General features: G+C 53.5%; 2 protein-coding genes across 7 annotated transcripts in view; one reads left to right on the plus strand and one right to left on the minus strand.

Annotated features, from left to right (window-relative positions):
• Nucleotides 1–5204: 5204 nt before the first annotated feature.
• Nucleotides 5205–86226, minus strand: LOC140404715 (leucine-rich repeat-containing protein 55-like). 5 transcript variants are annotated; one of them, XR_011938554.1, is made up of 5 exons: nt 86081–86226; nt 84971–85672; nt 18658–20015; nt 16167–16355; nt 5221–5338 (listed from the first exon to the last, which is right to left on the minus strand). XR_011938554.1 is itself a non-coding variant. In XM_072493395.1 (3 exons), exons 2-3 carry the CDS (start codon nt 85572–85574, stop codon nt 19780–19782), a joined length of 840 nt encoding a protein of 279 aa, XP_072349496.1. In that variant the 5' UTR covers nt 85575–85672; nt 86081–86226; the 3' UTR covers nt 18439–19779. The 5 variants fall into 5 exon arrangements, 1 of the variants encoding a protein (XP_072349496.1); XR_011938555.1 differs by having other exon boundaries at nt 16167–16358; XR_011938557.1 differs by lacking the exon at nt 16167–16355 and having other exon boundaries at nt 5205–5333.
• Nucleotides 86227–124313: 38087 nt separating this feature from the next.
• Nucleotides 124314–142664, plus strand: part of LOC140404817 (trypsin-4-like) — a 42006-nt gene continuing 23655 nt past the window's right edge. For both annotated transcript variants that reach the window (XM_072493555.1, XM_072493556.1), the window contains exons 1-2: nt 124314–124498; nt 140943–141129. In XM_072493555.1, the coding sequence (XP_072349656.1) occupies nt 124444–124498; nt 140943–141129 (242 nt within the window). In that variant the 5' untranslated portion in view covers nt 124314–124443. The remainder of the gene's footprint in view (nt 124499–140942; nt 141130–142664) is intronic.

Below are 142664 nucleotides of genomic sequence, written 5' to 3' on the forward strand. Positions count from 1 at the left end.
TGCATGTTAGGTGAATTGGCCGTGCTAAATTGCCCCTTACTGTTCAAAGATGTGCAAGTTAGGTGGACTGCTGTGTATGGGCATGCCTTTAAGCTCCCACCTGTCTTTGCAACGCAGTCTGTATCACCTGTTTGTCCCCCCACCCTCCACCCCGGTTAATCATTGAGTAAAGTACCTGCTTGTGGTCTGAAACCTTAAGGATGTCTACCCATGGGGGTATATCTCAAGTTGCGGACAAAGAGGATGGTCAACTTATATAATGGGTCATTGATTTTGGGGGCCGAAGAGATGGGGTCTCCCTACACGGCGGGTCGATGTATGTACCGCAAACTATGGTGTTCTTTAAGCCAATCTCTTTGGCCCTAGATTCCGTGAGTCCCACCCAGGGGCCCATGGTTGGAGAAATAGGCCTGGATTTTACCAGCTTCTGGGCCTGGGGGCATCAGCGGGCAGCCATGTGGGGAAGTATGGTTCCTCTGACCTTCAGCTCCTCTGTGGCAAAACCACAGAGCAACGCCCTCTGCTGGCAAGTCCAGGATAAGGATATACCTGTCACCATGTCATCCCGGGGTCTGAACCTATTTTGTTATATGGGCCGTGGGCGTCGCTGGGCGAGGATAGCGTTTGTTGCCCATTCCTTATTGCCATTAAACCGAGTGGGCCAAAACCATTTCAGAGAGGCAGTTAAGAGGCAACCACATTCATGGAATCATCGAATCCTACAGCGCAGAAGGAGGCCATTTGGCCCATGGAGTCAGCACTGACCCTCCGAAAGAGCATCTTACCCAGGCCCAATCCCCCGCCCTATCACCGGACTCCTGCAACCCAATTAACCTTTGGACACTGAGGGGTAATTTAGGGGCAATTTAGCATGGTCAATCTACCCCTAACCTGCAGATCTTTGGACTGTGGGAGGAAACTGGAGCACCCGGAGGAAACCCACGCAGACACGGGGGAGGATGTGCAAAATCCACAGAGTCACCCGACGCCGGAATCGAACTTGGAACCTTTGCGCCAGCAGTGCTAACCACTGTGCCACCATGCCAGCCCTAAATTTAAAGTACCCAATTTGGGTTTTTTTTCCCCAATTAAGGGGCAATTTAGCGTGGCCAATCCATCTCCCCTGCACATCTTTGGGTTGTGGGGGTGAGACCCACGCGGGCATGGGGAGAATGTGCAAACTCCACACGGACAGTGACCCGGGGCCGGGATCGAACCCAGGTCCTCGGCGGGGTGAGGTAGCAGTGCTAACCACTGCACCACCATGCCGCCCCACGTTGCTGTGGATTCAGAGTCATGTGTAAGCCAGATCAGTTAAGGACAATTTACTTCCCTAATGAACCCAGTGCATTGTTGAACAACAATCGTTTCATAATTACCAATTCTGAGGCTAGCTTCATATTCTAAATATATTTAATTGAATCTGAATTTCACTTGGTGCCATGGTAGAATTCGAACCCATGTTCCTCGCAGATTAACCTTGGTGTACTATTCGACTGTGAGGACCTTTCCTGTTGATTCCCTTCGTTCCAATTTCTTTTCCTTTACCTCTGTTGTTTTTGGTCCGTAGATCGTCAATGGAGACATAACTTTATGTCGGGCAGAGGAAGTGTCAAAACAGCTCACTGTGTGAGAAAGCTTTGTACCTTGGGCAGAATAACCCAGACTTTATGGCACCCAAGAGATTGGAGGGATTAGTTTCAACTGGTAGGCTGGTGGTCAATGGATTGGCCAGGGACAGTATTCTGTCCGGCAACCGACGGTGGCTGGTTCCTGACAGGTGAGGTTTTTTGGAGAGAAGCCACTGGACCCACAGCTCTCTCCCTCTCTGCCGCCTACTGTCTAGAAAGTGGAAGCTTCTAGATCCTGAAAAAATAAGCTGTTTCTCTCTCGCTCGAATGCTGGCTGCCGGCTACTTCCGTGAGTCCTACATTGAAAACCATTGCAGGCTGAATGAAAAGATATCACCCACTTGAAAGCCTGGCCTGTCGAAGAAACTAACTCCTTTTAATTTCAACATTATTTTTCACCCCTCTCTCCCCTCTGTGTTTGTTTGTCTTTGGGAGTGTGGGGTCTTATGAGGGGAGGTCTTATGAGGAAAGGTTGAGGGAGCTAGGGCTTTTCACATTGGAGTGAAGGAGGATGAGAGGCGACTTAATTGAGGTGTATAAGATGATGAGAGGGATAGAGTGGACATTCAGCGACTTTTTCCTCGGGTGGGTGTAGCTGTTACAAGGGGGCATAACTATAAGGTTCATGGTGGAAGATATAGGAGGGATGTCCGAGGTAGGTTCTTTACTCAGAGAGTGGTTGGGGCGTGGAACGCACTCCCAGCTACGGTAGTGGAGTGGGACACTTTAGGAACTTTCAAGCGGTTATTGGATAGGCACATGGAGTGCACTAGAATGGTTGGGAGTAGGCTGATTTGATCTTAGTTTCAGACTAGTTGGGCACAACATGGTGGGCCGAAGGGCCTGTACTGTGCTGTACAGTTCTATGTTCTCTCAGAGAAGAAGTTCTTCCTCATCTCAGTCCTGAATGGCTTACCCCTTATTCTTAGGCTGTGACCCCTCGTTCTGGACGTCCCCAACATTGGAGACATTCTTCCCACATCTAGCCTGTCCAGTCCCATCAGGATTTTATACGTTTCTATGAGATCCCCTCTCATTCTCCTAAACTCCAATGAGTACAAGCCCAGTCGATCCAGTCTTTCTTCATATGTCAGTATAGTTAGTTAGTTAATAATGAAAAGTTAATTGTGTTTAAGTTTACAAACCCGGTGACTGTCATTATCGGCCAGCTGAAGACCTCAGGTATTTTGACATTAAAGATAACTTCAACCGTGTTGTGGCAGAGGCTGTGCATTGTCCCAGGGTAAAGCAAGTGACATTGCCACTACACCATTATCTTAGCTGTTTAGCACAGGGCTAAATTGCTGGCTTTGAAAGCAGACTAAGGCAGGCCAGCAGCACGGTTCGATTCCCGTAACAGCCTCCCTGAACAGGCGCCGGAATGTGGCGACTAGGAGCTTTTCACAGTAACTTCATTTGAAGCCTATTTGTGGCAATAGGCGATTTTCACTTTCACCTTCCCACACCGACAATCCGGGATTTCTCGCGGTCATTAACCCAGATCGATGGGCCCCTGTCTGGTGTCCGTCGGGGCTCGGGGGGGGGAACCCTGGCCTCTGATCGCGCTCTCGCTCGACGTTGAGGTGGAAACCGTCCCTGGTTAGAATATACAACTCGCGACCACGTGGAGTGATCGAGGCCAAATGTGCGGACGCATTTAAGGGATAAAAGCACGAGGAAGGACGGAATGTGCGGGTAGGATGAGACGAGCAAGGGACGGGAGGACGTTTCCAGTTGGGCCGAAAGTTCTGTTTCTGTGCTGTGAATGCTTTGCTGCCCTTGTACCTATTCGTCCTCGACGGCCTTTGTCCCTCGGCCCGTGGGTGACGCCCACCCAGGGTGACGGGTTTCCGCAGCGGATCGCCATCACGTGGCGGAACGGATCTTTGGGCAGGCGAGGTGGGAGGTCCCACGAGGTGGAGGAGCAGCATTTGCATTGTCGTCTCCCATTCTCCCTTCCCGTTCTGCCTCGTCATTGTGACTCACAGTGTGAGGCAACGAGATGGACACAGGGTTCTCTTCGTCTTAAAAATACATTTAGAGTATCCAATTCTTTATTTGTTGTCCAACTAAGGGGCAATTTAGCGTGGCCAACCCACCTACCCTGCACATCTTTGGATCTTTGGGTTTTGCGGGGGGGGGGGGGGGGGGGGGGGGGGGGTGAGACCCACGCAACACGGGGAGAATGTGCAAACTCCACACGGGCAGTGACCCGGGGCCCGGATCGAACCCGGGTCCTCAGCGTCGTGAAGCAGCAGTGCTAACCACCGTGCCACCATGGCCCACCTCTCTTAGTCATTGCTTGAGGGATGTGCGTGTTAACTGTATATTAATTCCATTTAATTTTATCGAGCATAGATAGAAATATTCAATGCTCAGTGGGCACCCTGCTTTATCAACAACTCTATTAATCACATTTTGGTTGGATGTTTTAAGTTTCCTATGCCATATGTTTTTGTTTGGTGTTGTGTCCCTTGAAGGGTCTGCTCTTTTGATGTGTCTCTGTTTGTTTACTTTAGTTTAATTGGTTGAACGTCAAATAGGATAATGAGAAGCAGACTAAAAATGTGGAGCAGAATCTTGTGGAGGTTATGGGCGTCTCGGCCGCTGCCTGTGATGTGGGCGAGGTCCCCGCGTTGACTCTTTTCAGGAAGGCCCTGCACACCTTGTGCTAATCGGGTGGGTTAGTAGGCCGGGGTAGACAAGGTCCCTGGGGGGGGGGGGGGGCGGACGTTCCGCCCGCCGAGCGCTGGCAGCCAATCGGACGTGGCAGCTCTTCTGGTCTCGGTGGTGCCACCAGGGAGGCAGTGGTTGCTGCCAGTACTACGCCCACCCGAGCCCTCGGGGTGAGGAGGACTGCCAAGTAAACACACCGGGGGTTCTTGTTGGTTCCCCCCCCCCCCACTTAGTGAGTCCCCACCCTTGCCCCCCGCCCCACTTGTCTATGGTTAAAACCAGTGATAGGAAGACTGAGGCCTTTGTGAACATTGTCTGCTCACTCAAAGGGCCTCAATTGGCAATGGGGCAGGAAAGGCCGTCTACTGTCTGCCCTGCCCTGGACTTAATCGGGGCGGAGGCGACAAGGGGGGGCGGGCAGAGTCCACCACCCATCACTCCCCCCCCCCCCCACCCAATCACAGAATCCATAGAGTTTACAGAACTCCTACAGCACAGATGGAGGCCATTCGACCCATCGAGTCTGCACCGAACCTCTGAAAGAGCACCCTACCCAGGCCCATTGCCCCGCCCTATCCCCATAACCCACCTAACACACCAAGGGGCAATTTAGCACGGCCAATCCACCTAACCTGCACATCTTTGGGCACCAAGGGGCATCTCTCCCCTGGCCCCCTTCAAGAGATGGCAAAACACCACGCCGTCAAGTTGATTGCATTCTGGCTAGCACTAATAAATTTATTTACAGGCTAATTACACAGACGCAAAGGTGGACAAAACGCAGGAAGATGCCGATAGCACAAATGTTTACACATGTTTCGAAAAAAGAAATCGCGGGGCTGGATTCACCCTCTTCAGGCCCCTCGGAGATATGTATCTCTCGGACAAACTTGTCGGTCAGCGGATCTCCTGGATAAAATGGTGGGAAGTATCCCAATCTTGAGCTTTGCACGCGGTGAGGCGACGCTGCGGTCCTGTTGCATGGGGGTGAGCGAGGTTGCCAGCCAATCTTAGACACAGCTGTAACTGAACTAAGAAAAGAGAGTTACGGGAAGGCTCTTCCGCGGACATTCCTAACCGAGCCGGCCTCTGAACACAGGACCAACAAGAAAAAGCCAGTTCAAAGACACAAGTGGTGCTTCAAGTGCATAGAGTAGGCCTCAACCCTCAGCCCACACCTCAGGCAGACTCCACATGAGTCGTCAATGCTCTGACCACTAACTAATCGCACTCGGTTTGAGTACGAATGTTAGGCCCATGAGCCTAAATCTGGATACGCTGGGTCTCCCGGGGGGAGCTGAATGGTGAGCTCTCAACACATTGGCAGTCGAGCTGATGAAGGGGACAATGGGCCTCATCTAAAGGCCTTTAGCACGGTCATCCCAGCCACAGTAGTAACAATTGAGCAAGCTCCTCCCTGTCGATCACACCTGCAGACCATCACTGTCAGTGGCCACTCTGGAGTTTGGTGTGCATAATATGCACTACGCAACCGTCCTCCACTCATGAAGTAATCAATTTACTTTATGCACCCATTTTCCCACTGCTGCCTCACGGCGCCGAGGTCCTGGGTTCGATCCCGTCCCCGGGTCACTGTCCGTGTGGAGTTTGCACACTTTCCCCGTGTCTGCGTGGGTCTCACCCCCACAACGCAAAAAGATGTGCAGGCTAGGTGAATTGGCCGCGCTAAATTGCCCCTTAATTGGAAAAAAAAGATGAATTGGGTACTTTAAATGTATTTTTAAATGTTTTACTATCCCCCCCCCCCTCCCCACACTTACTGTATTTTGAATGAGAAATGATCGTGATGGACTCAGAAAAGTGTGTGTTGCAGTTTTGGTCATGGTCCTGAAATAAAGGCCCAAATTTGGGGCTGGTTCAGCACAGGGCTAAATCGCTGGCTTTGAAAGCAGGCCAGCAGCGCGGGTTCAATTCCCGTAAACAGCCTCCCCGAACAGGCGCCGCAATGTGGCGACTAGGGGCTTTCCACGGTGACTTTGTTTGAAGCCCACTTGTGGCAATGAGCGATTTTCGTTCATTTTCAAATTGTCTCGAATTCATTGGCTGACCGTGAGACTTGGAAGCAGAATTGGGCCACTCGGCCCATCGAGTCTGCTCCGCCGTTCAATCACGGCTGATATTTTTCTCATCTCCATTCTCCCGCCTTCTCCCCCTAACCCCTGATCCCCTTATTAATTAAGAACTGACTCAATGGGAAGTCCTGGAAAGAAAAATTCATAATACGGCAAATCTCCTCTGTCCCCATCACGACCTGGGTTGGACAATACCCACCAACTCCGGCTGGCTTTGGACAGTCCTCGCCATTAAACATTTACAAGGTTGAGGTCACAACTGAGGGGATGTGGGCGCGATTTAGCGGCCTCCTTGCGCCCGGCTTGGTGGTGGGACTTGCGCCGGGTGGAGTGGGGTAATTCCGTGGGGATTTCGCGGGAGGCCCCCGCGCGAGACTTGCGGCGCTCCGAAAGGCCTCGCGGGATCTAACGAGATCTCGTCAGACCTCGCCACCTGGATCTCGCCCACACTGGACGGCGACCCGGGTTGGCATATTTAAATGAGCCATTAGGCGAATTTAAATACGCGCTCGTGGGATTCTCCTGGAGCCTGAGGCCTTAATGCCGCGCCTGGGTGGGGGACCTCGCCAGATGCCGATTAGTATTGGTTTCCACAAACGTGGACCATTCGTAATGGCACCTGTGCTGGGGGACAGGGAGGGGTGGCACCCCGGCACTCCCTCTGTCAACCGGGCACCTTGGCACTGCCAGCCTGGCACCCTGGCAGTGTCGCCTGTGCACCCTGGCAGTGCCACCCTGCCTCTGACCCTGACTGGCAGCGCCAAGGTGCCAGATTACCACTGCCCAGAATCGGATCTGGGGGCGGGCCTTGCTGGGTGGAGTGGGGTAAGTGGGGCCTCCCCGAGGTTGGGGGAGGAGGGAAGAGGGGAGGCGCCTTTCCTCCTGTGCTTGCCAGAAGGAAATGACTCAAGCGCGACCTCGGCGGAGAGAAACTCCGCCACTGCCACGGGGGATGGTTGAGGTGAACAGCGGAGACACCAACTGGTCCGTTTCTGTTCTCTCGTTGTGTTCTCTGGAACGTTCCTGGAGCCACAATGACGAGGCACCATTTCTGACCCGGCTCTGAGTTCAAACACTTTGGCCGTCGCAAGGGTCTCAAACCTGCAGCGGGGGAGTCACAACGAGCAGAGCCTAATTAATTTTTGAAATGCCCCATTCTTTAACCAGTTTACGAGGAACGGGTTGAAGCTGTCACTTGAAGTTAAAAAAAAACACACCTTCGTTTGGACTACACTGATTCGCATCCATTTTGGTAGATGTTAGGCAAAAAAGATCTGCTCCTGCAGTTTCTTTGTTGAGGTTTTCTGAAGGTAATTTCTGTGCCATTGTACGAACACTTGGCTGAATTTCAAAAGCTATAATTATCTCAGAAGAGTTGTGCGAATTCAGTTTGATTTACACTTTAAAGAGGTCATTAAAGGATTCGCTGTCTTTGATGCAGGGTCTGAATATGTTTGTTTTTATCGGAGGTTAACCACTGGAGGAGGCTGAAAAGGTTTTGAAAGGATTTCGTTAACATAAGAACATAAGAACTAGGAGCAGGAGTAGGCCATCTGGCCCCTCGAGCCTGCTCCACCATTCAATGAGATCATGGCTGATCTTTTGTGGACTCAGCTCCACTTTCCGGCCTGAACACCATAACCCTTAATCCCTTTATTCTTCAAAAAACTATCTATCTTTATCTTAAAAACATTTAAGGAGCCTCTACTGCTTCACTGGGCAAGGAATTCCATAGATTCACAACCCTTTGGGTGAAGAAGTTCCTCCTAAACTCAGTCCTAAATCTACTTCCCCTTATTTTGAGGCTATGCCCCCTAGTTCTGCTTTTACCCGCCAGTGGAAACAACCTGCCCGCATCTATCCTATCTATTCCCTTCATAATCTTATATGTTTCTATAAGATCCCCCCTCATCCTTCTAAATTCCAACGAGTACAGTCCCAGTCTACTCAACCTCTCCTCGTAATCCAACCCCTTCAGCTCTGGGATTAACCTAGTGAATCTCCTCTGCACACCCTCCAGTGCCAGTACGTCCTTTCTCAAGTAAGGAGACCAAAACTGAACACAATACTCCAGGTGTGGCCTCACTAACGCCTTATACAATTGCAGCATAACCTCCCTAGTCTTAAACTCCATCCCTCTAGCAATGAAGGACAAAATTCCATTTGCCTTCTTAATCACCTGTTGCACCTGAAAACCAACTTTCTGCGACTCATGCACTAGCACACCCAGGTCTCTCTGCACAGCAGCATGTTTTAATATTTTATCATTTAAATAATAATCCCTTTTGCTGTTATTCCTACCAAAATGGATAACCGCACATTTGTCAACATTGTATTCCATCTGCCAGACCCTATGTGGGGGTATTTTCAGTATCAAGTGTGTGTTGGCGAGAGCTGTGTTGGATCGTCGGAAGTTTGTTTTCTTTTCACCTCCACCTGGCTTCCGACGTCGGCCCATGGTGGATTCTGGGTAGGTGGCCATGGAGGCGGCATGGATGCCTTCATGGGGAACGGGGGTGGGTGGCTGGAGGGCCTGCGATGGCATTTGAATTGGGATGGGGATCATGAGGGAGGGTAAGGGATGTGGGCATGGGTTGGCCAGGAAGATAGGTCGGTGGGGGAGGGGTTGGGGCCGCGAGGTGGCACAGAGGAGGCATGGCGGTGAGGAGTAGAGGCCCTAACAACTGCTAAAGCAACTGAGGTAAAGTCCCAGGGAACCAAGATGGGTCATCTAGGCAGCCCACCTTGCCATTTGTCCACACCTGTGCCCACTTCCCCTCCGCTTCAGGGGTCGGTCAGCCTGACTTAATCCGATCCCAGCCTGAAAATTATATGTAGTCGGGTGCATTTTACTCTTGGGCCCTCAAATGTCACTCACAAAGGTTCCCTTCCCTATTAACAGTAGGCCATTTGGCCCATCCAACCTCTACCTCCCTGCTGCTGGAACACTCGGGCATTTCCAAGGGGCATCTGAGAGTCAACCAGGTTGCTGTGGGGTCAGGGGTCACGTGTTGGCCAGACCGGGTCAGGACGGCAGATTTCCTTCCCTAAAGGGGACGTGAGTGAACCAGGTGATTTTTGTTTTGTTGCGACAATCAGCGATGGTTTCGCAGCCGTTGTGAGAATTTAATTCCCCAACACATTGTGGGAGACAAATACTGGAAATCTGAAACAAAACCATAAATGCTGGGAATGCTTAGCAGGTCTGGCAGCATCTGGGTGTTAATGATATGTTAGTTATATTATTAAGCAACACAGGTGCAGGGCATTGTTCAATTAAAGTGCTTGAAGCATTTGTAAAGAGAGACTTACATTCACGGCCAGGGAGGGGTAGCATGCGGTGTCCATTTGAGGCCTACCCTGACTGGTGGGCAGCGGGCGGGCAAGAGGGTGGTCGCTCCAACTGTCTGCACCCCTTCCATGGGCATAGTCGTGTCTGGGGTTCCCTGGAGAGGAAGCACACACACACGGGGCGCGATTCTCCGCTCCCGCGACTAAGTGCCCACGCCGCCGTCAACGCCGTCGAGGTTCACGACGGCGCGAAACGGCCCCGATCTCGACCGATTCAGGGCCCGAAAATGGGCGAGGATCGGGGACGCGAGAAACTCGGGGGGGGCGTGTCGCGAAAGCAGCGTCCTCAGCGCGCGCCGGGCATTGGCGCCGCATGAAAGCGGCGCCGCGTCATCCGCAGGCTTAGTGGCGTCACTCGCGCATGCGCGGTTGCCGTCCTCCCCGCGGCCGCCCGGCAAGAAGATGTCGGATGGATCTTGCGGGGCGGCGGAGGAAAGGAGGTCCTCCTTCAGAGAGGCCGGCCCGCCGATCGGTGGGCACCGATCGCGGGCCAGACCCCTTTTGAGAGCAACCCCGGTGAAAGAACCCCCCTCGCCCCCCCCCCCACAGGCCACCCCGCCCCCCCCCCAGCATTCCCGCGCTGCTCCCGCCGGCAGCGACCAGGTGTGGATGGCGCCGGCGGGAAGCCGTCATTTTGGGCAGGCCGCTCGGCCCATCCGGGCCGGAGAATAGCGGGTGCAGCGGAGAATCGCCATTTTGGTTGTCCCGGGCGATTCTCCGGCCTGCGCCGCACAGAACCCGACGGGGCCGTTCCCGCCGCTTGGGTGCATCGCGGGAGGGCGTCGGACCGGCGTCGCGGGGAAAAATGGCGTGCCTGGCGATGCTCCCAACCGGTGCGGGAGCGGAGAATCGTCCCCACTGTGTTCACCAGTATGCTTCAGGCCTTTGGCGACCGCGGAGGGGCGCCGTGGAAATTGAAGTGCTTCATCGGCCCCTGAAACAACATCTTGATTTAGTTAGCCAGGTTTGCTGAGGAGTTTTGTTTCCGATACAGCGCCCCATGAAGGGGCGACGGTAATGGGTGGCAACCCTGGCGTGGTGGTCATGACCCTGGACCACTAATCCAGGTTAAAGCTCTGTGGTCACGGGTTCCAACCTTGCCACGCCAGCTGGTGAACCGGGGAATTGTACAGCCCGCCTCAGTAAGGGTGGCCGTAAAAGGATTGTCAGTTGGCATGCAAATCCATCTGGTTAACTCCAGGGAATGAGATCTGCCACCCGTTCCCCGGTCTGGCCTTCGTAAGGATTGATTTCAGGTAACGTAGTCTGCCCACGGCAGTAACTATTTATGCTTCGCTGTCCCCTTTGGGACGACCAACATGTCAGTCCCTGCCAGGGCCGGCATTTATGCTCGATCTTCCCAGCCCCATCCTGGTGGGCTACATCCAGTACCGGGGAAGCTCGTATTCCGCAAGGCCCACGGGCCTCATTGCAATCAGCAGCAGTTGCTCTGAAAAGAAAATGGGAGCAGCGGTTCAGATCTGAAGTTGTTGAACTCAGTATTCATTCTACAAGGTTGCAAACTGTCCAATAATGAAGCGGATGTTCAGTTTCTCAGTCTTACGTTGAGCTTCACCCGTATCTACTCTCAGCCCATAATCCCGAGACAGGCAAAAATTGCTCTCCATGACCTGTGATTCAAACACGCATCCATTGCTCCATCACAACAGGTCCTTACCGGCGGGACCTGTCTCCACAGGCGGCCTCCGGGGTCCTCGGAGTGGGGAGGGGGGATGTCGGCAGCACACGCTGGCGCTCCCGCGCATACGCCAACTCGCACCGGCCTGCGGAGGCCCTTCCGTGCCGACTGGCGCGGCGCCAAACACTCCGCCGCCGCCCTCGCACCTTCGAGGCGGCCCGACCCCGGAGTTGTTCACGCCACTCCTCGGCACCGGTCCGCGGAGAATCCCAGCCATGGTGTCCATCAAAGTCCTTTCGACTCATGGGTTAGGGCGCCAGAGATAGTATTCGACCATCCAGCAAGAGGCAGTGTCTGTCATTCATCGAGTTTCAACTCTTAGCTCAGAGAATATGTATATCCATTGGATAGGGAAATGGGCCCGACCCTTACTCAGGTGTCGTGCGATGTTTGGTTAAACAATATTCAATTAGCTAACGTAAAGTAAAAGGCCACAACGCGTCTTACAGTTCACAGGTAGGTCCCACTTAGGACTGCCGGAGGTGGCGGTCCCTGTTTGAGCCGGCTTTTAAAGGGCGAATCTACAAGTGTCAGCTGGGAGGCCTCCGCCCGCCCATGGGGAGATCAATCGATGTGTTCCCCTGGGTCTCAGGAGGGTTATTATAGGCTCGTATTGGTGAGGTGGGGGCGAGAGGGGTTGGGCTCATGTACCACAGCGGTTAGCACTGTTGCTTCACAGCTCCAGGGTCCCGGGTTCGATTCCCGGATTGGGCCACTGTCTGTGCGGAGGAGTCTGCACGTTCTCCCCGTGTCTGCGTGGGTTTCCTCCGGGTGCTCCGGTTTCCTCCCACAAGTCCCGAAAGACGTGCTTGTTGGGTGAATTGGACATTCTGAATTCTCCCTCTGTGTACCCGAACAGGCGCCGGAATGTGGCGACGAGGGGATTTTCACAGGAACATCATTGCAGTTTTAATGTAAGCCTATTTGTGACCCTAATAATGATTATTATTATAGCTCGTACAAGGAACGCAGGAAGTTAGCACGCAGGCACAGGAAGCAACTAGGGAGGTAGCTGTCGTGGTGGCCTCTGCTCGAAAAGCTTTGGAGCCTAACCAGGGCTGGAAGGTTATCAGGGTTGAAAAGTTATATCGGGGGTTGAAAGGTTATCGGGGTGAAAAGTTATATCACGGGGTTGAAAGGTTATCGGGGTGAAAAGTTATATCAGGGGGTTGAAAGGTTATCGGGGTGAAAGGCTATATCGGGGGGGTTGAAAGGTTATCGGGGTGAAAGGTTATATCAGGGGGTTGGAAGGTTATCGGGGTGAAAGGTTATATCGGGGGGGGTGAAAGGTTATCGGGGTCGGTGAGAATGTGGGTTTGCGATTGCAATCAGATCAGTCATGATCGTATCGAATGGCGGAGCATGCTGGGAATGTGTAAGGAAGGGCTTTATGGGAGATGTTTGTCATGGGGTGGGCGGGGGGAGGGGGAGGCAAGTGCGTTTGATCCCCTGCCCAGCCACACCCTCCAGGTCAATAGGGGTGTGGGTAGGGGAAGCCGGTATGACCCACAGCTCTCCAACTCTCGCCTGCGACGTTGGTTGTCACGCCAGCGGCCATATCCCGGGGCCTGGGCCTTGCAGGTTGTGCAAGGCCAAATTAGGGGGCCCATCAGCTTGAGCTGTGCAAGACGCGGACGTCACTCCTTCTAGGTCCATGAGGACTGGGGTGGGCCGATGAGATCCTAATGGGTTAGCAGCACGATCAAAAAATGCTGGACTTCAAAGTCTAATGATGACCATGGAACCATAGAATTTCATTGAATTTACAGTGCAGAAGTAGGCCATTCGGCCCATCGAGTCTGCACCAGCTCTTGGAAAGAGCACCCTACCCAAGGTCAACACCTCCACCCTATCCCCATAACCCAGTTACCCCACCCAACACTAAGGGCAATTTTGGACACTAAGGGCAATTTAGCATGGCCAATCCACCTAACCTGTACATCTTTGGACTGTGGGAGGAAACCGGAGCACCCGGAGGAAACCCACGCAGACACGGGGAGGACGTGCAGACTCCGCACAGACAGTGACCCAAGCCGGAATCAAACCTGGGACCCTGGAGCTGTGAAGCAATTGTGCTATCCACAATGCTCCCGTGCTGCCCATTGTCGATTGTCAATGTGGTTCACTAATGTCACATGTAGGCCTTACCCGGTCTGGCCTACATGTGACTCCAGGTCCACAGCCAATGTGGTTGGCTCTTAAATACTCTCTGAAAACGGACGAGTAAGCCACACAGCTCAAGGGCAATTACGGATGGGCAACAAATGTTGGCCTCGCCCAGCGACGCCCTCGTCCCGTCAATTATTTGTGTAAAAGAATGGCCAGGCTCTTGAGAAGAGCCTGGGGCCTATAGTTAGTGAGGGAAAATCCATGAAAACCGATCTCCTGGGAGGAGTGGCTATGAGCAGGGCAATCGGATGTAAGGAAATGGTCTAAAATGGCGGATAAAGTGAAATGAAATTCTCTGGTTGTTGATTTGGGTTTGATCTCTTGCCATTCAGGTGGGGTGAGAGAAATACGGCATTCTGCGTCTGGTGAGACACTGATCTGTGGTACAGATGAGCTCCTAACCCACCCTAACCACTACCTGGCGGTGTTCGTGCACGCTACCCGTTAACACACAGCCTGGGTGCAGAATAAACCTGTCAACTCTGACCCCGGTGGCTGAAAGACTTGCGGAGCAGGCTAATTGGTAATGAAGGCCATGCCCCCTCGCCCCCATTCCCCCTCCGACCCCTCCCCCCTCTTTCACCTGAACAGTTTACATGCCCGTTGGGGGGCCTGCATTAGCCACGGTGGGAGATCGCTAAATACCAGCTTTGAGATTGGTTCTGTTAAGGTAATAATAGTGCATGGCCCGACGGGGGCTCCTGATAACTCCAGTCAGGAGAAGTCCCAGGTATCGACCTCCAGAGAACACGTTCATCTCAGTGAAATGTCAGCTGGCAGGTTCCCCGGCTGGAGTTCTGCGACTAATGGTTTTACTTCAAGGAAAAACTCAATACTCTCACACTAACAGTGCTCCCTCCTGTGGAGCTGTTGTCCTTCAATGCTTTCTATTTGTGTTTTTGGCTCATCGAGGTGCTGGATGTTCTAGCTGGATTCTGTTCGACGGGGATGAGTTGAGGGGGGGGCGAGGGGGAGGGGAAATTTAACAGTTAATTTCTAACCTACTGGACTACAGCGATTCTAGAAGGCATCTGTGAACAGGGGACAGGCATTAAGGCCCCTCGAACCTTCTCACAATGAGTAATGTTAGTGTGTAAATTCATCAGGTGATCAAAAATACACTGAACTGTTGAAAAGAGACGATTTAAAGCAAAAAAATAGCGGCGACTTAAGATGGCTGCCACAAGTCACCTGGCACCTGGCATTGCAAGTTGGCCGGTTTCGGGAAAGTTTCAACGATTCAGGCATGCCCAGACATGCTCATTGAATTTCACACCTGCCGATGTCAAGAACTACTTCAGAAGTATTTCGAAAGGCACTATGCTGGATCTCACATTGGTATTTCCAAGAGGCTACATATCAGGCGGAGACTGAATGTCTACCAGGAATGTAGCTACATGGAAAGTTATTTTCCTATCGCATCAAGATGAATCATTGAGATGTTAACGGTGAAAAAACTACAGAACCTAATCACCTCGGACATGAAAGTTCAGCTAAACAAATGCCTTCTGAAATAACTATGGACAGAGAGATAGAGAGATCATGTGACCAAAGTAGCCATTTTTGAAATCTCTTGGACAAGCTGCTAAAACAACGTCTTGTAAAAACCTGTAAGTGGAGCAGCAAAATTCCCCCTTCCCTCCAGTCTAAGCTCTATCTCTATTCAAGTTTTTTTTAGAATCCAGCACAGAGATAGAGAATCTTTCACCAAAAAGACTTTGTTGAAAAGATGGATGACATTTTTAAAATAAATTGTCTCCGGCAATTTGATTTTTATATGGGTTTCGACTCCACTCCTAGAAATTCAAGACGATTGTAATCTTTCAGCATTGAACTGTAATTTGGGTTAGAAAATAACTGCCTACCCATATCACTTATCAATTCTGCATGCTTGTGTGTGAACGTAGGTTGCGGAGGTAGGAGTGTGGGTTTACCTTTTCAAATATCTTTGAATATTTTTACCTTGGCTGATCTTTACTCAATAAAATAATAATAATCTTTATCGGTGTCACAAGTAGGCTTACATTAACACTGCAATGAAGTTACTGTGAAAATCCCCTCATCGCCACATTCCGGCGCCCGTTCGGGTACACAGAGGGAGAATTCAGAATGTCCAATTCACCTAACAGGTTTTTCGGGGACTTGTGGGAGGAAACCGGAGCACCCGGAGGAAACCCACGCAGAGACGGGGAGAGCGTGCAGACTCCGCACAGACAGTGGCCCAAGCCGGGAATCGAACCTGGGACCCTGGCGCTGTGAAGGAGCGGTGCTAACCACTGCGCTGCCGTGCCGCCCAGTAATGGAACAATTAAATAACTCAATGAAAACAAAACCTTTTTTTCCCCCCAAACCTAAGAACGTCTCTCTGACTAGTTTCTTTGCAATTAGCAAGTAAATGGTTAAAGTCAGGCACTGAGTAACACCCTTCTAAATTCACAAAAAGAAAATCCTGTTATGGTCAGGCTTGGAGTGGGATGATAGGGGAGACATTTCTAAATCTTTCTCACATGCCCGGAGTAACTTTATGAATAAGATCACTGGGCTGACCTGATCCTGGCTTTAACTCCACCTTTTCGCTGGTCCTTTATATCCCTGGATTCCTTCGGAGTTCAAAAGGAATTCCTTCGTCTCTATAGCATTGGACATTTATTCCAGAATTTAGATGACATGATCTGTTTCCAGAATACTGCCAATTATGGGTTGAAGATTACGAGTTAACAAACGAAAACACCAGACCTACTGAAACAGAAAGATGGGTTCAGGTGAAAGGTCATTGAGCTGGCTCCCTTGCTATGTTGATACTGACCGGCTTCCTCGCCTCCCACATTCTCCCTCTTCACCTCAAATTTCCGGAATCTGCAGTAGTTTCTTTTTGCCTTCCTCGGGGGGATGGGCATGAATTGCAAATCGCTCCCTGCGGCGGACGGCGAGAGGGTATCTTAAAAGCAAGGAAAGTCGCCGGCTTGCGATGGCTGCCACGGGTCACGTGATACCCGGCATTGCAAATTGACCCGTTTCCGGAAGGTTTCCACGTGAATTGCGATTCAGGCGTGCCCAGTCAACCTCATGGAATTTCACACCTGCCGATGACGCGAGGTATTTGGGCGTGCGGGGGTGGGTGGGGGGGGGAGGGGCAAGTGGGTGAGGAGTTGGGTGCCAGGAAAGAGGGACGGGAGGGGAGCATTGACAATTCAGGTGTATGAGAAGGAGTGGGTAGATGGAGTTGAGGTGCGAGTCAGCCCTGGTCTAATTGAACTGGGGAGCAAGCACGATAAGCTAAATAGCTCCTCCACTTGTTAATATTCTTGTGTTACTAAGAAGCAACTACACTGTGTAAACTGTTACCAGGGAAAAGCATCTTGGCAGATAATGTGAATGAGGTCAAAGTGCATCTTGGCAGATGATATGAAAAGGGTCAAAGGGCCTTTAGATAGATAGAATGAATGGGGTCAAAGAGCAATAAGCAAACATTTTGGGAGGTTACAGTTTGTAGTATAGAGCGGGTAGATCTGCTAAATGCTAACTACCATGTACAGACGTGCATTGCAGTTAAAGTGCTGAATTAGCCACCTATCCTTCATGAGTTCAGAGTCTGCCCCGGTGACCGGTGATGTTGGAATTCAATAAATCTGCTGTTTTATAAACAGGCAACAGAAATCCATTGGAATTATTGGAACAATCCACGCGGTTCATTAATGACCTACAAGGCGGGCCGCCTCCCTAGCAGGTGACTCGGAATCCCTTCGATGGTCAGGCCATTGAAGGATGCGCAGGGTTAAACGCCTGTCTAACCCACCCCGCGGCCCCAACAGGGGGTGTTTTTTGCCAAGCCTTAAATATGTCCACCTACGTTATCGGGAAACCCTCTCCGCTGCTGCAGTGCTGAACATCACTCATTTTCACCTCTCTCCATGCGACCAGCTGCCCGGGATGTGGCCCCGGGTTCTGGCATTCGCCCACAGCCCCCCCCCCACCCACCTCTCGCTCCTCCTCCTGTAACACGTTCCTAGTTCTTTGACCAAGCTTTCACGTCCTAACTTTATCCTTCTGCGGCTCACTGTCAATCTTCGCCTCGTAATTCTCCCGCTCTGTGTGTGTGTGTGTGCGGGGGGGGGGGGGGGTTGGTTGATGGGGTGCTGCGTTTTTCTTAAAGCTGGCACATGGGGAGAGGTAGTGGTGGCAGAGTGGCATTGTGGGCGGCACGGTAGCAGAGTGGTTAGCACTGTCGCTTCACAGCTCCAGGGTGTCAGGTTCGATTCCCGGCTTGGGTCACTGTGAGGAGACTGCATATTCTCCCCCGTGTCTGCGTTGGTTTACTCCGGGTGCTCCGGTTTCCTCCCACAGTCCAAAGACGTGCAGGTTAAGTGGATTGGCCGTGATAAATTGCCCTTAGTGTCCAAAAAAGGTTAGATTGGGGTTACTAGGTTACGAGGGTAGGATGGAGGTGTGGGCTTAAGTAAGGTGCTCTTTCAAAGGGCCGGTGCAGACTCAATGGGCCGAATAGTGTTCTTCTGCACTGTAAATTCTATGATGATTCTATGATTCTATGATGAATACGAGGTGTTTTGGGATGGGGGGTGTTTTGCAATGTATTCCTTGTGCACATCCAGATGTCACACATTCTAGGGCTGATTAACATCCCTGAGCCTATTTTGGACAAAGCCATCCTTAGCCAAGTTTATTTTCAGAAAACTGCATTTCAGTCCCACTTCGCTTTTCCTTTTCTAAAACCAATCAAATACGAATGTATTATCAGGTCTCAAAATCAGGAGCTTATAGGGAAATGGCAGGTTAAATCAATGACCAGACACCAGCAGAGTTAAGGGAAACACTGAGTTATATTCTGCTGAAATTGTTCTTTGATAGTGCTGTCCTCTCCCTCACCAAAAATTCCTCAAATTTTAATTTTACCGTGTTGACAAATAGCTTTTGCTAACAGTGAATCTTGTAAGGTTAAAGCTAATTCAGAAACTGATCATCAACTATATACAGACAGGACTAAACAGCCCACAGTTAGCAATGTACAAGATGCACATACCTTCTAAGACCTCCCATACAGACTATTGAACATTCCCCACTGGCTGATAGGGTGAGATGAAGTAGGGGGTGGGAGGAGGCTCGTGCGGAGCATGAACACTAGGACAGACCAGTTGGGCTGAATGGCCTGTCTCTGGTTGCCGTACGGCCTAAGTAAGCCGATGTAATAAAGTTGCTCCTCACTCGAGCACGGACACACGAGGCAAAGTCAAGTGTTCAAATCTTGGTCCTGCATTTCGCGGAACAAAACAAAACAAAAACAAAAAAAATCCCATTTCTCGAATGCTCGGCTGGGCTCCAAAAGCCGTTCGGGTTGATGCCGACGCTTGACCCGGATTTAACCGCGGTCCTCGTCTCCCGCTTTCACCAGCGCCAAGTACAAACGAAGAACTTGCTTTGGTCTTCTTTCCTCTGGTCTTCTCTTGTTGCAAAGTCTTCAATCTGATCCTTGATTCCTTATGCAGGACTATAAAGGTACGTGAAAGGTTCAGGGCCCTCTTTCTCATCTGAATTTGGAAATACTAAAGTTTCAGTCACTACCAATCATTAAAATCCAATGAGAATTGATTTGGTGAATTGATAGTTTAACCTTTGTCTCCTTTGCTTGACGACTGAGGCAGTGATGACAATTGACAATTGAATCAATGTTAGACCTTCAGTTTGTAGTACAGCACAGAGAATTCCAGTTCCAATGGTAATAGCTTCAAGAAACATGTATCTCTTCTCGAGACCATTCTGCTCCAATCCTGGCACAGACTGGTGGTCCAACAAGAGTAATTACTAAGTCCAAATCCAACTTTAGCTTCTTCAAACCACTCACTCCAGCGGCACCCAAAATGCCCCGTTCTCTTCGCTGACCTCGCTCAGAGTGTTCCTGACTTACGGAGTCAAACCCGTAGCTTCCTCGCGTGCCTTTCACGGCCGAAGGCAGCCAGAATATAAAAGGAAAAATTGGTTTCTTCGCGAACCCGGAGTCCTCTCCCGACAAAACTCTCTACCGGTCTCGTCCCTGCCCAGATCTCGCCCCAGTTTCTCCTCCAGCGCTCGCCCCTCTTGCGGGCCGAATGTAAGGAGCTAAAATCCAACCCTCCTGCCGGCTTGCAGTGGTCTCGCCCGTCAAGGGTCACATCTCTTCCTCTTCGCTCGCCTTGTTGCAGCGGTGGCAGCAGTTGGCAGTAATGCCCAGGAGGAAGTTTGTGGCGACCGAGGCAATGGAGACGATGAAACCAACAAAGGCAATGAAGAGATAATCGTCTAAAGTCAAGGAGAAATGGCAAGCTTTGAAGCTCTCTTCAGTCAAGGTAAAGAGTGGAATACCTTTGACCTCAGCTGGGCCAGCACACTCCACTTCCCTGGAATCTGGAATAAAGATTCAGAAGGTTACAAGAGAACAATTCTATCCAACATGCATTCGATAGAGTCTTACATTGTTTATATTGATTTGGAGACTGTGACAATTGTGTTGGATGAGGTCTACCACAATATACAAGAGAATTATCAACATTGCTGAACAGAGAGACGGGTTGCCGAATCTTTTCATCTTCTACTCATCAGGACAAACAGAAGAATGCCAAATTTCAAACAGCCAATTCAGGATAATCAGTCAAACTCGCCAAGTGTCCCATTTACGCTTGAGAGAAGTGGCACGCGCTCATTCGCAGGGACCCCCATCCTTTGAAAGCCAAAGCGACGCCTTCGGTAAAATGAAATAAAAGCCAAAATGTATCAGCTGCTGGAAATGTGAAATAAAGCTCGCCGCCTTGCTTCCGTGCCCACATGTCGGTCCTTGACCTGCTGCAGTGCTCCAGTGAAGCCCAGCGCAAACTGGGCGCACAAGACCTCCTCTTTCAATTAGACACGTTACAGCCTTCCCGATTCTGGATTGAGTTCAATAGCTTTAGGTGCGAACCTTCTCCTCCACCTTGACACTTTTTTAATCCATTTTGTTTTGTCCCAATGCAACGCCTCCCCTTGCCACCCCCACCCCGCCTCTTCCTGGCAGGGCCATCTGTCACTTGTTCTTTAGTTTCACTGAGTACTCCTCTTAACACCTTCTGCTTTCTTACCTTTATGCCGCTATCAGCACCTTCTCTCGTCCTTAACACTGCTATTAACACGTCCTTTGTCTTGTGTCCTGAACGTCTTTGCGAAATCTCTCCCAGCTCCCACATGTCACAGAGTTTCTATTTTGCTCCACTCCCAGTTACACAGCACAAAATCCATCACATTTCTCCCCCTCTTTAGCTCTGAAGGAGAGCCACACGGCGTCGAATCGTTAACCCCTGCCTCTCTCTCCACAGAGGCTGCCAGACCTGCTGAGATTTCCCAGAAATATCTTTATGCCTTTTGTTTCAATGACCCACGAACTTGGGGGGTGGGGAGTGCTGCAGCTCCATGTTGCTTTCTCCATGGCAACACCTCAGCCAATCGGAGTTGACGCGCCAACCAATCCGCACCCTTTCCCCCTGCAGAATAAATTCTTGCGATTGTTTGAAATTTGGCATTCTTGCGTTTGTCCTGATAAGTGCGAGATGAAAAACTTCAGCGATGCCTCTCTTCTTTCAGCAGAATCTTCAGGACAAAATTTAGCCTCTCCTCTAATCTTGTCCTGCGGCGTTCATGATCTGAGAAACAGACTGTCGGCAGCAAAGAAAGAACTTGAATTTACATATTGCCTTTTTCACTTTCAGGACATCCCAGAGCAACTTGTAACCAATGAAAAAGTGTTGTCACGGTTGCAATACAGGGAGCACGGCAGCCAATTTGCACACAGCAAACAACGGGGTGGTGACCTGACATACCTTGCTTTCCCTTTCCGATATTAGTGGTGGGATGAATGTTGCCACAGGACATTGTAGAACCGCTATCCCCCCTCCCCCGCTCTTATTCAAATAGAAAGGCCATTCGGCCCATCGAGCCTGCTCCGCCAGTCAATGAGATCATGACTGATCTGATGCGATAATCCTCAATTCCACTTTCCCCGCCTTATCCTCTTAACCCTCGATCCCCTCACTGATTAACAATCTCGGCCTTGAGCATACTTAGCGACCCGGCCTCGACAGCTCTCTGCGGTAAAGAATTCCACAGATTCACTCCCCTCCGAGAGAAGAAATTCCTCCTCATCCCTGTCTGAAATGGGCGACACCCCCCCTCACTCTGAGATTCTGTCCTCTGGTCCCAGACTCTCCCACAAGGGGAAACAACCTCTCAGCATCGACCCTGTCAAACCCCCTGAGAATCCGATACGTCTCAATAAGGTCGCCTCTAATTCTTCTAAACTCCCAGTGAGGACAGGCCCAACCTACTCAACCTCTCCTCATGGGAAAATCCCTCCCTACCCGGGATCAACCGAGTGAACCTTCTCTGGACTAAATTGAACAGGACCCCCAAGGTTACAACCTTTGGATTATTACTAAGCGTGCAAATTGGTACAGGGTACATAAAATCAGAGAGATGAATCCATGTATCAAAGATTGGTGTGGGAGGAGGGCTGCACCATCGTGACGTTATTGCAAACCTCATAATTATTGCAAACCTTCGGGGTAGCACAGTGGTTAGCCTAATTGCTTCACGGCTCCAGGGTCCCGGGTTCGATTCCCAGCTCGGGTCACTGTCTGTCCGGAGTCTGCACGTTCTCCCCGTGTCCGCGTGGGTTCCCTCTGGGTGCTCCGGTTTCCTCCCACAGTCCAAAGACGTGCGGGTTAGGTGGATTGGCCGAGATAAATTGCCCCTCGGTGTCCAAAAAGTTAAGGTGGAGTTACTGGGTTACGGGGATAGGGTGGAGGTGTGGGCTTAGGTAGGGCGCTCTTTCCAAGAGCTGGTGCAAACTCGATGGGCCGAATGGCCTCCTTCTGCCCTGTAAAAAATTCTATGATATAATTAGGGAAGAAGAGAGTGTTTTAAAATAAATAGAACGGGGGAGGGGAGTTATTCTGAAGAGGAGAATGAAGGCTTACAAGCAAAACTGCCACAGGATATTTTATGGACATCCCCGAGAGCGCATGGGGTCTTAAAACTGGCACCTTTGACAATGCAGCACTCCCTCAGGATTCTCCTCATGGGCCTGCCTTGTGAGCTCACTGGCTTATGAAGTATTTGGGGCATCTAAATTTGCCTTATCACTAGTCTGACCTTCTGCCCCCCGTTTTTCTCCAGTCACTGATTCTTGCTGAAAACAGAGACTTTTTTTGGTCGAAGCTTTTCACTTTGCACTCATCAGGTCATTTGGCAAGAATGCCAATGTCAGGCAGATCAGCAGATTTGTTCTGTGCGAGGAAAGAGTGCTGATTGGATGGCAAGTGGGCGCTGCTCGGTCAAGGCGTTGCCACGGGGAATGCACCAGTTGTTGGTGACTGACGGTTAACTGCCGATACTAGCAATTAGGAAAGCTAATCGAATGTTATGATTTATTGCAAGGGGACTTGAATAAAACAGTCAGGAGGCTTTGCTTCAGTTGTGCAGAGCATGGGTGAGACCACAACTGGAGTGCCGTGCACACTGTAGGTCACCTTACGTAAGGAACAAAGAACAAGGAAAATTACAGCACAGGAACAGGCCCTTCGGCCCTCCCAGCCTGCGCCGATCCAGATCCTTTATCTAAACCTGTCTTCTATTATCCAAGGATCTACTTCTCTCTGTTCCCCGCCCATTCATATATCTGTCTAGATGCATCTTAAATGATGCTATCGTGCCCGCCTCTACCACCTCCGCTGGCAAGGCGTTCCAGGCACCCACCACCCTCTGCATAAAAAACCTTCCACGCACATCTCCCTTAAACTTCCCCCCTCTCACCTTGAAATCGTGACCCCTTGTAATTAACACCCCCACTCTTGGAAAAAGCTTGTTGCTATCCACCCTGTCCATACCTCTCATAATTTTGTAGACCTCAATCAGGTCCCCCCTCAACCTCCGTCTTTCCAACGAAAACAATCCTAATCTACTCAACCTTTCTTCATAGCTAGCACCCTCCATACCAGGCAACATCCTGGTGAACCTCCTCTGCACCCTCTCTAAAGCATCCACATCCTTCGGGTAATGTGGCGACCAGAACTGCACGCAGTATTCCAAATGTGGCCGAACCAAAGTCCTATACAAGGATGTAAATGCTTTGGAAGCGTTTCAGAGAAGCCTTACTCGATTAACACAAGGAATGGGCAGGTTGTCTGTTGGAGAAATGTTGGAGAGGCTGGGCTTGTATGAGCTGGAGTTTAGAAGTGTACAAAGCGATGAGCAAAACCTTTAAGATCCTGAGGGGGTGTTGACAGGGGGGATGTGGAGAGGATGTTTCCTCTTGTGGGAGAATCGAGAACCGGGGGGGTCACTGTTTAAAAATAAGGGGGTGGCCCCTTTTAGACGGAGATGAGGAGAAATATTTTCTCTCAGAGGGAGGAGTCTCTGGAACGGCGGCGGAAGCAGAATCTTCGAATATTTTTAAGGCAGAGGTGGTTGGCAAGCGAGGGACTGACACGTTATCGAGCTCAGGGAGGGTGAAGATTTGAGCTTTCTGTCAGATCAGCCACAAGCTGATTAAATGGCGGAACAGGCTCGACGGGTTAAATGGCCGACTCCTGCTCCTCGGTCGTGTGTTCATTTCTGTACAAAATTTAGACCAGCCAATAATAATAATAATCGCTCATTGTCACACCGAGGCTTCAATGACGTTACTGTGAAAAGCCCCCAGTCCCCACATTCCAGCGCCTGTTCGGGGAGGCCGGCACGGGAATTGAACCCGCGCTGCTGGCCTTGTTCAGCGTTACAAGACAGCTGTTTAGCCCACTGTGCTAAACCAGCGACTTGACACGGATTGGTCAAGGCACTGCCCTGAGGAATGTACCAGCGAATGGCTAGCACTTATTTTGTTCAGCTGAAACATGCGCAGTATGTGTACATGTTCTTCCTGTCTCCAAAAAAATCGGTTCTTATCAGTTTAATATGTCGATTGCCTGCGGCCATATATCAAACTGATTTTTGGAGCAGGGATATGGAATAGGGATTTCTTGAAGTTTCCATATACTGTATGTAGCTTCCATATACTATTGTCCCAATTGAGAAAACTGATTCGCAAAACGGACTAAATTCATTGTCGGTGTAATTTTGAGCAAAGCAAGGATTATTTTGAAATCTCCATCCCACATTGCTCCATTTAAACCGTAAAAACTGTAAGGCTCAGGGATCGGGTCCGTTGTCTGTCCATAAGACAATAAGACATAGGAGCGGAAGTAAGGCCAATCAGGGTTCATCGAAGCATCCAACATTGAAAGGACAGCAACAACTCCAAATTCATTTGGGGATTGATACAGGGCTATGGGGAGAGAGTGGGGCAGTGGGATTAGTTTGGGTTTGACACAGGGCTATGGGGAGAGAGTGGGGCAGTGGGATTAGTTTGGGATTGATACAGGGCTATGGGGAGAGAGTGGCGCAGTGGGATTAGTTTGGGATTGATACAGGGCGAGGGGAGAGAGTGGAGCAGTGGGATGAGTTTGGGATTGATACAGGGCTATGGGGAGAGAGTGGGGCAGTGAGATTAGTTTGGGATTGATACAGGGCTATCTGGAGAGCGTGGGACAGTGGGATTATTTTGGGGATTGATACAGGGCTGTGGGGAGAGAAGGGGCAGTGGGATTAGTTTGGGGATTGATACAGGGGTATGGGGAGAGAGTGGGTCAGTGGGATTAGTTTGGGGATTCATACAGGGCTATGGGGAGAGAGTGGGTCAGTGGGATTAGTTTGGGGATTGATACAGGGCTATGGGGAGAGAGTGGGGCAGTGGGGTTAGTTTGGGGATTGATACAGGGCTATGGGGAGAGAGTGGGGCAGTGGGACTAGTTTGGGAATGATACAGGGCTATGGGGAGAGAGTTGGTCAGTGGGATTAGTTTAGGATTGATACAGGGCGATGGAGAGAGAGTGGGGCAGTGGGATTATTTTGGGATTGATACAGGGCTATGGGGAGAGAGTGGGGCAGTGGGATTAGTTTGGGGATTGAGACAGGGCTATGGGGAGAGTGTGGGGCAGTGGGATTAGTTTGGGGACTTATGCAGGGCAATGGGGAGAGTGTGGGGATGTGGGATTAGTTTGGGGATTAATACACGGCTATGGGGCGAGAGTGGGGCAGTGGGATTTGTTTGGGGATTGATAGAGGGCTATGGGGAGAGAGTGGGGCAGTGGGATTAGTTTGGGGATTGATACAGGGCTATGGGGAGAGAGCGGGGTAGTGGGATCAGTTTGGGGATTGATACAGGACTATGTGGAGAGAGTGGGGCAGTGGGATTAGTTTGGGGATTGTAACAGGGCTATGGGCAGAGAGTGGGGCAGTGGGATTAGTTTGGGGATTGATAGAGGGCTATGGGGAGAGGGTGGGGCAGTGGGAATAGTTTGGGGATTAATACACGGCTATGGGGAGAGAGTGTGGCAGTGGGATTAGTTTGGGATTGATACAGGGATATGGGGAGAGAGTGGGGCAGTGGGGTTAGTTTGGGGATTGATACAGGGCTATGGGGAGAGAGCGGGGCAGTGGGATTAGGTTGGGGATTGATACAGGGCTATGGGCAGAGAGTGGGGCAGTGCGATTAGTTTGGGGATTGATAGAGGGCTATGGGGAGAGGGTGGGGCAGTTGGATTAGTTTGGGGATTAATACACGGCTATGGGAAAAGAATGGGGCAGTGGGATTAGTTTGGGGATTGATACAGGGCTATGGGGAGAGGGTGGGGCAGTGGGATTAGTTTGGGGATTGATACAGGTCTATGGCGAGAGAGCGGGGCAGTGGGATCAGTTTCGGGATTGATACAGGGCTATGGGGAGAGAGTGGGGCAGTGGGATTAGTTTGGGATTGATACAGGACTATGTGGAGAGAGTGGGTCAGTGGGATTAATTTGCGGATGGATACAGGGCTATGGGGAGAGAGTGGGGCAGTGGGATTAGTTTGGCGATTGATACAGGGCTAAGGGGAGAGAGTGGGGCAGTGGGATTAGTTTGGGGATTGATACAGGGCTATGGGGAGAGAGTGGGGCAGTGGGATTAGTTTGGGGATTGATACAGGACTATGGGGAGAGAGTGGGGCAGTGCGAGTAGTTTGGGGAATGATACCGGGCTATGGGGAGACAGCGGGACAGTGGGATTAATTTGGGATTGATACATGGCTATGGGGAGAGAGTGGGCAGTGGGATCAGTTTGGGGGTTGATACTGGGCAATGGGGAGTGAGTGGGGCAGAGGGATTAGTTTGGGATTGATACAGGGCTATGGGGAGAGAGTGTGCCAGTGGGATTAGTTTGGATCTTGATACAGGGCTATGGGGAGAGAGGGGCAGTGGGATTAGTTTTGGGATTGATACAGTGCTATGGGGAGAGAGTGTGGCAGTGGGATTAGTTTGGGATTGATACAGGGCTTTGGGGAAAGAGCGGGGCAGAAGGATTAGTTTGGGGATTGATACAGGGCTATGCGGAGAGAGTGGGGCAGTGGGATTAGTTTGGGGATTGATACACGGCTATGGGGAGAGAGTGGGGCTGTTGGATTAGTTGGCGGATTGATACAGGGCTATGGGGAGAGAGTGGGGTAGTGGGATTAGTTTGGGATTGATACAAGGCTATGGGGAGAGAGTGGGGCAGTGGGATTAGTTTGAGGATTGATACAAGACTATGTGGAGAGAGTGGGGCAGTGGGATTAATTTGGGTATTGATACAGGACTATGGGCAGAGAGCAGGACAGTGGGATTAGTTTGGGATTGCAACAAGGCTATGGGGTGAGAGTGGGACAATGGGATAAATTTGGGGATTGATACTGGGCTATGGGGAGAGCGTGGGGCACTGGGATTAGTTTGGAGATTGATACAGGTCTATGGGGAGAGAGCGGGGCAGTGGGATCAGTTTGGGGATTGATACAGGACTATGTGGAGAGAGTGGGGCAGTGGGATTAGTTTGGGGATTGTAACAGGGCTATGGGCAGAGAGTGGGGCAGTGGGATTAGTTTGGGGATTGATAGAGGGCTATGGGGAGAGAGTGAGGCAGTGGGGTTAGTTTGGGGATTGATACAGGGCTTGGGGAGAGAGCGGGGCAGTGGGATTAGTTTGGAGATTGATACCGGGCTATGGGGAGAGCGTGGGGCAGTGGGATTAGTTTCGGGATTGATACAGGGCTATGGGGAGAGGGTGGGGCAGTGGGATTAGTTTGGGGATTGATACAGGTCTATGGGGAGAGAACGGGGCAGAGGGATTAGTTTGGGGATTGATACAGGGCTATGGGGAGAGGGTGGGGCAGTGGGATTAGTTTGGGGATTGACACAGGTCTATGGGGAGAGAACGGGGCAGTGGGATTAATCTGGGGATTGATACAGGATTATGTGGAGAGAGTGAGGCAGTGGGATTAGTTTGGGGATTGATACAGGGCAATGGGGAGAGGGTGGGGCAGTGGGATTAGTTTGGGGATTGATAATGGGCTATGGGGAGTGAGCAGGGTAGTGGGATTAGTTTGGGGATTGATACAGGGCTATGGGGAAAGGATGGGGCGATGTGATTAGTTTGGGGATTGATACAGGGCTATGGGGAGAGGGTGGGGCAGTGGGATTTATTTGGGGATTGATACAGGTCCATGGCGAGAGAGCGGGGCAGTGGAATTAGTTTGGGGATTGATACAGGACTATGGGGAGAGAGTGGGGCAGTGGGACTAGTTTGGGGATTGATAATGGGATATGGGGAGTGAGCCGGTTAGTGGAATTAGTTTGGGGATTGATACAGGGCTATGGGAGAGGGTGAGTCAGTGGGATTAGTTTGGGGATTGATACAGGGCTATGGGGAGAGAGTGGGGCAGTGCGATTAGTTTGGGGATTGATACAGGGCTATGGGGAGAAAGTGGGCAGTGAGATTAGTTTGGGGATTGATACAGTGCTATGGGGAGAGAGTGGGGCAGTGGGATTAGTTTGAGGATTGATACAGGACTATGTGGAGAGAGTGGGACAGTGGGATAAATTTGGGGATTGCTACTGGGCTCTGGGGAGAGAGTGGGGCACTGGGATTAGTTTGGAGATTGATACAGGGCTATGGGGAGAGAGAGGTGCAGTGGGATTAGTTTGGGGACTGATACAGGGCAATGGGGAGAGTGTGGGGCAGTGGGATTAGTTTGGGGATTAATACAGGGCTATGGGGAGAGAGTGGGGCAGTGGGATTAGTTTGGGGATTGATACAGGGCAATGGGGAGAGGGTGGGGCAGTGGGTTTAGTTTGGGGATTGATACAGGTCTACGGCGAGAGAGCGGGGTAGTGGGACTAGTTTGGGTATTGATACAGGACTATGGGGAGAGAGTGGGGCAGTGGGATTAATTTGGGGATTGTAACAGGGCTTTGGGCAGTGAGTGGGGAAGTGGGATTAGTTTGGGGATTGATACAGGGCTATGGGGAGAGGGTGGGGCAGTGGGAATAGTTTGGGGATTAAGACACGGCTATGGGGAGAGAGTGGGGCAGTGGGAATAGTTTGGGATGATACAGGGCTATGGGGAGAGAGTGGGGCAGTGGGATTAGGTTGGAGATTGGTACAGCTCTATGGGGAGAGAGTGGGGCAGTGGGATTAGTTTGGGATTGATACAGGGCTATGGGATGAGAGTGGGACAGTGGGATTAATTTGGGGATTGATACTGGGCTATGGGGAGAGCGTGGGGCACTGGGATTAGTTTGGAGATTGATACAGGGCTATGGGGAGAGAGCGGGGCAGTGGGATTAGTTTGGGGAATGATACAGGGCTATGGGGAGAGAGTGAGGCAGTGGGATTAGTTTGGGGAATGATACAGGGCTATGGGGAGAGAGTGAGGCAGTGGGGTTAGTTTGGGGAATGATACAGGGCTTGGGGAGAGAGCGGGGCAGTGGGATTAGTTTGGAGATTGATACCGGGCTATGGGGAGAGCGTGGGGCAGTGGGATTAGTTTGGGGATTGATACAGGGCCATGGGGAGAGAATGGGGCAGTGGGATTAGTTTGGGGATTGATACAGGGCTATGGGGAGAGGGTGGGGCAGTGGGATTAGTTTGGGGATTGATACAGGTCTATGGGGAGAGAACGGGGCACTGGGATTAGTTTGGGGATTGACACAGGTCTATGGGGAGAGAACGGGGCAGTGGGATTAATCTGGGGATTGATACAGGGCTATGGGGAGAGAGTGGGGCAGTGGGATTAGTTTGGGATTGATACAGTGCTATGTGGAGAGAGTGAGGCAGTGGGATTAGTTTGGGGATTGATACAGGGCAATGGGGAGAGGGTGGGGCAGTGGGATTAGTTTGGGGATTGATAATGGGCTATGGGGAGTGAGCAGGTTAGTGGGATTAGTTTGGGGATTGAGACAGGGCTATGGGGAAAGGGTGGGGCGGTGGGATTAGTTTGGGGATTGATACAGGGCTATGGGCAGAGAGTGGGGCAGTGCGATTAGTTTGGGGATTGATAGAGGGATATGGGGAGAGGGTGGGGCAGTGGGATTAGTTTGGGGATTAATACAGGGCTATGGGGAGAGAGTGGGGCAGTGGGATTAGTTTGGGGATTGATACAGGGCAATGGGGAGAGGGTGGGGCAGTGGGATTAGTTTGGGGATTGATACAGGTCTACGGCGAGAGAGCGGGGCAGTGGGACTAGTTTGGGGATTGATACAGGACTATGGGGAGAGAGTGGGGCAGTGGGATTAGTTTGGGGATTGATAAAGGGCTATTGGGATAGAGTGGGGCAGTGGGATTAGTTTGGGGATTGATACAGGGCTATGGGGAGAGAGCGGGGCAGTGGGATTAGTTTGGGGATTGATACAGGGCTATGCGGAGAGAGTGGGGCAGTGGGATTAGTTTGGGATTGATACAGGACTATGTGGAGAGAGTGGGTCAGTGGGATTAATTTGCGGATTGATACAGGGCTATGCGGAGAGAGTGGGGCAGTGGGATTAGTTTGGGGATTGATAATGGACTATGGGGAGTGAGCAGGTTAGTGGGATTAGTATGGGGATTGATACAGGGCTATGGGGAGAGGGTGGGGCAGTGGGATTAGTTTGGGGATTGATACAGGGCTATGGGGAGAGAGTGGGGCAGTGGGATTAGTTTGGGGATTAATACAGGGCTATGGGGAGAGAGTGGGGCAGTGCGATTAGTTTGGGGAATGATACAGGTCTATGGGGAGAGAGCGGGTCAGTGGGATTAATTTGGGATTGATACATGGCTATGGGGAGAGAGTGGGCAGTGGGATCAGTTTCGTGGTTGATATAGGGCAATGGGGAGTGAGTGGGGCAGAGGGATTAGTTTGGGATTGATACAGGGCTAAGGGGAGAGAGTGGGCCAGTGGGATTAGTTTGGATCTTGATACAGGGCTATGGGGAGAGAGGGGCAGTGGGATTAGTTTTGGGATTGATACAGTGCTATGGGGAGAGAGTGGGGGAGTGGGATTAGGTTGGGATTGATACAGGGCTATGGGGAAAGAGCGGGGCAGAAGGATTAGTTTGGGGATTGATACAGGGCTATGGGGAGAGAGTGGGGCAGTGGGATTAGTTTGGGATGATACAGGGCTATGGGGAGAGAGTGGGGCAGTGGGATTAGGTTGGGGATTGGTACAGCTCTATGGGGAGAGAGTAGGGCAGTGGGATTAGTTTGGGATTGATACAGGGCTATGGGGAGTGAGTGGGGCAGTGGGATTAGTTTGGGATTGATACTGGGCTATGGGGAGAGAGTGGGGCAGGAGGATGAGTTTGGGGATTGATACAGGGCTATGGGGAAAGGGTGAGGCAGTGGGATTAGTTTGGGGATTGATAATGGGCTATGGGGAGTGAGCAGGGTAGTGGGATTAGATTGGGGATTGATGCAGGGCTATGGGGAAAGGGTGGGGCAGTGGGATTAGTTTGGGGATTGATACAGGGCTATGGGCAGAGAGTGGGGCACTGGGATTAGTTTGGGGATTGACACAGGGCTATGGGGAGAGGGTGGGGCAGTGGGATTAGTTTGGGGATTGATACAGGTCTATGGGGAGAGAACGGGGCACTGGGATTAGTTTGGGGATTGACACAGGTCTATGGGGAGAGAACGGGGCAGTGGGATTAATCTGGGGATTGATACAGGGCTATGGGGAGAGAGTGGGGCAGTGGGATTAGTTTGGGATTGATACAGTGCTATGTGGAGAGAGTGAGGCAGTGGGATTAGTTTGGGGATTGATACAGGGCAATGGGGAGAGGGTGGGGCAGTGGGATTAGTTTGGGGATTGATAATGGGCTATGGGGAGTGAGCAGGTTAGTGGGATTAGTTTGGGGATTGAGACAGGGCTATGGGGAAAGGGTGGGGCGGTGGGATTAGTTTGGGGATTGATACAGGGCTATGGGCAGAGAGTGGGGCAGTGCGATTAGTTTGGGGATTGATAGAGGGATATGGGGAGAGGGTGGGGCAGTGGGATTAGTTTGGGGATTAATACAGGGCTATGGGGAGAGAGTGGGGCAGTGGGATTAGTTTGGGGATTGATACAGGGCAATGGGGAGAGGGTGGGGCAGTGGGATTAGTTTGGGGATTGATACAGGTCTACGGCGAGTGAGCGGGGCAGTGGGACTAGTTTGGGGATTGATACAGGACTATGGGGAGAGAGTGGGGCAGTGGGATTAGTTTGGGGATTGATAAAGGGCTATTGGGATAGAGTGGGGCAGTGGGATTAGTTTGGGGATTGATACAGGGCTATGGGGAGAGAGCGGGGCAGTGGGATTAGTTTGGGGATTGATACAGGGCTATGCGGAGAGAGTGGGGCAGTGGGATTAGTTTGGGATTGATACAGGACTATGTGGAGAGAGTGGGTCAGTGGGATTAATTTGCGGATTGATACAGGGCTATGCGGAGAGAGTGGGGCAGTGGGATTAGTTTGGGGATTGATAATGGACTATGGGGAGTGAGCAGGGTAGTGGGATTAGTATGGGGATTGATACAGGGCTATGGGGAGAGGGTGGGGCAGTGGGATTAGTTTGGGGATTGATACAGGGCTATGGGGAGAGAGTGGGGCAGTGGGATTAGTTTGGGGATTAATACAGGGCTATGGGGAGAGAGTGGGGCAGTGCGATTAGTTTGGGGAATGATACAGGTCTATGGGGAGAGAGCGGGTCAGTGGGATTAATTTGGGATTGATACATGGCTATGGGGAGAGAGTGGGCAGTGGGATCAGTTTCGTGGTTGATATAGGGCAATGGGGAGTGAGTGGGGCAGAGGGATTAGTTTGGGATTGATACAGGGCTAAGGGGAGAGAGTGGGCCAGTGGGATTAGTTTGGATCTTGATACAGGGCTATGGGGAGAGAGGGGCAGTGGGATTAGTTTTGGGATTGATACAGTGCTATGGGGAGAGAGTGGGGGAGTGGGATTAGGTTGGGATTGATACAGGGCTATGGGGAAAGAGCGGGGCAGAAGGATTAGTTTGGGGATTGATACAGGGCTATGGGGAGAGAGTGGGGCAGTGGGATTAGTTTGGGATGATACAGGGCTATGGGGAGAGAGTGGGGCAGTGGGATTAGGTTGGGGATTGGTACAGCTCTATGGGGAGAGAGTAGGGCAGTGGGATTAGTTTGGGATTGATACAGGGCTATGGGGAGTGAGTGGGGCAGTGGGATTAGTTTGGGATTGATACTGGGCTATGGGGAGAGAGTGGGGCAGGAGGATGAGTTTGGGGATTGATACAGGGCTATGGGGAAAGGGTGAGGCAGTGGGATTAGTTTGGGGATTGATAATGGGCTATGGGGAGTGAGCAGGGTAGTGGGATTAGATTGGGGATTGATGCAGGGCTATGGGGAAAGGGTGGGGCAGTGGGATTAGTTTGGGGATTGATACAGGGCTATGGGCAGAGAGTGGGGCAGTGCGATTAGTTTGGGGATTGATAGAGGGCCATAGGGAGAGGGTGGGGCAGTGGGATTAGTTTGGGGATTAATACAGGGCTATGGGGAAAGAATGGGGCAGTGGGTTTAGTTTGGGGATTTATACAGGGCTATGGGGAGAGGGTGGGGCAGTGGGATTAGTTTGGGGATTGATACAGGTCTATGGCGAGAGAGCGGGGCAGTGGAATTAGTTTGGGGATTGATAAAGGACTATGGGGAGAGAGTGGGGCAGTGGGATTAGATTGGGGATTGATAATGGGATATGGGGAGTGAGCAGGTTAGTGGGATTAGTTTGGGGATTGATACAGGGCTATGGGGAGAGGGTGGGTCAGTGGGATTAGTTTGGGGATTGATACAGGGCTATGGGGAGAGAGTGGGGCAGCGGGATTAGTTTGGGATTGATACAAGGCTATGGGGAGAGAGTGGGGCAGTGGGATTAGTTTGAGGAGTGATACAGGACTATGTGGAGAGAGTGGGGCAGTGGGATTAATTTGGGTATTGATACAGGACTATGGGGAGAGAGCGGGACAGTGGGATAAGTTTGGGATTGAAACAAGGCTATGGGGAGAGAGTGGGACAGTGGGATAAAATTGGGGATTGCTACTGGGCTCTGGGGAGAGAGTGGGGCACTGGGATTAGTATGGAGATTGATACAGGGCTATGGTGAGAGAGAGGGGCAGTGGGATTAGTTTGGGGACTGATACAGTGCAATGGGGAGAGTGTGGGGCAGTGGGATTAGTTTGGGGATTAATACAGGGCTATGGGGAGAGAGTGGGGCAGTGGAATTAGTTTGGGGATTGATACAGGGCAATGGGGAGAGGGTGGTGCAGTGGGATTAGTTTGGGGATTGATACAGGTCTACGGCGAGATAGCGGGGCAGTGGGACTAGTTTGGGTATTGATACAGGACTGTGGGGAGAGAACGGGGCAGTGGGATTAACTTGGGGATTGCAACAGGGCTATGGGCAGAGAGTGGGGCAGTGGGATTAGTTTGGGGATTGATAGAGGGCTATGGGGAGAGGGTGGGGCAGTGGGAATAGTTTGGGGATTAATACACGGCTATGGGGAGAGAGTGGGGCAGTGGGATTAGTTTGGGATGATACAGGGCTATGGGGAGAGAGTGGGGCAGTGGGATTAGGTTGGGGATTGGTTCAGCTCTATGGGGAGAGAGTGGGGCAGTGGGATTAGTTTGGGATTGATACAGGGCTATGGGGTGAGAGTGGGACAGTGGAATTAGTTTGGGGATTGATACAGGACTATGGGGAGAGAGTGGGGCAGTGGGACTAGTTTGGGGATTGATAATGGGATATGGGGAGTGAGCCGGTTAGTGGAATTAGTTTGGGGATTGATACAGGGCTATGGGAGAGGGTGAGTCAGTGGGATTAGTTTGGGGATTGATACAGGGCTATGGGTAGAGAGTGGGGCAGTGCGATTAGTTTGGGGATTGATACAGGGCTATGGGGAGAAAGTGGGCAGTGAGATTAGTTTGGGGATTGATACAGTGCTATGGGGAGAGAGTGGGGCAGTGGGATTAGTTTGAGGATTGATACAGGACTATGTGGAGAGAGTGGGACAGTGGGATAAATTTGGGGATTGCTACTGGGCTCTGGGGAGAGAGTGGGGCACTGGGATTAGTTTGGAGATTGATACAGGGCTATGGGGAGAGAGAGGTGCAGTGGGATTAGTTTGGGGACTGATACAGGGCAATGGGGAGAGTGTGGGGCAGTGGGATTAGTTTGGGGATTAATACAGGGCTATGGGGAGAGAGTGGGGCAGTGGGATTAGTTTGGGGATTGATACAGGGCAATGGGGAGAGGGTGGGGCAGTGGGATTAGTTTGGGGATTGATACAGGTCTACGGCGAGAGAGCGGGGTAGTGGGACTAGTTTGGGTATTGATACAGGACTATGGGGAGAGAGTGGGGCAGTGGGATTAATTTGGGGATTGTAACAGGGCTATGGGGAGAGGGTGGGGCAGTGGGAATAGTTTGGGGATTAAGACACGGCTATGGGGAGAGAGTGGGGCAGTGGGAATAGTTTGGGATGATACAGGGCTATGGGGAGAGAGTGGGGCAGTGGGATTAGGTTGGAGATTGGTACAGCTCTATGGGGAGAGAGTGGGGCAGTGGGATTAGTTTGGGATTGATACAGGGCTATGGGATGAGAGTGGGACAGTGGGATTAATTTGGGGATTGATACTGGGCTATGGGGAGAGCGTGGGGCACTGGGATTAGTTTGGAGATTGATACAGGGCTATGGGGAGAGAGCGGGGCAGTGGGATTAGTTTGGGGAATGATACAGGGCTATGGGGAGAGAGTGAGGCAGTGGGATTAGTTTGGGGAATGATACAGGGCTATGGGGAGAGAGTGAGGCAGTGGGGTTAGTTTGGGGAATGATACAGGGCTTGGGGAGAGAGCGGGGCAGTGGGATTAGTTTGGAGATTGATACCGGGCTATGGGGAGAGCGTGGGGCAGTGGGATTAGTTTGGGGATTGATACAGGGCCATGGGGAGAGAATGGGGCAGTGGGATTAGTTTGGGGATTGATACATGGCTATGGGGAGAGGGTGGGGCAGTGGGATTAGTTTGGGGATTGATACAGGTCTATGGGGAGAGAACGGGGCACTGGGATTAGTTTGGGGATTGACACAGGTCTATGGGGAGAGAACGGGGCAGTGGGATTAATCTGGGGATTGATACAGGGCTATGGGGAAAGAGTGGGGCAGTGGGATTAGTTTGGGATTGATACAGTGCTATGTGGAGAGAGTGAGGCAGTGGGATTAGTTTGGGGATTGATACAGGGCAATGGGGAGAGGGTGGGGCAGTGGGATTAGTTTGGGGATTGATAATGGGCTATGGGGAGTGAGCAGGTTAGTGGGATTAGTTTGGGGATTGAGACAGGGCTATGGGGAAAGGGTGGGGCGGTGGGATTAGTTTGGGGATTGATACAGGGCTATGGGCAGAGAGTGGGGCAGTGCGATTAGTTTGGGGATTGATAGAGGGATATGGGGAGAGGGTGGGGCAGTGGGATTAGTTTGGGGATTAATACAGGGCTATGGGGAGAGAGTGGGGCAGTGGGAATAGTTTGGGGATTGATACAGGGCAATGGGGAGAGGGTGGGGCAGTGGGATTAGTTTGGGGATTGATACAGGTCTACGGCGAGAGAGCGGGGCAGTGGGACTAGTTTGGGGATTGATACAGGACTATGGGGAGAGAGTGGGGCAGTGGGATTAGTTTGGGGATTGATAAAGGGCTATTGGGATAGAGTGGGGCAGTGGGATTAGTTTGGGGATTGATACAGGGCTATGGGGAGAGAGCGGGGCAGTGGGATTAGTTTGGGGATTGATACAGGGCTATGCGGAGAGAGTGGGGCAGTGGGATTAGTTTGGGATTGATACAGGACTATGTGGAGCGAGTGGGTCAGTGGGATTAATTTGCGGATTGATACAGGGCTATGCGGAGAGAGTGGGGCAGTGGGATTAGTTTGGGGATTGATAATGGACTATGGGGAGTGAGCAGGGTAGTGGGATTAGTATGGGGATTGATACAGGGCTATGGGGAGAGGGTGGGGCAGTGGGATTAGTTTGGGGATTGATACAGGGCTATGGGGAGAGAGTGGGGCAGTGGGATTAGTTTGGGGATTAATACAGGGCTATGGGGAGAGAGTGGGGCAGTGCGATTAGTTTGGGGAATGATACAGGTCTATGGGGAGAGAGCGGGTCAGTGGGATTAATTTGGGATTGATACATGGCTATGGGGAGAGAGTGGGCAGTGGGATCAGTTTCGTGGTTGATATAGGGCAATGGGGAGTGAGTGGGGCAGAGGGATTAGTTTGGGATTGATACAGGGCTAAGGGGAGAGAGTGGGCCAGTGGGATTAGTTTGGATCTTGATACAGGGCTATGGGGAGAGAGGGGCAGTGGGATTAGTTTTGGGATTGATACAGTGCTATGGGGAGAGAGTGGGGGAGTGGGATTAGGTTGGGATTGATACAGGGCTATGGGGAAAGAGCGGGGCAGAAGGATTAGTTTGGGGATTGACACAGGGCTATGGGGAGATTGTGGGGCAGTGGGATTAGTTTGGGATGATACAGGGCTATGGGGAGAGAGTGGGGCAGTGGGATTACGTTGGGGATTGGTACAGCTCTATGGGGAGAGAGTAGGGCATTGGGATTAATTTGGGATTGATACAGGGCTATGGGGAGTGAGTGGGGCAGTGGGATTAGTTTGGGATTGATACTGGGCTATGGGGAGAGAGTGGGGCAGGAGGATGAGTTTGGGGATTGATACAGGGCTATGGGGAAAGGGTGAGGCAGTGGGATTAGTTTGGGGATTGATAATGGGCTATGGGGAGTGAGCAGGGTAGTGGGATTAGATTGGGGATTGATGCAGGGCTATGGGGAAAGGGTGGGGCAGTGGGATTAGTTTGGGGATTGATACAGGGCTATGGGCAGAGAGTGGGGCACTGGGATTAGTTTGGGGATTGACACAGGGCTATGGGGAGAGGGTGGGGCAGTGGGATTAGTTTGGGGATTGATACAGGTCTATGGGGAGAGAACGGGGCACTGGGATTAGTTTGGGGATTGACACAGGTCTATGGGGAGAGAACGGGGCAGTGGGATTAATCTGGGGATTGATACAGGGCTATGGGGAGAGAGTGAGGCAGTGGGATTAGTTTGGGGATTGATACAGGGCAATGGGGAGAGGGTGGGGCAGTGGGATTAGTTTGGGGATTGATAATGGGCTATGGGGAGTGAGCAGGTTAGTGGGATTAGTTTGGGGATTGAGACAGGGCTATGGGGAAAGGGTGGGGCGGTGGGATTAGTTTGGGGATTGATACAGGGCTATGGGCAGAGAGTGGGGCAGTGCGATTAGTTTGGGGATTGATAGAGGGATATGGGGAGAGGGTGGGGCAGTGGGATTAGTTTGGGGATTAATACAGGGCTATGGGGAGAGAGTGGGGCAGTGGGATTAGTTTGGGGATTGATACAGGGCAATGGGGAGAGGGTGGGGCAGTGGGATTAGTTTGGGGATTGATACAGGTCTACGGCGAGAGAGCGGGGCAGTGGGACTAGTTTGGGGATTGATACAGGACTATGGGGAGAGAGTGGGGCAGTGGGATTAGTTTGGGGATTGATAAAGGGCTATTGGGATAGAGTGGGGCAGTGGGATTAGTTTGGGGATTGATACAGGGCTATGGGGAGAGAGCGGGGCAGTGGGATTAGTTTGGGGATTGATACAGGGCTATGCGGAGAGAGTGGGGCAGTGGGATTAGTTTGGGATTGATACAGGACTATGTGGAGAGAGTGGGTCAGTGGGATTAATTTGCGGATTGATACAGGGCTATGCGGAGAGAGTGGGGCAGTGGGATTAGTTTGGGGATTGATAATGGACTATGGGGAGTGAGCAGGGTAGTGGGATTAGTATGGGGATTGATACAGGGCTATGGGGAGAGGGTGGGGCAGTGGGATTAGTTTGGGGATTGATACAGGGCTATGGGGAGAGAGTGGGGCAGTGGGATTAGTTTGGGGATTAATACAGGGCTATGGGGAGAGAGTGGGGCAGTGCGATTAGTTTGGGGAATGATACAGGTCTATGGGGAGAGAGCGGGTCAGTGGGATTAATTTGGGATTGATACATGGCTATGGGGAGAGAGTGGGCAGTGGGATCAGTTTCGTGGTTGATATAGGGCAATGGGGAGTGCGTGGGCCAGTGGGATTAGTTTGGGGATTGATACAGGGCAATGGGGAGTGAGTGGGGCAGAGGGATTAGTTTGGGATTGATACAGGGCTAAGGGGAGAGAGTGGGCCAGTGGGATTAGTTTGGATCTTGATACAGGGCTATGGGGAGAGAGGGGCAGTGGGATTAGTTTTGGGATTGATACAGTGCTATGGGGAGAGAGTGGGGGAGTGGGATTAGGTTGGGATTGATACAGGGCTATGGGGAAAGAGCGGGGCAGAAGGATTAGTTTGGGGATTGATACAGGGCTATGGGGAGAGAGTGGGGCAGTGGGATTAGTTTGGGATGATACAGGGCTATGGGGAGAGAGTGGGGCAGTGGGATTAGGTTGGGGATTGGTACAGCTCTATGGGGAGAGAGTAGGGCAGTGGGATTAGTTTGGGATTGATACAGGGCTATGGGGAGTGAGTGGGGCAGTGGGATTAGTTTGGGATTGATACTGGGCTATGGGGAGAGAGTGGGGCAGGAGGATGAGTTTGGGGATTGATACAGGGCTATGGGGAAAGGGTGAGGCAGTAGGATTAGTTTGGGGATTGATAATGGGCTATGGGGAGTGAGCAGGGTAGTGGGATTAGATTGGGGATTGATGCAGGGCTATGGGGAAAGGGTGGGGCAGTGGGATTAGTTTGGGGATTGATACAGGGCTATGGGCAGAGAGTGGGGCAGTGCGATTAGTTTGGGGATTGATAGAGGGCCATAGGGAGAGGGTGGGGCAGTGGGATTAGTTTGGGGATTAATACAGGGCTATGGGGAAAGAATGGGGCAGTGGGTTTAGTTTGGGGATTTATACAGGGCTATGGGGAGAGGGTGGGGCAGTGGGATTAGTTTGGGGATTGATACAGGTCTATGGCGAGAGAGCGGGGCAGTGGAATTAGTTTGGGGATTGATAAAGGACTATGGGGAGAGAGTGGGGCAGTGGGATTAGATTGGGGATTGATAATGGGATATGGGGAGTGAGCAGGTTAGTGGGATTAGTTTGGGGATTGATACAGGGCTATGGGGAGAGGGTGGGTCAGTGGGATTAGTTTGGGGATTGATACAGGGCTATGGGGAGAGAGTGGGGCAGCGGGATTAGTTTGGGATTGATACAAGGCTATGGGGAGAGAGTGGGGCAGTGGGATTAGTTTGAGGATTGATACAGGACTATGTGGAGAGAGTGGGGCAGTGGGATTAATTTGGGTACTGATACAGGACTATGGGGAGAGAGCGGGACAGTGGGATAAGTTTGGGATTGAAACAAGGCTATGGGGAGAGAGTGGGACAGTGGGATAAAATTGGGGATTGCTACTGGGCTCTGGGGAGAGAGTGGGGCACTGGGATTAGTATGGAGATTGATACAGGGCTATGGTGAGAGAGAGGGGCAGTGGGATTAGTTTGGGGACTGATACAGTGCAATGGGGAGAGTGTGGGGCAGTGGGATTAGTTTGGGGATTAATACAGGGCTATGGGGAGAGAGTGGGGCAGTGGAATTAGTTTGGGGATTGATACAGGGCAATGGGGAGAGGGTGGTGCAGTGGGATTAGTTTGGGGATTGATACAGGTCTACGGCGAGATAGCGGGGCAGTGGGACTAGTTTGGGTATTGATACAGGACTGTGGGGAGAGAACGGGGCAGTGGGATTAATTTGGGGATTGCAACAGGGCTATGGGCAGAGAGTGGGGCAGTGGGATTAGTTTGGGGATTGATAGAGGGCTATGGGGAGAGGGTGGGGCAGTGGGAATAGTTTGGGGATTAATACACGGCTATGGGGAGAGAGTGGGGCAGTGGGATTAGTTTGGGATGATACAGGGCTATGGGGAGAGAGTGGGGCAGTGGGATTAGGTTGGGGATTGGTTCAGCTCTATGGGGAGAGAGTGGGGCAGTGGGATTAGTTTGGGATTGATACAGGGCTATGGGGTGAGAGTGGGACAGTGGGATTAATTTGGGGATTGATACTGGGCTATGGGGAGAGCGTGGGGCACTGGGATTAGTTTGGGGATTGATACAGGGCCATGGGGAGAGAATGGGGCAGTGGGATTAGTTTGGGGATTGATACAGGGCTATGGGGAGAGGGTGGGGCAGTGGGATTAGTTTGGGGATTGATACAGGACTATGTGGAGAGAGTGGGGCAGTGGGATTAATTTGGGTATTGATACAGGACTATGGGGAGAGAGCGGGACAGTGGGATAAGTTTGGGATTGAATGAAGGCAATGGGGAGAGAGTGGGACAGTGGGATAAAATTGGGGATTGCTACTGGTGTCTGGGGAGAGAGTGGGGCACTGGGATTAGTTTGGAGATTGATACAGGGCTATGGTGAGAGAGAGGGGCAGTGGGATTAGTTTGGGGACTGATACAGGGCAATGGGGAGAGTGTGGGGCAGTGGGATTAGTTTGGGGATTAATACAGGGCTATGGGGAGAGAGTGGGGCAGTGGGATTAGTTTGGGGATTGATACAGGGCAATGGGGAGAGGGTGGTGCAGTGGGATTAGTTTGGGGATTGATACAGGTCTACGGCGAGATAGCGGGGCAGTGGGACTAGTTTTGGTATTGATACAGGACTATGGGGAGAGAGTGGGGCAGTGGGATTAATTTGGGGATTGCAACAGGGCTATGGGCAGAGAGTGGGGCAGTGGGATTAGTTTGGGGATTGATAGAGGGCTATGGGGAGAGGGTGGGGCAGTGGGAATAGTTTGGGGATTAATACACGGCTATGGGGAGAGAGTGGGGCAGTGGGATTAGTTTGGGATGATACAGGGCTATGGGGAGAGAGTGGGGCAGTGGGATTAGGTTGGGGATTGGTACAGCTCTATGGGGAGAGAGTGGGGCAGTGGGATTAGTTTGGGATTGATACAGGGCTATGGGGTGAGAGTGGGACAGTGGGATTAATTTGGGGATTGATACTGGGCTATGGGGAGAGCGTGGGGCACTGGGATTAGTTTGGAGATTGATACAGGGCTATGGGGAGAGAGCGCGGCAGTGGGATTAGTTTGGGGAATGATACAGGGCTATGGGGAGAGAGTGAGGCAGTGGGATTATTTTGGGGAATGATACAGGGCTATGGGGAGAGAGTGAGGCAGTGGTGTTAGTTTGGGGATTGATACAGGGCTTGGGGAGAGAGCGGGGCAGTGGGATTTGTTTGGAGATTGATAACGGGCTATGGGGAGAGCGCGGGGCAGTGGGATTAGTTTGGGGATTGATACAGGGCCATGGGGAGAGAATGGGGCAGTGGGATTAGTTTGGGGATTGATACAGAGCTATGGGGAGAGGGTGGGGCAGTGGGATTAGTTTGGGGATTGATACAGGACTATGTGGAGAGAGTGGGGCAGTGGGATTAATTTGGGTATTGATACAGGACTATGGGGAGAGAGCGGGACAGTGGGATAAGCTTGGGATTGAAACAAGGCTATGGGGAGAGAGTGGGACAGTGGGATAAAATTGGGGATTGCTACTGGTGTCTGGGGAGAGAGTGGGGCACTGGGATTAGTTTGGAGATTGATACAGGGCAATGGGGAGAGTGTGGGGCAGTGGGATTAGTTTGGGGATTAATACAGGGCTATGGGGAGAGAGTGGGGCAGTGGGATTAGTTTGGGGATTGACACAGGGCAATGGGGAGAGGGTGGGGCAGTGGGATTAGTTTGGGGATTGATACAGGTCTACGGCGAGAGAGCGGGGCAGTGGGACTAGTTTGGGATTGATACAGCGCTATGTGGAGAGAGTGAGGCAGTGGGATTAGTTTGGGGATTGATACAGGGCAACGGGGAGAGGGTGGGGCAGTGGGATTAGTTTGGGGATTGATAATGGGCTATGGGGAGTGAGCAGGTTAGTGGGATTAGTTTGGGGATTGATACAGGGCTATGGGGAAAGGGTGGGGCGGTGGGATTAGTTTGGGGATTGATACAGGTCTATGGGCAGAGAGTGGGGCAGTGCGATTAGTTTGGGGATTGATAGAGGGATATGGGGGAGGGTGGGGCAGTGGGATTAGTTTGGGGATTAATACAGGACTATGGGGAGAGAGTGGGGCAGTGGGATTAGTTTGGGGATTGATACAGGGCAATGGGGAGAGGGTGGGGCAGTGGGATTAGTTTGGGGATTGATACAGGTCTACGGCGAGAGAGCGGGGCAGTGGGACTAGTTTGGGGATTGAGACAGGACTTTGGGGAGAGAGTGGGGCAGTGGGATTAGTTTGGGGATTGATGCAGGGCTATGGGGATAGAGCGGGGCAGTGGGATTAGTTTGGGGATTGATACAGGGCTATGGGGAGAGAGTGGGGCAGTGGGATTAGTTTGGGATTGATACAGGACTATGTGGAGAGAGTGGGTCAGTGGGATTAATTTGCGGATTGATACAGGGCTATGGGGAGAGAGTGGGGCAGTGGGATTAGTTTGGGGATTGATAAGGGGCTATGGGGAGTGAGCAGGGTAGTGGGAATAGTATGGGGATTGATACAGGTCAATGGGGAGAGGGTGGGGCAGTGGGATTAGTTTGGGGATTGATACAGGGCTATGGGGAGAGAGTGGGACAGTGGGATTAGTTTGGGGATTAATACAGGGCTATGGGGAGAGAGTGGGGCAGTGCGATTAGTTTGGGGAATGATACAGGGCTATCGGGAGAGCGTGGGGCAGTGGGATTAGTTTGGGGAATGATACAGAGCTATCGGGAGAGCGTGGGGCAGTGGGATTAGTTTGGGGATTGATACAGGGCTCTGGGGAGAGAGTGGGGCAGTGGGATTAGTTTGGAGATTGATACAGGGCTATGGGGAGAGAGCGGGGCAGTGGGATTAGTTTGGGAATTGATACAGGGCTTTGGGAGAGAGTGGGGCAGTGGGATTAGTTTGGAGATTGATACAGGGCTATGGGGAGAAGCGGGGCCGTGGGATTAGTTTGGGGATGGATACAGGGCTATGGGGAGCGAGCGGGGCAGTGGGATTAGTTTGGGATTGATACTGGGCTATGGGCAGAGAGTGGGGCAGTGGGATTAGTTTGTGGATTGATACAGGGCTATGGGAAGAGGCCGGGGCAGTGGGATAAATTTGGGGAATGATACAGGGCTATCGGGAGAGCGTGGGGCAGTGGGATTAGTTTGGGGATTGATACAGGGCTATCGGGAGAGCGTGGGGCAGTGGGATTAGTTTGGGGATTGATACAGGGCTCTGGGGAGAGAGTGGGGCAGTGGGATTAGTTTGGAGATTGATACAGGGCTATGGGGAGAGAGCGGGGCACTGGGATTAGTTTGGGGATTGATACTGGGCTATGGGGAGCGGGGGGGCAGTGGGATTAGTTTGGGGATTGATAGAGGGCTACGGGGAGAGGGTGGGGCAGTGGGAATAGTTTGGGGATTAATACACGGCTATGGGGAGAGAGTGGGGCAGTGGGATTAGTTTGAGATTGATACAGGGCTATTGGGAGAGGGTGGGGCAGTGGGATTTGTTTGGGGATTGATACTGGTCTACGGGGAGAGAACGGGGCAGTGGGATTAGTTTGGGGATTGATACAGGGCTATGGGCAGAGAGTGGGGCAGTGGGATTAGTTTGTGGATTGATACAGGGCTATTGGGAGAGAGTGGGGCAGTGGTATTAGTTTGGGGATTGATACTGGGCTATGGGCAGAGAGTGGGGCAGTGGGATTAGTTTGTGGATTGATACAGGGCTATGGGGAGAGAGTGGTGCAGTGGGATTAGTTTGGGGATTGAGACAGGACTATGGGGAGAGTGTGGGGCAGTGGGATTAGTTTGGGGATTGAGACAGGCTATGGGGAGAGAGTGGGGCAGTGGGATTAGTTTGGGGATTGATACAGGGCTATGGGGAGAGAGCGGGGCAGTGGGATTAGTTTGGGGATTGATACAGGGATATGGGGAGAGAGTGGGGCAGTGGGATTAGTTTGTGGATTGATACAGGGCTATGGGCAGAGAGTGGGGCAGTGGGATTAGTTTGTGGATTGATACAGGGCTATGGGGAGAGAGTGGGGCAGTGGGATTAGTTTGGGGATTGATACAGGGCTTCGGGGAGAGAGTGGAGCATTGGGTTTAGGTTGGGATTTATACAGGGCTATGGGGAGAGGGCGGGACAGTGGATTTAGTTTGGGGATTGATACAGGGCTACTGTGAGAGAGCGGGGCAGTGGGATTAATTTTGGATTGATACAGGGCTATGGGGAGAGAGTGGTGCAGTGGGATTAGTTTGGGGATTGAGACAGGACTATGGGGAGAGTGTGGGGCAGTGGGATTAGTTTGGGGATTGAGACAGGCTATGGGGAGAGAGTGGGGCAGTGGGATTAGTTTGGGGTTTGATACAGGGCTATGGGGAGAGAGTGGGGCAGTGGTATTAGTTTGGGGATTGATACAGGGCTATGGGGAGAGAGTGGGGCAGTGGGATTAGTTTGGGATTGATACAGGGCTATGGGGAGAGAGTGGGGCAGTGGTATTAGTTTGGGGATTGATACAGGGCTATGGGGAGAGAGCGGGGCAGTGGGATTAGTTTGGGATTGATACAGGACTATGGGGAGAGAGTGGGGCAGTGGTGTTAGTTTGGAGATTGATACATGGCTATGGGGAGAGAGTGGGGCAGTGGGATTAGTTTGGGGTTTGATACAGGGCTATGGGGAGAGAGTGCGGCAGTGGGACTAATTTGGGGATTGAGACAGGGCTATGGGGAGAGAGAGGGGCAGTGGGATTAGTTTGGGGACTGATACAGGGCAATGGGGAGAGTGTGGGGCAGTGGGATTAGTTTGGGGATTAATACACGGCTGTGGGGCGAGAGTGGGGCAGTGGGATTTGTTTGGGAATTGATACAGGGCTATGGGGAGAGAGCGGGGCAGTGGGATTAGTTTGGGGATTGATACAGGACTATGTGGAGAGAGTGGGGTAGTGGGATTAATTTGGGGATTGTAACAGGGCTATGGGGAGAGAGTGGTGCAGTGGGATTAGTTTGGGGATTGATAGAGGGCTATGGGGAGAGGGTGGGGCAGTGGGAATAGTTTGGGGATTAATGCACGGCTATGGGGAGAGAGTGGGGCAGTGGGATTAGTTTGGGATGATACAGGGCTGTGGGGAGAGAGTGGGGCAGTGGGATTAGTTTGGGATTGATACAGGGCTATGGGGAGTGAGTGGGGCAGTGGGATTAGTTTGGAGATTGAGACAGGGCTTTGGGGAGAGAGTGGGGCATTGGGTTTAGGTTGGGATTTATACAGGGCTATGGGGAGAGGGCGGGACAGCGGATTTAGTTTGGGGATTGATACAGGGCTATTATGAGAGTGTGGGGCAGTGGGATTAGTTTGGGGATTGAGACAGGCTATGGGGAGAGAGTGGGGCAGTGGGATTAGTTTGGGGTTTGATACAGGGCTATGGGGAGAGAGTGGGGCAGTGGTATTAGTTTGGGGATTGATACAGGGCTATGGGGAGAGAGTGGGGCAGTGGGATTAGTTTGGGATTGATACAGGGCTATGGGGAGAGAGTGAGGCAGTGGGACTAGTTTGGGGATTGAGACAGGGCTATGGGGAGAGAAAGGGGCAGTGGGGTTAGTTTGGGGACTGATACAGGGCAATGGGGAGAGTGTGGGGCAGTGGGATTAGTTTGGGGATTAATACACGGCTGTGGGGCGAGAGTGGGGCAGTGGGACTTGTTTGGGAATTGATACAGGGCTATGGCGAGAGAGCGGGGCAGTGGGATTAGTTTGGGGATTAATACACGGCTGTGGGGCGAGAGTGGGGCAGTGGGATTTGTTTGGGAATTGATACAGGGCTATGGGGAGAGAGCGGGGCAGTGGGATTAGTTTGGGGATTGATACAGGACTATGTGGAGAGAGTGGGGTAGTGGGATTAATTTGGGGATTGATACAGGGCTATGGGGAGAGAGTGGGGCAGTGGGATTAGTTTGGGGATTGATACAGGGCTATGGGCAGAGAGTGGGGCAGTGGGATTAGTTTGGGGATTGATAGAGGGCTATGGGGAGAGGGTGGGGCAGTGGGATTAGTTTGTGGATTGATACAGGGCTATGGGGAGAGAGTGGGGCAGTGGGATTAGTTTGGGGATTGACACAGGGCTATGGGGAGAGAGTGGGGCAGTGGGATCAGTTTGGGGATTGATACAGGTCTATGGGGAGAGAGTGGGGCAGTGGGATTAGTTTGGGGATTGACACAGGGCTATGGGCAGAGAGTGGGGCAGTGGGATTAGTTTGTGGATTGATACAGGGCTATGGGGAGAGAGCGGGGCAGTGGGGTTAGTTTGGGGATTGATACAGGGCTATGGGCAGAGAGTGGGGCAGTGGGATTAGTTTGTGGATTGATACAGGGCTATGGGGAGAGAGTGGTGCAGTGGGATTAGTTTGGGGATTGAGACAGGACTATGGGGAGAGTGTGGGGCAGTGGGATTAGTTTGGGGATTGAGACAGGCTATGGGGAGAGAGTGGGGCAGTGGGATTAGTTTGGGGATTGATACAGGGCTTCGGGGAGAGAGTGGAGCATTGGGTTTAGGTTGGGATTTATACAGGGCTATGGGTGAGGGCGGGACAGTGGATTTAGTTTGGGGATTGATACAGGGCTACTGTGAGAGAGCGGGGCAGTGGGATTAATTTTGGATTGATACAGGGCTATGGGGAGAGAGTGGTGCAGTGGGATTAGTTTGGGGATTGAGACAGGACTATGGGGAGAGTGTGGGGCAGTGGGATTAGTTTGGGGATTGAGACAGGCTATGGGGAGAGAGTGGGGCAGTCGGATTAGTTTGGGGATTGATACAGGGCTATGGGGAGAGAGCGGGGCAGTGGGATTAGTTTGGGATTGATACAGGACTATGGGGAGAGAGTGGGGCAGTGGTGTTAGTTTGGAGATTGATACATGGCTATGGGGAGAGAGTGGGGCAGTGGGATTAGTTTGGGGTTTGATACAGGGCTATGGGGAGAGAGTGAGGCAGTGGGACTAATTTGGGGATTGAGACAGGGCTATGGGGAGAGAGAGGGGCAGTGGGATTAGTTTGGGGACTTATACAGGGCAATGGGGAGAGTGTGGGGCAGTGGGATTAGTTTGGGGATTAATACACGGCTGTGGGGCGAGAGTGGGGCAGTGGGAATTGTTTGGGAATTGATACAGGGCTATGGGGAGAGAGCGCGGCAGTGGGATTAGTTTGGGGATTGATAGAGGGCTATGGGGAGAGGGTGGGGCAGTGGGAATAGTTTGGGGATTAATACACGGCTATGGGGAGAGAGTGGGGCAGTGGGATTAGTTTGGGATGATACAGGGCTGTGGGGAGAGAGTGGGGCAGTGGGATTAGTTTGGAGATTGAGACAGGGCTATGGGGAGTGAGTGGGGCAGTGGGATTAGTTTGGGGATTGATACAGGACTATGTGGAGAGAGTGGGGTAGTGGGATTAATTTGGGGATTGTAACAGGGCTATGGGGAGAGAGCGGGGCAGTGGGTTTAGTTTGGGGATTGATACAGGGCTATGGGGAGAGAGCCGGGCAGTGGGATTAGTTTGGAGATTGAGACAGGGCTATGGGGAGTGAGTGGGGCAGTGGGATTAGTTTGGGGATTGATACAGGACTATGTGGAGAGAGTGGGGTAGTGGGATTAATTTGGGGATTGTAACAGAGCTATGGGGAGAGAGTGGTGCAGTGGGATTAGTTTGGGGATTGATAGAGGGCTATGGGGAGAGGGTGGGGCAGTGGGAATAGTTTGGGGATTAATGCACGGCTATGGGGAGAGAGTGGGGCAGTGGGATTAGTTTGGGATGATACAGGGCTGTGGGGAGAGAGTGGGGCAGTGGGATTAGTTTGGGATTGATACAGGGCTATGGGGAGTGAGTGGGGCAGTGGGATTAGTTTGGAGATTGAGACAGGGCTTTGGGGAGAGAGTGGGGCATTGGGTTTAGGTTGGGATTTATACAGGGCTATGGGGAGAGGGCGGGACAGCGGATTTAGTTTGGGGATTGATACAGGGCTACTATGAGTGTGTGGGGCAGTGGGATTAGTTTGGGGATTGAGACAGGCTATGGGGAGAGAGTGGGGCAGTGGGATTAGTTTGGGGTTTGATACAGGGCTATGGGGAGAGAGTGGGGCAGTGGTATTAGTTTGGGGATTGATACAGGGCTATGGGGAGAGAGTGGGGCAGTGGGATTAGTTTGGGATTGATACAGGGCTATGGGGAGAGAGTGGGGCAGTGGTATTAGTTTGGGGATTGATACAGGGCTATGGGGAGAGAGTGAGGCAGTGGGACTAGTTTGGGGATTGAGACAGGGCTATGGGGAGAGAAAGGGGCAGTGGGGTTAGTTTGGGGACTGATACAGGGCAATGGGGAGAGTGTGGGGCAGTGGGATTAGTTTGGGGATTAATACACGGCTGTGGGGCGAGAGTGGGGCAGTGGGACTTGTTTGGGAATTGATACAGGGCTATGGCGAGAGAGCGGGGCAGTGGGATTAGTTTGGGGATTAATACACGGCTGTGGGGCGAGAGTGGGGCAGTGGGATTTGTTTGGGAATTGATACAGGGCTATGGGGAGAGAGCGGGGCAGTGGGATTAGTTTGGGGATTGATACAGGACTATGGGGAGAGAGCGGGGCAGTGGGTTTAGTTTGTGGATTGATACAGGGCTATGGGGAGAGAGTGGGGCAGTGGGATTAGTTTGGGATTGATCCAGGGCTATGGGGAGTGAGTGGGGTAGTGGGATTAATTTGGGGATTGATACAGGGCTATGGGGAGAGAGTGGGGCAGTGGGATTAGTTTGGGGATTGATACAGGGCTATGGGCAGAGAGTGGGGCAGTGGGATTAGTTTGGGGATTGATAGAGGGCTATGAGGAGAGGGTGGGGCAGTGGGATTAGTTTGTGGATTGATACAGGGCTATGGGGAGAGAGTGGGGCAGTGGGATTAGTTTGGGGATTGACACAGGGCTATGGGGAGAGAGTGGGGCAGTGGGATTAGTTTGGGGATTGATACAGGGCTATGGGGAGAGAGTGGGGCAGTGGGATTAGTTTGGGATTGATACAGGGCTATGGGGAGAGAGTGGGGCAGTGGTATTAGTTTGGGGATTGATACAGGGCTATGGGGAGAGAGCGGGGCAGTGGGATTAGTTTAGAGATTGATACATGGCTATGGGGAGAGAGTGGGGCAGTGGGATTAGTTTGGGGTTTGATACAGGGCTATGGGGAGAGAGTGAGGCAGTGGGACTAATTTGGGGATTGAGACAGGGCTATGGGGAGAGAGAGGGGCAGTGGGATTAGTTTGGGGACTTATACAGGGCAATGGGGAGAGTGTGGGGCAGTGGGATTAGTTTGGGGATTAATACACGGCTGTGGGGCGAGAGTGGGGCAGTGGGGATTGTTTGGGAATTGATACAGGGCTATGGGGAGAGAGCGCGGCAGTGGGATTAGTTTGGGGATTGATAGAGGGCTATGGGGAGAGGGTGGGGCAGTGGGAATAGTTTGGGGATTAATACACGGCTATGGGGAGAGAGTGGGGCAGTGGGATTAGTTTGGGATGATACAGGGCTGTGGGGAGAGAGTGGGGCAGTGGGATTAGTTTGGAGATTGAGACAGGGCTATGGGGAGTGAGTGGGGCAGTGGGATTAGTTTGGGGATTGATACAGGACTATGTGGAGAGAGTGGGGTAGTGGGATTAATTTGGGGATTGTAACAGGGCTATGGGGAGAGAGCGGGGCAGTGGGTTTAGTTTGGGGATTGATACAGGGCTATGGGGAGAGAGCCGGGCAGTGGGATTAGTTTGGAGATTGAGACAGGGCTATGGGGAGTGAGTGGGGCAGTGGGATTAGTTTGGGGATTGATACAGGACTATGTGGAGAGAGTGGGGTAGTGGGATTAATTTGGGGATTGTAACAGAGCTATGGGGAGAGTGTGGTGCAGTGGGATTAGTTTGGGGATTGATAGAGGGCTATGGGGAGAGGGTGGGGCAGTGGGAATAGTTTGGGGATTAATGCACGGCTATGGGGAGAGAGTGGGGCAGTGGGATTAGTTTGGGATGATACAGGGCTGTGGGGAGAGAGTGGGGCAGTGGGATTAGTTTGGGATTGATACAGGGCTATGGGGAGTGAGTGGGGCAGTGGGATTAGTTTGGAGATTGAGACAGGGCTTTGGGGAGAGAGTGGGGCATTGGGTTTAGGTTGGGATTTATACAGGGCTATGGGGAGAGGGCGGGACAGCGGATTTAGTTTGGGGATTGATACAGGGCTACTATGAGAGTGTGGGGCAGTGGGATTAGTTTGGGGATTGAGACAGGCTATGGGGAGAGAGTGGGGCAGTGGGATTAGTTTGGGGTTTGATACAGGGCTATGGGGAGAGAGTGGGGCAGTGGTATTAGTTTGGGGATTGATACAGGGCTATGGGGAGAGAGTGGGGCAGTGGGATTAGTTTGGGATTGATACAGGGCTATGGGGAGAGAGTGGGGCAGTGGTATTAGTTTGGGGATTGATACAGGGCTATGGGGAGAGAGTGAGGCAGTGGGACTAGTTTGGGGATTGAGACAGGGCTATGGGGAGAGAAAGGGGCAGTGGGGTTAGTTTGGGGACTGATACAGGGCAATGGGGAGAGTGTGGGGCAGTGGGATTAGTTTGGGGATTAATACACGGCTGTGGGGCGAGAGTGGGGCAGTGGGACTTGTTTGGGAATTGATACAGGGCTATGGCGAGAGAGCGGGGCAGTGGGATTAGTTTGGGGATTAATACACGGCTGTGGGGCGAGAGTGGGGCAGTGGGATTTGTTTGGGAATTGATACAGGGCTATGGGGAGAGAGCGGGGCAGTGGGATTAGTTTGGGGATTGATACAGGACTATGTAGAGAGAGTGGGGTAGTGGGATTAATTTGGGGATTGATACAGGGCTATGGGGAGAGAGTGGGGCAGTGGGATTAGTTTGGGGATTGATACAGGGCTATGGGCAGAGAGTGGGGCAGTGGGATTAGTTTGGGGATTGATAGAGGGCTATGAGGAGAGGGTGGGGCAGTGGGATTAGTTTGTGGATTGATACAGGGCTATGGGGAGAGAGTGGGGCAGTGGGATTAGTTTGGGGATTGACACAGGGCTATGGGGAGAGAGTGGGGCAGTGGGATCAGTTTGGGGATTGATACAGGTCTATGGGGAGAGAGTGGGGCAGTGGGATTAGTTTGGGGATTGACACAGGGCTATGGGCAGAGAGTGGGGCAGTGGGATTAGTTTGTGGATTGATACAGGGCTATGGGGAGAGAGCGGGGCAGTGGGGTTAGTTTGGGGATTGATACAGGGCTATGGGCAGAGAGTGGGGCAGTGGGATTAGTTTGTAGATTGATACAGGGCTATGGGGAGAGAGTGGTGCAGTGGGATTAGTTTGGGGATTGAGACAGGACTATGGGGAGAGTGTGGGGCAGTGGGATTAGTTTGGGGATTGAGACAGGCTATGGGGAGAGAGTGGGGCAGTGGGATTAGTTTGGGGATTGATACAGGGCTATGGGGAGAGAGCGGGGCAGTGGGATTAGTTTGGGGATTGATACAGGGATATGGGGAGAGAGTGGGGCAGTGGGATTAGTTTGTGGATTGATACAGGGCTATGGGCAGAGAGTGGGGCAGTGGGATTAGTTTGTGGATTGATACAGGGCTATGGGGAGAGAGTGGGGCAGTGGGATTAGTTTGGGGATTGATACAGGCCTTCGGGGAGAGAGTGGAGCATTGGGTTTAGGTTGGGATTTATACAGGGCTATGGGGAGAGGGCGGGACAGTGGATTTAGTTTGGGGATTGATACAGGGCTACTGTGAGAGAGCGGGGCAGTGGGATTAATTTTGGATTGATACAGGGCTATGGGGAGAGAGTGGTGCAGTGGGATTAGTTTGGAGATTGAGACAGGACTATGGGGAGAGTGTGGGGCAGTGGGATTAGTTTGGGGATTGAGACAGGCTATGGGGAGAGAGTGGGGCAGTGGGATTAGTTTGGGGTTTGATACAGGGCTATGGGGAGAGAGTGGGGCAGTGGTATTAGTTTGGGGATTGATACAGGGCTATGGGGAGAGAGTGGGGCAGTGGGATTAGTTTGGGATTGATACAGGGCTATGGGGAGAGAGTGGGGCAGTGGTATTAGTTTGGGGATTGATACAGGGCTATGGGGAGAGAGCGGGGCAGTGGGATTAGTTTGGGATTGATACAGGACTATGGGGAGAGAGTGGGGCAGTGGTGTTAGTTTGGAGATTGATACATGGCTATGGGGAGAGAGTGGGGCAGTGGGATTAGTTTGGGGTTTGATACAGGGCTATGGGGAGAGAGTGAGGCAGTGGGTCTAATTTGGGGATTGAGACAGGGCTATGGGGAGAGAGAGGGGCAGTGGGATTAGTTTGGGGACTTATACAGGGCAATGGGGAGAGTGTGGGGCAGTGGGATTAGTTTGGGGATTAATACACGGCTGTGGGGCAAGAGTGGGGCAGTGGGAATTGTTTGGGAATTGATACAGGGCTATGGGGAGAGAGCGGGGCAGTGGGATTAGTTTGGGGATTGATACAGGACTATGTGGAGAGAGTGGGGTAGTGGGAATTTGGGGATTGATACAGGGCTGTGGGGAGAGAGTGGTGCAGTGGGTTTAGTTTGGGGATTGATACAGGGCAATGGGGAGAGGGTGGGGCAGTGGGAATAGTTTGGGGATTAATACACGGCTATGGGGAGAGAGTGGGGCAGTGGGATTAGTTTGGGGATTGATACAGGGCTGTGGGGAGAGAGTGGGGCAGTGGGATTAGTTTGAGGATTGATACAGGGCAATGGGGAGAGGGTGGGGCAGTGGGAATAGTTTGGGGATTAATACACGGCTATGGGGAGAGAGTGGGGCAGTGGGATTAGTTTGGGGATTGATACAGGGCTGTGGGGAGAGAGTGGGGCAGTGGGATTAGTTTGGAGATTGAGACAGGGCTATGGGGAGTGAGTGGGGCAGTGGGATTAGTTTGGGGATTGATACAGGACTATGTGGAGAGAGTGGGGTAGTGGGATTAGTTTGGGGATTGATACAGGGCTATGGGGAGTGAGTGGTGCAGTGGGTTTAGTTTGGGGATTGATAGAGGGCTATGGGGAGAGGGTGGGACAGTGTGAATAGTTTGGGGATTAATACACGGCTATGGGGAGAGAGTGGGGCAGTGGGATTAGTTTGGGATGATACAGGGCTGTGGGGAGAGAGTGGGGCAGTGGGATTAGTTTGGAGATTGAGACAGGGCTATGGGGAGAGAGTGGGGCAGTGGGATTAGGTTGGGGATTGGTACAGGGCTATGGGGAGAGAGTGGGACAGTGGGATTAGTTTGGGATTGATACAGGGCTATGGGGAGAGAGTGGGACAGTGGGATTAGTTTGGGAATTGATACAGGGCTATGGGGAGAGAGTGGGGCAGTGGGATTAGTTTGGGGATTGATACAGGGCTGTGGGGAGAGAGCGGGGCAGTGGGATTAGTTTGGGGATTGATACAGGGCTGTGGGGAGAGAGTGGGGCAGTGGGATTAGTTTGGAGATTGAGACAGGGCTATGGGGAGAGAGTGGGGCAGTGGGATTAGGTTGGGGATTGGTACAGCTCTATGGGGAGAGAGTGGGGCAGTGGGATTAGTTTGGGATTGATACAGGGCTATGGGGAGTGAGTGGGGCAGTGGGATTAGTTTGGAGATTGAGACAGGGCTTTGGGGAGAGAGTGGGGCATTGGGTTTAGGTTGGGATTTATACAGGGCTATGGGGAGAGGGCTGGACAGCGGATTTAGTTTGGGGATTGATACAGGGCTACTATGAGAGTGTGGGGCAGTGGGATTAGTTTGGGGATTGAGACAGGCTATGGGGAGAGAGTGGGGCAGTGGGAATAGTTTGGGGTTTGATACAGGGCTATGGGGAGAGAGTGGGGCAGTGGTATTAGTTTGGGGATTGATACAGGGCTATGGGGAGAGAGTGGGGCAGTGGGATTAGTTTGGGATTGATACAGGGCTATGGGGAGAGAGTGGGGCAGTGGTATTAGTTTGGGGATTGATACAGGGCTATGGGGAGAGAGTGAGGCAGTGGGACTAGTTTGGGGATTGAGACAGGGCTATGGGCAGAGAAAGGGGCAGTGGGGTTAGTTTGGGGACTGATACAGGGCAATGGGGAGAGTGTCGGGCAGTGGGATTAGTTTGGGGATTAATACACGGCTGTGGGGCGAGAGTGGGGCAGTGGGACTTGTTTGGGAATTGATACAGGGCTATTGGGAGAGAGCGGGGCAGTGGGATTAGTTTGGGGATTAATACACGGCTGTGGGGCGAGAGTGGGGCAGTGGGATTTGTTTGGGAATTGATACAGGGCTATGGGGAGAGAGCGGGGCAGTGGGATTAGTTTGGGGATTGATACAGGACTATGTGGAGAGAGTGGGGTAGTGGGATTAATTTGGGGATTGATACAGGGCTATGGGGAGAGAGTGGGGCAGTGGGATTAGCTTGGGGATTGATACAGGGCTATGGGCAGAGAGTGGGGCAGTGGGATTAGTTTGGGGATTGATAGAGGGCTATGGGGAGAGGGTGGGGCAGTGGGATTAGTTTGGGGATTGAGACAGGGCTATGGGAAGAGAAAGGAGCAGTGGGATTAGTTTGGGGACTGATACAGGGCTATGGGGAGAGAGTGGGGCAGTGGGATTAGTTTGGGGATTGATAGAGGGCTATGGGGAGAGGGTGGGGCAGTGGGATTAGTTTGGGGATTGAGACAGGACTATGGGGAGAGTGTGGGGCAGTGGGATTAGTTTGGGGATTGAGACAGGCTATGGGGAGAGAGTGGGGCAGTGGGATTAGTTTGGGGATTGATACAGGGCTATGGGGAGAGAGCGGGGCAGTGGGATTAGTTTGGGGATTGATACAGGGCTATGGGGAGAGAGTGGGGCAGTGGGATTAGTTTGTGGATTGATACAGGGCTATGGGCAGAGAGTGGGGCAGTGGGATTAGTTTGTGGATTGATACAGGGCTATGGGGAGAGAGTGGGGCAGTGGGATTAGTTTGGGGATTGATACAGGGCTTCGGGGAGAGAGTGGAGCATTGGGTTTAGGTTGGGATTTATACAGGGCTATGGGGAGAGGGCGGGACAGTGGATTTAGTTTGGGGATTGATACAGGGCTACTGTGAGAGAGCGGGGCAGTGGGATTAATTTTGGATTGATACAGGGCTATGGGGAGAGAGTGGTGCAGTGGGATTAGTTTGGGGATTGAGACAGGACTATGGGGAGATTGTGGGGCAGTGGGATTAGTTTGGGGATTGAGACAGGCTATGGGGAGAGAGTGGGGCAGTGGGATTAGTTTGGGGTTTGATACAGGGCTATGGGGAGAGAGTGGGGCAGTGGTATTAGTTTGGGGATTGATACAGGGCTATGGGGAGAGAGTGGGGCAGTGGGATTAGTTTGGGATTGATACAGGGCTATGGGGAGAGAGTGGGGCAGTGGTATTAGTTTGGGGATTGATACAGGGCTATGGGGAGAGAGCGGGGCAGTGGGATTAGTTTGGGATTGATACAGGACTATGGGGAGAGAGTGGGGCAGTGGTGTTAGTTTGGAGATTGATACATGGCTATGGGGAGAGAGTGGGGCAGTGGGATTAGTTTGGGGTTTGATACAGGGCTATGGGGAGAGAGTGAGGCAGTGGGACTAGTTTGGGGATTGAGACAGGGCTATGGGGAGAGAGAGGGGCAGTGGGATTAGTTTGGGGACTGATACAGGGCAATGGGGAGAGTGTGGGGCAGTGGGATTAGTTTGGGGATTAATACACGGCTGTGGGGCGATAGTGGGGCAGTGGGATTTGTTTGGGAATTGATACAGGGCTATGGGGAGAGAGCGGGGCAGTGGGATTAGTTTGGGGATTGATACAGGACTATGTGGAGAGAGTGGGGTAGTGGGATTAATTTGGGGATTGTAACAGGGCTATGGGGAGAGAGTGGTGCAGTGGGATTAGTTTGGGGATTGATAGAGGGCTATGGGGAGAGGGTGGGGCAGTGGGAATAGTTTGGGGATTAATACACGGCTATGGGGAGAGAGTGGGGCTGTGGGATTAGTTTGGGATGATACAGGGCTGTGGGGAGAGAGTGGGGGAGTGGGATTAGGTTGGGGATTGGTACAGCTCTATGGGGAGAGAGTGGGGCAGTGGGATTAGTTTCGGATTGATAAAGGGCTATGGGGAGAGAGTGGGACAGTGGGATAAATTTGGGGATTGATACTCGGCTGTGGGGAGAGAGTGGGGCACTGGGATTAGTTTGGAGATTGATCCAGGGCTATGGGGAGAGTGCGGGACAGCGGATTTAGTTTGGGGATTGATACAGGGCTACTATGAGAGTGTGGGGCAGTGGGATTAGTTTGGGGATTGATACAGGGCTATGGGGAGAGAGTGGGGCAGTGGTATTAGTTTGGGGATTGATACAGGGCTATGGGGAGAGAGTGGGGCAGTGGGATTAGTTTGGGGATTGATACAGGGCTATGGGGAGCGGGGGGGCAGTGGGATTAGTTTGGGATTGGTACTGGGCTACGGGGAGACAGTTGGGCAGTGGGATTAGTTTGGGGATTGATAGAGGGCTACGGGGAGAGGGTGGGGCAGTGGGAATAGTTTGGGGATTAATACACGGCTATGGGGAGAGAGTGGGGCAGTGGGATTAGTTTGAGATTGATACAGGGCTATTGGGAGAGGGTGGGGCAGTGGGATTTGTTTGGGGATTGATACTGGTCTACGGGGAAAGAACGGGGCAGTGGGATTAGTTTGGGGATTGATACAGGGCTATGGGCAGAGAGTGGGGCAGTGGGATTAGTTTGTGGATTGATACAGGGCTATGGGGAGAGAGTGGGGCAGTGGGATTAGTTTGGGGATTGACACAGGGCTATGGGGAGAGAGTGGGGCAGTGGGATCAGTTTGGGGATTGATACAGGTCTATGGGGAGAGAGTGGGGCAGTGGGATTAGTTTGGGGATTGACACAGGGCTATGGGCAGAGAGTGGGGCAGTGGGATATGTTTGGGAATTGATACAGGGCTATGGGGAGAGAGCGGGGCAGTGGGATTAGTTTGGGGATTGATACAGGACTATGTGGAGAGAGTGGGGTAGTGGGATTAATTTGGGGATTGTAACAGGGCTATGGGGAGAGAGTGGTGCAGTGGGATTAGTTTGGGGATTGATAGAGGGCTATGGGGAGAGGGTGGGGCAGTGGGAATAGTTTGGGGATTAATACACGGCTATGGGGAGAGAGTGCGGCAGTGGGATTAGTTTGGGATGATACAGGGCTGTGGGGAGAGAGTGGGGCAGTGGGATTAGGTTGGGGATTGGTACAGCTCTATGGGGAGAGAGTGGGGCAGTGGGATTAGTTTGGGGATTGATACAGGACTATGTGGAGAGAGTGGGCTAGTGGGATTAATTTGGGGATTGATACAGGGCTATGGGGAGAGAGTGGGGCAGTGGGATTAGTTTGGGGATTGATACAGGGCTATGGGCAGAGAGTGGGGCAGTGGGATTAGTTTGGGGATTGATAGAGGGCTATGGGGAGAGGGTGGGGCAGTGGGATTAGTTTGGGGATTGAGACAGGGCTATGGGGAGAGAAAGGGGCAGTGGGATTAGTTTGGGGACTGATACAGGGCAATGGGGAGAGTGTGGGGCAGTGGGATTAGTTTGTGGATTGATACAGGGCTATGGGGAGAGAGTGGTGCAGTGGGATTAGTTTGGGGATTGAGACAGGACTATGGGGAGAGTGTGGGGCAGTGGGATTAGTTTGGGGATTGAGACAGGCTATGGGGAGAGAGTGGGGCAGTGGGATTAGTTTGGGGATTGATACAGGGCTATGGGGAGAGAGCGGGGCAGTGGGATTAGTTTGGGGATTGATACAGGGCTATGGGGAGAGAGTGGGGCAGTGGGATTAGTTTGTGGATTGATACAGGGCTATGGGCAGAGAGTGGGGCAGTGGGATTAGTTTGTGGATTGATACAGGGCTATGGGGAGAGAGTGGGGCAGTGGGATTAGTTTGGGGATTGATACAGGGCTTCGGGGAGAGAGTGGAGCATTGGGTTTAGGTGGGGATTTATACAGGGCTATGGGGAGAGGGCGGGACAGTGGATTTAGTTTGGGGATTGATACAGGGCTACTGTGAGAGAGCGGGGCAGTGGGATTAATTTTTGATTGATACAGGGCTATGGGGAGAGGGTGGTGCAGTGGTATTAGTTTGGGGATAGAGACAGGACTATGGGGAGAGTGTGGGGCAGTGGGATTAGTTTGGGGATTGAGACAGGCTATGGGGAGAGAGTGGGGCAGTGGGATTCGTTTGGGGTTTGATACAGGGCTGTGGGGAGAGAGTGGTGCAGTGGTATTAGTTTGGGGATTGATACAGGGCTATGGGGAGAGAGTGGGGCAGTGGGATTAGTTTCGGATTGATACAGGGCTATGGGGAGAGAGTGGGGCAGTGGTTTTAGTTTGGGGATTGATACAGGGCTATGGGGAGAGAGAGGGGCAGTGGGATTAGTTTGGGGCCTGATGCAGGGCAATGGGGAGAGTGTGGGACAGTGGGATTAGTTTGGGGATTAATACACGGCTGTGGGGCGAGAGTGGGGCAGTGGGATTTGTTTGGGAATTGATACAGGGCTATGGGGAGAGAGCGGGGCAGTGGGATTAGTTTGGGGATTGATACAGGACTATGTGGAGAGAGTGGGGTAGTGGGATTAATTTGGGGATTGTAACAGGGCTATGGGGAGAGAGTGGTGCAGTGGGATTAGTTTGGGGATTGATAGAGGGCTATGGGGAGAGGGTGGGGCAGTGGGAATAGTTTGGGGATTAATACACGGCTATGGGGAGAGAGTGGGGCAGTGGGATTAGTTTGGGGTTTGATACAGGGCTATGGGGAGAGGGCGGGACAGCGGATTTAGTTTGGGGATTGATACAGGGCTACTATGAGAGGGTGGGGCAGTGGGATTAGTTTGGGGATTGAGACAGGCTATGGGGAGAGAGTGGGGCAGTGGGATTAGTTTGGGGTTTGATACAGGGCTATGGGGAGAGAGTGGGGCAGTGGTATTAGTTTGGGGATTGATACAGGGCTATGGGGAGAGAGTGGGGCAGTGGGATTAGTTTGGGATTGATACAGGGCTATGGGGAGAGAGTGGGGCAGTGGTATTAGTTTGGGGATTGATACAGGGCTATGGGGAGAGAGTGAGGCAGTGGGACTAGTTTGGGGATTGAGACAGGGCTATGGGGAGAGAAAGGGGCAGTGGGGTTAGTTTGGGGACTGATACAGGGCAATGGGGAGAGTGTGGGGCAGTGGGATTAGTTTGGGGATTAATACACGGCTGTGGGGAGAGAGTGGGGCAGTGGGACTTGTTTGGGAATTGATACAGGGCTATGGGGAGAGAGCGGGGCAGTGGGATTAGTTTGGGGATTGATACAGGACTATGTGGAGAGAGTGGGGTAGTGGGATTAATTTGGGGATTGATACAGGGCTATGGGGAGAGAGTGGGGCAGTGGGATTAGTTTGGGGATTGATACAGGGCTATGGGCAGAGAGTGGGGCAGTGGGATTAGTTTGGGGATTGATAGAGGGCTATGGGGAGAGGGTGGGGCAGTGGGATTAGTTTGGGGATTGAGACAGGGCTATGGGGAGAGAAAGGGGCAGTGGGATTAGTTTGGGGACTGATACAGGGCAATGGGGAGAGTGTGGGGCAGTGGGATTAGTTTGGGGATTAATACACGGCTGTGGGGCGAGAGTGGGGCAGTGGGATTTGTTTGGGAATTGATACAGGGCTATGGGGAGAGAGTGGGGCAGTAGGATGAGTTTGGGGATTGATACAGGGCTATGGGAAAAGGGTGGGGCAGTGGAATTAGTTTGGGGATTGATAATGGGCTACGGGGAGTGACCAGGGTAGTTGGATTAGATTGGGGATTGATACAGGCCTATGGGGAAAGGGTGGGGCAGTGGGATTAGTTTGGGGATTGATACAGGGCTATGGGCAGAGAGTGGGGCAGTGCGATTAGTTTGTGGATTGATAGAGGGCCATGGGGAGAGGGTGGGGCAGTGGGATTAGTTTGGGGATTAATACAGGGCTATGGGGAAAGAATGGGGCAGTGGGATTAGTTTGGGGATTGATACAGGGCTATGGGGAGAGGGTGGGGCAGTGGGATTAGTTTGGGGATTGATACAGGTCCATGGCGAGAGAGCGGGGCAGTGGAATTAGTTTGGGGATTGATACAGGGCTATGGGGAGAGAGTGGGGCAGTGGGATTAGTTTGGGGATTGATAATGGGATATGGGGAGTGAGCAGGTTAGTGGGATTAGTTTGGGGATTGATACAGGGCTATGGAAAGAGGGTGGGTCAGTGGGATTAGTTTGGGGATTGATACAGGGCTATGGGGAGAGAGTGGGGCAGTGGTATTAGTTTGGGGATTGATACAGGGCTATGGGGAGAGAGTGGGGCAGTGGGATTAGTTTGGGGATTGATACAGGGCTATGGGGAGCGGGGGGGCAGTGGGATTAGTTTGGGATTGGTACTGGGCTACGGGGAGACAGTTGGGCAGTGGGATTAGGTGGGGATTGATAGAGGGCTACGGGGAGAGGGTGGGGCAGTGGGAATAGTTTGGGGATTAATACACGGCTATGGGTAGAGAGTGGGGCAGTGGGATTAGTTTGAGATTGATACAGGGCTATTGGGAGAGGGTGGGGCAGTGGGATTTGTTTGGGGATTGATTCTGGTCTACGGGGAAAGAACGGGGCAGTGGGATTAGTTTGGGGATTGATACAGGGCTATGGGCAGAGAGTGGGGCAGTGGGATTAGTTTGTGGATTGATACAGGGCTATGGGGAGAGAGTGGGGCAGTGGGATTAGTTTGGGGATTGACACAGGGCTATGGGGAGAGAGTGGGGCAGTGGGATCAGTTTGGGGATTGATACAGGTCTATGGGGAGAGAGTGGGGCAGTGGGATTAGTTTGGGGATTGACACAGGGCTATGGGCAGAGAGTGGGGCAGTGGGATTTGTTTGGGAATTGATACAGGGCTATGGGGAGAGAGCGGGGCAGTGGGATTAGTTTGGGGATTGATACAGGACTATGTGGAGAGAGTGGGGTAGTGGGATTAATTTGGGGATTGTAACAGGGCTATGGGGAGAGAGTGGTGCAGTGGCATTAGTTTGGGGATTCATAGAGGGCTATGGGGAGAGGGTGGGGCAGTGGGAATAGTTTGGGGATTAATACACGGCTATGGGGAGAGAGTGCGGCAGTGGACTTAGTTTGGGATGATACAGGGCTGTGGGGAGAGAGTGGGGCAGTGGGATTAGGTTGGGGATTGGTACAGCTCTATGGGGAGAGAGTGGGGCAGTGGGATTAGTTTGGGATTGATACAGGGCTATGGGGAGTGAGTGGGGCAGTGGGATTAGTTTGGAGATTGAGACAGGGCTTTGGGGAGAGAGTGGGGCATTGGGTTTAGGTTGGGATTTATACAGGGCTATGGGGAGAGGGTGGGACAGCGGATTTAGTTTGGGGATTGATACAGGGCTACTATGAGAGAGTGGGGCAGTGGGATTAGTTTGGGGTTTGATACAGGGCTATGGGGAGAGAGTGGGGCAGTGGTATTAGTTTGGGGATTGATAAAGGGCTATGGGGAGCGAGCGGGGCAGTGGGATTAGTTTGGGATTGATACTGGGCTACGGGGAGACAGTTGGGCAGTGGGATTAGTTTGGGGATTGATAGAGGGCTACGGCGAGAGGGTGGGGCAGTGGGAATAGTTTGGGGATTAATACACGGCTATGGGGAGAGAGTGGGGCAGTCGGATTAGTTTGGGGATTGAGACAGGGCTATGGGGTGAGAAATGGGCAGTGGGATTAGTTTGGGGACAGATACAGGGCAATGGGGAGAGTGTGGGGCAGTGGGATTAGTTTGGGGATTAATACACGGCTGTGGGGTGAGAGTGGGGCAGTGGGATTTGTTTGGGAAATGATACAGGGCGATGGGGAGAGAGTGGGGCAGTAGGATGAGTTTGGGGATTGATACAGGGCTATGGGCAGAGAGTGGGGCAGTGCGATTAGTTTGGGGATTGATAGAGGGCCATGGGGAGAGGGTGGGGCAGTGGGATTTGTTTGGGGATTAATACAGGGCTATGGGGAAAGAATGGGGCAGTGGGATTAGTTTGGGGATTGATACAGGGCTATGGGGAGAGAGTGGGGCAGTGGGATTAGTTTGGGGATTGATACAGGTCCATGGCGAGAGAGCGGGGCAGTGGAATTAGTTTGGGGATTGATACAGGGCTATGGGGAGAGAGTGGGGCATTGGGATTAGTTTGGGGATTTATAATGGGATATGGGGAGTGAGCAGGTTAGTGGGATTAGTTTGGGGATTGATACAGGGTTATGGGGAGAGGGTGGGTCAGTGGGATTAGTTTGGGGATTGATACAGGGCTATGGGGAGAGAGTGGGGCAGTGCGATTAGTTTGGGGATTGATACAGGGCTATGGGGAGAGAGTGGGCAGTGAGATCAGTTTGGGGGTTGATACAGGGCAATGGGGAGTGAGTGGGGCAGAGGGATTAGTTTGGGATTGATACAGGGCTATGGGGAGAGAGTGTGCCAGTGGGATTAGTTTGGATCTTGATACAGGGCTATGGGGAGAGAGGGGCAGTGGGATTAGTTTTGGGTTTGATACAGTGCTATGGGGAGAGAGTGGGGCAGTGGGATTAGTTTGGGATTGATACAGGGCTATGGGGAAAGAGCGGGGCAGAAGGATTAGTTTGGGGATTGATACAGGGCTATGCGGAGAGAGTGGGGCAGTGGGATTAGTTTGGGGGTTGATACAGGGCTATGGGGAGAGAGTGGGGCTGTTGGATTAGTTTGCGGATTGATACAGGGCTATGGGGAGAGAGTGGGGCAGCGGGATTAGTTTGGGATTGATACAAGGCTATGGGGAGAGAGTGGGGCAGTGGGATTAGTTTGAGGATTGATACAGGACTATGTGGAGAGAGTGGGGCAGTGGGATTAATTTGGGTATTGATACAGGACTGTGGGGAGAGAGCGGGACAGTGGGATTAGTTTGGGATTGAAACAAGGCTATGGGGAGAGAGTGGGACAGTGGGATAAATTTGGGGATTGATACTGGGCTATGTGGAGAGAGTGGGGCACTGGGATTAGTTTGGAGATTGATACAGGGCTATGGGGAGAGAGAGGGGCAGTGGGATTAGTTTGGGGACTGATACAGGGCAATGGGGAGAGTGTGGGGCAGTGGGATTAGTTTGGGGATTAATACACGGCTGTGGGGCGAGAGTGGGGCAGTGGGATTTGTTTGGGAATTGATACAGGGCTATGGGGAGAGAGCGGGGCAGTGGGATTAGTTTGGGGATTGATACAGGGCTATGGCGAGAGAGTGGGGTAGTGGGATTAATTTGGGGATTGTAACAGGGCTATGGGCAGAGAGTGGGGCAGTGGGATTAGTTTGGGGATTGATACAGGGCTATGGGGAGAGAGCGGGACAGTGGGATTAGTTTGGATTGAAACAAGGCTATGGGGAGAGAGTGGGACAGTGGGATAAATTTGGGGATTGATACTGGGCTATGGGGAGAGAGTGGGGCACTGGGATTAGTTTGGAGATTGATACAGGGCTATGGGGAGAGACCGGGGCAGTGGGACAAATTTGGGGATTGATACAGGGCTATCGGGAGAGCGTGGGGCAGTGGGATTAGTTTGGGGATTGATACAGGGCTATCGGGAGAGCGTGGGGCAGTGGGATTAGTTTGAGGATTGATACAGGACTATGGGGAGATAGTGGGGCAGTGGGATTAGTTTGGGGATTGATACAGGGCTCTGGGGAGAGAGTGGGGCAGTGGGATTAGTTTGGAGATTGATACAGGGCTATGGGGAGAGAGCGGGGCAGTGGGATTAGTTTGGGAATTGATACAGGGCTTTGGGAGAGAGTGGGGCAGTGGGATTAGTTTGGAGATTGATACAGGGCTCTGGGGAGAAGCGGGGCAGTGGGATTAGTTTGGGGATTGATACAGGGCTATGGGGAGCGAGCGGGGCAGTGGGATTAGTTTGGGATTGATACTGGGCTACGGGGAGACAGTTGGGCAGTGGGATTAGTTTGAGGATTGATAGATGGCTACGGGGAGAGGGTGGGGCAGTGGGAATAGTTTGGGGATTAATACACGGCTATGGGGAGAGAGTGGGGCAGTGGGATTAGTTTGAGATTGATACAGGGCTATGGGGAGGGAGTGGGGCAGTGGGATTAGTTTGGGATTAATACAGGGCTATGGGGAGAGGGTGGGGAAGTGGGATTTGTTTGGGGATTGATACAGGTCTATGGGGAGAGAACGGGGCAGTGGGATTAGTTTGGGGATTGATACAGGGCTATGGGGAGAGAGTGGTGCAGTGGGATTAGTTTGGGGATTGAGACAGGGCTATGGGGAGAGTGTGGGGCAGTGGGATTAGTTTGGGGATTGAGACAGGCTATGGGGAGAGAGTGGGGCAGTGGGATTAGTTTGGGGTTTGATACAGGGCTATGGTGAGAGAGTGGGGCAGTTGTATTAGTTTGGGGATTGATACAGGGCTTTGGGGAGAGAGTGGGGCAGTGGGATTAGTTTGGGATTGATACAGGGCTATGGGGAGAGAGTGGGGCAGTGGTATTAGTTTGGGGATTGATACAGGGCTATGGGGAGAGAGCGGGGCAGTGGGATTAGTTTGGGATTGATAGAGGACTATGGGAAGAGAGTGGGGCAGTGGGATTAGTTTGGGGTTTGATCCAGGGCTATGGGGAGAGAGAGGGGCAGTGGGATTAGTTTGGGGACTGATACAGGACAATGGGGAGAGTGTGGGGCAGTGGGATTAGTTTGGGGATTAATACATGGCTGTGGGGCGAGAGTGGGGCAGTGGGATTTGTTTGGGAATTGATACAGGGCTATGGGGAGAGAGCGGGGCAGTGGGATTAGTTTGGGGATTGATACAGGACTATGTGGAGAGAGTGGGGTAGTGGGATTAATTTGGGGATTGTAACAGGGCTATGGGCAGAGAGTGGGGCAGTGGGAATAGTTTGGGGATTAATACACGGCTATGGGGAGAGAGTGGGGCAGTGGGATTAGTTTGGGGTTTGATACAGGGCTATGGGGAGAGAGTGGGGCAGTTGTATTAGTTTGGGGATTGATACAGGGCTTTGGGGAGAGAGTGGGGCAGTGGGATTAGTTTGGGATTGATACAGGGCTATGGGGAGAGAGTGGGGCAGTGGTATTAGTTTGGGGATTGATACAGGGCTATGGGGAGAGAGCGGGGCAGTGGGATTAGTTTGGGATTGATACAGGACTATGGGAAGAGAGTGGGGCAGTGGGATTAGTTTGGGGTTTGATCCAGGGCTATGGGGAGAGAGAGGGGCAGTGGGATTAGTTTGGGGACTGATACAGGACAATGGGGAGAGTGTGGGGCAGTGGGATTAGTTTGGGGATTAATACACGGCTGTGGGGCGAGAGTGGGGCAGTGGGATTTGTTTGGGAATTGATACAGGGCTATGGGGAGAGAGCGGGGCAGTGGGATTAGTTTGGGGATTGATACAGGACTATGTGGAGAGAGTGGGGTAGTGGGATTAATTTGGGGATTGTAACAGGGCTATGGGCAGAGAGTGGGGCAGTGGGAATAGTTTGGGGATTAATACACGGCTATGGGGAGAGAGTGGGGCAGTGGGATTAGTTTGGGATGATACAGGGCTATGGGGACAGAGTGGGGCAGTGGGATTAGGTTGGGGATTGATACAGGTCCATGGCAAGAGAGCGGGGCAGTGGAATTAGTTTGGGATTGATACAGGGTTATGGGGAGTGAGTGGGGCAGTGGGATTAGTTTGGGATTGATACAGGGCTATGGGGAGTGAGTGGGGCAGTGGGATTAGTTTTGGATTGATACTGGGCTATGGGTAGAGAGTGGGGCTGTGGGATTAGTTTGGGGATTGATATAGGGCTATGGGGAGAGAGTGGGGCAGTGCGATTAGTTTGGAGATTGATACAGGGCTATGGGGAGAAAGTGGGCAGTGAGATCAGTTTGGGGGTTGATACAGGGCAATGGGGAGTGAGTGGGGCAGAGAGATTAGTTTGGGATTGATACAGGGCTATGGGGAGAGAGTGTGCCAGTGGGATTAGTTTGGATCTTGATACAGGGCTATGGGGAGAGAGGGGCAGTGGGATTAATTTTGGGATTGATACAGTGCTATGGGGAGAGAGTGGGGCAGTGGGATTAGTTTGAGGGTTGATACAGGGCTATGGGGAGAGAGTGGGGCTGTTGGATTAGTTTGCGGATTGATACAGGGCTACGGGGAGATAGTGGGGCAGCGGGATTAGTTTGGGATTGATACAAGGCTATGGGGAGAGAGTGGGGCAGTGGGATTAGTTTGAGGATTGATACAGGACTATGTGGAGAGAGTGGGGCAGTGGGATTAATTTGGGTATTGATACAGGACTATGGGGAGAGAGCGGGACAGTGGGATTAGTTTGGGATTGAAACAAGGCTATGGAGAGAGAGTGGGACAGTGGGATAAATTTGGGGATTGATACTGGGCTATGGGGAGAGAGTGGGGCACTGAGATTAGTTTGGAGATTGATACAGGGCTATGGGGAGAGAGCGGGGCAGTGGGATAAATTTGGGGATTGATACAGGGCTATCGGGAGAGCGTGGGGCAGTGGGATTAGTTTGGGGATTGATACAGGGCCATGGGGAGAGAGTGGGGCAGTGGGATTAGTTTGGGGATTGATACAGGGCTATGGGGAGAGGGTGGGGCAGTGGGATTAGTTTGGGGATTGATACAGGTTTATGGGGAGAGAACGGGCAGAGGGATTAGTTTGGGGATTGATACAGGGCTATGGGGAGAGGGTGGGGCACTGGGATTAGTTTGGGGATTGACACAGGTCTATAGGGAGAGAACGGGGCAGTGGGATTAGTTTGGAGATTGATACAGGGCTCTGGGGAGAAGCGGGGCAGTGGGATTAGTTTGGGGATTGATACAGGGCTATGGGGAGCGAGCGGGGCAGTGGGATTAGTTTGGGATTGATACTGGGCTACGGGGAGACAGTTGGGCAGTGGGATTAGTTTGAGGATTGATAGATGGCTACGGGGAGAGGGTGGGGCAGTGGGAATAGTTTGGGGATTAATACACGGCTATGGGGAGAGAGTGGGGCAGTGGGATTAGTTTGAGATTGATACAGGGCTATGGGGAGGGAGTGGGGCAGTGGGATTAGTTTGGGATTAATACAGGGCTATGGGGAGAGGGTGGGGAAGTGGGATTTGTTTGGGGATTGATACAGGTCTATGGGGAGAGAACGGGGCAGTGGGATTAGTTTGGGGATTGATACAGGGCTTTGGGGAGAGAGTGGGGCAGTGGGATTAGTTTGGGATTGATACAGGGCTATGGGGAGAGAGTGGGGCAGTGGTATTAGTTTGGGGATTGATACAGGGCTATGGGGAGAGAGCGGGGCAGTGGGATTAGTTTGGGATTGATAGAGGACTATGGGAAGAGAGTGGGGCAGTGGGATTAGTTTGGGGTTTGATCCAGGGCTATGGGGAGAGAGAGGGGCAGTGGGATTAGTTTGGGGACTGATACAGGACAATGGGGAGAGTGTGGGGCAGTGGGATTAGTTTGGGGATTAATACATGGCTGTGGGGCGAGAGTGGGGCAGTGGGATTTGTTTGGGAATTGATACAGGGCTATGGGGAGAGAGCGGGGCAGTGGGATTAGTTTGGGGATTGATACAGGACTATGTGGAGAGAGTGGGGTAGTGGGATTAATTTGGGGATTGTAACAGGGCTATGGGCAGAGAGTGGGGCAGTGGGAATAGTTTGGGGATTAATACACGGCTATGGGGAGAGAGTGGGGCAGTGGGATTAGTTTGGGGTTTGATACAGGGCTATGGGGAGAGAGTGGGGCAGTGGGATTAGTTTGGGATTGATACAGGGCTATGGGGAGAGAGTGGGGCAGTGGTATTAGTTTGGGGATTGATACAGGGCTATGGGGAGAGAGCGGGGCAGTGGGATTAGTTTGGGATTGATAGAGGACTATGGGAAGAGAGTGGGGCAGTGGGATTAGTTTGGGGTTTGATCCAGGGCTATGGGGAGAGAGAGGGGCAGTGGGATTAGTTTGGGGACTGATACAGGACAATGGGGAGAGTGTGGGGCAGTGGGATTAGTTTGGGGATTAATACATGGCTGTGGGGCGAGAGTGGGGCAGTGGGATTTGTTTGGGAATTGATACAGGGCTATGGGGAGAGAGCGGGGCAGTGGGATTAGTTTGGGGATTGATACAGGACTATGTGGAGAGAGTGGGGTAGTGGGATTAATTTGGGGATTGTAACAGGGCTATGGGCAGAGAGTGGGGCAGTGGGAATAGTTTGGGGATTAATACACGGCTATGGGGAGAGAGTGGGGCAGTGGGATTAGTTTGGGGTTTGATACAGGGCTATGGGGAGAGAGTGGGGCAGTTGTATTAGTTTGGGGATTGATACAGGGCTTTGGGGAGAGAGTGGGGCAGTGGGATTAGTTTGGGATTGATACAGGGCTATGGGGAGAGAGTGGGGCAGTGGTATTAGTTTGGGGATTGATACAGGGCTATGGGGAGAGAGCGGGGCAGTGGGATTAGTTTGGGATTGATACAGGACTATGGGAAGAGAGTGGGGCAGTGGGATTAGTTTGGGGTTTGATCCAGGGCTATGGGGAGAGAGAGGGGCAGTGGGATTAGTTTGGGGACTGATACAGGACAATGGGGAGAGTGTGGGGCAGTGGGATTAGTTTGGGGATTAATACACGGCTGTGGGGCGAGAGTGGGGCAGTGGGATTTGTTTGGGAATTGATACAGGGCTATGGGGAGAGAGCGGGGCAGTGGGATTAGTTTGGGGATTGATACAGGACTATGTGGAGAGAGTGGGGTAGTGGGATTAATTTGGGGATTGTAACAGGGCTATGGGCAGAGAGTGGGGCAGTGGGAATAGTTTGGGGATTAATACACGGCTATGGGGAGAGAGTGGGGCAGTGGGATTAGTTTGGGATGATACAGGGCTATGGGGACAGAGTGGGGCAGTGGGATTAGGTTGGGGATTGATACAGGTCCATGGCAAGAGAGCGGGGCAGTGGAATTAGTTTGGGATTGATACAGGGTTATGGGGAGTGAGTGGGGCAGTGGGATTAGTTTGGGATTGATACAGGGCTATGGGGAGTGAGTGGGGCAGTGGGATTAGTTTTGGATTGATACTGGGCTATGGGTAGAGAGTGGGGCTGTGGGATTAGTTTGGGGATTGATATAGGGCTATGGGGAGAGAGTGGGGCAGTGCGATTAGTTTGGGGATTGATACAGGGCTATGGGGAGAAAGTGGGCAGTGAGATCAGTTTGGGGGTTGATACAGGGCAATGGGGAGTGAGTGGGGCAGAGAGATTAGTTTGGGATTGATACAGGGCTATGGGGAGAGAGTGTGCCAGTGGGATTAGTTTGGATCTTGATACAGGGCTATGGGGAGAGAGGGGCAGTGGGATTAATTTTGGGATTGATACAGTGCTATGGGGAGAGAGTGGGGCAGTGGGATTACTTTGGGATTGATACAGGGCTATGGGGAAAGAGCGGGGCAGAAGGATTAGTTTGGGGATTGATACAGGGCTATGCGGAGAGAGTGGGGCAGTGGGATTAGTTTGAGGGTTGATACAGGCCTATGGGGAGAGAGTGGGGCTGTTGGATTAGTTTGCGGATTGATACAGGGCTACGGGGAGATAGTGGGGCAGCGGGATTAGTTTGGGATTGATACAAGGCTATGGGGAGAGAGTGGGGCAGTGGGATTAGTTTGAGGATTGATACAGGACTATGTGGAGAGAGTGGGGCAGTGGGATTAATTTGGGTATTGATACAGGACTATGGGGAGAGAGCGGGACAGTGGGATTAGTTTGGGATTGAAAGAAGGCTATGGAGAGAGAGTGGGACAGTGGGATAAATTTGGGGATTGATACTGGGCTATGGGGAGAGAGTGGGGCACTGAGATTAGTTTGGAGATTGATACAGGGCTATGGGGAGAGAGCGGGGCAGTGGGATAAATTTGGGGATTGATACAGGGCTATCGGGAGAGCGTGGGGCAGTGGGATTAGTTTGGGGATTGATACAGGGCCATGGGGAGAGAGTGGGGCAGTGGGATTAGTTTGGGGATTGATACAGGGCTATGGGGAGAGGGTGGGGCAGTGGGATTAGTTTGGGGATTGATACAGGTTTATGGGGAGAGAACGGGCAGAGGGATTAGTTTGGGGATTGATACAGGGCTATGGGGAGAGGGTGGGGCACTGGGATTAGTTTGGGGATTGACACAGGTCTATAGGGAGAGAACGGGGCAGTGGGATTAGTCTGGGGATTGATACAGGACTATGGGGAGAGAGTGGGGCAGTGGGATTAGTTTGGGATTGATACAGGACTATGTGGAGAGAGTGGGGCAGTGGGATTAATTTGTGGATCGATACAGGGCTATGGGGAGAAAGTGGGGCAGTGGGATTAGTTTGGGGATTGATACAGGGCTATGGGGAGAGAGTGGGGCACTGGGATTAGTTTGGAGATTGATACAGGGCTATGGGGAGAGAATGGGGCAGTGGGATTAGTTTGGGGATTGATACAGGGCTATGGGGAGAGAGCGGGGCAGTGGGATTAGTTTGGGATTGATACAGGACTATGTGGAGAGAGTGGGGCAGTGCGATTAATTTGCGAATTGATACAGGGCTATGGGGAGAGAGTGGGGCAGTGGGATTAGTTTGGGGATTGATACAGGGCTATGAGGAGAGGGTGGGGCATTGGCATTAGTTTGGGGATTGATAATGGGCTATGGGGAGAGAGCAGGGTAATGGGATTAGTTTGGGGATTGATACAGGGCTATGGGGAGTGCGTGGGGCATTGGGTTTAGTTTGGGGATTGATAATGGGCTATGGGGAGAGAGTGGGGCAGTCTGATTAGATTGGGATTGATACAGGGCTATGGGGAGTGGGTGGGGCAGTGGGATTAGTTTGGGGATTGATACAGGGCTATGCGGAGAGGGTGGGGCAGTGGGATTAGTTTGGGGATTGATAATGGGCAATAGGGAGAGAGCGGGGCAGTGGGATTAGTTTGGGGATTGATACAGGGCTATGGGGAGAGAGTGGGGCAGTGGGATGAGTTTGGGGATTGATACAGGGCTATGGGGAGAGTGGGGCAGTGGGATTAGTTTGGGGATTGACACAGGGCTATGGGGAGAGAGTGGGGCAGTGGGATTAGTTTGGGGATTGATACAGGGCTATGGGGAGAGAGTGGGGCAGTGGGATTAGTTTGGGGGTTGATACAGGGCTATGGGGAGAGAGTGGGGCAGTGAGATTAGTTTGGGGATTGATTCAGGGCTATGGGGAGAGAGTGGGGCAGTGGGATGAGTTTGGGGATTGATACAGGGCTATGGGGAGAGTGGGACGGCGGGATTAGTTTGGGATTGATACAGGGCTATGGGGAGAGAGTGGGGCAGTGGGATTAGTTTGGGGATTGACACAGGGCTATGGGGAGAGAGTGGGGCAGTGGGATTAGTTTGGGGATTGATACAGGGCTATGGGGAGAGAGTGGGGCAGTGGGATTAGTTTGGGGATTGATACAGGGCTATGGGGAGAGAGTGGGGCAGTGAGATTAGTTTGGGGATTGATTCAGGGCTATGGGGAGAGAGTGGGGCAGTGGGATGAGTTTGGGGATTGATACAGGGCTATGGGGAGAGTGGGACGGCGGGATTAGTTTGGGATTGATACAGGGCTATGGGGAGAGAGTGGGGCAGTGGGATTAGTTTGGGGATTGATACAGGGCTATGGGGAGAAAGTGGGGCAGTGGGATTAGTTTGGGGATTGATACAGGGCTATGGGGAGAGAGTGGGGCAGTGGGATTAGTTTGGGATTGATACAGGGCTATGGGGAGAGAGTGGGGCAGTGGGATTAGTTTGGGGATTGATACAGGGCTATGGGGAGAGAGTGGGGCAGTGGGATTAGTTTGGGGATTGATACAGGGCCATGGGGAGAGAGTGGGGCAGTGGGATTAGTTTGGGGATTGATACAGGGCTATGGGGAGAGGGTGGGGCAGTGGGATTAGTTTGGGGATTGATACAGGTTTATGGGGAGAGAACGGGGCAGAGGGATTAGTTTGGGGATTGATACAGGGCTATGGGGAGAGGGTGGGGCACTGGGATTAGTTTGGGGATTGACACAGGTCTATAGGGAGAGAACGGGGCAGTGGGATTAGTCTGGGGATTGATACAGGACTATGGGGAGAGAGTGGGGCAGTGGGATTAGTTTGGGATTGATACAGGACTATGTGGAGAGAGTGGGGCAGTGGGATTAATTTGTGGATTGATACAGGGCTATGGGGAGAGGCTGGGGCAGTGGGATTAGTTTGGGGATTGATACAGGTCTGTGGTGAGAGAGCGGGGCAGTGGGATTATTTTGGGGATTGATACAGGTCTATGGGGAGAGAGCGGGGCAGTGGGATTAGTTTGGGATTGATACAGGACTATGTGGAGAGAGTGGGGCAGTGCGATTAATTTGCGAATTGATACAGGGCTATGGGGAGAGAGTGGGGCAGTGGGATTAGTTTGGGGATTGATACAGGGCTATGAGGAGAGGGTGGGGCATTGGGATTAGTTTGGGGATTGATAATGGGCTATGGGGAGAGAGCAGGGTAATGGGATTAGTTTGGGGATTGATACAGGGCTATGGGGAGTGCGTGGGGCATTGGGATTAGTTTGGGGATTGATAATGGGCTATGGGGAGAGAGTGGGGCAGTCTGATTAGATTGGGATTGATACAGGGCTATGGGGAGTGGGTGGGGCAGTGGGATTAGTTTGGGGATTGATACAGGGCTATGCGGAGAGGGTGGGGCAGTGGGATTAGTTTGGGGATTGATAATGAGCTATGGGGAGAGAGCGGGGCAGTGGGATTAGTTTGGGGATTGATACAGGGCTATGGGGAGAGAGTGGGGCAGTGGGATGAGTTTGGGGATTGATACAGGGCTATGGGGAGAGTGGGGCAGTGGGATTAGTTTGGGTATTGACACAGGGCTATGGGGAGAGAGTGGGGCAGTGGGATTAGTTTAGGGATTGATACAGGGCTATGGGGAGAGAGTGGGGCAGTGGGATTAGTTTGGGGGTTGATACAGGGCTATGGGGAGAGAGTGGGGCAGTGAGATGAGTTTGGGGATTGATACAGGGCTATGGGGAGAGTGGGACGGCGGGATTAGTTTGGGATTGATACAGGGCTATGGGGAGAGAGTGGGGCAGTGGGATTAGTTTCGGGATTGACACAGGGCTATGGGGAGAGAGTCGGGCAGTGGGATTAGTTTGGGGATTGATACAGGGCTATGGGGAGAGAGTGGGGCAGTGGGATTAGTTTGGGGGTTGATACAGGGCTATGGGGAGAGAGTGGGGCAGTGAGATTAGTTTGGGGATTGATTCAGGGCTATGGGGAGAGAGTGGGGCAGTGGGATGAGTTTGGGGATTGATACAGGGCTATGGGGAGAGTGGGACGGCGGGATTAGTTTGGGATTGATACAGGGCTATGGGGAGAGAGTGGGGCAGTGGGATTAGTTTCGGGATTGACACAGGGCTATGGGGAGAGAGTCGGGCAGTGGGATTAGTTTGGGGATTGATACAGGGCTATGGGGAGAGAGTGGGGCAGTGGGATTAGTTTGGGGATTGATACAGGGCTATGGGGAGAGAGTGGGGCAGTGAGATTAGTTTGGGGATTGATTCAGGGCTATGGGGAGAGAGTGGGGCAGTGGGATGAGTTTGGGGATTGATACAGGGCTATGGGGAGAGTGGGACGGCGGGATTAGTTTGGGATTGATACAGGGCTATGGGGAGAGAGTGGGGCAGTGGGATTAGTTTGGGGATTGATACAGGGCTATGGGGAGAAAGTGGGGCAGTGGGATTAGTTTGGGGATTGATACAGGGCTATGGGGAGAGAGTGGGGCAGTGGGATTAGTTTGGGATTGATACAGGGCTATGGGGAGAGAGTGGGGCAGTGGGATTAGTTTGGGGATTGATACAGGGCTATGGGGAGAGAGTGGGGCAGTGGGATTAGTTTGGGGATTGAGACAGGGCTATGGGTAGAGAGTGGGGCAGTGGGATTAGTTTGGGGATTGAGACAGGCTCGGGGGAGAGACCGAGGTAGTGGGATCTGCTGAAATTCTGTGTATTGACACTGTACTCACATTTCGAAGGTACTGCGAGGTGTCGAAGCTCCTGAAGTCTGACTCCCAGCATGCAAGCTACAGCAAACGGAAGTTAACCAAATAGATGTTTGAAAGAAATCTCAGTAATTCAGCTGCACTACAAACAGACTGTGAATGAAGGTTGTATGGAGGAGGGTGGTGTAAACAAGGTGGGCTGGATGCCAAAAAAGAAGGGGCTGGTGTTCATCATTTCAATGAGGAACCTGTGAGTGACTCCTTAAACCAATGTCACAAACACTGTGGTGTGAAAAGCTGGGCACGATCCACAGTGACAACCAGACTTCATCATCCACTTGCTCCGCAAAGTCAAATCAAAGGCACTCAACATGCTGTGATCTAATGAACTCTGTATTTGACTCCAGTAGACAGTAATTAGACACTTACAGAGATTGAACTAATAGTGTGCACGAGTTAGAGTTCATTTTTCAGCATAAAGCTCCCTCGGCTCTTTGTCTATCAAACACTCCCAGGACAGGTACAGCACGGGGTTAGATACAGAGTAAAGCTCCCTCTACACTGTCCCCATCAAACACTCCCAGGACAGGTACAGCACGGGGTTAGATACAGAGTAAAGCTCCCTCTACACTGTCCCCATCAAACACTCCCAGGACAGGTACAGCACGGGGTTAGATACAGAGTAAAGCTGCCTCTACACTGTCCCCATCACACACTCCCAGGACAGGTACAGCACGGGGTTAGATACAGAGTAAAGCTCCCTCTACACTGTCCCCATCAAACACTCTCAGGACAGGTACAGCACGGGGTTAGATACAGAGTAAAGCTCCCTCGACACTGTCCCCATCAAACACTCCCAGGACAGGTACAGCACGGGGTTAGATACAGAGTAAAGCTCCCTCTACACTGTCCCCATCAAACACACCCAGGACAGGTACAGCACGGGATTAGATACAGAGTAAAGCTCCCTCTACACTGTCCCCATCAAACACTCCCAGGACAGGTACAGCACGGGGTTAGATACAGAGTAATGCTCCCTCTACACTGTCCCCATTAAACACTCCCAGGACAGGTACAGCACGGGGTTAGATACAGAGTAAAGCTCCCTCTACACTGTCCCCATCAAACACTCCCAGGACAGGTACAGCACGGGGTTAGATACAGAGTATGCACTGTCCCCATCAAACACTCCCAGGACAGGTACAGCACGGGGTTAGATACAGAGTAATGCTCCCTCTACACTGTCCCCATCAAACACTCCCAGGACAGGTCGATTAAATTTAGAAGAATGCTCCTCCTGAATATGATTGGAGCTAAGGACAGAGCTAGTGATTGGGACAGCCGGAACCCTGGCCCCCAATTGCAGTGCGATTGAAATTGGGAATGAGCGAAGGTTTCGGAAATGGCAGGAGAATTTTAAATATTTTAAATATAGAAGCCAGAGAGTAGCAATGGAAGGGTGCTTTTCATATTGGAGGGCTGTGATGAGTGGTGTTCCGCAGGGATCAGTGCTGGGACCTTTGCTGTTCGTAGTATATATAAATGATTTGGAAGAAAATGTAACAGGTCTGATTAGTAAGTTTGTGGACGACACAAAGGTTAGTGGCATTGCGGATAGCGATGAGGACTGTCAGAGGATACAGCAGGGCTTAGATCGTTTGGAGACTTGGGCGGAGAGATGGCAGATGGAGTTTAATCCGGAGAAATGTGAAGTAACGCATTTTGGAAGGTCTAATACAGGTAGAGACTATACAGTGAATGGTAGAACCCTCAAGAATATTGACAGTCAGAGAGATCTTGGTGTACAGGTCCACAGGTCACTGAAAGGGGCAACACATGTGGAGAAGGTAGTCAAGAAGGCATAAGGCATGCTTGCCTTCATTGGCCGGGGCATTGAGTATAAAAATTGACAAGTCATGTTGCAGCTGTATAGAACCTTAGTTAGGCCACACTTGAAGTACAGTGTTCAATTCTGGTCGCCACACTACCAGAAGGATGTGAAAGAGATTTACCAGGATGTTGCCTGGTATGGAGGACATTAGCTATGAGGAGAAGTTGAATAAACTCGGTTTGTTCTTGCTGGAACGAAGGAGGTTGAGGGATGACTTGATAGAGGTCTACAAAATTATGAGGGGCATAGACAAAGTGGATAGTCAGAGGCTTTTCCCCGGGGTAGAGGGGTCAATTACTAGGGGGCATAGGTTTAAGGTGCGAGGGGCAAGGTTTAGAGTAGATGTGCGAGGGAAGTTTTTTTACACAGAGGGTAGTGGGTGCCTGGAACTCGCTGCCGGAGGAGGTGGTGGAAGCAGGGACGATAATGACGTTTAAGGGGCATCTTGACAAATACATGATAAGGATGGGAATAGAGGGATACGGACCCCGGAAACGTGGAAGATTTTAGTTTAGACGGGCAGCATGGTCGGCATAGGCTTGGAGGGCCGAAGGGCCTGTTCCTGTGCTGTACGTTTCTTTGTTCTGTTGCACTGATGACGGGTAAAGAGGCAGTTACTTGAGCACAGCGGCAGTGGGAGGAGTGGCGGGGTGGGAAATGGCGGCGGGGGTGGGAAATGGCTGAAGGTGACTTGGTGCAAGTTAAGTCAAAGGTCGTGGGAGCTAGAATCAGCACCCTTAACACTTGCTTGTACCTGCATGCTAACCTTGTGTGACTCATGCCCCCGGACACCCAGATCCCTCTGTACCACCCGATTCTGCAATCTCTCTCCATTTCGAACCAAAGAATTTCTACGGTGCAGAAGGTGGCCATTCGGCCCATCGAGTAAGCACCGACCCTCTGAATGAGCACCCTATCTAGTCCCACTCCCCCGCCCCATCCCCACAACCCTCTAACCCCACCCAACCTGCACATCTTTGGACATGAAGGGGGAGTTTATATCACAGACAACCCACCTGACCTGCACATCTTTGGACTGTGGGAGGAAACCGGAGCACCCGGAGGAAACCTATGCAGACACGGAGGGGGAGAACGTGCAAACTCCACTCGGACAGTCACCCGAGGCCGGAACCGCACCCGGGTCCCCGGCGATGCGAGGCAGCAGTGCTAACTACTGTGCCGCCCATTTGGGCAGTACATTGGTTGTCCATTCTTCCTGCCACGTTGGACAAGCTGGCGCTTTCACGCGTTGCACCCCCAAATCTTTATTGCGCGCGCACATAAACTGCCCCTCATCCCATTGCGGCTCCCCTAACTTCCTCTCGACGACCTGCTTCCCGCCCCATCTTGGTGTACGCGGCAGAGTTAGCCAGGTCCGCTCAGCGCCGCCCCCCCCCCCCCCCGATGGTGAATAGCGAGGTTTTAACTCGGATCGGGCCGATGCCGGGGCCCCCGCACTTTGACGGGCGAGCTGCCACCTGCTGTGGAGTGTGATTGGAATCAGGAAAGTCTCCCAGTTGGGGAAGAGAGACAACTATTCATCTTCTCCGCCGTCGCTCCGATAGCTGACGCAGCCATCGCAGGCCTGAGATTTACTGCAGACTCTAAATTGGTCTCTTTACTCCTGTTCATTTATCTTCTCCTCGATCTGCTTGTCAACGAGACACACACTGAATATGGAAGAGCTTGTTACTTCCCATCTCCGCAAATTCCCTGGTCCCCCTGTACCATGCAGCGAGATTATCCTCACGCGCGATGACCCAGTTCCGACAGAGTTCTATCGCCAGTATTTGCATTGAATTTACTCTTTCGGGGCTTGTGGGTGTCCCTGGGAGAGACCAGCATTTTGACTATCCCGAATTGCCCTTGAACTGAGGGATAATCTTGCACAGTGAGTGACCGTCTCAATCAGAGACTGACCGTCTCACTCAGAGAGTGACCCAAGGATGTTCCCTTTTCTTAAGATGTTCCCATCACCTCCATGGATTCCATCACCCCATGGGCTGTAGCAGTCTTTACGTCAAGGTGGTGATCTGAAGGCCAGCATGTCGCTGCAATGAAGGCCGTCCATCTCAAGGGCCTAATCTCTTGGAGACTCGCCTCAAAGATCTGACCTCAAGGAGTTTGCCTCACCTCGAGACAGTCTCACCTCGACAGGTAGGGTAATCGAGTCAGTGATCTGACCTCGAGGGGATTGGCTCATGTTAAATTGGTAGACACGCACATTGAGCCCATGAGTTTTGAGAAGTACACGTTTTCCAGTTGACCATGTAACTGGGAGCCCATCGTTGGGTTAACCATTGGTTAACGCTGCAACTTAACCACTGTTTGCACATGGTTGGTGGGGGTGGGGGCGGGGGGGCACGGGGCGGGGGGGTGGCTGTGGACGGCAGTGAGGCGGCTTCCCATAACTGGACAACCAGGTGCGACCAGCAGTATAGCTCAAGTCTGCCAGCTCCACTCTACTTCAAACAGGAAACACTTGCAGCCAGTCCCCGAGAAGGAACTGCGGTGGTTAAAACGGACTTCAGGATGCCCTCATTTTCATCTGTGCGACAACATCTCCACTGAAAGATTAATGATCCCTGCACATTTCTACCGCGGTAATTAAAACCGATTGCGGGAATCTATTGGGGTCAGTCCATCCGCTCCCTTATAGGAGTCGACAACGGGAACATCGAGGCTGTCATCGAGGATTCTCGATGCCAAAAAAAAAGTAAGTATTTCAAACTTATGTGGGACAAAGTCTGAAGCCTTCAGAAGCTCCGTGGGCCAAACGGTTTTATGTGAGAGAGAGATAGAGAGTGAGAGAGAGACAGAGAGAGAGAGAGGCTGCGAGATTGAGAGGGAGAGGGATGGATGGAGAGAGAGAGACACACAGACAGAGAAAGTGACAGAGTGTGATAGAGAGTGACACTGACAGAGTGAGAGTGAGTGAAACAGTGAGACACAGAGAGAGAGTGAGAGGGTGAGAGTGAGTGAGACACAGAGAGACAGACAGAGAGGAGTGAGTGAACGAGATAGCGAGACACAGAGAGACTGACAGAGAGAGAGAGAGAGTGAACGAAACAGCGAGACACAGAAAGAGAGAGTTAGAGGGAGAGAGTGAATGAGTCAACGAGACACAGAGAGACTGACAGAGAGAGAGGGAGAGAGTGAACGAAACAGCGAGACACAGAAAGAGAGAGTTAGAGGGTGAGAGTGAGTAAGCCAACGAGACACAGAGAGACTGACAAGAGAGAGAAGACAACAGGGCAGAAATGATAGAGTGAGACAGGCAGAGAGAGATTGAGAGACAGAGAGAGAGAGAGAGAGATACACAGCCAGAACCAGAGGGACATTGAGAGAGAGAGAGAGAGGTACAGGGGGAATGATTGAGGGAGAATCATACAAGGAGGGAGACAGAACCAGAGAGAGAGAGGGAGTGAGAGAGAGAGAGTTGAAAATCGACAGTGGAGAACAAGAACTTTAGGAATGGAGAGGACTGCAAAACATCTGGCGGATTCTAAAAATAATATTCTACCACACAGTCACACGCTCTCTCAGATGTCTGGGCTGCGACATGAATACCGTGTATTTATAGGCAGACGAAGGAAAGTTGGGGTCGCAGAACTGCGTGTTCTTCATTATAACAGCGTCCTTCTATTTTGTAACCAGTCTCCCACCAGTGAGGACATCCTTCGGGTACAAAAACACTGTAAATAACACCTTCCCATTTCTCACGGAGGCAACAGGTACATCTCTCAATCCCCCGGTTACTTCACCGCAGGCCACAGATATCCTCCACAACCGTGTCCCCCATCGGCCCTCGCTTCGCCCGTAGCCCCCCCCCCCCACCACCACCTTCTCCAGGGACAATTAGGGTTGGGCGATAAATGCTTGGTCTAGCCCCCCCCGCCCCCCCGCGGTTTGCAAATGGTCCCATCGATGCACCGTCCCGCCCAATCTTCGCCTCGCCCTGCCAGCACACCCCTTCCTCCCTCGTGTCCCGATCCAGCCCCCAAACCCGATTCACCTCCACTGCTCCCCGTGGTTACGAGTTAACATTCCAACCACTTCAAACAACGTTTAATGTTGAGCGTTATCATCGGCACAGAGCTCTTACCGTGCTGGTTAATTCTACGTCCTCGGAACAATAGCCGCCAGAATCCAAAAGGAAACTTTGCAGAAGGAGGCCATTTGGCCCTCCGTCCCTCTGCTGGTACAGCTTTGGTCGAGTTATCGAATTAGTTGTTCCTCATCCGAGACCTATTCCCTTCCCGGGCCGAGGGGCGCACTAAGACAGACCTCTGTCCGTTCCCATAGCTGGTTATTCCTGGAATGGCGTCCTCGATTAATAAGGGGATCAGGGGTGATGGGGAGAAAGCAGGAGAATGAAGGTGAGGAAGGTATCAGCCACGATCGAACGGCGAAGGAGACCCGATGGGCCGAATGGTTTAACTATGCTCCGCTATCTTCTGGTCTACGGTCTGCCGCCAGCGGGCTTATAGCTTGAGGGGGAGCACCACTCCGCATCAAACATGGCTGACCCAGGAGTCTCTCCCGCTCTTACCACAGCCATTGGCGCATTTGGAAGACACGCTCGACCAGTCACCAGTCCCCGTTCCTCGGCCATCAAGTCCTGGGATGGGACTCGAACCCAGATCGTCTGGCTCAGAGGCAGGGGGCGCTAACCCACAGGGTCCTTCCATTTGCTTCTCTTTTCCAGCATTTCTCCAATTGCCTTCGGACAGTTACGGTTGAACCTGCTGCCCATGCCGATTCAGGCCTCAGCACTCGAACATGCCAAATAGGAGCCATTCGGCCCCTCGAGAGCCTGCACCACCATTCAATAAGAACGTGGCTTCTCTGTTTCGAATTCCCCATCCTCCATCTATCGTCCCGATTGCCTTTAATTCCCTCGTCCAACCAGAATCCACCTACCTCCACCTTGAATAATATTCGGTAAGGGCAATGATAAATTGCCCTTAGTGACCAAAAAAGATGAGGAGGGGCTATTGGATTACGGGGATCGGGTAGATTGACCATGCTAAAAGTGCCCCTCAACGTCCAAAGATGCTAAATTGTCCCTTCGTGTCCGAAAGGTTAGCTGGGGTTACGGGGCGAGGGTGAAGGCGTGGGCTAAAGTGGGGCGCTCTTTCCAAGAGCCGGTGCAGACTCGATGGGCCGAATGGCCTCCTTCTGCACTGTAAATTCTATGATAATCTATGATAGATCATAGATCATAGAATTTACAGTGCCGAAGGAGGCCATTCGGCCCATCGAGTCTGCACCGGCTCTTGGAAAGAGCACCCTACCCAAGGTCAACACCTCCACCCTATCCCCATAACCCAGTAACCCCACCCAACACTAAGGGCAATTTTGGACACTAAGGGCAATTTATCATGGCCAATCCACCTAACCTGCTCATCTTTGGACTGTGGGAGGAAACCGGAGCACCCGGAGGAAACCCACGCACACACGGGGAGGACGTGCAGACTCCGCACAGACAGTGACCCAAGCCGGGAATCAAACCTGGGACCCTGGAGCTGTGAAGCAATTGTGCTATCCACAATGCTACCGTGCTGCCCATGGGTGGATTGACTGCGCTAAATTGACCCTGAGTGTCCACGGATATGCAGGTTAGGTAGGGTTACGGGGGTAGGGTGGGGGAGTGGGGTAGGGTGCTCTTTCAGACAGTTGGTGCTGACTTGATGGGCTGAATGGCCTTCTTCTGAACTGTAGTGATTCCACGGTCTCCTAATAGTTCCCCACCCTGGTAAACAGTTTCTCAGGACTCATCCTGTCCCTTTGTGATTCATGAATTCAATCCCCTCTAATCTTCACTGCTCTAAGGAGCCAAACCCCAGCGTCCCCACATCTCTCATCCAATCACATCTTCACCTTTTGGACTTGGACTTTCCGCAGTCTAATAAGAAGTGAAGGTTGCCGCAGACCACAAGGTGTTTTCCCCTTTAAGAGAGAGAGAGCTGCCTGGTGGTGATTTAACCTGAGGGTCACCACACCTCAGGCAAGGGGCCAGGGTGGGAAGGGCTGACATAGGTAACCTCAGCCGGTGGGGGAATCTCCCGCCTTGTGGTCGCTCGGCATCGGCGAACCAGCCGTCTGGCCAACTGAGCTAAACCACCCCCTCGACGGAATCCTCCGGCCCCGACGGAATTCTCCAGTCCCCCCGACGGGATCCTCTAGTCCCGACGACGGGATCCTCCAGTCCCGACGGGATTCCCCAGTCCCAGCGGGATTCCCCAGTCGACGACGGGATCCGCCATTCCCGACAGCGGGATTCTCCAGTCCTGACGGGATTCCCCAGTTCCAACGGGATCCTCCAGCCCTGACGGGATTCCCCAGTCCCGACGACGGGATCCTCCAGTCCCGACAGGATCCTCCAGTCCCCCCGACGGGATCGTCCAGTCCCGACGACGGGATTCTCCAGTTCCGACGGCCCCCGACGGGATCCTCCAGTCCCGACGACGGGATTCTCCAGTTCCGACGGGATTCTCTAGTTCCGACGGGATTCCCCAGTTCCGACGGGATCCTCCAGTCCCTCCGACGGGATCCTCCAGTCCCTCCGACGGGATCCTCCATTCCCGACGGGATTCCCCAGTCCCGACGGGATCCTCCAGTCCCGACAGGATCCTCCAGTCCCCCCGACGGGATCGTCCAGTCCCCCCGACGGGATCCTCCAGTCCGCCCGACGGGATCCTCCAGTCCCTCCAACGGGATCCTCTAGTCCCTCTGACGGGATCCTCCAGTCCAGACAGGATCCTCCGGTCCCTCGGACGGGATTCTCCATTCCCGACGGGATCTCCAGTCCCGACGGGATCCGCCAGTCCCGGCAGGATCCTCCATTCCCGACGAGATCCTCCAGTCCCGACGACGGGATCCTCCAGCGCCCCCGACGGGATCCTCCATTCCCGACGGGATTCCCCAGTCCCGACGGGATCCTCCAGTCCCGACGGGATCCTCCAGTCCCGACGGGATCCTCCATTCTCGATGGGACTCCCCAGTCCCGACGGGATCCTCCAGTCCCGACGGGATTCCCCAGTCCCGACGGGATTCCCCAGTCCCGACGGGGTCCTCCAGTTCCGACGGGATCCTCCAGTTCCGACGGGATCCTTCAGTCCCTCCGACGGGATCCTCCAGTCCCGACGGGATTCCCCAGTCCCGACGGGGTCCTCCAGTCCCGATGGGATTCCCCAGTCCCGACGGGGTCCTCCAGTCCCGACGGGATCCTCCAGTCCCGATGGGACTCCCCAGTCCCGACGGGATCCTCCAGTCCCGACGGGATTCCCCAGTCCCGACGGGGTCCTCAAGTCCCGACGGGATTCCCCAGTCCCGACGGGGTCCTCCAGTCCCGACGGGATTCCCCAGTCCCGACGGGGTCCTCCAGTCCCGACGGGATTCCCCAGTCCCGACGGGGTCCTCCATTCCCGACGGGATTCCCCAGTCCCGACGGGGTCCTCCAGTCCCCCCGACTCTCAGCAGCATCGAGGGGGAGGTGGGAACAACAGTAAAATCCCGATGACAGTGGCGGGTCCGGAAGATGCGGCCACCGTCTAATGGTGGGCTGCCTCCGCGGGGTGGGGGGGGGGGCGGGGGGGGGGGGGGGGAGTTGGGGAGAGGGGTGGGGTGGGGGGGGGGGTTGCGGCGAGGCTGCTGGGACATTTCGGCAACCTTGGCAAAAAATAGTAAGTTAAAGCGTAGACTGGGTGAGGCCTTTGAGACTCCGACCATCCCGACCACCCCCCCCCCAAAACCCTCACCCCCCCCACCCCCCACCCCCCCTCCCCCAGCCGCCTTACCGGAGTTGCACTGCTGGAGGTTCCTGGTCACCCATTTGAGAAGTGGCTCGGAGGCACAGCCGCAGACCCAGGGATTGCCGGCCAGTCGGACGGTGGCGGTGGGCGGCAGGCCGTCCAGCAGCTGGTGGCTGACGAAGGTGAGGCCATTGTAGCTGAGGTCCACGTGCTGGAGACGGGGCAGGCCGGAGAGAGCCCGGGGCGCGATGACCGCCAGCCCGGGGTTGTGGCTGAGCAGCAGCCTGGCCAGGCTGCGAACCGGCCTCAGCAGCTCCTGGCCCACCTGGCTCAGGTTGTTGTAGCTCAGGTCGAGGTGGGTGAGCCTCCTGAGGGGGAGGAAGAGGCCGGCGGGCAGCTCGGACAGACAGTTGTTGCGGAGGTCCAGGAACATCAGCTCGGCGTGGCAGGAGAAGTAGCCAGCGGGCAGGGTGAGGACCTTATTGTGCGCCAGGCTGAGATTGGTGATGTGCCGGGGAAGACCAGAGGGAGCCACGATCAAATCCTTCTGGCTGCAGTCCAAAGCTTTATTCCAGCAGGAACACGACGCTGGGCAGCTCCTCGCTAGTCCCCGAGCCATGAACAGCAGGAGCAGGGAGCTCACATACATAATCCTGGCCTCTGTACTGTCGTCTCCCTCTCTTCTCCCTCCACCGCCGGGCTGGAAGGAGCTGAATCCCTTCAACCACCTTCATGCACCCATGGACCCTGTGAACGAGAAAGGGGGGGGGGAAATCTCGACAATGAATAAGAAGAGCAGGAACGGGGGCACTTCAAGGAATGAAAAGAAAAACGCTTATTGTCACAAGTAGACTTTAAATTAAGTTATTGCGAAAAGCCCCTAGTCGCCACATTCCGGCGCCTGTTCGGGGAATTGAACCGTGCTGCTGGCCTGCCTTGGTCTGCTTTAAAAGCCAGAGATTTAGCCAGACGGGCTTCGAGATAAGAGACTTCTTCCCCCCCATCCAACCGCCCCCCACCTCAAACTCACTAGAACAACACAGACACAGCAACAGGAGCCATCAATCAATGCACAATCTCCTCGCTTGCTATCTTTTTTATATTCCCCTCCGCTCTGCTACATTTTACTGCATCACAATAAATGAATTTACTCACCAAAGCTTCAAGGGAAGAGACAAAGAAGCAGACAGGCGTCTCTCTGTGTCGCTCTCATGCTCTCCAGCTGGAGATTATTCCAAGGATGGGCCCCTCCTCCCATTCAGAACGCTGCCTCCTCCTTCTCCAGTGCAACACCCACCCCCAGCTCCCAAACCCCGTCCCCCCTCCCCACCCCCAAGCTCAGCTTTTGTGGGCTTGAGGAGGGAAAGGGGGGGGAAGAGGAGGGGTTTTCGTCCAGCTGACAGTGTGAGGGAGGGAGGGAAGGAGAGAGAGAGAGAGAGAGGGAGAGTTGGAGAGAGAAAGAGGGAGAGGGACAGAGAGAGGGAGGGAGAGGGAGAAAGAGAGAGAGAGAGGGAGAGGGACAGAGAGAGAGAGGGAGGGAGAGGGAGAAAGAGAGAGGGAGAGGGACAGAGAGGGAGAGAGAGAAGGAGAGGGAGAGAGACTCTGAGGAACAGAGAGGAGAGGGAGAGAGGAACAGAGAGAGGGAGGGGGAGAGAGAGAGGGAGGGAGGGAGAGTGAGAGAGGGAGGGAAGGAGAGAGAGAGGGAGAGAGATAGTGAGGGATGGAGAGAGAGAGAGAGGGAGAGGGAGGGAAGGAGAGGGACAGAGCGAGAGAGAGGGAGAGGGAGAGAGAGAGAGGGAGGGAAGGAGAGAGAGCGAGAGAGAGGGACAGAGCGAGAGAGAGGGACAGAGAGAGAGAGAGGGACAAAGCGAGAGAGAGGGACAGAGCGAGAGAGACGGACAGAGCGAGAGAGGGACAGAGCGAGAGAGAGGGACAGAGTGAGCGAGGGACAGAGCGAGAGAGGGACAGAGAGAGAGAGGGACAGAGCGAGAGAGGGACAGAGCGAGAGAGAGGGACAGAGCGAGAGAGGGACAGTGCGAGAGAGGGACAGAGCGAGAGTGGGACAGAGCGAGAGAGGGACAGAGCGAAAGAGGGACAGAGCGAGAGAGAGGGACAGAGCGAGAGAGGGACAGAACGAGAGAGAGGGACAGAGCGAGAGAGGGACAGAGCGAGAGAGGGACAGAGCGAGAGTGAGAGAGGGACAGAGCGAGAGAGGGACAGAGCGAGAGAGGGACAGAGCGAGAGAGGGACAGTGCGAGAGAGGGACAGAGCGAGAGAGGGACAGAGCGAGAGAGGGACAGTGCGAGAAAGGGACAGAGCGAGAGAGGGACAGTGCGAGAGAGGGACAGTGCGAGAGAGGGACAGAGCGAGAGAGGGACAGAGCGAGAAAGGGACAGTGCGAGAGAGGGACAGTGCGAGAGAGGGACAGTGCGAGAAAGGGACAGAGCGAGAGAGGGACAGAGCGAGAGAGGGACAGTGCGAGAAAGGGACAGAGCGAGAGAGGGACAGAGCGAGAGAGGGACAGTGCGAGAGAGGGACAGTGCGAGAAAGGGACAGAGCGAGAGAGGGACAGAGCGAGAGAGGGACAGAGCGAGAGAGGGACAGAGCGAGAGAGGGACAGTGCGAGAGAGGGACAGAGCGAGAGAGGGACAGAGCGAGAGAGGGACAGAGCGAGAGAGGGACAGAGCGAGAGAGAGGGACAGAGCGAGAGAGGGACAGAGCGAGAGAGGGACAGAGCGAGAGAGGGACAGTGCAAGAGAGGGACAGAGCGAGAGAGAGGGACAGTGCGAGAGAGGGACAGTGCGAGAGAGGGACAGAGCGAGAGAGGGACAGTGCGAGAGAGGGACAGAGCGAGAGAGGGACAGAGCGAGAGAGGGACAGAGCGAGAGAGGGACAGAGCGAGAGAGAGGGACAGAGCGAGAGAGGGACAGAGCGAGAGAGGGACAGAGCGAGAGAGGGACAGAGCGAGAGAGGGACAGAGCGAGAGAGGGACAGAGCGAGAGAGGGACAGTGCGAGAGAGGGACAGAGCGAGAGAGGGACAGAGCGAGAGAGGGACAGAGCGAGAGAGGGACAGAGCGAGAGAGAGGGACAGAGCGAGAGAGGGACAGAGCGAGAGAGGGACAGAGCGAGAGAGGGACAGAGCGAGAGAGGGACAGAGCGAGAGAGGGACAGTGCGAGAGAGGGACAGAGCGAGAGAGGGACAGAGCGAGAGAGGGACAGAGCGAGAGAGAGGGACAGAGCGAGAGAGGGACAGAGCGAGAGAGGGACAGAGCGAGAGAGGGACAGTGCGAGAGAGGGACAGAGCGAGAGAGGGACAGAGCGAGAGAGGGACAGAGCGAGAGAGGGACAGAGCGAGAGAGGGACAGAGCGAGAGAGGGACAGTGCGAGAGAGGGACAGTGCGAGAGAGGGACAGAGCGAGAGAGGGACAGAGCGAGAGAGGGACAGTGCGAGAGAGAGGGACAGAGCGAGAGAGGGACAGAGCGAGAGAGGGACAGAGCGAGAGAGGGACAGAGCGAGAGAGGGACAGTGCGAGAGAGGGACAGAGCGAGAGAGGGACAGAGCGAGAGAGGGACAGAGCGAGAGAGGGACAGAGCGAGAGAGGGACAGTGCGAGAGAGGGACAGTGCGAGAGAGGGACAGAGCGAGAGAGGGACAGAGCGAGAGAGGGACAGAGCGAGAGAGGGACAGTGCGAGAGAGGGACAGAGCGAGAGAGGGACAGAGCGAGAGAGGGACAGTGCGAGAAAGGGACAGAGCGAGAGAGGGACAGTGCGAGAGAGGGACAGTGCGAGAGAGGGACAGAGCGAGAGAGGGACAGAGCGAGAAAGGGACAGTGCGAGAGAGGGACAGTGCGAGAGAGGGACAGTGCGAGAAAGGGACAGAGCGAGAGAGGGACAGAGCGAGAGAGGGACAGAGCGAGAGAGGGACAGAGCGAGAGAGGGACAGTGCAAGAGAGGGACAGAGCGAGAGAGAGGGACAGTGCGAGAGAGGGACAGTGCGAGAGAGGGACAGAGCGAGAGAGGGACAGTGCGAGAGAGGGACAGAGCGAGAGAGGGACAGAGCGAGAGAGGGACAGAGCGAGAGAGGGACAGAGCGAGAGAGAGGGACAGAGCGAGAGAGGGACAGAGCGAGAGAGGGACAGAGCGAGAGAGGGACAGAGCGAGAGAGGGACAGAGCGAGAGAGGGACAGAGCGAGAGAGGGACAGTGCGAGAGAGGGACAGAGCGAGAGAGGGACAGAGCGAGAGAGGGACAGAGCGAGAGAGGGACAGAGCGAGAGAGAGGGACAGAGCGAGAGAGGGACAGAGCGAGAGAGGGACAGAGCGAGAGAGGGACAGAGCGAGAGAGGGACAGAGCGAGAGAGGGACAGTGCGAGAGAGGGACAGAGCGAGAGAGGGACAGAGCGAGAGAGGGACAGAGCGAGAGAGAGGGACAGAGCGAGAGAGGGACAGAGCGAGAGAGGGACAGAGCGAGAGAGGGACAGTGCGAGAGAGGGACAGAGCGAGAGAGGGACAGAGCGAGAGAGGGACAGAGCGAGAGAGGGACAGAGCGAGAGAGGGACAGAGCGAGAGAGGGACAGTGCGAGAGAGGGACAGTGCGAGAGAGGGACAGAGCGAGAGAGGGACAGAGCGAGAGAGGGACAGTGCGAGAGAGAGGGACAGAGCGAGAGAGGGACAGAGCGAGAGAGGGACAGAGCGAGAGAGGGACAGAGCGAGAGAGGGACAGTGCGAGAGAGGGACAGAGCGAGAGAGGGACAGAGCGAGAGAGGGACAGAGCGAGAGAGGGACAGAGCGAGAGAGGGACAGTGCGAGAGAGGGACAGTGCGAGAGAGGGACAGAGCGAGAGAGGGACAGAGCGAGAGAGGGACAGAGCGAGAGAGGGACAGTGCGAGAGAGGGACAGAGCGAGAGAGGGACAGAGCGAGAGAGGGACAGTGCGAGAAAGGGACAGAGCGAGAGAGGGACAGTGCGAGAGAGGGACAGTGCGAGAGAGGGACAGAGCGAGAGAGGGACAGAGCGAGAAAGGGACAGTGCGAGAGAGGGACAGTGCGAGAGAGGGACAGTGCGAGAAAGGGACAGAGCGAGAGAGGGACAGAGCGAGAGAGGGACAGTGCGAGAAAGGGACAGAGCGAGAGAGGGACAGAGCGAGAGAGGGACAGTGCGAGAGAGGGACAGTGCGAGAAAGGGACAGAGCGAGAAAGGGACAGAGCGAGAGAGGAACAGTGCGAGAGAGGGACAGTGCGAGAGAGGGACAGAGCGAGAGAGGGACAGAGCGAGAGAGGGACAGAGCGAGAGAGGGACAGAGCGAGAGAGGGACAGTGCGAGAGAGGGACAGAGCGAGAGAGGGACAGAGCGAGAGAGGGACAGAGCGAGAGAGGGACAGAGCGAGAGAGAGGGACAGAGCGAGAGAGGGACAGAGCGAGAGAGGGACAGAGCGAGAGAGGGACAGTGCAAGAGAGGGACAGAGCGAGAGAGAGGGACAGTGCGAGAGAGGGACAGTGCGAGAGAGGGACAGAGCGAGAGAGGGACAGTGCGAGAGAGGGACAGAGCGAGAGAGGGACAGAGCGAGAGAGGGACAGAGCGAGAGAGGGACAGAGCGAGAGAGAGGGACAGAGCGAGAGAGGGACAGAGCGAGAGAGGGACAGAGCGAGAGAGGGACAGAGCGAGAGAGGGACAGAGCGAGAGAGGGACAGAGCGAGAGAGGGACAGTGCGAGAGAGGGACAGAGCGAGAGAGGGACAGAGCGAGAGAGGGACAGAGCGAGAGAGGGACAGAGCGAGAGAGAGGGACAGAGCGAGAGAGGGACAGAGCGAGAGAGGGACAGAGCGAGAGAGGGACAGAGCGAGAGAGGGACAGAGCGAGAGAGGGACAGTGCGAGAGAGGGACAGAGCGAGAGAGGGACAGAGCGAGAGAGGGACAGAGCGAGAGAGAGGGACAGAGCGAGAGAGGGACAGAGCGAGAGAGGGACAGAGCGAGAGAGGGACAGTGCGAGAGAGGGACAGAGCGAGAGAGGGACAGAGCGAGAGAGGGACAGAGCGAGAGAGGGACAGAGCGAGAGAGGGACAGAGCGAGAGAGGGACAGTGCGAGAGAGGGACAGTGCGAGAGAGGGACAGAGCGAGAGAGGGACAGAGCGAGAGAGGGACAGTGCGAGAGAGAGGGACAGAGCGAGAGAGGGACAGAGCGAGAGAGGGACAGAGCGAGAGAGGGACAGAGCGAGAGAGGGACAGTGCGAGAGAGGGACAGAGCGAGAGAGGGACAGAGCGAGAGAGGGGCAGAGCGAGAGAGAGGGACAGAGCGAGAGAGAGGGACAGAGCGAGAGAGAGGGACAGAGCGAGAGAGGGACAGAGCGAGAGAGGGACAGAGCGAGAGAGGGACAGAGCGAGAGAGGGACAGAGCGAGAGAGGGACAGTGCGAGAGAGAGGGACAGAGCGAGAGAGGGACAGTGCGAGAGAGGGACAGTGCGAGAGAGGGGCAGAGCGAGAGAGAGGGACAGAGCGAGAGAGAGGGACAGAGCGAGAGAGGGACAGAGCGAGAGAGGGACAGAGCGAGAGAGGGACAGAGCGAGAGAGGGACAGAGCGAGAGAGGGACAGAGCGAGAGAGGGACAGTGCGAGAGAGAGGGACAGAGCGAGAGAGGGACAGTGCGAGAGAGAGGGACAGAGCGAGAGAGGGACAGTGCGAGAGAGGGACAGAGCGAGAGAGGGACAGAGCGAGAGAGGGACAGAGCGAGAGAGGGACAGAGCGAGAGAGGGACAGTGCGAGAGAGAGGGACAGAGCGAGAGAGGGACAGTGCGAGAGAGGGACAGTGCGAGAGAGGGACAGAGCGAGAGAGGGACAGAGCGAGAGAGGGACAGTGCGAGAGAGGGACAGAGCGAGAGAGGGACAGAGCGAGAGAGGGACAGAGCGAGAGAGGGACAGTGCGAGAGAGGGACAGAGCGAGAGAGGGACAGAGCGAGAGAGGGACAGAGCGAGAGAGGGACAGAGCGAGAGAGGGACAGAGTGAGAGAGGGACAGAGCGAGAGAGGGACAGAGCGAGAGAGGGACAGTGCGAGAGAGGGACAGAGCGAGAGAGGGAGGATGGCTTCCCCTGTTCACAGTCAGATTAAACTGTTTTCTTCCTTTCTTTCTTATATATTTTATGGTTTCCTCCTGTAGGGCCCAGAGCATCCGATGACGTGAGGCAGTCGCCTAGCAACTGTCTCCACATTACCCCCCCCGCTCCCAAACTGAACCTGCAGCATAAAAGCAGAGTTTGCCCAGGCCACAGCGTCACATCCTCACTGCAAGAGACGAAGGTATTCCAAACTCAGCCTGCCAGTCTCGACAGGCCGGGGGGGGGGGTCTCGGCTTGCCGCAGGGGGGGTTGGAGGGGGGAGGGGAGTGTTTGGGGAGGGGGGAGTTTGGGGGGGGAGTCAGGGGAGTGGGGGTACTGTGGTGGGGGTAAGGTGAGGGGAGGGTCAGAGGGGGGGCTGGGGTGAGGGGAGGGACAGAGGAGGGCTGGGGTGAGGGGAGGAGAGCGGGGTGAGGGGAGGGACAGAGGGGGGCTGGGGTGAGGGGAGGAGAGGGGGGGTGAGGGGAGGGACAGAGAGGGGGGCTGGGGGGAGGGGAGGGACAGAGGGGGGGCTGGGGTGAGGGGAGGGGAGAGGGGTGAGGGGAGGGACAGAGGGGGGCTGGGGTGAGGGGAGGAGAGGGGGGGTGAGGGGAGGGACAGAGAGGGGGGCTGGGGGGAGGGGAGGAGAGGGGGGTGAGGGGAGGGACAGAGGGGGGGCTGGGGTGAAGGGAGGGACAGACGGGGGCTGGGGTGAGGGGAGGAGAGGGGGGGTGAGGGGAGGGACAGAGAGGGGGGCTGGGGTGAGGGGAGGAGAGGGGGGGTGAGGGGAGGGACAGAGAGGGGGGCTGGGGGGAGGGGAGGAGAGGGGGGTGAGGGGAGGGACAGAGAGGGGGGGTGGGGTGAGGGGAGGAGAGGGGGGTGAGGGGAGGGTCAGAGAGTGGGGCTGGGGTGAGGGGAGGGACAGAGAGGGGGGCTGGGGTGAGGGGAGGAGAGGGGGGTGAGGGGAGGGTCAGAGAGTGGGGCTGGGGTGAGGTGTGTTGGAGGGGAGGGTTAGATGGAGGGGGGCTGGAGTGGAAGGGGTTGGGGAGGGGGAGTCATGGGTGGGTTCTGGAGCGGGGGGAGGGAGACCGTGAGGGGAGGGAGCTGTCAGGAGAGGGGGCTGGGTTGGGGGGGTTGGAGATGGGGAGGGGAGGGGGCTCTCAGAGGGAGGGTGGCTGGGTTTTGGGGGTTGGAGAGGGGCAGGGGAGGGAGGGGTCTGTCAGGGAGAGGGTGGCTGGGTTTTGGGAGTTGGAGATGGGGAGGGGAGGGGGCTCTCAGAGGGAGGGCGGCTGGGTTTGGGGGGTTGGAGATGGGGAGGGGAGGGGGCTCTCAGAGGGAGGGGGGCTGGGATTTGGGGGTTGGAGAGGGGGAGGGGAGGAGGTAGCTGTCAGGGAGAGGGAGACTGGGTGGGGAGGTTGGAGATGAGGAGGGGAGGGTGCTCTCAGGGGGAGGGGCGCAGGGTTGGGGGGGTTGGAGAGGGGGAGGGGAGAAGTCAGATGTAGGGGGCTGGGTTGTGGGGGTTGGGGAGGGGGGAAGGGTTGGAGGGAAGGGTTCTGTCAGGGGAGGGGGGGTTGGGTTGGAGGGGAGGGGCTGTCAGGGGGAGGGGGCTGGGTTGGAGGGGAGGGGCTGTCAGGGGGAGGGGGCTGGGTTGGAGGGGAGGTGTCTTGTCAGGGGGAGGAGGGCTGGGTTGTGGGGGGAGGGGAGGGAGGGGTCTGTCAGGGGGAGGTGGGTTGGATTGGAGGGGAGGGGCTGTCAAGGGGAGGGGGTTGGGTTGGAGGGGAGGGGCTGTCAGGGGGAGGGGGCTGGATTGGAGGGGAGGGGCTGTCAGGGGGAGGGGGTTGGGTTGGAGGGGAGGGGCTGTCAGGGGGAGGGGGTTGGGTTGGAGGGGAGGCGGCTGTCAGGGGGAGGGGGCCTGGGTTGTGGGGGGAGGGGAGGGAGGGGTCTGTCAGGGGGAGGGGGTTGGATTGGAGGGGATGGGCTGTCAAGGGGAGGGGGTTGGGTTGGAGGGGAGGGGCTGTCAAGGGGAGGGGGTTGGGTTGTAGGGGAGGCGGCTGTCAGGGGGAGGGGGCCTGGGTTGTGGGGGGAGGGGAGGGAGGGGTCTGTCAGGGGGAGGGGGTTGGATTGGAGGGGAGGGGCTGTCAAGGGGAGGGGGTTGGGTTGGAGGGGAGGTGGCTGTCAGGGAGAGGGGGGCTGGGTTGTGGGGGAGGGGAGGGGGTGAAGGGGGGATTTTATTTCCACCCACTCTCCTTCACCCTCTGATCGTTGGCCCAGCGACTCGCCCCCTCCAACTGTGAACCCCTTCGCTCCCTCCCCATTTCCCATCCGCACGGAGGAGGGTCCCTCACCAAAACATGGGGGTTTCAGAGGGAGGTTTTTGCCACCATTGCAAACTTTTCTTTCTCAACCTTGTTTGCCACCTGCTTTTTTGAAACTTGCTCGACTGCTGAGCCGTGGGCACAGACGGTGGGCCAGTCCGTGAGACTGAGTGTAGACAGAGGCTGTGTGTCTGAGTGTTAACCGAGGCTATGCCCAGGACTGTGAGTCACACAGCCAGCAGGTAGACACTGTGAGGGAGACAGGAGAGGGACACGTGGACAGGTACAGAGATGTATAAATAGACTTGAGTCACTTATAAATAGCCAGGTAGACATTTCCAGAAATGTATAGATAGACAAGCAGACAGACACACAGGCACAAACAAGAGACCAGAAAAACCGACCGAGACACAGAGGCCAAGAGAGACAAAGAGAGAGAAAGACAGAAACATAATAGAGAGACAGACAGAGAGAGATAGAGAGAGAGAAACAGAGACATAGAGAGAGAGAGAGGCAGAGACAGAGAGAGAGAGAGACAGACAGACAGAGAGAGATAGAGAGAGAGAGACAGAGACACAGAGAGAGAGAGAGGCAGAGACACAGAGATAGATAGAGAGAGGCAGAGACACAGAGAGAGAGAGAGAGGCAGAGACACAGAGACAGATAGAGAGAGGCAGAGACACAGAGAGAGAGAGAGAGGCAGAGACACAGAGACAGATAGAGAGAGGCAGAGACACGGAGAGAGAGAGGCAGAGACACAGCGAGAGAGACAGAGAGAGAGAGAGACAGAGAGAGAGAGATGCACAGAAACAGACAGAGAAAGACAGAGACTTAAAGACAGACAGAGAGAGGCAGAGACACAGAGACAGATAGAAAGAGGCAAAGACAGAGACAGACAGAGAGAGAGAGAGAGACAGAGAGAGAGAGAGACAGACAGAGAGAGAGATAGATAGAGAGAGAGAGACAGACAGAGAGACAGAGAGAGTCAGTCACACAGAGACACAGAGAAAGACAGTGAGAGGTAGCGACACAGAGACAGAGAGAGACAGGGAGTGAGTCAGAGACAGAGAGACAGACAGAGAGAGGCAGAGGCATAAAGGCAGACAGAGAGAGAGAGACAGACAGAGAGAGAGACACAGATGTCATGATATTCAAACACACACATCATGATGGACACACCAACAGGCAAATCAGAGTACACAACACCACAACCAATCACACACAAGAACACCAACCACATAAAAAGCACGAGCACGACACCTGGTGGTCAGTAGGTCTGGGGACAAAGACACGGAGAAGAGCTGTTACAAAATCACAAACAGGGAATCCCCACGTGCAGAGTGTCAAGACAAAACTGTACATAGTAAGTTTAAATAAAATAGCGTTGTACCATATACAACCGTGTTGGCTCATCTGTGTGTCAGAACACCCAACACCACATGGTACAGGAGTGGATCGATACCTGCCAACTAACCTGCCATTCTGGACATGGACCGCACCGACAAACCGCAGCCGTTGCAAGTCGCGGGGAACCTAGGTACCAATTGGAAGCTCTTCAGGCAGCGATTTGACCTGTACATCCGAGCCACCGAAAAACAGAGTGCCTCGGATGAAACGAAGATTGCAATGCTCCTCTTCTACGCAGGTCAGCACGCCCTCGACGTCTTCAACTCACTGGTGTTCGAAGAAGGCGAAAACCAATCCAAATATGACACGGTCATCCTCAAACTGGACCAGCACTTTAAAGTTGAAGTAAATGAAAGTTTTGAAAGATACCTCTTTCAGCAACGCCTGCAAGGTAAGGAGGAGCTTTTTCAACCCTTTTTGACGCACCTCCGGATTCTAGCGCAGTCCTGCGGTTACGGCACCACCACAGAGTCCATGATCAGGGACCAGATTGTTTTTGGCGTTGCCTCTAGTGGCCTACGCCAGCAGCTTCTTAAAATAAAAAGCCTCACCTTAGCATCTGCTGTGGAAGCCTGTGTCCTCCACGAAAATGCTACCTGCCGTTTTGCCCGATTTCAGGCGTCCGAGTTGGCACGGAGGGGGTCCCCAGCCGTCGAATCGGCAAGCCAGGCCGCCCACGACGTCGAACGCATCCAGGCCGTCGATTACTTCCCGACCCACGGCACGGACGACAGCGGCCGCTTCCCGCGCTTTTCGCGGTCTCCCGCGCTGGTGCGCGCCAAAAATAACGGCCACATCGAGGGACGCACTGCGCAGGCGCGCCCACCGCAAGATCGCACTGCGCATGCGCAGTGGCGCAACGAACGCCGTGACGTCATGACGTGTGGCAATTGTGGAGCTCTACATTTAAAAGGGCAATGTCCTGCAAAAAACCGACAGTGCCTCAGATGTGGCAAGATGGGCCACTACGCTGCCCACTGTCGTTCGGCTCAACCCATGGATCCGGCACATCGCCGACAATCTCGCAGACAAGTCAGGACCGTCCAGCCCACGCATCAAGACTTCCAGTTAAGTGATGCAGATGACCAGGATGCCTTCCGCGTTTCCGTCATCGATGTCAACAAGGTCAATGCCATCAATCCAGCCGATGAGTGGTGTGCCACCCTGACGGTCAACCGATCGCGCGTCACCTTCCGTCTGGACACCGGCGCATCCGCCAACCTGATTGCATATTCTGCAGTCCAGGCCATGAAGGTCAAACCACCCATCACGCCATCCCGGCTCAAGATGGTTGACTATAACGGGAACGTCATCCCGTCCATAGGATCTTGCCAGCTACAGGTAACTCACAAGATGCACATGGCCACACTCCCCTTCGAAGTTGTCGGCTCATCAAAAGACTCGTTACTGGGCGCACAGGCGTGTAAGGTCCTTCACCTGGTACAGCGCATTATGTCTCTCTCTCCAGATGAGATATCCGACTTCCCGGATGCTGAGTTCCACGCAAATCTCCATTCCCTCCTTGCTCACAACCAGGAGGTTTTTGAAGGCATGGGGACATTGCCATACACGTACAAGATTCGACTCAAACCGGACGCCAACCCTGTCGTTCACGCACCTCGCAGGGTTCCTGCGCCACTCAAAGACCGCCTCAAGTTACAACTGCAGGATCTTCAGGACCAAGGGGTCCTATCCAGGGTCACGGAGCCCACGCCATGGGTCAGCTCCATGGTCTGTGTAAAGAAGCCCTCTGGCGAGCTCCGCATATGTATAGATCCTAAAGATCTGAATAACAACATCATGCGGGAACACTATCCCATCCCGAAACGAGAGGACCTCACCAGCGAGATGGCGCAAGCCAAAATATTCACCAAATTGGATGCGTCCAAAGGATTTTGGCAGATCCAATTGGACCCGGCCAGCCGAAGACTATGCACATTCAACACCCCTTTTGGCAGATTCTGCTACAACCGGATGCCATTCGGCATCATTTCAGCATCTGAAGTTTTCCACCGCATTATGGAGCAGATGATGGAAGGCATCGAAGGGGTACGTGTATATGTGGACGATATCATCATTTGGTCCACCACTCCGCAGGAACACATGCATCGTCTACGACGTGTCTTCACCCGCATACGACAAAATGGCCTGCGTCTCAACCGTGCGAAGTGTGCCTTCGGCCAGACGGAGCTGAAATTCCTCGGGGACCACATCTCACGGTCAGGGGTCCGTCCCGATGCAGACAAAGTTAGCGCCATCACAGCCATGCCACGGCCGGCTGACAAGAAGGCTGTCCTAAGATTCCTGGGCATGGTCAACTTCCTTGGGAAGTTCATTCCCAACCTGGCTTCTCATACAACGAATATGCGCCATCTCGTAAAAAAATCGACAGAATTCAACTGGCACCAATCGCATCAGCGGGAATGGGAGGAGCTCAAGCACAAACTGGTCACGGCACCAGTGCTGGCGTTCTTTGACACGACTCGCCCTACAAAGATCTCAACAGACGCCAGCCAATCTGGTATTGGAGCGGTACTCCTGCAAAAAGACAGCACGTCGTCATGGGCCCCGGTTGCATATGCTTCACGAGCCATGACCCCTACCGAACAGCGCTACGCGCAAATAGAAAAAGAATGCCTGGGCTTGTTAACTGGACTGGACAAGTTCCACGACTATGTGTATGGCCTGCCACGATTTACGGTTGAAACTGACCACCGCCCCCTGGTCAACATCATTAACAAAGACCTGAACGACATGACCCCTCGCCTCCAGCGCATCTTACTTAAACTCAGGAGGTATGATTTCGAACTGATCTACACTCCGGGGAAGGATCTCATCGTGGCGGACACTCTCTCCCGAGCAGTGAGCACACCACCAGATGCGGAGGGGTTCGTGCGTCAAATTGAGGCACACGTAACTCTGACAGCAGCAAATCTGCCAGCTGATGATCCTAGTCTGGCCCACATACGCGCAGAGACGGCGACTGACCCCCTTCTGCAGCGAGTGATGCGCCACATGACGGAAGGGTGGCTCAAAGGGCAGTGCCCCCAGTTTTATAATGTGCGAGATGACCTTACCAACATAGACGGGGTCCTTATGAAATCACACAGGATCGTTATTCCGCACAGCGTGCGCCAGATGATTCTTCATCAACTACACGAAGGCCACTTGGGCGTCGAAAAATGCAGACGAAGGGCCCGAGAGGCGGTATATTGGCCGGGTATTAATGAAGACATAGCCAACATGGTGCTCAACTGCACAACCTGTCAGAGGTTTCAGCCGGCGCATCCTCCGGAGACGCTTCTACCACACGAGATGGTGACGTCCCCCTGGGCGAAGGTGGGTGTTGACCTATTTCACGCGCTCGGCAGAGATTACATCGTTATTATAGACTACTTCTCAAACTACCCGGAAGTCATGCCTCTCCATGATCTGACGTCGTCCGCAGTCATTGGGGCCTGCAAGGAAACATTTGCTCGCCATGGCATTCCAAGGACTGTCATGTCAGACAATGGACCTTGTTTTGCCAGCCGTGAATGGTCGTCCTTTGCCGCAGCATATGGTTTCACTCATGTGACATCCAGCCCTCTACATCCACAATCGAACGGGAAGGCTGAAAAGGGTGTCCACATCGCCAAGCGGCTCCTGTGCAAGGCGGCTGCTGCCGGATCGGACTTTAACCTCGCCTTGCTGGCCTATCGATCGGCCCCGCTATCCACGGGTCTCTCGCCAGCGCAGCTACTAATGGGTCGCTCCCTCAGGACGACGGTACCTTCCATCCTGGCACCAACAACAGACCATGAGACGGTTCTTCGGAACATGCAAATGCAGCGTGATCGCCAGAAAAGTCGGTACGACACACGAGCGACGGACCTGCCCCCCCTGTCCTCCGGAGACAAAGTACGCGTCCATCAACCGTATGGTGGCTGGTCAGCATCGGCCGAAGTCCTCCGACAAGTGGCTCCCCGCTCGTTCCTGGTTCGCATGCCGGATGGTTCAGTGCGTCGCCGCAATCGGCGCGCCCTTCGCCGACTTCCACGCTCACAGCCACACAGTACGCACACGCCAGATCCTCAACAGGCTTCCGAGGATGACTTTGTGGAGCTGCCGCACATCACGCCCTTTCCATCGCCACCCATGGCCATGCCTGCACAGCAGCCGGTGGTTCTTGATCCACCCTTGAGGCGGTCAACCCGAACTCGTCACAAGCCCATTAGACTGGACTTATAACACCGTTCATATGTCTAACAAGTTGCACAATTTTACATGATAACCTGTTGTTGTTTATCGTTCCAGATATCGTCTGACTGGACAACTGTTCAAGTTTTTTTTTTCTCTCGTTCGCATTCATGTTATGTTATGGTACAACTTGGTTCATGTGACGCACCCGACATCGCCCCATGTACATAGTTCCGTCATATGCACATGCTGTACACGACACACACACACTCTTAGATGCACTCACGACACGATTATATTTATTACCACGTAGGCACATATCTTTGTAAAAAGGGGGGATGTCATGATATTCAAACACACACATCATGATGGACACACCAACAGGCAAATCAGAGCACACAACACCACAACCAATCACACACAAGAACACCAACCACATAAAAAGCACGAGCACGACACCTGGTGGTCAGTAGGTCTGGGGACAAAGACACGGAGAAGAGCTGTTACAAAATCACAAACAGGGAATCCCCACGTGCAGAGTGTCAAGACAAAACTGTACATAGTAAGTTTAAATAAAATAGCGTTGTACCATATACAACCGTGTTGGCTCATCTGTGTGTCAGAACACCCAACACCACAACAGAGACAGACAGAGAGATAGAGACACAGAGAGAGACAGAGAGAGAGAGACAGAGACACAGAGACAGACACAGAGAGAGACACAGAGACACAGATACAGACAGAGAGATAGAGACAGAGGCAGACATAGACAGACAGACAGAGAGAGACAGAGACACAGAGACAGACAGAGAGAGACAGAGACAGAGACAGACAGAGAGAGAGACACAGAGACAGACAGAGAGAGACAGAGACAGACAGAGAGAGAGACACAGAGACAGAGAGAGAGACACACACAGAGACAAACAGAGAGAGAGACACAGTGACAGACAGAGAGCGAGAGAGAGACAGAGACACAGAGACAGACAGAGAGAGAGACACAGAGACACAGAGAGAGAGACACACAGAGACAAACAGAGAGAGAGACACAGAGACAGACAGAGAGAGAGGCAGAGACACAGAGACAGACAGAGAGAGACACACAGAAACAAACAGAGAGAGAGACACAGTGACAGACAGAGAGAGAGAGACAGAGAAACAGAGACAGAGAGAGAGAGAGGAAGAGACACAGAGACAGACAGAGAGAGAGACACAGAGACAGAGAGAGAGAGAGACACAGAGACAGAGAGAGAGAGACACAGTGACAGACAGAGAGAGAGAGAGACAGAGACAGGCAGAGAGAGAGAGACAGAGACAGACATAGACAGACAGAGAGAGAGACACAGAGATAGCAGAGAGAGAGACACAGGGACAGACAGAGAGAGAGACACAGAGACTCAGAGACAGAAAGAGAGATAGAGACAGACATAGACATACAGAGAGAGAGAGACAGAGACACGGAGACAGACAGAGAGACACAGAGACAGAGAGAGAGAGACACACAGAGACAGAGAGAGAGAGAGACACAGAGAGAGACACAGAGACAGACATAGACAGGCAGAGAGAGAGAGACAGAGACACAGAGACAGACAGAGAGGGACAGAGACAGAGACAGACAGAGAGAGAGACACAGAGACAGAGAGAGAGAGAGACACAGAGACAAACAGAGAGAGAGACACAGTGACAGACAGAGAGCGAGAGAGAGACAGAGACATAGAGACAGACAGAGAGAGAGACACAGAGACAGAGAGAGAGACACACAGAGACAAACAGAGAGAGAGACACAGAGACAGATAGAGAGAGAGGCAGAGACACAGAGACAGACAGAGAGAGACTCACAGAAACAAACAGAGAGAGAGACACAGTGACAGACAGAGTGAGAGAGAGAGGAAGAGACACAGAGACAGACAGAGAGAGACACACAGATAGAGAGAGACACAGAGACAGAGAGAGAGACACAGTGACAGACAGAGAGATAGAGAGACAGAGACAGGCAGAGAGACAGAGACAGACATAGACAGACAGAGAGAGACACACAAATATAGCAGAGAGAGAGACACAGGGACAGACAGAGAGAGAGACACAGAGACTCAGAGACAGAAAGAGAGATAGAGACAGACATAGACATACAGAGAGAGAGAGACAGAGACACAGAGACAGACAGAGAGACATAGAGACAGAGAGAGAGAGAGACACAGAGACAGAGAGAGAGAGACACACAGAGAGAGACACGGAGACAGACATAGACAGGCAGAGAGAGAGAGACAGAGACACAGAGACAGACAGAGAGGGACAGAGACAGACAGAGAGAGAGACACAGAGACAGAGAGAGAGAGAGACACAGAGACAAACAGAGAGAGAGACACAGTGACAGACAGAGAGAGAGAGACAGAGACATAGAGACAGACAGAGAGAGAGACACAGAGACAAACAGAGAGAGAGACACAGTGACAGACAGAGAGAGAGAGACAGAGACATAGAGACAGACAGAGAGAGACACACACAGAGACAGAGAGAGAGAGAGACACAGAGTCAAACAGAGAGAGAGACACAGAGACAGAGAGAGAGAGACACAGAGACAGACAGAGAGAGAGACACAGAAACAAACAGAGAGAGAGACACAGTGACAGACAGAGTGAGAGAGAGAGGAAGAGACACAGAGACAGACAGAGAGAGAGACACAGAGACAGAGAGAGAGACACACAGAGACAGACAGAGAGAGAGGCAGAGACACAGAGACAGACAGAGAGAGAGAGACACAGAAACAAACAGAGAGAGAGACACAGTGACAGACAGAGAGAGAGAGACACAGAGACAGAGAGAGAGAGACACACAGACAGAGAGAGAGAGACACAGAGACATACAGACAGACAGAGAGAGAGACACAGAGACAGGCAGAGAGATGGAGACACAGAGACAGACATAGACAGACAGAGAGAGAGACACAGAGACACAGAGACAGCAGAGAGAGAGACACAGGGACAGACAGAGAGAGAGACACAGAGACAGACAGAGAGAGAGACACAGGGACAGACAGAGAGACACAGAGAGAGAGACACAGAGACAGCAGAGAGAGAGAGACACAGAGACAGCAGAGAGAGACACACAGAGAGAGACAGAGAGAGAGACACAGAGACAGCAGAGAGAGAGACACAGGGACAGACAGAGAGAGAGACACAGGGACAGACAGAGAGACACAGAGACAGACAGAGAGAGAGACACAGAGACACAGAGACAGCAGAGAGAGAGACACAGGGACAGACAGAGAGAGAGACACAGAGACAGCAGAGAGAGAGACAAAGAGACAGACAGAGAGAGAGACACAGGGACAGACAGAGAGAGAGACACAGGGACAGACAGAGACAGACAGAGAGAGAGACACAGAGACACAGAGACAGCAGAGAGAGAGACACAGAGACAGCAGAGAGAGAGACACAGGGACAGACAGAGAGAGAGACACAGGGACAGACAGAGAGAGACACACAGAGACAGACACAGAGAGAGACACAGAGACAGACAGAGAGAGACACACAGAGACAGACATAGACAGACAGAGAGAGAGAGACACAGTGACAGACAGAGAGAGAAACACAGAGACAGCCGAGAGAGAGACACAGAGAGACACAGAGACAGACATTGACAGACAGAGAGAGAAACACAGAGACACAGAGACAGCAGAGAGAGAGACACAGAGACACAGAGACAGCAGAGAGAGAGACACAGAGACAGCAGAGAGAGACACACAGAGACCGACAAAGAGAGAGACACAGAGACAGACAGAGAGAGAGAGACAGACACAGAGACACAGAGACAGACATAGACAGACAGAGAGAGAAACACAGAGACACAGAGACAGCAGAGAGAGACACACAGAGACAGACAAAGAGAGAGAAACAGAGACAGACAGAGAGAGAGACACAGAGACAGACAGAGAGAGACAGAGACACAGAGACAGCAAAGAGGCAGAGACACAGGGACAGGCAGAGAGAGAGACACAGAGAGAGACACAGAGAGAGTCACAGAGACAGACAGAGAGAGAGAGGCAGAGACACAGAGACAGACAGAGTGAGAGTCACAGAGACAGACAGAGAGAGAGAGGCAGAGACACAGAGAGGGAGGCAGAGACACAGAGACAGCAAAGAGGCAGAGACACAGGGACAGGCAGAGAGAGAGACACAGAGAGAGACAGAGACACAGAGACAGCAGAGAGCGAGACAGAGAGACACAGAGACAGGCAGAGAGAGAGTCACAGAGACAGACAGAGAGAGGCAGAGACACAGAGACAGACAGAGAGAGAGAGGCTGAGACACAGAGACAGACAGAGAGAGAGATGCAGCGACAGCAAAGAGGCAGAGACACAGAGACAGTGATAGACAGTGAGACCTAGATACACAGAGACAGATAGGATAACTCAGGAAAGAGTCGGGCCCATTAAGGACCACCGAGGTAATTTGGGTGTGGAACCGGAGGATTGAGGCATACTTTGAATGAATACTTTGTGTCAGTGTTCACGTGAGAGGGATGGTGTGGGTATAGAAATCGGGGGGGAAGGACTGTAATAAAATTAAAGAGATTAACACCGATAGAGAGGAGATTGAGTGGTTCGGCAGGCTTAAAAGTAAACAAATCTCCAGGGCCAGATGAAATGTATCCCAGGCTGTTGAGGGAGGCAAGGGAGGAAATAGGGGTGCTGGTAATGGGCAGGATTCTCCGACCCCCACCGGGTCGGAGAATCGACGGGGGCTGCCGTGAATCCCGCCCCCACCGGTAGCCGAATCCTCCGGCACCGGATATTCGGTGGGGGCAGGAATCGTGCCGCGCCAGCCGGCGGGGCCCCCCCCCCCCCCCGGCGATTCTCCGGCCCGCGATGGGCCGAAGTCCCGCTGCTGGAATGCCAGTCCCGCCGGCGAGAATCAAACCACCTCTCTTACCGGCGGGACCAGGCGGCGGGGGCGGGCTCCGGGATCCTGGGGTGGGGGTGGTGGTGCCCCCACGGTGGCCTGGCACGTGATCGGGGCCCACCGATCCGCGGGCAGGCCTGTGCCGTGGGGGGCACTCTTTTCCCTCCGCCTCGGCCACAGCCTTCACCATGGCCGACGCGTAAGAGACACCGCCCCCCCCGCGCATGCGCGGGGATGACGCCAGCAGCCGCTGACGCTCCCGTGCATGCGCGGACTTCCGCTGGCCAGCGAAGTCCTTTCGCCCCCGGCTGGCGTGGCGCCAAAGGCCTTTCCCGCCAGCCGGTGGAGCGGAAACCGCTCCGGCGCGGGCCTAGCCCCTCACGGTGAGGGCTTGGCCCCTAAAGGTGCAGAGAATTCCGCACCTTTGTGGCGGCCCGACGCCGGAGTGGCTCCCGTCACTCCCTCACGCCCCGCGGGACCCCCCCGCCCCGCCGGGTAGGGGAGAATCCCGGCCAATAATTTCCAATTCCTCTCTGGCCACAGGAGAGGTGCCGGGGGACTGGGGGATAGTCAGTGTGGTTCCATTATTCAAGAAGGGCCGATAGAGAGGATTGGGGCTGGTTTAGCTCACTGGGCTAAATCACCGGCTTTGCAAGCAGACCAAGGCAGGCCAGGAGCACGGTTCGATTCCCATACCAGCCTCCCCGAACAGGCGCCGGAATGTGGCGACTAGGGGCTTTTCACAGTAACTCCATTTGAAGCCTACTTGTGACAATAAGCGAATTTCTTTGTGGGCAGCACGGTAGCCTTGTGGATAGCACAAATGCTTCACAGCTCCAGGGTCCCAGGTTCGATTCCGGCTTGGGTCACTGTCTGTGCGGAGTCTGCACGTCCTCCCCGTGTGTGCGTGGGTTTCCTCCGGGTGCTCCGGTTTCCTCCCACAGTCCAAAGATGTGCGGGTTAGGTGGATTGGCCGGGATAAATTGCCCATAGTGTCCAAAATTGCCCTTAGTGTAAGGTGGGGTTACTGGGTTATGGGGATACGGTGGAGGTGTGGACCTTGGGTAGGGTGCTCTTTCCAAGAGCCGGTGCAGACTCGATGGGCCGAATGGCCTCCTTCTGCACTGTAAATTCTATGAAATTCTATGAAAGGGAGGAAGGGATAAAGCAGGAAACTACAGACCAGTCAGTCTAACCTCAGCGGTGGGGAAACTATTGGAAGCAATTCTGAGAGACGGAATTAATCTGCATTTGGAGAGGCAGGGGTTAATCACGAACAGTCAGCGTGGTTTTGTTCAGGGGAGGTCATGTCTGAGCAACTCGATTGAGTTTTTTGAAGAGGTGACCAGGAGTGTAGATGAGGGCAATGCATTTGACGTAGTCTCCCTGGACTTCAGCAAGGCTTTGGATAGGGTGCCACACGGGAGACTGACGGCGAAGGTCAGAGCCCACGGCATCCAAGGAAATTTGGCAAATTGGATCCAGAATTGGCTGAGTGGCAGGAAGCAGAGGGTGATGGTCCAGGGGTGTTTTTCTGACTGGAGCCCGTGTCCAGTGGGATCTCGCAGGGATCAGTGTCGGGGTCTCTTGCTGTTTGTGGTTTATATAAATGATTTAGACATGAATGTGGGAGGGTTGATCAGTAAGTTTGCGGATGATATGAAAATTGGTGGGCTGGTAAATAGTGAGGATAGCCTCAGATTACAGGAGGATATAGACGGGCTGGTCAGATGGGCTGATCAGTGGCAAATGCAGTTCAATCCGGATAAGTGTGAAGTGATGCACTTGGGCAGGACAAACAAGGCAAGGGAATACAGGATAAACGGCAGGATCCTGGGAAGCACCGAGGATCAGAAAGACCTTGGTGTGTATGTACACAGGTCCTTTAAGGTAGCAAAGCAGGTGGATACAGTGGTTAAGAAGGCTTAGGTTGAGGAGTTTAAAGGCGGACGTGGCTTTTCTGCAAAATACGGATCTGAAGATTGGGGATCAAACTAGGCTTAGGAAAGGGTGGGTGGGGCAGGTATTTAATTCTGGATTAGACTCGAAGACGAGACGGGGTAGCAATATTGATTAATAAACGTGTAGCCTTTGAAGTGGGGAACATAGTGGTAGATTCGGGACGGAGGTACGTTACGTGGGAAATTGGAATGGATGCCGGTGGTGTTGGGGAATGTTTATGCTCTGAGCTGGGACGGTGTGGAGTTCATGAGGTGGGTATTGGGGGAGATCCCGGGGTAAGACAGTAGCATCGTGGTTAGCACAGTTGTTTCACAGCTCCAGGGTCCCAGGTTCGATTCCCGGCTTGGGTCACTGTCTGTGCGGAGTCTGCACGTCCTCCCCGTGTGTGCGTGGGTTTCCTCCGGGTGCTCCGGTTTCCTCCCACAGTCCAAAGTTGTGTGGGTTAGGTGGATTGGCCGTGCTAAATTGCCCCTTAGTGTCCAGAAAATGTTAAGTGTGGGTTACTGGGTTACGGGGATAGGGTAGATACGTGGGCTTCAGTAGGGTGCTCTTTGTAAGAGCCGGTGCAGACTCGATGGGCCGAATGGCCTCCTTCTGCACTGTAAATTCTATGATTCTATGAAGATCCTAGACTCCGGTTGATAATGGGGGGGGGGGGGGGGCTTTAACATCAAGGCTGGATTGTTCGAGTTCGAGATGAGGGAGAGTGTCAGCGGTAGCGAAGGAGCTAATGGGTTAATGGAGCACATGGGGGGGGGGTTGGTGGACCCACGGAGGTTTGATAGGGCAAGGGCGAAGGAAGTTTTGTTTTTCTCCCACGTGCACAGGGTGTACTCCCGAATCGACTATTTTGTGTTGGTGGGGGTGATCGGTTCGGAGTACTCGGCAATTGAAATGTCGGGCCATGCGCTGCACTGGGTGGACTTGCGGGTAAACCGGGGCGGGGGGGGGGGGGTGCGAACAGCGCCCACTGTGAAGGTTGGATGTGGGGCTATTGTGTTATGGGTCAGGGTTTAGAGAATCCCAAAGTGCATCATGGAGTTCACCTGACCCACAACCTTTCCTTGATTGTGGTATGGGGAGCACACGGCCCACTCTACAGGTGTGGGACAGCAGAAATGGAAAAGTATTTTTTAAAAACAAAACAATGTTTATTCTATGAACTCAAGTTAACCTTTTTAAAACAGCAGTGAACATCTTAGCAACCATCAATTCAAATACAACCCCCAAAGAATACGACACTAAGTATTCTGTATGCTGTCCTTTTAGCACCCAGAAGACTGAACAAACCTTTAAACAGAAGCACAACAGGGTTTACATTCAATACTGAAAACATTTATAATTCTGAATTCACCAAATGATTAAGAAATAGTCCTTCATGGCAGAGAGCTCAACAATACAGCTGCTTTGGCTGACTTCAGCTGCAACACACTGAAAAACGAAACCAAAAGGACAGACACACCCAAGCTTTTCTCAAAGTGGAACTAAAAAGCAGAACCCGAGCTCAGCTCCACCCACACTCTGACATCACTGCAGTAACATGAGCAGCCAAACATTTCTTAAAGCGCGTTTTCATGGCAATTGACGGATGAGGAGGTTTGTGAGCGGGCGAGGGTGGCTACTCAGGGTTATTTCATAGAATTGACAGTGCAGAAGGAGGCCATTCGGCCCATCGAGTCTGCACTGGCTCTTCGAAAGAGCACCCTACCCAAGGTCCACACCTCCACCCTATCTCCATAACCCAACCCAACACTAAGGGCAATTTTGGACACTAAGGGCAATTTTGGACACTAAGGGCAATTTATCATGGCCAATCCACCTAACCTACACGTCTTTGGACTGTGAGAAGAAAACCGGAGCACCCGGAGGAAACTCACGCACACACGGGGAGGATGTGCAAACTCCACACAGACAGTGACCCAAGCTGGGATCGAACCTGGGACCCTGGAGCTGTGAAGCAATTGTGCTATCCACCATGCTACCGTGCTGCTGATATGTGGAGCTGAACGACACGGGGGGGAGGTTTCGGTGGCCACGTTGTGGGAGGCATGGAAGGCTGTAGTGAGGGGGGAGATTATCTCGATACGGGCATACAGGGAAAGCGGGTGGAGATGGAGAGTCGCCAGTGGGGGAGATCTTGCAAGTGGACAGAAGGTACTCGGAGGCCCCGGAGGCGGGGCTGTTGAGTGAGCAGCAGATGGAGTTTGGACTGTTATCTGAATGGGAAGGCGGTAGGGCAGCTGAGGAGGACGAAGGGGGCGGTCTACGAATATGAGGAAAAGGCGAGTAGGATGTTTGCATATTAAATGAGGAAACAGGGAGGGAGATCGGAAAAGTGAAGGATAGTGGGGGGGGAACACGGTCTTGGATCCGGGGGCGGCGGGGGGTGAATGGGATGTTTGGGGATTTTTACAGGTGGCTGAATGAGTCGGGACCTCCAGCCGGGGTAGAGGGGCGAGCGGTGTTGGCTCTCCTGAACTTCATGAATCATTGGGCGGCGAATATAGCAATGGTCAGGAAGTGGGTAGTGGGTGAGGGGTCGGTGTCGGAGCGGATGGAGGCAGCCTCTCATAAAGACACGAGTTTGGGGGCATTGCTAAGGCCTCTACCGTTTCCGCCGTCCAGATACTCCACTCCTGGTACCATGAAGTGTTGGGTACTCTGCTATACAGACGAACCAACACGGTTGCGAATGGTACAACTCAGTTTTATTTCAAACATCTAGTTACAGTGGTAAACTGTTTACTGAGGTTCGATCATAACCCTTGAATCTGTGGACCTATTCCTAATTCTATCTTGTAGTGGCACTCAGCACATGGTGGATGTCTGAGTGGCTTGCTATGAGCTCTGTGCCCTGAGCTGTCTCCTGCTGGAATGCTCAGGAAGTGTCGTGTTCCCTGTTTTGTACTGTGTATCCTCTTGCCTGTGATTGGCTGTCGTGTTGTGTGTGTGTTGATTGGTCCGTTGATCTGTCCATCAGTATGTATGTATGTATGTGCTATGATGTTTACCTGGATATCATGACAGTCGGTAGTGGTGACGGCCCTGAGGATGTGGGGGCAGTGGCGGAGGCACCTGGGGTTGAAGAGGTCTACAGGACAAGGTGGTGTCGAGAACAGGAGTGGAGGAAGGGAAGGTGGCAGAAATGTACAAGGAACTAATGGACGGGGAGGGAGCCCCATTAGGGGAAGTGACGGAAGTGGGAGGAAGAGTTGGGTTGGGAGTTGGAGGCCGGGTTATGGGAGGAGGCCCTGAGGAGAGTTAATGCATCCTTCTCGTGCGCCAGGCTTAGCCGTATCCAGTTTAAGGTGGTCAAGGGCACACATGACTGTGGCCAGGATGAGCAGGTTGTTTGAAGGGGTGGAGGAGAGAAGAGGAGAGGAGAGGGAGGACCCACCAATCACGTCCCCATGTTCTGGCCATGTCCAAAGCTTGGGGGATTCTGGCGGGGTGTTTGCCGATGTTATGTTGGTGGTTCTGAAGATGAAGGTGGTCCCAACTCCAGAGTTGGCGATTTTTTGTGTGTCAGACGAGCCCGGGAGCCCAGGAGGCGAGAGAGGCCGATGTCTTGGCCTTTGCCTCCATGGTAGCCCGGAGATTGTTGGAATGGAAGGATTCGGACCCCCCCGCTACCGGGGGTGGGGGAGGTAAAACGGGGGAGTTAGACAAGGTGGGGGCGGGGCGGTGGAGTATTTTGTTGCATTGGTTATGTGCAACCATGTTGATTCGATTTGGGTTGTGTTTCGGTCTATAGTGTTAATGTATAAATGCCTCAATAAAATATATTTTTTAAAAAGTTTGTGGTAGTCACCACTAGCAGCATTACATGTATTACGGTAAGACACATACGAGAGGTACATGGGTAAATCCCTGCCTGCTGGCTCCGCCCACTAGGCGGGGTATACAAGTGTGTGCTCACCGAGCTGCAGCCATTCTGGTTCCAGCTACAGGAGGCACAACATCTTTGCTCAATAAAGCCTCGGTTATTCCACTACTCGTCTTTGTAGTAATTGATAGTGCATCAGTGTTATCATCATAGAATCATAGGATTTACAGTGCAGAAGGAGGCCATTTGGCCCATTGAGTCTGCACCGGCCCTTGGAAAGAGCACCCTACTCAAGCCCACACCTCCACCCTTTCCCCATAACCCAGTAACCCTCACCCCACCTTTTTGGACACTAAGGGCAATTTATCACGGCCAATCCGCCTAACCCGCACATCTTTGGACTGTGGGAGGAAACCGGAGCAGCCGGAGGAAACCCACGCAGACACGGGGGGGAGAGCGTGCAGACTCCGCACACAGACAGTGACCCAAGACCGGGAATCGAACCTGGGACCCTGGCGCTGTGAAGCAACTGTGCTAACCGCTGTGCTACCGCGCCGCCACATTTGCATTTATTAGCCGAGGCGTAGAGTTTAGAAAGACAGGGAGACAGACACAGAGAGAGAGAGACAGAGACAGAGAGAAAGACAGAGAGAGAGGCAAGTAAAAGATAGACAGAGAGCGCCATTAAAAAGACAGAGACATGCAGAAGGACAAACAGACAGATAGACGGACAGACAGACAGTGATACAGATAAAGAGAGAGATGCAAACACGGAGGCAGGGAGAGAGACAGACAGACACAGAAATAGACAGACATACACGGAGACAGAGAGCGGGCGAGGGAGAGAGATCGACACATGAATGCAGAATAGCAGATGGGCAGATGAACAAACATATCGGCAGATTAATAAATAATAAGAGACAAACTGCTGGAATATGACTTCATAATTGATAATACGCCCGGTTGTGCAACTCATATTTTATTAAAAACAATTTATTTACATTTTCAGAAACAGGCCAGGCACAAGTGATCAGCACCGTGCTCCAATGAGAATGTCCCAAACGACACTGTTGCAGAAATGACTAAATCATGAATAGTTAATGAGACTTGGTTGGAATTAAACTCAGCAACTCCATTAGAAAGGAGCTTTGATTCAGTACAGAATACGTTACCTCCTCAGATAGTTTCTGACAGGATAACTCGGGAGATGGATAGAGAGAGAACGATGGACAGAGAGAGAGAGAGACGGATAAAAAGAGAGAGAAGCATGGTGATAGATTACATCGAGAGTCCAGTGACAGCCAGTGTACTCCACTAAAAGCCAGCGGATACCAGTGAGAGACAGAGTACCCCCAATGAGAGACAGTGTACCCCCAGTGGGAGTCCGTGAACCCCAGTGAGAGGCAGTGTACCCCAGTGAGAGTCAGTGTACCCCAGTGAGAGTCAATGTACCCCAGTGAGAGTCTGTCTACCCCAGTGAGAGTCAGTGTACCCCAGTGAGAGACTGTGTACCCCCAGTGAGAGACAGTGTACCCCAGTGAGAGTCTGTGGACCCCAGTGAGAGTCTGTGTACCCCAGTGAGAGACAGTGTACCCCAGTGAGAGTCAGTGTACCCCCAGTGAGAGACAGTGTACCCCAGTGAGAGTCAGTGTACCCCAGTGAGAGTCTGTGTACCACAGTGAGAGACAGTGTACCCCAGTGAGAGTCTGTGTACCCCAGACAGAGTCTGTGTACCCCAGTGAGAGACAGTGTACCCCAGTGAGAGTCTGTCTACCCCAGTGAGAGTCAGTGTACCCCAGTGAGAGACAGTGTACCCCAGTGAGAGTCCGTGAACCCCAGTGAGAGACAGTGTACCCCAGTGAGAGTCAGTGTACCCCAGTAGGAGACAGTGTACCCCAGTGAGAGACAGTGTACCCCAGTGAGAGACAGTGTACCCCCAGTGAGAGTCAGTGTACCCCAGTGAGAGGCAGTGTACCCCAGTGAGAGTCAGTGTACCCCAGTGAGAGTCTGTGTACCCCAGTGAGAGTCTGTGTACCCCAGTGAGTGTCTGTCTACCTCAGTGAGAGTCTGTCTACCCCAGTGAGAGTCTGTGTACCCCAGTGAGAGACAGTGTACCCCAGTGAGAGTCCGTGAACCCCAGTGAGAGACAGTGTACCCAAGTGAGAGTCTGTGTACCCCTGTGAGAGACAGTGTACCCCAGTGAGAGTCTGTGTACCCCAGTAAGAGTCTGTGTACCCCAGTGAGAGTCTGTGTACCCCAGTGGGAGTCCGTGAACCCCAGTGAGAGACAGTGTACCCCAATGAGAGTCAGTGTACCCCAGTGAGAGACAGTGTACCCGAGTGAGAGACAGCGTACCCCCAGTGAGAGACAGTGTACCCCAATGAGAGTCAGTGTACCCCAGTGAGAGACAGTGTACCCCAGTGAGAGACAGTGTACCCCAGTGAGAGACAGTGTACCCCAGTGAGAGTTTGTGCACCCCAGTGAGAGTCTGTCTACCCAGTGAGAGACAGTGTACCCCAGTGAGAGTCAGTGTACCCCAGTGAGAGACAGTGTACCCCAGTGAGAGTCAGTGTACCCCAGTGAGAGACACTGTCTACCCAAGTGAGAGACAGTGTACCCCAGTGAGAGTCTGTGTACCCCAGTGGGAGTCCGTGAACCCCAGTGAGAGACAGTGTACCCCCAGTGGGAGTCCGTGAACCCCAGTGAGAGTCAGTGAACCCCAATGAGAGTCAGTGTACCCGAGTGAGTGTCTGTCTACCCCAGTGAGTGTCTGTCTACCCCAATGAGAGTCAGTGTACCCCAGTGAGAGACTGTGTACCCCAGTGAGAGACATTGTACCCCCAGTGAGAGACAGTGTACCCCAGTGAGAGTCTGTGTACCCCAGTGAGAGACAGTGTACCCTAGTGAGAGTTAGTGTACCCCAGTGAGAGACAGTGTACCCCAGTGAGAGTCAGTGTGCCCCAGTGAGAGTCTGTCTACCCCAGTGAGAGTCTGTGTACCCCATGAGAGACAGTGTACCCCAGTGAGAGTCTGTGTACCCCAGTGAGAGACAGTGTACCCCAGTGAGAGTCAGTGTAACCCCAGTGAGAGTCTATGTACCCCAGTGAGAGACACTGTCTACCCAAGTGAGAGACAGTGTACCCCAGTGAGAGTCTATGTACCCCAGTGAGAGTCTGTGTACCCCAGTGAGAGTCAGTGTAACCCCAGTGAGAGACAGTGTACCCCAGTGAGAGTCTGTGTACCCCAGTGAGAGTCTGTGTACCCCAGTGAGAGACAGTGTACCCCAGTGAGAGACAGTGTACCCTAGTGAGAGACTGTGTACCCTAGTGATTTTCTGTCTACCCCAGTGAGAGACAGTGTACCCCCAGTGAGAGTCAGTGTACCCCAGTGAGAGACAGTGTACCCCAGTGAGTGTCTGTCTACCCCAGTGAGAGACGGTGTACCCCCGGTGAGAGTCAGTGTACCCCAGTGAGAGATTGTGTACCCCAGTGAGAGACAGTGTACCCCAGTGAGAGACAGTGTACCCCAGTGAGAGTCAGTGTACACCAGTGAGAGTCTGTGTACCCCAGTGAGAGACAGTGTACCCCAGTAAGAGCCTGTGTACCCCATTGAGAGTCAGTGTACCCCAGTGAGAGTCTGTGTATCCCAGTGAGAGACAGTGTACCCCAGTGAGAGTCAGTGTACACCAGTGAGAGTCTGTGTACCCCAGTGAGAGACAGTGTACCCCAGTAAGAGCCTGTGTACCCCAGTGAGAGTCAGTGTACCCCAGTGAGAGTCTGTGTACCACAGTGAGAGACAGTGTACCCCAGTGAGAGTCTGTGTACCCCAGTCAGAGTCTGTGTACCCCAGTGAGAGACAGTGTACCCCAGTGAGAGTCTGTCTAACCCAGTGAGAGTCTGTGTACCCCAGTGAGAGACAGTGTACCCCAGTGAGAGTCTGTGAACCCCAGTGAGAGACAGTGTACCCCAGTGAGAGTCAGTGTACCCCAGTAGGAGACAGTGTACCCCAGTGAGAGACAGTGTACCCCAGTGAGAGACAGTGTACCCCCAGTGAGAGTCAGTGTACCCCAGTGAGAGGCAGTGTACCCCAGTGAGAGGCAGTGTACCCCAGTGAGAGTCTGTGTACCCCAGTGAGAGTCTGTGTACCCCAGTGAGTGTCTGTCTACCTCAGTGAGAGTCTGTCTACCCCAGTGAGATTCTGTGTACCCCAGTGAGAGACAGTGTACCCCAGTGAGAGTCCGTGAACCCCAGTGAGAGACAGTGTACCCCAGTGAGAGTCTGTGTTCCCCTGTGAGAGACAGTGTACCCCAGTGAGAGTCTGTGTACCCCAGTGAGAGACAGTGTACCCCAGTGAGAGTCTGTGTACCCCAGTAAGAGTCTGTGTACCCCAGTGAGAGTCTGTGTACCCCAGTGGGAGTCCGTGAACCCCAGTGAGAGACAGTGTACCCCAATGAGAGTCAGTGTACCCCAGTGAGAGTCAGTGTACCCCAGTGAGACTCAGTGTACCCCAGTGAGAGACAGTGTACCCCAGTGAGAGACAGTGTACCCCCAGTGAGAGTCAGTGTACCCCAGTGAGAGACAGTGTACCCCAGTGAGAGACAGTGTACCCCCAGTGAGAGACAGTGTACCCCAGTGAGAGACAGTGTACCCCAGTGAGAGACAGTGTACCCCAGTGAGAGACAGTGTACCCTAGTGAGAGACTGTGTACCCTAGTGATTTTCTGTCTACCCCAGTGAGAGACAGTGTACCCCCAGTGAGAGTCAGTGTACCCCAGTGAGAGACAGTGTACCCCAGTGAGTGTCTGTCTACCCCAGTGAGAGACGGTGTACCCCCGGTGAGAGTCAGTGTACCCCAGTGAGAGATTGTGTACCCCAGTGAGAGACAGTGTACCCCAGTGAGAGACAGTGTACCCCAGTGAGAGTCAGTGTACACCAGTGAGAGTCTGTGTACCCCAGTGAGAGACAGTGTACCCCAGTAAGAGCCTGTGTACCCCATTGAGAGTCAGTGTACCCCAGTGAGAGTCTGTGTATCCCAGTGAGAGACAGTGTACCCCAGTGAGAGTCAGTGTACACCAGTGAGAGTCTGTGTACCCCAGTGAGAGACAGTGTACCCCAGTAAGAGCCTGTGTACCCCAGTGAGAGTCAGTGTACCCCAGTGAGAGTCTGTGTACCACAGTGAGAGACAGTGTACCCCAGTGAGAGTCTGTGTACCCCAGTCAGAGTCTGTGTACCCCAGTGAGAGACAGTGTACCCCAGTGAGAGTCTGTCTAACCCAGTGAGAGTCTGTGTACCCCAGTGAGAGACAGTGTACCCCAGTGAGAGTCTGTGAACCCCAGTGAGAGACAGTGTACCCCAGTGAGAGTCAGTGTACCCCAGTAGGAGACAGTGTACCCCAGTGAGAGACAGTGTACCCCAGTGAGAGACAGTGTACCCCCAGTGAGAGTCAGTGTACCCCAGTGAGAGGCAGTGTACCCCAGTGAGAGGCAGTGTACCCCAGTGAGAGTCTGTGTACCCCAGTGAGAGTCTGTGTACCCCAGTGAGTGTCTGTCTACCTCAGTGAGAGTCTGTCTACCCCAGTGAGATTCTGTGTACCCCAGTGAGAGACAGTGTACCCCAGTGAGAGTCCGTGAACCCCAGTGAGAGACAGTGTACCCCAGTGAGAGTCTGTGTTCCCCTGTGAGAGACAGTGTACCCCAGTGAGAGTCTGTGTACCCCAGTGAGAGACAGTGTACCCCAGTGAGAGTCTGTGTACCCCAGTAAGAGTCTGTGTACCCCAGTGAGAGTCTGTGTACCCCAGTGGGAGTCCGTGAACCCCAGTGAGAGACAGTGTACCCCAATGAGAGTCAGTGTACCCCAGTGAGAGTCAGTGTACCCCAGTGAGACTCAGTGTACCCCAGTGAGAGACAGTGTACCCCAGTGAGAGACAGTGTACCCCCAGTGAGAGTCAGTGTACCCCAGTGAGAGACAGTGTACCCCAGTGAGAGACAGTGTACCCCCAGTGAGAGACAGTGTACCCCAGTGAGAGACAGTGTACTCCAGTGAGAGGCAGTGTACCCCATTGAGAGACAGTGTACCCCAGTGAGAGGCAGTGTACCCCAGTGAGAGACTGTGTACCCCCAGTGAGAGACAGTGTACCCCAGTGAGAGACAGTGTACCCCAGTGAGAGACAGTGTACCCCAGTGAGAGACAGTGTACCCCATTGAGAGACAGTGTACCCCAGTGAGAGACAGTGTACCCCAGTGAGAGACAGTTTACCCCCAGTGAGAGTCAGTGTACCCCAGTGAGAGACAGTGTACCCCAGTGAGAGACAGTGTACCCCAGTGAGAGACAGTGTACCCCCAGTGAGAGACAGTGTATCCCAGTGAGAGACAGTGTACTCCAGTGAGAGGCAGTGTACCCCATTGAGAGACAGTGTACCCCAGTGAGAGGCAGTGTACCCCAGTGAGAGACTGTGTACCCCCAGTGAGAGACAGTGTACCCCAGTGAGAGACAGTGTACCCCAGTGAGAGACAGTGTACCCCATTGAGAGACAGTGTACCCCAGTGAGAGGCAGTGTACCCCAGTGAGAGACTGTGTACCCCCAGTGAGAGACAGTGTACCCCAGTGAGAGTTTGTGCACCCCAGTGAGAGTCTGTCTACCCAGTGAGAGACAGTGTACCCCAGTGAGAGTCAGTGTACCCCAGTCAGAGACAGTGTACCCCAGTGAGAGACAGTGTACCCCCAGTGAGAGACAGTGTACCCCAGTGAGAGACAGTGTACCCCAGTGAGAGACAGTGTACCCCAGTGAGAGTCAGTGTTCCCCAGTGAGAGACAGTGTACCCCAGTGAGAGTCAGTGTACCCCAGTGAGAGTCAGTGTACCCCAGTGAGAGTCAGTGTACCCCAGTGAGAGACAGTGTACCCCAGTGAGAGTCAGTGTACCACAGTGAGAGTCAGTGTACCCCAGTGAGAGACAGTGTACCCCAGTGAGAGACAGTGTACCCCAGTGAGAGTCAGTGTACCCCAGTGAGAGTCTGTGTACCCCAGTGAGAGACAGTGTACCCCAGTGAGAGACAGTGTACCCCAGTGAGAGTCTGTGTACCCCAGTGGGAGTCCGTGAACCCCAGTGAGAGACAGTGTACCCCAATGAGAGTCAGTGTACCCCAATGAGAGTCAGTGTACCCCAGTGAGAGTCTGTCTACCCCAGTGAGAGTCTGTGTACCCCATGAGAGACAGTGTACCCCAGTGAGAGTCTGTGTACCCCAGTGAGAGACAGTGTACCCCTGTGAGAGTCTATGTACCCCAGTGAGAGTCTGTGTACCTCAGTGAGAGTCAGTGTAACCCCAGTGAGAGACAGTGTACCCCAGTGAGAGTCTGTGTACCCCAGTGAGAGTCTGTGTACCCCAGTGAGAGACAGTGTACCCCAGTGAGAGTCAGTGTACCCCAGTGAGAGACAGTGTAGCCCAGTGAGAGACAGTGTACCCCAGTGAGTGTCTGTCTACCCCAGTGAGAGACAGTGTACCCCCAGTGAGAGTCAGTGTACCCCAGTGAGAGACAGTGCACCCCAGTGAGTGTCTGTCTACCCCAGTGAGAGACAGTGTACCCCCGGTGAGAGTCAGTGTACCCCAGTGAGAGATTGTATACCCCAGTGAGAGACAGTGTACCCCAGTGAGAGACAGTGTACCCCAGTGAGAGACAGTGTACCCCAGTGAGAGTCAGTGTACCCCAGTGAGAGACAGTGTACCCCAGTAAGAGCCTGTGTACCCCAGTGAGAGTCTGTGTACCCCAGTGGGAGTCCGTGAACCCCAGTGAGAGACAGTGTACCCCAATGAGAGTCAGTGTACCCCAGTGAGAGACAGTGTACCCGAGTGAGAGACAGCGTACCCCCAGTGAGAGACAGTGTACCCCAATGAGAGTCAGTGTACCCCAGTGAGAGACAGTGTACCCCAGTGAGAGACAGTGTACCCCAGTGAGAGACAGTGTACCCCAGTGAGAGTTTGTGCACCCCAGTGAGAGTCTGTCTACCCAGTGAGAGACAGTGTACCCCAGTGAGAGTCAGTGTACCCCAGTGAGAGACAGTGTACCCCAGTGAGAGTCAGTGTACCCCAGTGAGAGACACTGTCTACCCAAGTGAGAGACAGTGTACCCCAGTGAGAGTCTGTGTACCCCAGTGGGAGTCCGTGAACCCCAGTGAGAGACAGTGTACCCCCAGTGGGAGTCCGTGAACCCCAGTGAGAGTCAGTGTACCCCAATGAGAGTCAGTGTACCCGAGTGAGTGTCTGTCTACCCCAGTGAGTGTCTGTCTACCCCAATGAGAGTCAGTGTACCCCAGTGAGAGTCTGTGTACCCCAGTGAGAGACATTGTACCCCCAGTGAGAGACAGTGTACCCCAGTGAGAGTCATTGTACCCCAGTGAGAGACAGTGTACCCTAGTGAGAGTTAGTGTACCCCAGTGAGAGACAGTGTACCCCAGTGAGAGTCAGTGTGCCCCAGTGAGAGTCTGTCTACCCCAGTGAGAGTCTGTGTACCCCATGAGAGACAGTGTACCCCAGTGAGAGTCTGTGTACCCCAGTGAGAGACAGTGTACCCCAGTGAGAGTCAGTGTAACCCCAGTGAGAGTCTATGTACCCCAGTGAGAGACACTGTCTACCCAAGTGAGAGACAGTGTACCCCAGTGAGAGTCTATGTACCCCAGTGAGAGTCTGTGTACCCCAGTGAGAGTCAGTGTAACCCCAGTGAGAGACAGTGTACCCCAGTGAGAGTCTGTGTACCCCAGTGAGAGTCTGTGTACCCCAGTGAGAGACAGTGTACCCCAGTGAGAGACAGTGTACCCCAGTGAGAGACTGTGTACCCTAGTGATTTTCTGTCTACCCCAGTGAGAGACAGTGTACCCCCAGTGAGAGTCAGTGTACCCCAGTGAGAGACAGTGTACCCCAGTGAGTGTCTGTCTACCCCAGTGAGAGACAGTGTACCCCCGGTGAGAGTCAGTGTACCCCAGTGAGAGATTGTATACCCCAGTGAGAGACAGTGTACCCCAGTGAGAGACAGTGTACCCCAGTGAGAGTCAGTGTACACCAGTGAGAGTCTGTGTACCCCAGTGAGAGACAGTGTACCCCAGTAAGAGCCTGTGTACCCCATTGAGAGTCAGTGTACCCCAGTGAGAGTCTGTGTATCCCAGTGAGAGACAGTGTACCCCAGTGAGAGTCAGTGTACACCAGTGAGAGTCTGTGTACCCCAGTGAGAGACAGTGTACCCCAGTAAGAGCCTGTGTACCCCAGTGAGAGTCAGTGTACCCCAGTGAGAGTCTGTGTACCACAGTGAGAGACAGTGTACCCCAGTGAGAGTCTGTGTACCCCAGTCAGAGTCTGTGTACCCCAGTGAGAGACAGTGTACCCCAGTGAGAGTCTGTCTAACCCAGTGAGAGTCTGTGTACCCCAGTGAGAGACAGTGTACCCCAGTGAGAGTCTGTGAACCCCAGTGAGAGACAGTGTACCCCAGTGAGAGTCAGTGTACCCCAGTAGGAGACAGTGTACCCCAGTGAGAGACAGTGTACCCCAGTGAGAGACAGTGTACCCCCAGTGAGAGTCAGTGTACCCCAGTGAGAGGCAGTGTACCCCAGTGAGAGTCTGTGTACCCCAGTGAGAGTCTGTGTACCCCAGTGAGAGTCTGTGTACCCCAGTGAGTGTCTGTCTACCTCAGTGAGAGTCTGTCTACCCCAGTGAGATTCTGTGTACCCCAGTGAGAGACAGTGTACCCCAGTGAGAGTCCGTGAACCCCAGTGAGAGACAGTGTACCCCAGTGAGAGTCTGTGTACCCCTGTGAGAGACAGTGTACCCCAGTGAGAGTCTGTGTACCCCAGTGAGAGACAGTGTACCCCAGTGAGAGTCTGTGTACCCCCAGTGAGAGACAGTGTACCCCAGTGAGAGACAGTGTACCCCAGTGAGAGACAGTGTACCCCATTGAGAGACAGTGTACCCCAGTGAGAGGCAGTGTACCCCAGTGAGAGACTGTGTACCCCCAGTGAGAGACAGTGTACCCCAGTGAGAGTTTGTGCACCCCAGTGAGAGTCTGTCTACCCAGTGAGAGACAGTGTACCCCAGTGAGAGTCAGTGTACCCCAGTGAGAGACAGTGTACCCCAGTGAGAGACAGTGTACCCCCAGTGAGAGACAGTGTACCCCAGTGAGAGACAGTGTACCCCAGTGAGAGACAGTGTACCCCAGTGAGAGTCAGTGTTCCCCAGTGAGAGACAGTGTACCCCAGTGAGTGTCAGTGTACCCCAGTGAGAGACAGTGTACCCCAGTGAGAGTCAGTGTACCCCAGTGAGAGTCAGTGTACCCCAGTGAGAGACAGTGTACCCCAGTGAGAGTCAGTGTACCACAGTGAGAGTCAGTGTACCCCAGTGAGAGACAGTGTACCCCAGTGAGAGACAGTGTACCCCAGTGAGAGTCAGTGTACCCCAGTGAGAGTCTGTGTACCCCAGTGAGAGACAGTGTACCCCAGTGAGAGACAGTGTACCCCAGTGAGAGTCTGTGTACCCCAGTGGGAGTCCGTGAACCCCAGTGAGAGACAGTGTACCCCAATGAGAGTCAGTGTACCCCAATGAGAGTCAGTGTACCCCAGTGAGAGTCTGTCTACCCCAGTGAGAGTCTGTGTACCCCATGAGAGACAGTGTACCCCAGTGAGAGTCTGTGTACCCCAGTGAGAGACAGTGTACCCCAGTGAGAGTCTATGTACCCCAGTGAGAGTCTGTGTACCCCAGTGAGAGTCAGTGTAACCCCAGTGAGAGACAGTGTACCCCAGTGAGAGTCTGTGTACCCCAGTGAGAGTCTGTGTACCCCAGTGAGAGACAGTGTACCCCAGTGAGAGTCAGTGTACCCCAGTGAGAGACAGTGTAGCCCAGTGAGAGACAGTGTACCCCAGTGAGTGTCTGTCTACCCCAGTGAGAGACAGTGTACCCCCAGTGAGAGTCAGTGTACCCCAGTGAGAGACAGTGCACCCCAGTGAGTGTCTGTCTACCCCAGTGAAAGACAGTGTACCCCCGGTGAGAGTCAGTGTACCCCAGTGAGAGATTGTATACCCCAGTGAGAGACAGTGTACCCTAGTGAGAGACAGTGTACCCCAGTGAGAGACAGTGTACCCCAGTGAGAGTCAGTGTACCCCAGTGAGAGACAGTGTACCCCAGTAAGAGCCTGTGTACCCCAGTGAGAGTCTGTGTACCCCAGTGGGAGTCCGTGAACCCCAGTGAGAGACAGTGTACCCCAATGAGAGTCAGTGTACCCGAGTGAGTGTCTGTCTACCCCAGTGAGTGTCTGTCTACCCCAGTGAGAGGCAGTGTACCCCAGTGAGAGTCCGTGAACCCCAGTGAGAGACAGTGTACCCCAGTGAGAGTCAGTTTACCCCAGTGAGAAACACTGTCTACCCAAGTGAGAGACAGTGTACCCAAGTGAGAGTCTGTGTACCCCAGTGAGAGTCTGTGTACCCCAGTGGGAGTCCGTGAACCCCAGTGAGAGACAGTGTACTCCAATGAGAGTCAGTGTACCCCAGTGAGAGTCTGTGTACCCCAGTGAGAGACAGTGTACCCCCAGTGAGAGACAGTGTACCCTAGTGAGAGTCAGTGTACCCCAGTGAGAGTCTGTCTACCCAAGTTAGAGACAGTGTACCCCAGTGAGAGTCTGTGTACCCCAGTGAGAGACAGTGTACCCCAGTGAGAGACAGTGTACCCTAGTGAGAGTCAGTGTACCCCAGTGAGAGACAGTGTACCCCAGTGAGAGACAGTGTACCCCAGTGAGAGTCAGTGTACCCCAGTGAGAGTCTGTCTACCCCAGTGAGAGTCTGTGTACTCCATGAGAGACAGTGTACCCCAGTGAGAGTCTGTGTACCCCAGTGAGAGTCTGTGTACCCCAGTGAGAGTCTGTGTACCCCAGTGAGAGTCAGTGTACCCCCAGTGAGAGACAGTGTACCCCAGTGAGAGTCTGTGTACCCCAGTGAGAGTCTGTGTACCCCAGTGAGAGACAGTGTACCCCAGTGAGAGTCAGTGTACCCCAGTGAGTGTCTGTCTACCCCAGTGAGAGACAGTGTACCCCCAGTGAGGGTCAGTGTACCCCAATGAGAGATTGTGTACCCCAGTGAGAGACAGTGTTCCCCAGTGAGAGTCAGTGTACCCCAATGAGAGTCAGTGTACACCAGTGAGAGTCTGTGTACCCCAGTGAGAGACAGTGTACCCCAGTGAGAGTCTGTGTACCCCAGTGAGAGTCTGTCTACCCAGTGAGAGTCAGTGTACCCCAGTGAGAGTCTGTCTACCCCAGTGAGAGACAGTGTACCCCAGTGAGAGGCAGTGTACCCCAATGAGAGACAGTGTACCCCAGTGAGAGACAGTGTACCCCAGTGAGAGTCAGTGTACCCCAGTGAGAGTCTGTCTACCCAGTGAGAGACAGTGTACCCCAGTGAGAGACAGTGTACCCCAGTGAGAGACAGTGTACCCCAGTGAGAGTCTGTCTACCCAGTGAGAGACAGTGTACCCCAGTGAGAGACAGTGTACCCCCAGTGAGAGACAGTGTACCCCAGTGAGAGACAGTGTACCCCAGTGAGAATCTGTCTACCCCAGTGAGAGACAGTGTACCCCAGTGAGAGGCAGTGTACCCCAATGAGAGACAGTGTACCCCAGTGAGAGACAGAGTACCCCAGTGAGCGTCAGTGTACCCAGTGCGAGTCTGTCTACCCAGTGAGAGACAGTGTACCCCAGTGAGAGACAGTGTACCCCAGTGAGAGACAGTGTACCCCAGTGAGAGACAGTGTACCCCCATTGAGAGACAGTGTACCCCAGTGAGAGACAGTGTACCCCAGTGAGAGGCAGTGTACCCCAGTGAGAGGCAGTGTACCCCAGTGAGAGACAGTGTACCCCAGTGAGAGACAGTGTACCCCAGTGAGAGTCTGTATACCCAGTGAGAGTCAGTGTACCCCAGTGAGAGTCAGTGTACCCCAGTGAGAGACAGTGTACCCCAGTGAGAGACAGTGTACCCCAGTGAGAGACAGTGTACCCCAGTGAGAGACAGTGTACCCCAGTGAGAGACAGTGTACCCCAGTGAGAGACTGTGTACCCCAGTGAGAGACAGTGTACCCCAGTGAGAGACAGTGTACCCCAGTGAGAGACAGTGTACCCCAGTGAGAGACAGTGTACCCCAGTGAGAGTCTGTATACCCAGTGAGAGTCAGTGTACCCCAGTGAGAGTCAGTGTACCCCAGTGAGAGACAGTGTACCCCAGTGAGAGACAGTGTACCCCAGTGAGAGACTGTGTACCCCAGTGAGAGACAGTGTACCCCAGTGAGAGACAGTGTACCCCAGTAACATCAGCAATTTCTGGAGCAGAGGCTTGGAAAAATGTTAAAACAAAAAACGAGATGTTCGCCTTCCAATCCTACGAGCTAGATCCTGTCCCATTGGTCGACTTTCTTTGTGTCATGACGTCACCTTCCCCCATTCCCCTTAGCCCACTGAAGGAACCAATGGGGTAGGAGGTCTAACATTCTAAACAGCCATTGGCTCTTCTGACGCAGTCTATTATGATGGACAAGGTTGTCGTTGACCTATCAGATGTGGTTATTCAGTGTTCTCTGCCCACTGGTTGGTGAGACAGCGATTGTGATGTGGGCAGAGTTCGGTGAGAGGGTGGCTGTGGACTGCGGTGTGGGAGGTGGTATCACAGTGACGGCCCCTCAGAGGGACAGGCTCCTCCAAATGCGATGTGCCCTCCCGGACATGGGCGGCCCTCTTCGCCTTGTGGTACCTTCCCCTGTTTTGTCCCGCAGGCGGCTGGTCCTCCCCCTGCGCAAAGTGACAATGCCGCTCCTCGTAGAACGTTAGTCTCCGGAGGGATGTTCCCGCTCTACCTCCTGTTAATACTACTCTGCATCGAGCTCTGCCCCGCAGGTGAGGGGTCCTGACTGAATGGGTATTATAGAAACAGGCATCGGCATGGGCAGCACAGTGGGTTGGCCCCGCTGCCTCACCGCTGCAGGGTCCCGGGTTCAAGTCCAGCCTCGGGTCACTGTCTGTGCGGAGTCTGCACGTCCTCCCCGTGTGTGTGTGGGTTTCCTCCGGGTGCTCCGGTTTCCTCCCACAGTCCAAAGACGTGCAGGTTAGGGTGGATTGGCCGTGATAAATTGCCCCTTAGTGACCAAAAAGGTTAGGCGGGGTTATTGGGTTACGGGGATAGGGTGGAAGTGAGGGCTTAAGTGGGTCGGTGCAGACTCGATGGGCCGAATGGCCTCCTTCTGCACTGTGTGTTCTATGTTCTCCATAACCCTTCAAACCCATTACTAATTAAAATGTACTCACTGTCGCAGCATGCAACGCACTCTGGGGTACTGAATTCCACAGATTCACCACCGTTTGCGAGAAGTAATTTCTCCTCGTCTCAGTTTTAAATCTGCCGACCCCCTTATCCTAAAACTGGGACCTTTCGCCCCCAGATTGCCCCACAAGAGGAAACATCCGCTCTGCGCCTACCTGGCCAATACCCTTTGTCACCTTGGCCGGGTTTCTCCGGACCTTGGGGGTTCCCTGTTCCCCGTCGGCAGCGCACACCCCGGCTCTGTGGGGCGGCTTCAGTGGGAAATCCCATTGACAAGCGGCGGGACTACGGAATCCCACCGCCACCAAATGGCGCGCAGTCGCGAAACACGCGGCTGGGGGCCCTGAGAATCTAGCCCCTTGTATATTGTATACCTCAATTAGATGTACACAGATCGGGATGAATGTAGGAATTCCAGGTATATTGGATTATTTGGTGCAGTAAGGATTAAAAGCCTGGGTTAGAGTGTGTTTGACTGCTGCAGTCACGTTGTTAAATTGATTTTGGATTGAAGGACAGCAAAGGCTTTAGGCCCTGAGGTCATTAACCACTTGGACTACTGCCATTTTGTTTGGATTAAGGGGATTCCCTGGGGAGTCTATTCGATTTCAGCTTGGTGAGATCAGGTCATTGGTGGGCGGAGCTAAGGCATCTGGCATTTTGAGGAAGCCTTTTCACTTTCAGTTCTGACCTGGCTGAAGGTCGCGCAGAGTGCAACAGTTCTGCTCTCACTTGTAAATTGGTTAAAAGAGATTAACGGTATTCAAAGCAGTGCAGACTTGTCTGAGGACAAAGGCAGAGCTGAAAGAAGCCAGTTGAAAACAGCTTTGGAAGACATCCAGCCAGAGTTTCTGCAGTGGTGCAGACAGGAGGCAGATCTGTTCTGTAAAGCAGTGTCACGAGATCCCTTTCCCAAAGAATACCTCTGGAAAGCAAGTACTCATCTTCGCCCTTGGTATTTAATGGGGATTGAGAGCTGAGATGGTCTATTTTCTTAAATTTGAGAATTCCAGAATATATCTTCAAAGCTGAAGAGATGAATTCCTCATAACAGTTTTAACAAAATTTTGTGACTAACACTGGTCACTGATGTCTGGGCAGGTTGCCGAGAAATCCGTGGGATCGCTCCTGGTCGCCTCTGTCATTTAATGCGCAGTGTGGTGTGTTCGACCACACTTTGCCTGCTAATTCGTATTTACCTCATATTAATTCTTAATATTAGATTATAAAATAGATTGTTTTAATTTTCTGTCTTTTGGTTGTATGGGATTTCAAACTTTGTCTGTTTTAAAGAAAGCGTCGCTGCTCCCGAACCAGATCATAGCTGTGAACACTTAGGCAAAGTGATGGGCCGAGCGGCCGCGCGGATACGACAGAGTCCCGCCGGCGCCGTTCACCGCTGGTCGCCGCTGGCGGGAACTCTGCGCGATGGGTCGGGGGGGGGGGGGGGGGCCCGTGGGGCGGGGAAAACGCTCCTTCGCCGGAGCCTCCGATGGGGTCTGGCCCGCGATCGGGGCCCACCGATCGGCGGGCCGGCCTCTCCCCCCCCGGGCCTACTTTCCCGCGCGGCCGGCCCCTGAACCCCCACGCCATATTGAGTCGGGGCCGGCCGCGCTGACGAAGTCCCCCGCGCGTGCGCGGGTTGGCGCGGCGCCCACTTGGCGCCGGGAAGGGAGGCTGGGGCGGCGTGACCCGCTCCAGCGCCGCGCTGGCCCCCCTGTGGGGGACAGAATCGGTCGTACCCAGGCCCGGTTCGCGCCGTCCTGAAACGCGACGGCGTTCACGATGGCGCAACCACTTGGGCTCCATTTGGGAGAATTGCCCCCTGTGTTTTGCATTCGAGTACAAGGAACAGGAACAGGCCCTTCAGCCCTCCAGGCCTGCGCCGACCATGCTGCCCGTCTAACTCTGTATCACACTATTCCCATCATATTCATGTATTCGTGAAGGTGGCTCTTAAACATCACTATCGTCCCTGCTTCCACCACCTCCCCCAGCGCTCACAACCCTCTGTGTAAAAAAAGCTTGCCTCGCGCATATCCTCCAAACTTCCACCCCCCCGCACCTTAAACCTAGGTCCCCTCGTAAATCCACCCTGGCAAAAAGTGTTGGACTATCCACTCTGTCCATGCCCCTCATAATTTTACAAACCTCCATCAGGTCGCCCCCTTCTGGTCTTATCCTTTTGTGGATGGGAGTGTCGGCGGCTGGGCCAACATTATGCCCTTGAGAACGTAGTGGGGTGCCTTGGAGTTCTACACCCACTGTGCTGCTCGGGAGGGAGTTCCAGGGTTTCGACCCAGCGACAGTGAAGGAACGGCCGCTATATTTCCCAGTCGGGGCGGGGAGTGACTCAGAGGGGAACCTCCAGGTGGTGGGGTTCCCAGGTATCTGCTGCCCTCGTCCTTCTAGATGGTAGAGGTGGTGGGTTCGGAAGGTGCTGCCTGAGGAGCCTTGGTCAGTTGCTGCAGTGCATCTTGTAGACGGTACACACGGCTGTCGCTGTGCGGCGGTGGGGGAGGGAGTGAATGTTTGTGGAAGGGGAGCAATCAAGCGGGGCTGCTTTGTCCTGGATGGTGTTGAGCTTCTTGAGTGTTGTTGGAGCTGCGCTCATCCAGGCAAGTGGAGAGTATTCCATCACACTCCTGACTTGTGCCGTGTAGATGGTGGACAGGCTTTGGGGGGTCAGGAGGTGAGTTACTCTCCGCAGGATTCCCAGCCTCTGACCTGCTCTGGTAGCCACAGTATTAATGTGGCTGGGTCCAGTTCAGGTTTTGGTCAGGTTTCTGATTTTAGATTTATGCTGTCCTCATACTTCAATCGTCCATGGCTATATTTTATTTACCTGTGGAGATCTCGCACCTTCCAAGTATGAACCGGAACTGTTTAATGCTAAATAGTTTCTTGAATGTCTCGGTACGCACAAACGCAGAAACACATCGGGGCTGGACTCTGTGTTGCCGCAGCTAAGTCCCACGGGTCCCTGGCCGCACACGCACGCGGCTGACGGCCAAGCGCGGACCCAGCCCACCCGCGACATCACAGCCCACCCCCTGGCCACTACCCACCAGTCCCCCATCCCCCCCCAGCCCTCGCGGAATTCCCCCCCTCCCCGGCCAGTGGCACAGTCCGCTGCCACCATGCCGGGTTTCCCTCATGGCTGAGACCACACACCGCCCGCGTTGTCGGGAACCCGGCCCAGCGGGGGCGGAGCATCGCGGGGGAGGGCCGGCCGATGACGGGCCGATGCCGCTGCAACGGCGCGCAACGCGGCGATGCCATTACGGAGGGGGGCGGAGCAGGGCTGCCCCGATTTGAGCACCGGAGTCGATTCTCCGCCCGATCAGCGATAATGACATCGACGGCAGGCAACGGGGAACAGTGCCAACTTTTGGAAGGGGGCTGGTTTGGGAACCGCTCGGATGGTGTACTACCCACCCCCCTCCTCTTTCTTTCCATCCCTTCCTCATCTCGGCCTTTGTCAGTGGCCTGCCCACTCTCGCCCCAGCAGACCACGCCGCCCGCATTTTGGCCTGGGCAGCTTATTATTCAGCTCGGCAATCCTGCCCACGAGACGTAAATGACCCTATTAATTACTTATTTACATGCGGTAGTTGTGTTGTCGATTTCAGCGCCCAACCAACCCAGAGGATTGAGGGGGTCAGCTCGGGGGGTGTGGGGGGGGGGGGGGGTTGGGTCGCGCCTGGCAGGGGAACACATCAAATCCAACCCCCAGACCTTGCCTGCTCTCCGCCTTGTGGCAAACCACCTCTTTTGTTCTTCCTCCAGTCCGCGAATTAATTCAAAAGAAAGTGGACGAGGGTTGGGGGACGCATTCCCGGCCAACATTCCTCCCTCGAGCAGTAGATTAATCTAAAACCTAATTATACAGCAATGGACTGACGGTAGGCATGTTGGGATGTTTACCCATGGATATGCACACAGATGTTTGACGGTAACACACACGTGGATATAGGAATAGAGGGAGGCCATTCAGCCCCTCGAGCCTGGTCCACCATTCAATATAGCTGATCTGTGACCTAGCCCCCACATAAGAACTAGGAGCAGGAGTCTGGCCCCTCGAGCCTGCTCCGCCATTCAATGAGATCATGGCTGATCTTTTGTGGGCTCAGCTCCACTTTCCCGCCCGAACACCAGAACCATTAATCCCATAGCCACCTTTGTCCCACATCTTACATTGAGAAATGAATAATTAACTCGGCGCCAATTGCCATTGGCGGAAGAGAGTTCCAAACTTCTTTCATGCGTCGGAGTTTCATTTTTCTTTTTTTTGGGGGGGGGGGTGGGCATCGCCGGGCGGGGCCCAGCATTTCTTGTCCATCACTAATTGCCCTAGAACCGAGTGGGCTTGCTCGTCCATTTCAGGGGAGCAGTTAAGAGTCAACCCACATTCGCTGTGGGGGGAGGGTGGGGGGGTCTGGAGTCACATGCAAGCCAAACCCAGAGCAAGGACGGCAGATTTCCACAATCCATGGTAGCTGTCATGGTCGCCGTTACCGACTTTTCCATTCCCTTGAAGGGATTTTCCGGCCATTCCCGCCATGGCATCTTCCGGACCTGCCGATGGCAGAGGGTGCGAACAACGGGATACCCCCCCCCCCCCCCCCACCACCCCCCATTGACGGCGGCGGCACAGGAAGATCCCGATGTACATTGATTTGAACCCGGCGTCCCCCTTCCCCAACCCAGAGCATTCGCCTGGGGGCCTCTGCCTTACTAATCCAGCGACATAACCCACAATGCCACTGACTCCCCCCCCCCCCCCCCCCAGCCTGCCCCCCCCCCTAACCCTCCACCCCCACTCCGCAGCGGCAACGGGTCCGGGTCACGTGAAACCCTGTAGTGGTCGACAAGACTGGATGATCGCACGGCCGGCCAAAGGAAAACAAGTCATGGTGGGGAGGGGGTTGGGAAGCGGGGGTTGGGCGGGGGGGCCGTAAATCCCGTCCCAGGTTTCACTCCTGAAAGGTCTGGCTTTAACTTGTGCCCCCCCCAGTCCCATACCCCTCAGTGGTAAGAATTTCTCTCGAGCAATGCCGTGGGCTCCCCTTGGAAGGACCCATCGCCAATGACGTGCAAAATTTTTAATTGCAGCAGTCCTCTCCAGGATTGTCCGTGGCTTGGTTTGTCCATGCGAGCTTGAAGGAAGAGATAAGCCCAGGTTCCAAAGCTGAGGGCTGGCAGCCGTCATCAATTATTGAGGCTTCACCTGTGGGAACGTTGAAAGGAAGTGGCAAGCTGCTCCTCAATTATTCATGACTCCACCCGCCCTTCACTCGGCTCCTTAGAAGGGGCTCCGCAGCGACCGAGGAGGGGGGGGGGGGGGGGGGGGGGGGGGGGTAGGGCATCTGGCAGGGGAGACATCAAACCGAGGCCCGCACATTGGGGCATCCGGGCATAAGGACAGACCCCGTCATTCCACCCAGACAAACTGTTTCCTCTCCGCAGCCCTCTGGCTTAAAGAGTGGTGAAAGTGGACAAGCGGAAAGTTTTTCTTTTACCGTGTGTGAGCACATTCGCCTGTGCATGTGTGCGTTTCTGTATGTGTGTGCTGTGTGTGAATGCCTGTGTGCATGTATGTGTCTGCTTGTATGTGTGCTTGTCTGTGCGTGTGTGAATGTTTGCGCTTGTATGCCTGTGAGCGCTTGTGTGTGCATGTGGGTGTGTAGATGTGTGTGATTGTGCATGTGTGTGTATGCATGTGCGTGCACGTGTGCGTGTGCATGTACACGCGCGAGTGTGCATGTGCGTTTATGTATGTGTGCTTGTGTTCATGTGTGTGCATGAACATGTGTTAGCATGCATGTGTGTGCATGTGTGTTTATGCATGTGATAAGACCACAAGACACAGGAGCAGAATTAGGCCACTCGGCCCATCGAGTCTGCTCCGCCATTCAATCATGGCGGATATTTTTCTCATCCCCATTCTCCTGCCTTCTCCCCATAACCCCTGATCCCCTTATTAATCAAGAACCTATCTATCTCTGTCTTAAAGACACTCAGTGATTTGGCCTCCACAGCCTTCTGCGGCAAAGAGTTCCACAGATTCCCCACCCTCTGGCTGGAGAAATTCCTCCTCATCTCTGTTTTAAAGGATCGTCCCTTCAGCCTGAGATTGTGTCCTCTGGTTCTAGTTTTTCCTACAAGTGGAAACATCCTCTCCACGTCCACTCTCTCCAGGCCTCGCAGTATCCTGTAAGTTTCAATAAGATCCCCCCCCTCATCCTTCTAAACTCCACCGAGTACAGACCCAGAGTCCTCAACCGCTCCTCATACGACAAGCTCTTCATTCCAGGGATCATTCTTGTGAACCTCCTCTGGACCCTTTCCAAGGCCGGCACATCCTTCCTTAGATACGGGGCCCAAAGCTGATGCGTGCATGCATGTGTCTGTGTGTTGTAAGGACCCTTCGAACGAAGGTTCGGCACAACATCGTGGGCCGAAGGGCCTGTTCTGTGCTGTATTTTCTATGTTCTATGCTCTATTCCCTTATTTCTATTTGTTTTACTTTGTGGTCATTGTTATTGTTATGGATGTTTATTGGGCATGTACCTTTAAGTCAAGCAGATGAAGTGAAGAACACAACCATTGCAAAATAGTGCACTGTGCTCTTGGATAGTTAGCTTTTTCAACAGCAGAACTCAGACTTTCTGGCACCCAAGAGATTGGAGTGATTCAGTACGATTGGTTGGTTAGTGGTCGATGGATTGGCCAGGGACCGTATTCTGCCCAGCGACACACGGGTCCTGCCCGGTGGGGTTTTTCAGCGGACTCGGGAAGGGAAAGGCCCTGGACGCTGAGAGAAGAAGCTGTGAGTTGGTTTGTCTCTCTCGCTCTCTCTCTCACTCTCTACCCCCTTTCTCTCTCTTGCCCCTCTCTCGCTCTTCCCCCTCTCTCGCTCTTCCCCTTCTCTCTCTCTTCCCCCTCTCTCTCTGCCCCCTCTCTCTCTCTTGCCCCTCTCTCGCTCTTCCCCCTCTCTCGCTCTTCCCCTTCTCTCTCTCTTCCCCCTCTCTCTTCCCTCTCTCTCTGCCCCCTCTCTCGCTCTTCCCCCTCTCACTCTCTTCCCCCCTCTCGCTCTTCCCCTTCTCTCTCTCTTCCCCCTCTCTCTTCCCTCTCTCTCTGCCCCCTCTCTCTCTCCCCCCTCTCTCTCTTCCCCCTCTCTCTCCCTTCCCCCTCTCTCTCTCTTACCCCTCTCTCTCTCTTCCCCCTCTCTCTCTCTTCCCCCTCTCTCTATCACTTCCCCCCCCTCTCTCTCTTCCCCCTCTCGCTCCCTTCCCCCTCTCTCTCTCTTCCCCCTCTCTCTCCCTTCCCCCTCTCTCTCCCTTCCCCCTCTCTCTCCCTTCCCCCCTCTGTCTCTTCCCCCTCTCTCTCTCTTCCCCCTCTCTTTCCCTCTTCCCCCTCTCTCTCTCTTCTCCCTCTCTCTCCCTTCCCCCTCTCTCTCTTCTCCCTCTCTCTCTCTTCCCCCTCTCCCTACCTTCCCCCTCTCCATCACTTCCCCCTCTCTCTCTCTTCCCCCTTTCTCTCTCTTCCCCCTTTATCACTCTGCCCCCTCTCTCTCTCTTCCCCCCTCTCTCCCTTCCCCCTCTCTCCCTCCCCCCTCTCTCTCTTCCCCCTCTCTTTCCCGTCACCCTCTCTCTCCCCTCCCCCTCTCTCTCTCTTCCGCCTCTCTCTTCCTTCCCCCTCTCTGTCTCTTCCCCCTCTCTCTCTTCCCCCTCTCTCTCCCTTCCCCCTCTCTGTCTCTTCCCCCTCTCTCTTCCCCCTCTCTCTCCCTTCCCCCTCTCTCTCTCTTCCCCCTCTCTCTCTCTTCCCCCTCTCTCTTCCCCCTCTCTCTCTTCCCCCTCTCTCTCCCTTCCCCCTCTCTGTCTCTTCCCCCCCTCTCTCTCTTCCTCCCCTCTCTCTCTTCTCCCTCTCTTTCCCTTCCCCCTCTCTGTCTCTTCTCCTCTCTCTCTCTCTTCCCCCTCTCTCTCTCTGCCCCCTCTCTCTCTCTGCCCCCTCTCTCTCTCTTCCCCCTCTCTCGCTCTTCCCCCTCTCTCTCCCTTTCCCCTCTCTGTCTCTTCCCCCTCTCTCTCTTCCCCCCCTCTCTCTCTGTCTCTCTCCAGCGAAAACCATAACAGACTGAAAACACAAACCTCCAACTGACAGCTCAGACTTAAGGCTCGAACTGGAAAAAGTTAATCTGAAACAGCAACTTTTATTCATTTATTTTGTGTATTATTCTTATTTCCACCCCTCTCTCCCCTCTGTGTTTGTCTGCCTTGTGTGTGCATAGTGGCAGAGAGAGTTAAAGTGTGGGCGTAGGAATTCAATAATCGTTTACCAGTTGTATTTGCTGCCTAATTAATTATAGCTATTCTTATTTTTTTTTTAAATTTAAAGTACTCAATTAATATTTTCCCAATTAAGGGGCAATTTAGCGTGGCCAATCCACCTACCCTGCACATTTCTTGGGTTGTGGGAGCGAAACCCACGCAGACACGGGGAGAATGTGCAAACTCCACACGGACAGTGACCCGGGGCTGGGATTGAACCTGGGTTCTCGGCGCCGTGAGGCAGCAGTGCTAACCATTGCGCCACTGTGTCGTTCCCTAGCTATTGTTACTGATAAAAATTAATTGCGTTGAAATTTACAAACCAGGTAACTGTAGTTATTGGCCTGCCAAAGACCAAAGACCTTGTGTCTTTTTAGGAATTAATAGTTAATTTCACTTATTTTGCAACTCCAGGTCAAATGGGACTGGAACTGGGAGTGAGAATTTGTGCATGTGTGTTCGTATGCATTTGTGTGTGTGCGCCTGCATGTATGTGCATGTATGCATGTGTGTGCATGTGTGCACGTGCTTGTGTTTGCACATGTGTGCATGTGGGTGTGCATTCATGTGCATCTGCATGTGTGTGCGCATGCATGCATGTGTGTATATATGTGTGTGTATATATGTTTGTGTGTGCTTGTGCACCTGTGTGCAGGTGTGTGCTGACACATGTGTGCATCTGTATGCATGTGTGTGTGAATGTGGTATGTGTACGTGCATGTGGGTGTGCATTCATGTCCCTGTGCATGTGTGTGCATGTATATGTGTGCATGTATGTGTGTGTATGCATGTGTGTGCGTATGTGTGTGTGCGTGCTGATGTCTGTGCATGTGCGTGCATTTGTACGCACGTGTGTGTGTGTGCATGTGGTACACATGTGCATGCGTACATGTTTATATGTATGCATATGTGTGTGCGTGCATGCATGTGTCTGCATGTATGCATGTGTATGTACATATGCGTGCACTTGTGTGTGTGCATGCATGTGTGTGCGTATGCATGCATGTGTGTGTGTGCAAGTGTGTGTTTGTGTGTGTGTGTTAAATGCCACCTTGTTCCTCTGCCTTAATGGGAAGCAGACTTAACAGTAATTTTCAAACGGTACATGGATAAATGATTGAATGGACTAACTTTACAGGCCTATGGGGAAAGAACATTGAGTGAGGTTTTTTTTTATTCGGCAGCTTTACCAAGGAGGCGGCACAGTTATGACACTCTTTGCCGTGTGAGACTGGGAAAGCCTGCCGAGAGACCCAGTGGCAACTCTCCATTTGTCCAGCAGAGGGAACCAGACCCCCGTCTGACTGAGCAGCCTGTGTTCGACCTGGAGCTGGGAGACACCCCCACATTGTCCAAGCTCACCCCTTCGGAAAGCAACAGGGGCACGTCCAGCAGCCAACCCAGAGCCGCCAAGCAGCGGTCCAGCGGCAGAGGAAGCCGGGACAGGCTGCCTCGGCTACGCGGAAGAGGCCCCTCGCTCCAATGACCACGCTCGGCCACCAAGCTAAGAAAACCGCTTGGCAGACCCGGGACCTCCTGCAGCCAGTGAGGGGGCCTGGTCAGGCGCGGCGGTTGTCGCGATCTCAAAACCGCGGTGCCTAATCTGCGCACAGCAAGATCCCACAAACAGCAATGCGACGATTGCCCCGGAAGGGTACTTTTGTAAGGGCCACGAAGAATCCAGCACGAGTTTTAAGGACACAAAGTAACAACATTTATTTACAATAACATATATATATAACAGCAGCAGCAACTTCCCTTGCTGCACACTCCTTCCTGCTGGTTCCAAACTGGCCAGCTTTATTTATACTTGGAGTTTACTAATGGTTTCTCCGCCCCCCTCATTGGGGAAGCTCATACTCCCACAGGATTGTGGGATTGTCATTAGCCCCCAGCCAATGGTAAGCAGGCAGGTTATAACATCCCTCCCCCCCAAACTCCAAGGAATTCACCGAAGACCCTGGCGAAGGAGGGCGTCGGACTCGTTTTGCCGCAGGCCGGACACCATTTGCACGCGGCGCTGGATCAGGCGGCGTGTAACGAGACGGAGATCGGCGCTTCCGTGATGAACGGCGTAACGGTTGTACATCCACGGCCCGTGGACCCGAGGATTCCCCCTCTGATGCGTCCTGTGTCTCCATCTCGGAGTCAGAGTCTGCTGCCTCCGTCATGTCAGCGTCTCTATCTCCATTCGGTTCTGTAACGACCTGCGCAGGCTTCGAGTGAGGCACCAGAGGAAGATTGTGAGGACTACCTTCCCTTGTCTCTGGTCTCTGCGGCTGCAGAAATGAGCTCCGGGGGCGGGGAATCTTTTGAGGGGATAGTCCTCTGGACAATTTTCCGCGCTGGAGACGACAGCACCTCGGGGAGGCCATGCGTACTAAAAGACAAACGGATCTTTTCAATTGTTGCACAGGACGTTGTCCCCTGCATCTTATGCTCCTCTAGCCATTTAGACTGGGCGTTGATTAATAGAAGGAACATGGATCCTTGAAAAGGGCCTGCGAAATCTGCATGCAAGCGTGCCCAAGGCCGCCCTGGCCATTCCCAGTGATGTAGGGGCGCGGCCGGCGGAAGCTTCTGATGCTCCTGGCAAATGGAGCAGTTTTGGGCCACCTTCTCAATGTCGGTGTCGAGGCCTGGCCACCAGACATAACTCCGGGCCAACATTTTCATTTTGCTCACACCTGGATGCCCATTGTGCAAGTCTGTTAGTATCAGCTCCTGGCCTTTTTCCGGGACAATCACGCGCGTCCCCCACAAGAGGATGCCGTCTTCAACGCTGAATTCTGACAGCTTGGAGGAAAATGCCCGCAACTCGCCTGGGAGTTGTCTATGCTGCCCACCATACAGGACTATGTGCCGAACCTTTGACAGGACTGGCTCCGTCTGGGTCCACTCACGGATCTGTGATGCCGTGACAGGCAAGGTGTCCATAAAATTCAGGGTTGCAACCACCTCACCGGTCGTGGGGGTCGACATGCGGCCGGTCGATAAAGGCAATCGGCTCAGTGCGTCGGCATTTGCTATCTGCGTACCTGGTTTGTGTTCCAGAGAATACTCGTATGCAGCGAGCAACAAAGCCCAGCGCTGGTCCGTGCGGAAGCAATGGGCGGTATTGGCTTATCCTCTCTGAAAAGTCCCAGCAGAGGCTTATGATCAGTCACGATAGTGAAATGGCGGCCATACACGTACTGGTGGAAGTGTTTCACCGCAAAGACCACTGCCAGGCCCTCCTTCTCGATCTGCGCGTACATTTTTTCCGCTGCAGTTAATGTGCGGGAGGCAAAAGCTATCGGTCGCTCGGCCCCGTTCTCCATCTTGTGGGACAGGACGGCCCCAATACCATACGGGGATGCATCACATGTGACGAGCAAAGGCTTTCCAGGATCATAGTGGGTTAGTAACCCAGACGACGACAATTGTTGCTTTACCCGCCGGAAAGCGGTTTCTTGCGGCTGACCCCAAACCCAGGTGTGATTTTTCTTTAGCAGCAGGTGCAAGGGGGCCAGCGTAGTTGCCAGATTGGGGGGGAACTTCCCGTAATAGTTTACGAGACCGAGAAAAGAACGAAGATGCGAAGTGTCAGTCGGGGCGGGGGCCTGTTGAATCGCATGCGCCTTCTCTGCGACGGGGTGCAAACCTTTGCGGTCCACCCGATAACCTAGGTAGACTACTTCCTTTGCCTGAAATACGCACTTTGTGCGACGTAAACAGACTCCAGCCTCCGAAAGGCGTCTAAGGACAGCCTCCAGATTTTCCAAATGTTCCTGCTCCGACGTCCCTGTAATCAAAACGTCATCTAAGTAGACAGCAACACGTGGTAAACCTCTCAAAATGCCCTCCATAACACGTTGAAAAATAGTACAGGCAGAGGATACTCCAAAGGGCAACCGTGTATATTCATACAGGCCCCGGTGTGTATTAATCGTTACATATGGTCGGGAGGCAGGGTCCAGCTCCAACTGTAGGTAGGCGTGACTCATATCTAATTTTGTGAACGAGAGTCCACCTGCAAGCTTCGCGTAGAGATCTTCTATGCGAGGCATTGGATATCGGTCGAGTCGGGAAGCCGTATTCACTGTAAGTTTATAGTCGCCACACAAGCGAACTGTGGCATCTGGCTTCATTACAGGTACAATTGGTGCTGCCCAGTCAGCAAAACGGACGGGCCTGATAATACCCAAACTCTCCAAGCGAGTGAGCTCCCCTTCTACCTTCTCGAGCAAGGCGTAAGGCACCGGGTGTGCCCGGAAATAGCGCGGCGTGGCTCCTGGTTCGACCTGGATACGGGCTACGGCCCCTTTTATTTTCCCCAAACCAAGCTGGAATATATCTGGGTATCGTCCTAGCACCTCAGTCAACCCTCCAGAAACTGTTTGGAGGATGTGCTGCCATTGCAACCGCAAATGGCGCAACCAATCCCGACCCAACAGGCTGGGCCCCTGGCCGTGCACCACGATAAGTGGGAAACGCCCCTCCTGGCGTCCATAATCAACAGGGGTCATTGTAGTTCCTGCAATGTCCAGTGGTTCCCCCATGTAGGTGGCCAACCTGGCCTGTGAGTCGGTTAATGTAAGGGTCTGTATACCCTGCTTGATGCGGTCGAATGTCCTCTGGGCGATCACGGAGACCGCTGCGCCAGCGTCCAACTCCATCTCAAGCGGGTGACCATTGACCCGTACTGTCACCTTAACATAGAACATAGAACATAGAAAAATACAGCACAGAACAGGCCCTTCGGCCCACGATGTTGTGCCGAACATTTGTCTTAGATTAATCATAGATTATCATTGAATTTACAGTGCAGAAGGCCATTCGGCCCATTGAGTCTGCACCTTAATGGGGGCCACACGGGGAGCTGCCACACAATGCAGCTGAAGGCAGTCGTCCTCCGTCTCCACGTCCTCAGGAGTAGTTGCCGTAGGTTCATCCACATGGAAGGTACGGCTCCTGGGCTGGTCCCAGTTTCGGTCGGAACGATGGCGCCTCTGGCGCCCCCAGGACCGGCGTCCGCGACGGGGTCGGCGCCTACAAGTGTGACACGGACATGGCTCCTCATCCATTGGTTCTGGAGAAGGCTCCCTTCGGGGAGGAATGTCCGACGGCCACTGGCGTCGGTCCGGACATCACCTCACCCAAGGTACCGCAGGAGTGTGGGGGAACGTTTTCGGACGGAAGGGGTTGCGCCCCAAGGCATGCACTTCCATTCCCTGTAGCTCCTGCACTCCTCGTTCTGCGCTCTCTCGGGACAATACTATTTGAATGTTGAAAAGTCAATGTTGGCTCAGCGAACAACTTTCTCTGGGTGGCCGCATTGTTAATACCGCAAACCAAACGGTCGCGTAACATTTCTGACAAGGTCTCACCATAGTCACAGTACTCCGCAATCCTGCGTAGCCTGGATAGAAAATCGGCAAGGGATTCTCCTGGGGTCCTCTCAGCGGTATTAAACCGGTAATGCTGGACTATCGTGGACGGGGTTGGGTTAAAATGTTGCCCCACTATATTCACAAGTTCATCAAACGTTTTGGTGTCCGGCGCAGCTGGGTACGTACGGCTCCGAATCACCCCAAACGTATGCGGGCCGCAGGCGGTGAGCAATATGACCACCTGGCGCTCGTTTTCGGTGATATTGTTTGCCCGGAAATAGTAACGCATCCGTTGTGTGAACTGGTTCCAGCTTTCCAGCCCAGCATCAAAAACATCCAAACGTCCGTACAGAGGCATGGTATAATAGAAAACAACTTCCAACCTGTATCCAACAAAAATCCAGGGAGGTGGCTTCAGCAGTGTAGACAGCTATTCACTTTAACCCTCGTCGCCAGTTTTGTAAGGGCCACGAGGAATCCAGCACGAGTTTTAAGGATACAAAGTAATAACATTTATTTACAATAACATATATATATATAACAGCAGCAGCAACTTCCCTTGCTGCACACTCCTTCCTGCTGGTTCCAAACTGGCCAGCATTATTTATACTTGGAGTTTACTCATGGTTTCTCCGCCCCCCCTCATTGGGGAAGCTCATACTCCCACAGGATTGTGGGATTGTCATTAGTCCCCAGCCAATGGTAAGCAGGCAGGTTGTAACAGGTACACAATAGAGCGATGGCTCAGTGCCAGAAGAGCTAAGTGGGTGGGTATGGTAATACCAGGTGTTGCGGTACCTGAGAGGTGGATGATCATTGGTTAGACCCAGGAGTCTACCATTGGCTGATGTACATAGCTCCGCCCTGAGAGGTGGAGTATAAGAACCGATGCCATCCCAGCAGCCTTCACTTTCTGTATCGAAGCTGCTGGGGAAAAGTTCTCGCAGATTAAACCCTATTAGTTAATTAGTTAATTAGCCTCACCTTGTCTTGAGAGTAATTGATTGCGCATCGGTGGGGATGAAGGATTGGGTGGGCAGGGGGTGGAGGAGGAGGGGGGGGGGGCGGGTTGCTGTCTTCCGCTCTTCTGAGAAATGGTGCGAGTTGAGGGGAAGGAACGTTTACTCCATCCCGAGGCAGCAGGTGGGGCCTCCGCTCGGTGTCTCCCCCGTCAGGGGGAGTCAGGTGTCTCACTCTGACAGTGCCGCACTCCCTTCGTCCTCTTTTTAGGCTGTCCCTCGGGCCTGAGGGAGGCCCTCTTCCACTCCGGCATTCACGGAGAGTGAGGTGCCTGTGAAGCCCGAATGCTGGAACCTCACCCCCCCCGCCCCACTTCCCACGTGGGGCAGGTAGCGCACGGCAGTGCGATCGGATTTCAGGTCTGCTCCTTCCGCTGTTGCCGTTTGGCCCTCCGCCGTTTGGCCCTCCGCCTGGGCCTGTCAGGGGCGGGTTCAAATCCCACCACAGCAGCGGGTGGAATTAAAATTCGATTCATCAAATCTGGAATGTGAGATGGCCGCTGTGGCGGCGACCATGACGGCTACCATGGATCATCGTTTTAAAAAAAACACATCTGGTTCACTAATGTCCCCTTTAGGGAAGGAAATCTGCCGGCGTTACCCCGCTCTGGCCTACACGTGACTCCTGGCCCCCACAGGCTCACAGCAGTGAGGTTGTGACTCCTGGCTGCCCCGCTGAAATGGCCAAATGAGCCCATTCCGTTCAAGGGCCAAGTAGGAATGGGAAATTCATTCTGGTCTTCCCCAGCGATGCCCGCATTTCCTGAGCAGCTGCAGGGCACTGAGGCCAACGCCAGGGAGCCCCCTTTCCCTTATCCTGCACTGAGTGGACTGAGGGTGGTGGTGGGTCCTTTGGAAGGGGCAGACAGGAAATAGGAGCTCCTTCAGTTGCCTGAACGAAGGCCGCCCTGACAGTCAACATCACAACCAGCACCGGATCTACCCCAGCCAGAGCAGGGGTGAACTCTCAGAACAGAGAATGCAACGCTATTCAATTTATCTGGCTGGGTCCCGCTGCTCTCTTCAGATGCTTAATACAATAAAGCTCTCTAATTCCCTCCCTAAACCCTCTCCGGCACTCTCCCTCGTTTCGCTCCTCCAGTAGACCCCCTTTAAATCCGACCCCCTCTCGACGGGCCTCAGGGTCAGCTGACCCGGAGATCACCTGACGCGGCCCGGGGTCTAAACGCCGCCCGGTTTTCTCCCCTTGGGGTGTTTCGTTCCATTCGGGGGCGGGGGGGGGAGGGTGTTGTTCTCGTTTTTTTTTTGCCGGATTGAACGAACCTTGTGCGGTTCCAGGTGACCGAGGTCGAATCGAGTATCGACAGAAACGCCGGGGGTCGCAGATCATTGGAGGGAGAGAAACCAAGCCAGGTGATTGGCCCTGGCAGGTGAGTCTTCATAAGGGTGGCCGCCATTTCTGCGGAGGATCCATCCTCAGCCAATGGTGGGTGTTAACAGCGGCCCACTGCATCCGGAGATTCAGGTAAGAGCCAGGCAGGGTGAGAACCTCACATTTTAAAATAACCTCCCAATGGGATATTCACAGACCGATAAGTCCCCCCTCTCTCTGTCAGTCTGTACACTGACAGTTGTCTCTCAGTCCCCTCTCTCTCTCAGGGAGATATCTGTACACTGTTTTTCGAGGAGGTCACTAAGATGATTGATGCAGGTAGGGCAGTAGATGTTGTCTATATGGACTTCAGTAAGGCCTTTGACAAGGTCCCTCATGGTAGACTAGTACAAAAGATGAAGTCACACGGGATCAGGGGTGAACAGGCAAGGTGGATACAGAACTGGCTAGGCCATAGAAGGCAGAGGGTAGCAATGGAGAGATGCTTTTCTAATTGGAGGGCTGTGACCAGTGGTGTTCCACAGGGATCAGTGCTGGGACCTTTGCTCTTTGTAGTATATATAAATGATTTGGAGGAAAATGTAACTGGTCTGATTAGTAAGTTTGCAGATGACACAAAGGTTGGTGGAATTGCGGATAGCGATGAGGACTGTCTGACGATACAGCAGGATTTAGATTGTCTGGAGACTTGGGCGGAGAGATGGCAGATGGAGTTTAATCCGGACAAATGTGAGGTAATGCATTTTGGAAGGGCTAATGCAGGTAGGGAATATACAGTGAATGGTAGAACCCTCAAGAGTATTGAAAGTCAAAGAGATCTAGGAGTACAGGTCCACAGGTCAGTGAAAGGGGCAATACAGGTGGAGAATGTAGTCAAGAAGGCATACGGCATGCTTGCCTTCATTGGCCGGGGCATTGAGTATAAGAATTGGCAAGTCATGTTGCAGCTGTATAGAACCTTAGTTAGGCCACACTTGGAGTATAGTGTTCAATTCTGGTCGCCACACTACCAGAAGGATGTGGAGGCTTTAGAGAGGGTGCAGAAGAGATTTACCAGAATGTTGCCTGGTCTGGAGGGCATAAGCTATGAGGAGCGATTGAATAAACTCGGTTTGTTCTCACTGGAACGAAGGAGGTTGAGGGGCGACCTGATAGAGGTATACAAAATTATGAGGGGCATAGACAGAGTGGATAGTCAGAGGCTTTTCCCCAGGGTAGAGGGGTCAATTACTAGGGGGCATAGGTTTAAGGTGAGAGGGGCAAGGTTTAGAGTAGATGTACGAGGCAAGATTTTTACGCAGAGGGTAGTGGGTGCCTGGAACTCACTACCGGAGGAGGTAGTGGAAGCAGGGACGATAGGGACATTTAAGGGGCATCTTGACAAATATATGAATAGGATGGGAATAGAAGGATACGGACCCAGGAAGTGTAGAAGATTGTAGTTTAGTCGGGCAGCATGGTCGGCACGGGCTTGGAGGGCCGAAGGGCCTGTTCCTGTGCTGTACATTTCTTTGTTCTTTGTTTGTTTGTTTGACAGTTGTCTCTCAGTCCCCTCTCTCTCAGGGAGATATCTGCACACTGACTGGTGTTTCTCAGTCCCCCCTCTCTCTCAGGGAGATATCTGTCCACTGACTGGTGTCTCTCAGTCCCCTCTCTCTCTCAGGGAG

The sequence above is a fragment of the Scyliorhinus torazame genome, chromosome 31, assembly GCF_047496885.1.
Source record: "Scyliorhinus torazame isolate Kashiwa2021f chromosome 31, sScyTor2.1, whole genome shotgun sequence".
NCBI classification, from domain to species: Eukaryota; Metazoa; Chordata; class Chondrichthyes; order Carcharhiniformes; family Scyliorhinidae; genus Scyliorhinus; species Scyliorhinus torazame.

What these genes read in the sequence shown, in the direction of transcription:
- LOC140404715 (XM_072493395.1), bottom strand. Translation starts at nt 85,574, where the DNA reads ATGTATGTGAGCTCCCTGCTCCTGCTGTTCATGGCTCGGGGACTAGCG. An exon ending in CCTCCAGCAGTGCAACTCCG is followed by an intron (nt 20,016 to 84,970) that starts GTAAGGCGGCTG and finishes TCTTTATTCCAG; the next exon opens with ATTCCAGGGAAGTGGAGTGT.